The sequence below is a fragment of the Mobula hypostoma genome, chromosome 6, assembly GCF_963921235.1.
Source record: "Mobula hypostoma chromosome 6, sMobHyp1.1, whole genome shotgun sequence".
NCBI lineage: Eukaryota > Metazoa > Chordata > Chondrichthyes > Myliobatiformes > Myliobatidae > Mobula > Mobula hypostoma.
Genome location: NC_086102.1, coordinates 44,649,275 through 44,793,453, shown reverse-complemented (window position 1 = coordinate 44,793,453; position 144,179 = coordinate 44,649,275). Strand labels below are relative to the sequence as shown.

The following is a 144,179-nucleotide window of genomic DNA, read 5'->3' as shown; positions in this document are numbered from 1 at the left end:
ACTACTGAAAAAGAGGTTCGAATGTGAAATGCACAAAATGTCCCTGAATGGTGCAAAAAGCCAAAGCTGTTATCGATGTGGCAAATCCTCCCATGATGCAAATGACTGTTGGTTCAAAGAAAAAGTCTGCAGAAAGTGTCACAGACAAGGTGACATAGAGAGAGTGTGCAAAGCAGACAAAAAGCACAACCGAGTAAAACGTCTCAACACAAAATTAAGCAAATGCGCAGTTACTGAATGTAAAACAAAATCAGACAACATAGAGTCTGAAAAAGGTGAACTGTCACGTCTAGTACAACTGAAGCAGATCACAAAATCATCTGGATCACAAAACTGAAAATGAAGCTAGATACAGGGTTAGCTTTGTCCACAATTCTAGTGGCTGACAACACAGACTGCTTTCTAAGATACCATTTGAGAAGACGTTAGTGATGCTGAAGACTTATACAGGTGAAAAAGTGTCTCCCAGAGGTAAACTGAAAGTAAATGTGATGTATGGAGGCCAAACACAACAGTTAGAGCTTTAGGTGTTGAAAAGTGGAGGGCCAGCACTTTTCAGAGTGAATGGTTGAGAAAAATCCAACTAGACTGGCACCCAATCAAAGCCCTCAGTGTGGCAGCCCAAGTGGTAGCACTAACCAGAGACTGTCACAGCTGATTAATGCTAATGAAAGGAGTTTGAGAAGGGTATTGGTAAAATCAAACGCATGAAGGCCAGAATTGAACTGGGTGAAATAGCAACACCAAGATTTCATAAAGCACGTCCAGTGCCTTACACACTATGTCCTAAAGTGGATGCTAAACTGCAGAGCTTTGAGGTGTCTGGAATACTCTCCAAAGTTGAGTGGAGTGATTGGGCCACACCCATTGTCCCAATGATCAAGAAAGGGAAGGCTGGAGCCGTTCGCATATGTGGAGATTTCAAAGTGAGCATCAACCCGGTGCTACGTACTGTTCAGTATGCCCTGTCACAAATAGAAGGCATTTTTGTTTCTTTGACAGGCAGAGAGAGGTTTTCAAATATTGACTTGTCATAAGCCCATCTGCAAATGGAGGATGAGGAGTCAAGCAGGAAGTTCCTCACAATCAACATTCACAAGGTGCTGTTCCGGTATAACCATCTTAATTTGGCATCACATCAGCTCCAGCAATTTGGCAAAGAGCAATGGACCAAGTTCTTCAAGATATTCCAGGAACACAATGTTACCTTGATAACATCACCGTGAATGGCAACAATGATGAAGAGCACCTCCAGAACCTTGGTAAAAGTGCTGACCAGGCTGAAAGAGTACAGTCTGTGTGCAAAGAGAGAGAAACGTGAGTTTTTCAAGAATGAAATCTCATATTGTGGATATATCATTGACAAACATAGCTTACATAAGTCACAAGAGAAGATTGAAACAGTCACCCAAACCTGAAATTGTGTCACAACTCAGGTCATACTTGGACCTTGTAAACTACAATCACCGGTTTTTCCCAAACATTTCTACAGTGCTGCATCCATTGAACATACTGTTGCACACTGGAGCAAAGTGGGAATTGTCAGAAAGGTGTGAAAGAGCATTCAAGGAAACAAAGAGACTAATAACATCCAATGAACTGATCAACTGACGAGCGCAGAATGCAACTACGCACAGATCGACCAAGAGGATCTTAGCCCAGTATGGGGAATAAAGAATTTCCACCACTACCTCTACAGACAAAAGTTTACATTAGTGTCAGCCCCTTGCATCCATTTTCAATCGCAGCAACGGAATTCCAGTGATGATTGCTACCCAGTTACAATGTTGGGCACTGTTCCTAGGAGTCCACTCTTATGACATAGAGTTCAAGGGTACCAAACAAGACAGCAATGTTGATGGCTTGTCACGTCTTCTATTATTGACAACTAAAGAAGAAAAGTCTTCATACTGTGACCCAGCAGAAGTGCTCCACACAGCATTGTTGGACCAGTTGCCGGTAACAAATTCCGAAGTACAAAGGGAAACAAGGAATGGCCCGATGTTGTCAGAAGTCTATGAAATCACCATGCAAGGATGGCTAGCTCATGGTAGCCCTATATTTCCAGCATTTTCAGTGAGACATGACCAACTGTCAGTATGTCGAAGAATGCTGATGTGTGAATCTCATGTTGTGGTCCCCTCTAAACTATGCACCAGTGTTAGATAATCTGCATGAAGGACACCTGGGTACAGTCAAGATGAATAGTTTTTCCTGGAGCTATGCGTGGTGGCCAGGAATAGATAAACAGATTGAAAACTTGGCCAAAAGCTGTTTCGGATGCCAAAAAGTTCAAAATGCACCTCCACAGGCACCATTACACCTATGGGAGTGGCTGTGTTTACCATGACAAAGAATGCATACTGACTTTACTGGACCACTCATGGTTCCATGTTTCTGAATGCTGTGGATGCTCATTTGAAGTGGCTGGAGGTTATACCAATGAAGTCAACCACATCAGAAAAGATTCTCTCCACCTTGAGGAGAACCTTCATCAGAAATGGCTTGCCAGAACAAATTATGAGTGGCAATGGACCACAATACATAGTGGAAGCATTCCAAGTGTTCATGAAGCAAAATGGCACCAGTCATTTCAAGTCAGCTCCTCACCACTCAGCAATGAATGGGTTAGCTGAAAGGTTTATCCAAACCTTCAAGAAGTCTATTAAAAATATGGACAAGGAAGACATTTCTCTACAGTACAAGGTGGACAACTTCCTTCTTGTGTATTGGAACTCTGTTCATGCGACGATAAATCAAACACCTGCAATGCTGTTCCCAAACAGGAACCTGAGATCTTGCATAGACCTCCTGAAACCAGATCTGCAGAGGGACGTGCAGAATAGACAGTTCAGCCATTTGCCAGGTGAAGCAGCAAGGAGTTTTGAGATTGGACTGGAAGTCCTAGCACATGATTATTGAGGAGACAAGTGGACACCTGGTAGGATAGCTACAAGAAATAGATCACTAATATACACAGTGGAGGTTAGAGATCAGACCATGGAGACGTCATGAGGGCCAGATACTGGATGCTCAACTGAAGAACACACCTGGTTCGATTGCATCCAACAAAACGGACACATTATAGTCATTGGATGATGATGTCACTGACAGCAACGTCACACTGTGGGGGGAGATAGTTGTCTTAGACAAGACACCGACCACAATTGATGCCACTCCACAGGTCCAGAGGTGCTATCTTGAAAGAAACAGAGCACCATCCAAAAGACTGAGCCTTTAGAACTGTGAAGTTCGTTCTGGAAAGCATGTTTATTTGGAATATGAGTTTATGAAAGGGAAATTGAATGTTTTCTGCATATATAGTTTTATGTTGCATTAATGTAAAGGGGGAGGAAGTGTAATGTATGGATCTATTTCTTTTTGAGCAAAGACCCATCCCCTTGAACTACTGTCTGCGCATGCACATTTCTCTCTCCCCCTCTCTCCCTTCTCCCCCTCTCCCCCTCTCCCCCTCTCCCCCTCTCCCCCTCTCTCCCTCTCTCCTCTCTCTCTCTCTCCTCCCTCTCTCTCTCTCATGAATACATCAGTTAAAGCCATCATCATAAACTTGCTTCGTTCAATTGTTAACAACAGGAATTCTGCAGATGCTGGAAATTCAAGCAACACACATCAAAGTTGCTGGTGAACGCAGCAGGCCAGGCAGTATCTCAGGAAGAGGTACAGTCGACGTTTCGGGCCGAGACCCTTCGTCAGGACTAACTGAAGGAAGAGTGAGTAAGGGATTTGAAAGTGGGAGGGGGAGGGGGAGATGCAAAATGATAGGAGAAGACAGGAGGGGGAGGGATAGAGCCAAGAGCTGGACAGGTGATAGGCAAAAGGGGATACGAGAGGATCATGGGACAGGAGGCCCAGGGAGAAAGACAAGGGGGGGGCGGACCCAGAGGATGGGCAAGAGGTATATCCAGAGGGACAGAGGGAGAAAAAGGAGAGTGAGAGAAAGAATGTGTGCATAAAAATAAGTAACAGATGGGGTACGAGGGGGAGGTGGGGCCTTAGGGGAAGTTAGAGAAGTCGATGTTCATGCCATCAGGTTGGAGGCTACCCAGACGGAATATAAGGTGTTGTTCCTCCAACCTGAGTGTGGCTTCATCTTTACAGTAGAGGAGGCCGTGGATAGACATGTCAGAATGGGAATGGGATGTGGAATTAAAATGTGTGGCCACTGGGAGATCCTGCTTTCTCTGGCGGACAGAACTTCCGCTAAGGCCCCACCTCCCCCTCGTACCCCATCTGTTACTTATTTTTATGCACACATTCTTTCTCTCACTCTCCTTTTTCTCCCTCTGTCCCTCTGAATATACCTCTTGCCCATCCTCTGGGTCCCCCCCCCTTGTCTTTCTTCCCAGACCTCCTGTCCCATGATCCTCTCGTATCCCCTTTTGCCTATCACCTGTCCAGCTTTTGGCTCTATCCCTCCCCCTCCTGTCTTTTCCCATCATTTTGGATCTCCCCCTCCCCCTCCAACTTTCAAATCCCTTACTCACTCTTCCTTCAGTTAGTCCTGACGAAGGGTCTCGGCCTGAAATGTCGACTGCACCTCTTCCTACAGATGCTGCTTGGCCTGCTGCGTTCACCAGCAACTTTGATGTGTGTTTCGTTCAATTGTTGTAACTTTTGCTCTGGTTTCACCTTGTAAATCTTTCCACCATCTCTTTTCAGATCCCTCTATATATCATTTCAATAACAATCGGACCAGAGCGATGTGTCTGGATCATATTTAATTGGTTTTCAGTTTAGTTAACACAACCTCCAGACAGCACAGTAATGTCATTGTTCCGGAGATCTCAGTTTAGTCTTGACTTCAGCAGTGTCTGATCAGTTTGCACGTTCTTCCTGTGACCATCTGTATTTCTCTGAACTACTCTGGTTCCTCACATTCCAAAGATGTCCCAGTTAATTGGTTACTGTAAAATTATGCCCAGTGTAGGTGGGGAGAGTAAAAAAAATGACAGATGCACGAGGGAAAATGGGCCGGGTGTAGATGGTGGGCAATGGTTGGTGTGAATGTGATGAGTTGAGGGATTATCTAAATACTGGCTGGCTCCGATTTTTTTTCATGTCTCAAGTGAACCCTAGAGATTCTTATATTCTATTTCACCGCATGTACAGTGATCCTTTGTTATAAAATGGGGTGCAAACAAAACACCATGATGGAGAAACACTTTGTGTTTAAACCGTTGGTTCTGCAGCCATCTCGTTTTGGTTTCTGGTTTCTCTAAACGTGGGTGGTAGTGGCTTCCTCATAATTAATCATATCTAAGTATATACGCTTTATTTAGGTACACCTGCTCGTTATCTAATCCACCAATCACATGACAGCAACACGACGCATAAAATATTGCAGACACAGTCAGAAGGTTCAGTTTTTGTTCAGACCAAACATCAGGATGGGAAAGAAATGTGATCTAAGTGACTTTGACCATGGAATGATTGTTGGTGCCAGATGGAATGGTTTGAGCATCTCAGAAACTGCTGATCGCCTGGGACTTTCATGCACAGCAGTCTCTAGAGTTTACAGAGAATGGTGCAAAAGACAAAAAAATCCAGACACTTCAGTTCTGTGGGCTAATATGCCTCGTCAATGAGAGAGGTCAGAGGAGAATGGCCAGACTCGTTCAATTTGACAGGAAGGTGACAGTATCTCAAATAACCACTCATTGCAAAAATGGTGTGCAGAAGAGCATCTCTGAATGTACAACATGGTAAACCTTGAAGGAGATGGGCTGCAGCAGCAGAGGACCACACACGTACACTCACTGGCCAATTTATAACATACAGGAGGTACCTATTAAAGTGGCAACTGAGTGTATGCTATGGTTAAACTATGGAATGGTAAGTGACTTCTACTAAGTCTTTAGCCAATGAAACCAGTGACTATATTTGTTTTATACAAACAGAAAATAAGTTAGGGTGTAAATCGTGTGAAAATACTCATTTTGGAGGTGATTTCCCCCTTATTCTAATACTTCATTTGATAGAGTATGTTGCTGGCTTTTGACTGAACCATTTTGGATTTACCCTCAGTACTATTATTCAATAGAACTTATGCTGATCCATAATGGCCCTCTACACCAATACAGTAATGTATTGAAGATTTAATTCATGGAAATCACATAATAGTGGATCTTAACAGCAGTGTGAGATGAATTCCTGATGTCCCACTTAATGAAACTATGACAGTAAAGATGTGAAAATCATTATATTTATAAGATTTAAAGAAGACTATCATTTTAACATTACAAAATTCAGATTTTAATTGATTCGTCACAGCAAATCATTTGGAGTTCCAGCTACTCTATTTCTCTAACTGCGGTTGGAGAATCTAAACTGACTACATGTCTATGGAAAATCTCACCCAATTAGAAATGGCCAAAAGGCACTAATGTATAATTAAATGTGCAGGTCAAAACAAAAATGTAACTCTGTTTTTGTTTAATTCCATCATTAGCAAATTATGGGGTTCACTAAGTCATGTTAATAGGCATGTTAGAGTCCTTGCTGCATTCCTTTCAGCTGAAGTCACTTTAACAATCTATGCTGTGTTATTCATTCTTCTAAAGTCCAAAAATCTGCAAGATTGTCACTGTGTAAGTGGCCCTAAACTTTCAAGGGAACTGTAACTAATTTAACTGGAATCCAGATAATTCACTGCAGTGCTGTTTTCTGAGTCTGAGGACTGAAAGGACCCATGTTACTGCTGTGTTTAATAGTTGCAGTAATATTCCTTTTGGTATTTTTGAAATATGCACTTGAGCATGAGTGCCTTCCTGTCATTAAACACCAAGGGCAGGCTTGATGTGAGCCAAGCTGTGAATTGTCATCTTACTGATGCTTTCTGTGGCGAATCCTGAAGCTGTGACCAGACATCAAAGTCAGCAACGCTCTTGTGCAGACTTCTAAAAATAAGGTTATTGCCTTCTTTCACTGATATGACTCCCCATTGTAACAAGCCGACGATTCGTAAACGGGAATGTATTTATGGGAGGTGAAGGGTGCAGCTTGGGAGCAAAGTCCAGCACATCTAACCAGAGGCAGTGATCTCCGCCTAAAAAATGCTTTTACAAGTTGGTGAAAGGTAGCGCCAGGCAATGAACCCTGCTTCAAATTGACAGTGGGGGGGGGGGAGAATTTAGAACACATTATAGTACTGGAGGAAGTGGTAGTCTGGGTAAGCCCGAGGACACCTTGCGCTGTCCTCGGTTGTCCACTTGTTACCGGCTCATGAGGATCACCAAAAAGATTTTTTTAAAGTTTCTTGGCCTCTTGTGACCACTGCACAACTCTCAGGAAGGTTGGACTGTTGTGAATGAATCCATATGAGCTGTTAAATTGGCTCTACAAAACCACTGATTGGAATAAATTTACAACATAGGGGAGGCCCTAGCTATTGGTGCCTTTGAAGTGAGGAAATTTTGAGAATTTTACACAAGTTTTCTTCCCAGTCATAGGTATATTCCTAAAGTTGCTTTCTGAATAGTCCACTACTTTCCTTTCCCGCGCCATTTTGTAATTATAATTTTTTAAATATCTTTTACTGTATTGTTGCCAAAAACAGCGTTCATGACAGACGGCAGTGATAATAAATATGGTTCTGATAGATTACAAGAGTCATCCATTTCCCACACTCCACATGTAAGAGTGAACGTATTCCTAAATTATAAATGAAAAAACATGCCTGTGATGGGAGAACGGCAAGGCATGCGAAGAGTGGTTCTCAGTCGGTCTTACTGACAGGGTGAGTGAGCAAATGAGTCTGTTCAGTGATTCCCAGCATATTTGAGGGGGGCGGAAAGGATTTGGTGAACAGAGAAGGCAGATGGAATTGGCCCTTTCCCACCTAGCGGATGATGTCGAATCCAACACTAAGCATCCTGCTGGTCCCCCAAATGTTCATTCTTGCATGTTGGGTGTGGGAAACGGATGACTCTTGTAATCCATCAGAATCACATTTATTATCACCGATGTCTGTCATGAAGGTTGTTCTTTTTTGGCAGCAATACAGTAAAAGATATAAAAATCATTATAATTACAAAACAGCGCGGGAAAGGAATAACGAAGTAGTGAGCCATTCAGAAATCAACTTTAGGAGATGAAGGTCGATTCAAGAAATGGTGCGTTTATTGACTGAAGGCATAGCAGAAGCATAACAGATTTGTGTGTTCCAACACCTCCTCACAGTTCACGGTGCCACAACTTTGTGGGATCTGATGCTGGGCATGTAAATAATGCAGCCTACTCCATGGGCTGTATTTAAGGCTGTACTGCTGGGACGTTCAGTACATTTGAAGGACTTGCAGAACCAGAGTTGCTGGTTTCATTCTGATGTTTTGTGTGTTTCTGCTGTACTCAGCCAAATTCTCTGATGTACGCAGGAGGATCATTATCATTGTTACCTGGTAGATCACAGACTTTTGCTGGGTTTGAGGCTTTGATCTTCAAGCTTTTCAAGAGTCAGCTCAAAGCTGTGTTGGTGCACTGAAGTTGACTGTGAATTTCTTCATTAACGTCTGTCTTCGTTAAGAGCTGACTTCCAATAAATGGAAAGTGGTTCACTTTGTTCATAAAGTTTCACTGTGGACTATTTTCAGAGGACTGAGCTTTACGGCAGGGGCAGACTGACAGAGGACCATTGCTGTAAGACCCATTCTTGTGTATGCTCAGCTAACAAGTTGAATATATTTTGGAACCTACTTTCAATGAACACATGTTCTGGAGCTCAATAACTGAATTTGGGATTATTTTAGCTCAGGAATGGAGGTGATATAGGTAATCTCTAATTCAATTGCTACAAGCTAATATCCTATTCTGGTACAAACAATTGTCCAACTCTTTCCCAAGTCTGTTTACTTCCCAGTTCCTTCAAGCTTCCTTGCCAATTCCTTTCCTTGTGCCACTTGAGCAATCAGACCATGGGAGCGTTGTTAGCATTTTATGCAATACAGTAAATCAATAGGGCTGAGATACCCTTAAGTTGGAGCTTGAAGTAAACCAGTATGGTGTACTATTAAGGTAGAGGTTGCCGCTATGTTTAAACAGAGCCACTAGTAAAAAAAATGTTGGTTACATTCACCTCAGCCTTAGTTTCCCGTCCTGATAACAGTCGGGTCAGGTCTCATATAGGTGCTTATCAGATCAGAGCTAATGAAATTAAGCTTCCATGTTGTTCCTTGAGGAAAATAAACGCGAGTGTGTTCAATGAACAGTGTGCCTCAATCACAGCACCTCCTCTGGTATTTATCTACGGCCGGGTAAAAAGAGCCTCAACTTCAAATTTTGAAGCTGGCATGATTTTGCCAACAGTAAGATGAGCAACTGCATTTAGGAGAACATGGGTCACTGAAGTTGGCAACTGGAATATAATGCAAAATATTATGATATTTAATTTGGTGGGAAGACTAAGAGGAGCCAATCTAAGGTAAATAGTGCAATCTCAGAGCCACAGTGAAGCAGAGATACCTAGGAAAGTCTGTTTGCTGAACTTTGAAGGGGGTAGGATAAACTGAGAAGGCTCATTAGAAAGCTATTTTATTAAAGGTACAGAATACAAAAGCCATAAAGTTGTGCAAAGCTGGTTTGGCTTAAGTTGGAGTATAGAGATCTGTTCAGGGCACCCTGCTTTAAGAAGGATTTCAGGGCCTTTAAGTGAGAAACATAGAAAACCTACAGCACAATACAGGCCCTTCGGCCCACAAAGTTGTGCCGAACATATCCCTACCTTAGAAATTATGTGACTTCCCCATAGCCCTCTATTTTCCTAAGCTCCATGTACTTATCCAAAAGTCTCTTAAAAGACCCTATCGTATCCGCCTCCACCACAGTTGCCGGCAGCTCATTCCATGCACTCACCACTCTCTGAGTAAAAAACTTACCCCTGTCAATAGACAATAGACAATAGGTGCAGGAGTAGGCCACTCGGCCCTTCGAGCCAGGACCGCCATTCACTGTGATCATGGCTGATCATCCACTATCAGTATCCAGTTCCTGCCCTATCCCCATAACCTTTGATTCCGCTATCTTTAAAAGCTCTATCCATCTCTTTTTTGAAAGCATCCAGAGACTTGGCCTCCACTGCCTTCTGGGGCAGAGCATTCCATAAATCCACCACTCTCTGTGTGAAAAAGTTTTTCCTCAACTCCGTTCTAAATGGCCTACCCCTAATTCTTAAACTGTGGCCTCTGGTTCTGGACTCACCCATCAGCGGGAACATGCTTCCTGCCTGCAGCGTGTCCAATCCCTTAATCTCCTCTGTACCTGCTCCCCAGCACCTTAAACCTGTGTCCTCTTGTGACAACCATTTCAGCCCTGGGAAAAAGCCTCTGACTATCCACACAATCAATGCCTCTCATCATCTTATACACCTCTATCAGGTCACCTCTCATCCTCCGTCGCTCCAAGGAGAAAAGGCTGAGTTCACTCAATCTGTTTTCATAAGGCATGCTCCCCAATCCAGGCAATATCCTTGTAAATCTCCTCTGCACTCTTTCTAAGGCTTCCTCATCCTTCCTATAGCAAGGCGACCAGAACTGAGCTCAGTACTCCAAGTGGGGTCTGACCAGGGTCCTATATAGCTGCAACATTACCTCACGGCTCCTAAATTCAGTTCCACGATTAATGAAGGCCAATACACCGTATGCCTTCTTAACCACAGAGTAAACCTGCACAACTGCTTTGAGCGTCCTATGGACTCGGACCCCAAGATCCCTCTGATCTTCCACACTGCCAAAAGTCTTACCATTAATACTATATTCTGCCATCATATTTGACCTACCAAAATGAACTAGCTCACACTTATCTGGGTTGAACTCCATCTGCCACTTCTCAGCCCAGTTTTGCATCCTATCAATGTCCCGCTTAAACTCTGACAGCCTCCACACTATCCACAACACCTCCAATCTTTGTGTCATCAGCAAACTTACTAACCCATCCCTCCACTTAATCATCCAGGTCATTTATAAAAATCACGAAGAGTAAGGGTCCCAGAACAGATCCCTGAGGCACACCACTGGTCACCAACTTCCACGCAGAATATGACCTGTCTACAGCCACTCTTTGCCTTCTGTGGGCAAGCCAGTTCCGGATCCACAAAGCAATGTCCCCTTGGATCCCATGCCTCCTTACTTTCTCAATAAGCCTTGCATGGGGTACTTCATCAAATGCTTTGCTGAAATCCATATACACTACATCTACTGCTCTACCTTCATCATTGTGTTTAGTCACATCCTCAAAAAATTTAATCAGGCTCGTAAGGCACAACCTGCCCTTGACAAAGCCATGCTGACTGTTCCTAATCATATTATACCTCTCCAAATGTTCATAAATCCTGCCTCTCAGGATCTCCTCCATCAACTTACCAACCACTGAGGTAAGACTCACTGGTCTATAATTTCCTGGGCTATCTCTACTCCCTTTCTTGAATAATGGAACAACATCCTCAACCCCCCAATCCTCTGGAACCTCTCCCATCCCCATTGATGATTCAAAGATCATCGCCAGAGGCTCAGCAATCTCCTCCCTCGCCTCCCACAGTAGCCTGGGGTACATCTCATCTGGTCCCGGCGACTTATCCAACTTGATACTTTCCAAAAGCTCCAGCACATCCTCTTTCTTATTATCTACATGCTCAAGCTTTTCAGTCTGCTGCATGTCATCACTACAATCACCAAGATCCTTTTCCATAGTGAATACTGAAGTAAAGTATTCATTATTTACCTCTGCTATTTCCTCCAGTTCCATATACACTTTCCCACCGTCACACTTGATAGTTCCTATTCTTTCACGTCTTATCCTCTTGCTCTTCACATACTTGTAGAATGCCTTGGGGTTTTCCCTAATCCTGCCCGCCTAGGCCTTCTCATGGCCCCTTCTGGCTCTCCTATTTTCCTTTTAAAGCTCCTTCTTGTTAACCTTATAATCTTCTAGATCTCCAGCATTACCTAGCTCTCTGAATGTTCTGTAAGCTTTTTTTTTCTTCTTGACTAGAATTATTACAGCCTTTGTACACCACCGTTCCTGTACCCTACCATAACTTCCCTGTCTCATTGGAACATACCCATGCAGAACTCCACATAAATATCCCCTGAACATTTGCCACGTTTCTTCCATACTTTTCCCTGAGAACATCTGTTCCCAGTTTAAGCTTCCAGTTTCCTGCCTGATAGCCTCATAATTCCCCTTACTCCAATTGAAGGCTTCTCTAACTTGTCTGTTCCTATCTCTCTCCAATGCTATAGTAAAGGAGATAGAATTATGATCATTATCTCCAAAATTCGAAGAAGGAGTCTGAGAGTCTGAGTGGGAGTGCCGAAAAAGAGATTTTTGAAATTTTTGTTTATTTTTTTTTCTCCAACGGCTTTCTGAGAGGCGGGACTGCGCAGGCGTGTGACGTCGGGCAGTGCAGCGCGGCAGATTTAAAAGGGCAGACATCCTGCTTCGGATTTGATTCGAAGAAGGAGTCTGAGAGTCTGAGTGGGAGTGCCGAAAAAGAGATTTTTGAAATTTTCGTTTATTTTTTTTTCTCCAACGGCTTTCTGAGAGGCGGGACTGCGCAGGCGTGTGACGTCGGGCAGTGCAGCGCGGCAGATTTAAAAGGGCAGACATCCTGCTTCGGATTTGATTCGAAGAAGGAGTCTGAGAGTCTGAGTGGGAGTGCCGAAAAAGAGATTTTTGAAATTTTCGTTTATTTTTTTTTCTCCAACGGCTTTCTGAGAGGCGGGACTGCGCAGGCGTGTGACGTCGGGCAGTGCAGCGCGGCAGATTTAAAAGGAACAGAGCCTCATAGAGCGGGCAGCGTAGTTTGCGGGCGGCGGAGTGAGCCGGGAGCAGAGTGAAGACTTAAGGGCTTCGGCTCACCGGGCTTAGGCGGAAGCGGGCGAGGCGAGGAAGGTTTGACATTCATTTTCTGTTGCTATTTGAGGAGAGGGGCAGTATGACTGTGAGGGCAGTTTGCTGTTCTCGGTGTCGGATGTGGGAGGCCCTGGAGTCTCCAAGCCTCCCGGACGTCTACATCTGCGCCAAGTGCATCGAGATGCAGCTCCTAAGGGACCGCGTTACGGAACTGGAGCTGCAGCTCGATGACCTTCGTCTGGTCAGGGAGAGTGAGGAGGTGATAGAGAGGAGTGGAAGGCAGGTGGTCACGCCGGGGCCACGGGAGGCAGACAAGTGGGTCACGGTTAGGAGGGGGAAGGGGAAAAGGCAGGTGATGGGGAGTACCCCGGTGGCTGTGCCCCTTAACAACAGGTACTCCTGTTTGAGTACTGTTGGGGGGACAGCTTACCCGGGGGAAGCGACAGTGGCCCTGCCTCCGGCACAGAGTCTGGCCCTGTAGCTCAGAAGGGTAGGGCAAGGAAGAGGAGGGCAGTTGTGATAGGGGACTCGATAGTAAGGGGGTCAGATAGGCGATTCTGTGGACGCAGTCCAGAGACTCGGATGGTAGTTTGCCTCCCTGGTGCCAGGGTCCGGGATATTTCTGATCGTGTCCAAGATATCCTGAAGTGGGAGGGTGAAGAGCCAGAGGTCCTGGTACATATAGGTACCAATGACATAGGTAGGAAAAGGGATGAGGTCCTGAAAGAAGAATATAGGGAGCTAGGAAGGGAGTTGAGAAAAAGGACCGCAAAGGTAGTAATCTCGGGATTACTGCCTGTGCCACGCGACAGTGAGAGTAGGAATGCGATGAGGTGGAGGATAAATGCGTGGCTGAGGGATTGGAGCAGGGGGCAGGGATTCAAGTTTTTGGATCATTGGGACCTCTTTTGGCGCAGGTGTGACCTGTACAAAAAGGACGGGTTACACTTAAATCCTCGGGGGACCAATATCCTGGCAGGGAGATTAGCGGGGGCTACTGAGGTGACTTTAAACTAGAATGGTTGGGGGGTGGGAATCAAATTAAAGCGGCTAGGTGTGAGGAGGTTAGTTCACAACAGAGGGATGGGAACCAGTGCAGAGAGACAGAGGGGTGTAAAGTGAGCGTAGAAGCAAAAAGTACAAAGGGGAAAAGTAAAAGTGGCAGGCCGACAAATCCAGGGCAAGCATTAAAAAGGGCTAAGAGAGTTGTAAAAGAGTGCCTGAAGGCTTTATGTGTCAATGCAAGGAGCATTCGTAATAAGGTGGATGAATTGAAAGTGCAGATTGTTATTAATGATTATGATATAGTTGGGATCACAGAGACATGGCTCCAGGGTGACCAGGGATGGGAGCTCAACGTTCAGGGATATTCAATATTCAGGAGGGATAGACACGAAGGAAGGGGAGGTGGGGTGGCGTTGCTGGTTAAAAAAGAGATTAACGCAATAGAAAGGAAGGACATAAGCCGGGAAGATGTGGAATCGATATGGGTAGAGCTGCGTAACACTAAGGGGCAGAAGACGCTGGTGGGAGTTGTGTACAGGCCACCTAACAGTAGTAGTGAGGTCGGAGATGGTATTAAACAGGAAATTAGAAATGTGTGCAATAAAGGAACAGCAGTTATAATGGGTGACTTCAATCTACATGTAGACTGGGTGAACCAAATTGGTAAAGGTGCTGAGGAAGAGGATTTCTTGGAATGTATGCGGGATGGTTTTTTGAACCAACATGTCGAGGAACCGACTAGAGAGCAGGCTATTCTGGACTGGGTTTTGAGCAATGAGGAAGGGTTAATTAGCGATCTTGTCGTGAGAGGCCCCTTGGGTAAGAGTGACCATAATATGGTGGAATTCTTCATTAACATGGAGAGTGACGTAGTTAATTCAGAAACAAAGGTTCTGAACTTAAAGAGGGGTAACTTTGAAGGTATGAGACATGAATTAGCTAAGATAGACTGGCAAATGACACTTCAAGGATTGACGGTGGATATGCAATGGCAGGCATTTAAAGGTTGCATGGATGAACTACAACAATTGTTCATCCCAGTTTGGCAAAAGAATAAATCAAGGAAGGTAGTGCACCCGTGGCTGACAAGAGAAATTAGGGATAGTATCAATTCCAAAGAAGTAGCATACAAATTAGCCAGAGAAAGTGGCTCACCTGAGGACTGGGAGAAATTCAGAGTTCAGCAGAGGAGGACAAAGGGCTTAATTAGGAAGGGGAAAAAAGATTATGAGAGAAAACTGGCAGAGAACATAAAAACGGACTGTAAAAGCTTTTATAGATATGTAAAAAGGAAAAGACTGATAAAGACAAATGTAGGTCCCCTGCAAACAGAAACAGGTGAATTGATTATGGGGAGCAAGGACATGGCAGACCAATTGAATAATTACTTTGGTTCTGTCTTCACTAAGGAGGACATAAATAATCTTCCAGAAATAGTAAGGGACAGAGGGTCCAGTGAGATGGAGGAACTGAGCGAAATACATGTTAGTAGGGAAGTGGTGTTAGGTAAATTGAAGGGATTGAAGGCAGATAAATCCCCAGGGCCAGATGGTCTGCATCCCAGAGTGCTTAAGGAAGTGGCCCAAGAAATAGTGGATGCATTAGTGATAATTTTTCAAAACTCGTTAGATTCTGGACTAGTTCCTGAGGATTGGAGGGTGGCTAATGTAACCCCACTTTTTAAAAAAGGAGGGAGAGAGAAACCGGGGAATTATAGGCCGGTTAGCCTAACGTCGGTGGTGGGGAAACTGCTGGAGTCAGTTATCAAGGATGTGATAACAGCACATTTGGAAAGCGGTGAAATGATCGGACAAAGTCAGCATGGATTTGTGAAAGGAAAATCATGTCTGACGAATCTCATAGAATTTTTTGAGGATGTAACTAGTAGAGTGGATAGGGGAGAACCAGTGGATGTGGTATATTTGGATTTTCAAAAGGCTTTTGACAAGGTCCCACATAGGAGATTAGTGTGCAAACTTAAAGCACACGGTATTGGGGGTAAGGTATTGGTGTGGGTGGAGAATTGGTTAGCAGACAGGAAGCAAAGAGTGGGAATAAACGGGACCTTTTCAGAATGGCAGGCGGTGACTAGTGGGGTACCGCAAGGCTCAGTGCTGGGACCCCAGTTGTTTACAATATATATTAATGACTTGGATGAGGGAATTAAATGCAGCATCTCCAAGTTTGCGGATGACACGAAGCTGGGTGGCAGTGTTAGCAGTGAGGAGGATGCTAAGAGGATGCAGGGTGACTTGGATAGGTTGGGTGAGTGGGCAAACTCATGGCAGATGCAATTTAATGTGGATAAATGTGAAGTTATCCACTTTGGTGGCAAAAATAGGAAAACAGATTATTATCTGAATGGTGGCCGATTAGGAAAAGGGGAGGTGCAACGAGACCTGGGTGTCATTATACACCAGTCATTGAAAGTGGGCATGCAGGTACAGCAGGCGGTGAAAAAGGCGAACGGTATGCTGGCATTTATAGCGAGAGGATTCGAGTACAGGAGCAGGGAGGTACTACTGCAGTTGTACAAGGCCTTGGTGAGACCACACCTGGAGTATTGTGTGCAGTTTTGGTCCCCTAATCTGAGGAAAGACATCTTTGCCATAGAGGGAGTACAAAGAAGGTTCACCAGATTGATTCCTGGGATGGCAGGTCTTTCATATGAAGAAAGACTGGATGAACTGGGCTTGTACTCGTTGGAATTTAGAAGATTGAGGGGGGATCTGATTGAAACGTATAAGATCCTAAAGGGATTGGACAGGCTAGATGCAGGAAGATTGTTCCCGATGTTGGGGAGGTCTAGAACGAGGGGTCACAGTTTGAGGATAGAGGGGAAGCCTTTTAGGACCGAGGTTAGGAAAAACTTCTTCACACAGAGAGTGGTGAATCTGTGGAATTCTCTGCCACAGCAAACTGTTGAGGCCAGTTCATTAGCTATGTTTAAAAGGAAGTTAGATATGGCCCTTGTGGCTACAGGGGTCAGGGGGTATGGAGGGAAGGCTGGGTTCTGAGTTGGATGATCAGCCATGATCATAATAAATGGCGGTGCAGGCTCGAAGGACCGAATGGCCTACTCCTGCACCTATTTTCTATGTTTCTATGTTTCTAAAATGCTCTCCCACTGAGAGATCTGACACCTGACCAGGTTCATTTCCTAATACCAAATCAAGTACAGTCTCTCCTCTTGTAGGCTTATCTACATATTGCGTCAAGAAACTTTCCTGGACACACCTAACGAACTCCACCCCATCTAAACCCCTTGCGCTAGGGAGATGCCAATCAATATTTGGGAAATTAAAATCTCCCATCATGATAACCCTGTCATTATTAGACCTTTCCAGGATCTGTTTCCCTAGCTGCTCCTCAATAACCCTGTTACTGTTGGGTGGCACCCAGTAAATTTGTTGACCCCTTCCTGTTCCTAACCTCCGCCCACAGAGACTCCACAGACTAGGGGTTGCCAACCCGTCGATCGCGATTGACTGGTCGATCTTTGAGACTTTCTCAGTAGATCCCAAAGAAAAATCAAAAATAAATACACAAATACTGTTGTAATGTGAGCATTATAAAAGTAAGTAATACTAATTAGGATAATGGTAATATAGCAATCTTTTCACTAAAAAGCTGTTTGTAAAGAGAGATTGTTTCCGGGTTGCGGGGGTTTAGTTCCGTTCTTTCTGCCCAGTGTGTATGTGTGTAGTTCCCCGCCATGCACCGCGTTTTCAGCGTAGCCTGTGCAGCATCAAAGTGACCAATTAGATTAGGTAAGAGTATAGACTGTCGCAAACATCAGTATACGGTAGTGTCCCCAACATCCGGGCCGCGAAGCATCCAGGGGTGCAGCGGTAGTCGAGATGCACACAGCACATCTTTAAGAAAAAAAGCCGAAATAAACAAGCTAACTTATTAGGTGCAGCCCGACTCGTAAATGTCGACTCAGATCAGAGGCGACGCAATCGGCAATCGCTCGTGATATCCTGATAGCATAGTGGAGGCTCCACGAAAGAAGGCGAAAACATACAAATTCCATCCAGAATGGGAAGAGGAATTTCTATTTACCTTGGTGAAAGACAAGTGTGTATGTATGTTGTGCCACCAAACACAAGCACTGACTAAAAGAGGGAATCTGGAGCAGCTCCGCAACACCAACCACCAGGAATTTAAAGACACCTACCCCGCAAAGAGCGCAATTCATGCCTGGAAGGTTGAGCTGAAATTGGGGTTGAAGGCCCGGAAATCGTTTTCTACAAAACATGCTGCTCAAAATAAGGCAGCTATTGAAGCATCATTTCGTGTAAGTCACTTTTTGGCTGAACACAAGAAGCCTTTTACAGATGGCAATTTATTCAAGGAAGCAATGGTCATTACGCAGAGACTGATTTAATGACTTTAAAAACAAAAACGGCATCACAACCGCAATACGTAATATACTGCTTGGCCCTGCAACAGTGACAAGGAGGGTACAGTCACCATCAGAAGACGTGAATATCTTTCACTACAGTTCAATGAATCCCTGGATGTAATGCAAACAGCTCAGCTTGTTGTATTTGTCAGAATGGCTTTCCAGGATTCTACAACAAAGGAGGACTTACTCACTCTTTTGCAATTAAAGGAAAGAATGAGAGGCGAGGATATTTACAATGAGTTAAAAAAAATGTCCGTGAAAATAACATCCCCATTCATAAACTGGTGGCAATTACTACTGATGGGGCCGAGCAATGTGCAGTGTGTGTATTAGTTTTATAGCACTAAAGGTCAGTGCCTACTTCAGGTCAACTTATCTATGTGAAATTGCATTTTCACAGATGAAAATTATTAAATCTAAGTACAGGAGCTGACTTACTGACAGACACCTCACTAGGATTGCCAACTTTCTCACTCCCAAATAAGGGACAAAAGTAGCAGTCAAATCCTGGGACATTTGTGTTTACCCTGAGAAAGACTACCATGACCATGAAGCCTTGCGCGGGCACATGTGTGCGCATGTGCGTACCTGCGGATTTTTTTACCCCACGAATCAGTTTTGGCTTAATTTTCATTATTTCTACTTTATATAGGCTGTGTATTTATCATATCATTCCTGCTTTTACTATATGTTAGTGTTATTTTAGGTTTTATGTGTTATTTGGTATGATTTGGTAGGTTTTCTTTTGGGTCTGGGAACGCTCAAAATTTTTTTCCATATAAATTAATGGTAATTGCTTCTACGGCATAAAGCATTTCGGCATGAAAGGTTTCATAGGAATGCTCTACCTTAGCAGGGGGAATACGGGACAGTTGGCAACCCTACACTTCACAGACTGTCTCAGGCTGGCTGTAGTTATGAGCCAAATTTCAGGGAACTAGCAGAAAGTATTCAGCCCCAGTCATCACACTGCGTGCAACAGTCAATTTTTATTCATTTATTTTTCGTGTTGAAATAAAATTAAATAATGAAACTTAGAATTGAAGGTGTGAAGTATTGTAATATTCTTAAAGAAAGACAGCTATGGCCTGTCCGATATGCTAGTTACAGTGTTTTCTTGTTTGAATTAATTTGAAAGTTTGACAGAAGTATTTTGTGTAATTCAAATACAATTCGCCCAAATAAAAGGACTCAAATTGGAAGTATAACCTGAGCTGTTTTTTTCTCTAAACGATATAGTAGGTAGATCTTGCCTTTCACTGAGGTCGAGGTAGGGGATCTTGGGCTTAGAAAGGTTGGTGACCACAACCGTAGACAATCACTCCATGACGTCCACCTTTTCTGCAGCTGTGACATTATCTCTCATCAACAGTGCCACACCCCCACCTCTTGCCTCCCTTCCTGTTTTTTCTGAAACATCTAAAACCCGGCACTTGAAGTAACCATTCCTGTCCCTGAGCCATCCAAGTCTCTGTAATGGCCACCACATCATAGCTCCAAGTACAGGTAAGATTTACAAGAATGGAACTAGGAACAGCATACTAGATATGTAGAGTAATTGGAGAGCTGGGGTTATCCTGTAGAGAGAAAAATGTGATTGGGAATAAGTTATTACAACTTTGTGAGAGTAGAAATGTCAATAACCACAAGACAAAATTTAAGATGAATATCAAGAGAGCCAGAGGTGATCTGAAAATAAAAGTTGCTTGAAATTTTGTGTCCTGGAACATCATGACAGAAAGAGAAGTGGGAACTTAGTTATTTTAAAGAGAAATTAAATAGAGAGAAAGTTTTCTGTGCAACAGGAAAAGAGCAGGTGAAAGGGAAATTAGATAGTTCTTCCAACCAGTCAGCATGGGCATAGTTGTGGACTGTGCTTGGTTGAACAGTGATTGATTGCCATCCAGATGACGTGGTTAACGTGTTCAAACCCATTACACTAGGTGCAGCTCCTTTCTGCAAGTTCAGTGGGATGGGTCCACTGACCTTATGAAGTCAGTTCAGTTGGCAAATACATTGCTGAATCTCTGAATAAGGTTCACCTTTGCACCTCCCTTGAATTTGGTAAGCGAACATAAATGGAATATCACATTGTAGCTGTGTGATTCAGTACCTATTGAAAGTAAAACACTTAAAGCAACAACTGACATTAAGAAGCATTTTAAGGATGAGAATTTTGTAACAGATGAGAAAACTCATGACACACTCACATAAAACATCAGAAAGTAGTCATGTGTGAACTCATCACTATTTTGTTAGCCAACTTTGAAAGCACACAGTCATACAAAATGAGTTAATAAGTAAAATGAGGAAAGCAAACACAGATACAAATGAGAAAGCTGAAGAGCCAGTGCCCCTTGTGGTTGATTTTTGAGAATGTATTTCAGATAGTTTCAGCATCTCTTTAAACTTGTGTTCATCTGTCTGTCTTGAGTTCTGACATTAAGGTGTGGTGACTTTGAGTAGGATTACATTATTCAGCTGTCACTGTCTTCTGGATTACAGATTATCTACTGAGCCAATGCAAACTCCACAATGTGATACTGTATTTAAGTCTGCGTTCAATTACATACCTTCTGGTTTATAAATTAAGGCATTTCCTTTACCTCCACGCCCACCATAAAAAGTAAACTTGGTACTTTAATCTCTGGTAACATTTGAAATTGGTGTTACCAGAGGAAATTATCCTTATTATTCATTAGAACTGGCAGCAGGGCCAGTATTCATTGCCCATCCTAATCTCTCCTTTGAATTGCTGCATGCGATCTGTGTTAGTGCCTTTGGGCAGGGAGTTCTGGAGTTGAGCTGAAGCACCAGAGAATGAATGATAACATATATCTAGTTCAAGATGTTGGGCACTTTGCCAAGAAGTTTGCAGGTGAGGCTGCTCCCTTGTCCCTGCAGATTTTTATAATCTACTTGGTATAGCATGGGAATTTGGGAGGTGCTGCTGAAGAAACCTTAAGGTAGTGTACCTTGTTGGTAGTAAGCAATTGTGACACAACGTAGCTATGAGCATGTGAAGAAGGAATGAATGTTAAGTGCGGTAAATTGAATTCTGATTGGCAACATTGACTGATTGGAATTGGCACATCGTGATCAAAGGTTTCAAAGATACATTGAATGTCAGAGAAATGTATACAATATACATCCTGAAATGCTTTTTCTTCACAGCCATCCATGAAAACAGAAGATTGCCCCTAAGAATGAATGATAGTTAAATGTTAGAAACCCAAAGCCCCCCCCAGCTCCGCCCCACCCCACGTAAGCAGCAGCAAAGCAACGATCCCCCCCCACCAGCAAAAGAGCATTGGCGCCCCCCCCCCCACCGAGCACTCAAGCATGCAGCAAAGCATCAATAAAGACACAGACTTGCAATGCCCCCAAGACTACTCGTTCACCCGGTACTCGACATACCGCAGGCTCTCTCTCTCTCCCTGATAAGGTAAAAAAGGTGTCCCTGTTTCACAGTGAGAGGGGAGACAAAACAATCAACTCGCTGATTTATGACATTAAGATTCTGTTGCGTCACTTTTTCTGAGCTCAGTGCCCAAAGAACACAGGTCTCTGGGCACACAGCCAGCAGCCAGCTTGCTGTTTTCGATCTTCTGTCTTCCATGACACAGCAATTCCTTGCAGAGGCACCGACCTCGAATCCGCCCACCTCCAGAGCCACAGAATCCCAGAACTCCGAAGGCAAGCTAATCATCTAGGCCGCGTCCTTGGTATATCGAATAACAACCAGACGCGAAACCCCAAGAGCGGGTCCCATTCCCACAAAGAACCGTAGTCAGCGTGTAGCTCCAGGCCAGGATCTTCAAAAGAACCCTGAAAGGGAAAAATAGAGATATTAAAGATAGAAATAGAGCTGTTTTCAAAGATGGAAGCAAAGGAGTCGCCGTTAGGCGCCATTGTCTCCTTAGCTCCACAAGTTACTTATTATCCCTTGTATGTTTCCCTAATTTCAGTATTTTACAGAGGCCTGCTAAAATGTCATGAAATATTTGTAATAAAACTTTGAGTACAAGGCTGGCTTTGCTCCTGACTTGAGATGCTCAGCTCAGCGGTGTGGGGTAAGCAGTAATTACATTGCATCTGGTTCTCCAGCTATCCCACAGTGCAATGCCACCTTGTTTTAATCTTGTTGCTGCAACTGGTATTTTCAGATCAATTAATTGTTTGAGCTAAAACAAAAATTGTTACATGGTGGGATCAGCCAAAAAGTTGCCACGTTTCCTGGTGACTAAAGCAGACGGCCTTCTACTGGACATTTGTTAATCCTCTGAGCTGGCAGAAGGAAGGCAGCCAGATCTCTGTCCTTCCTGTGGCGACCGTGGTATAAAAGCAACTTGCCAAGTACCTCCAACAATCTGCCTTGCAAATAAAGCTCGATGACTCAGATGGAATAGGTCATATGGTTTTTTTGAATCTGCTCTGCCACCAATTGAAATTATGGCTGATTTCTAACTATATCCATTAACACAAAAATCCAACATACCAGATTAAAATTTAGAAGTCAACCTAAAGTTAGGCCCTTTGGCCCAAATTGTCTATGCCAGCCCTGGTGCCAGGCCGCACTAATCTTAGTTTCCTGTAAGTCTCTATTACTTTCCTATCCAAGTGTCTTGTAATTTTACCGCCTCTATTACTTCCACTGGCAGCTTGTATTCACCACCTTCCCTTTGAAAAGCCTGCCCTTCAGGTCGCCTTTAAATTTCTTCACTCTCACCTTAAGTCTATGTCCTCTAGTTCTGGACACCCCCACCCTTGGGGGAGAGGGCTTTAACCATTGACTCTATATGTAGCTCTCCTAATCTTGTAAACCTCTAAGGTCACTCCTCAGCCTCCCACATTCCAGTGAGAATAAACACTGCCCCGCCAGTCCCTTCTTATGACTATGCCCTTCATTCTGGGGAGCATTCTGATGAATCTTTTCTGCACTCTTTCTTTTATTACCACATTCTTCCTGCAGTGTTCCAATCAGAACTACATGCAAATTTCCAAGTGCCTCCTGACCCTTGTACCGAGCAGCTGCAATATGACATCCCAACTCTTGTATTCACACTCTCCTAAGGTCTCTGCCATTTAATAACCATATAAACATATAACAATTACAGCATGGAAACAGACCAGGTCAGCCCTTCTAGTCCGTGCTGAACTCTTACTCTCACCTAGTCCCACCGACCTGCACTCAGTCCATAACCCTCCATTCCCTTTCTGTCCATATATCTATCCAATTTAACTTTAAACGATAACATTGAACCTGCCTCAACCACTTCTGCTGGAAGCTCATTCCACACAGCCACCACTCTCTGAGTAAAGAAGTCCCCCCTCACATTACCCCTAAACTTTTGCCCTTTAACTCTCAATTCATGTCCTCTTGTTTGAATCTCCCCCAATCTCAATGGAAAAAGCCTATCCACGTCAATTCTATCTATCCCCCTCATAATTTTAAACACCTCTATCAAGTCCCCTCTCAACCTTCTACGCTCCAAGACACATCTAATGTATGTGTCCTGTTAGTATTTGATGAAAAAAATGCAAATATCATGCTTGTCTGGATTAAATACCATCTGCCAATACTCTGCCCAACTTTCCAGCTGATCTATGTCCCGAAAGGATCATCTTTACCTTGTCACCAATTTTTGTAATCAGCAATAAAAATAGGGTTATTGTGATGAGAGATATTAACTTTCCTAATATTGACCGGCATCTCCTGAGAGCAAGGGGCTCAGGAGGGTTTCCTGACGCAACGTGTAGACAAGCCAACCAGAGGAGAGGCTGTACTTGATCTGGTACTGGGAAATGAATTTGGTCAGGTGACAGATCTCTCGGTGGGAGAGTGTTTTGGAGGTAGTGACCACAACTCTATCTCCTTCACCATAGCGCTGGAGAGGAATAGGAGCAGACAATTTGGAAAAATATTTAATTGGTGTAGGGGGAAATATGATGCTATTAGGCAGGAACGGGAGCATAAATTGAGAGCAGATACTCTAAGGGAATTGCATGGCAGATATATAGCAAATGTTCAGGGAACATTCACGTGGCCTTCTGCATAGGTATGTCCCCTTGAGGTAGGGAAAGCATTGTAGGGTAAAAGAACCATGGTGTACAAAGGATGTGGAAGCTCGAGTTAAGAAGAAAGGAAAAGCATACGAAAGGTTCAAGAAACTAGGTACTGATAGAGTTCTAGAAAATTACAAGGTTGCCAGGAAGGAGATGTAGAATGAAATTAGGAGAGCTAGAAGGTACCATGAGAAGGCCCTGGTGAGCAGGATTAAGGAAAACCCCAAGATATTCTACAAGTATGTGATGAGGAAGAGGATGAGCCATGTGAGGATAGGACCAATCAGGTGTGATGGTGGAAATGTGTGCAATGAGTCGGAGGAAGTAGTGGAGGTACTTATGAATACTTTGCTTCAATATTCACCAGGGAAAAGGACCTTGGCAATTGTGGGGATGACTTCACAAGATCACAAGATCACAAGACAAAGGAGCAGAAGTAGGCCATTTGGCCCATCGAGTCTGCTCCGCAGCTCCCCCATGAGCTAAACTATTCACCCATCTAGTTCCAATTTCCAGCTTTTTCCCCATATCCCTTGATACCCTGACTAATTAGATACCTATCAATCTCCCTAAACACCCTCAATGATCGGGCCTCCACAACCATATGTGGCAACGAATTCCACAAATCCACGACCCTCTGGCTAAAAAAATTTCTCCTCATCTCTGTTTTAACTGGGTACCCTCTAATTCTAAGACTATGGCCTCTTGTCCTGGACTCACCCACCAAGGGAAACAACCTTTCCACATCTACTCTGTCCAAACCTTTCAACATTCGAAACTTGCAGCAGAAACGCTTGAGCATATAGACATTAAGAAAGAGGATATGCTGGAGATTTTGAAAAGCATTAAGTTAGATAAGTCGCCAGCACCAGACAGGATATACCCCAGGCTACTGTGGGAAGCGAGGAAGGCGATTGCTGAGCCTCTGGTGATGATCTTTGCATCATCAAAAGGGACGAGAGAAGTGCTGCAGGTTTGAAGGGTTGCGAATGTTGTTCCCTTGTTCAAGAAAGGGAGTAGAGATAATCCAGGAAATTATAGATCAGTGAGTCTGACTTTAGTGGTGGGCAAGTTTTTGGAGACGATCCTGAGAGGCAGGATTTATGAGATTTGAAGAGACATCATCTGATTAGGGATACTCAGCATGGGTTTGTCAAGGGTAGGTCATGCCTTAGGAGCCTGATTGAATTCTTTGATGAAGGTATTACAGTATTTCAGCTGAACAAAGGGAAGTGTCAGTATTACAGTTGGATGACAGTGGAACAACAGGCAGGTACTTCTGGGAATAATGCAGAAGGTGCAGGATCAGTTCATTCCAAAGAGGAAGAAAGATCCTAAGGGGAGTAAGGGGAGGCCGTGGCTAGCAAGAGAAGTAAAGGACAGTATAAAGATAAAAGAGAAGAAGTATAACATAGCAAAGATGAGTGGGAAGCCAGAGAATTGGAAAACTTTTAAAGAGCGACAGAAGATAACTAAAAAGGTAATACACGGAGAAAAAATGAGGTACGAAGGTAAACTAGCCAAAAATATAAAGGAGGATAGTAAGAGCTTCTTTAGGTATGTGAAAAGGAAAAAAATAGTTAAGACCAAAATTGGGCCCTTGAAGGCAGAAAAGGGTGAATTTATTATGGGGAACAAGGAAATGGCATTCGAGTTGAACATGTGCTTTGGATCTGTCTTCACTAGGGAAGACACAAACAATCTCCCAGATATAATAGTGGCTAAAGGACCTAGGGTAATGGATGAAATGAAGGAAATTTATATTAGGCAGGAAATAGTGTTGGATAGACTGTTGGGTCTGAAGATTGATAAGTCCCCGGGACCTTATGGTCTGCATCCCAGGGTACTTAAGAAGGTGGCTTTAGAAATCGTAGACGTATTGGGGTAATCATTTTCCAATGTTCTATAGATTCAGGATCAGTCCCTGTGGATTGGAGGGTGGCTAATGTTGTCCCACTTTTCAAGAAAGGAAGGAGAGAGAAAACAGGGAGTTATAGACTGGTTAGCCTGACGTCAGTGGTGGGAAAGATGCTGGAGTCAATTATAAAAGATGAAATTACGACACATTTGGATGGCAGTAACAGGGTAGGTCCGAGTCAGCATGGATTTACAAAGTAAAATCGTGCTTGACTAATCTTCTGGAATTTTTTGAGGATGTAACTATGAAAATGGACAAGGGAGTGCCAGTGGATGTAGTGTACCTGGACTTTCAGAAAACCTTTGATAAAGTCCCGCATAGGAGATTAGTGGGCAAAATTAGGGCACATGGTATTGGGGGCAGAGCACTGACATGGATTAAAAATTGGCTGGCAGACAGGAAACAAAGAGTAGCGATTAACGGGTCCCTTTCGGAATGGCAGGCGGTAACCAGTGGGGTACCGCAGGGTTCAGTGCTGGGACTGCAGCTGTTTACAATATATAGTAATGATTCAGATGAAGGGATTAAAAGTAACATTAGCAAATTTGCAGATGACGCAAAGCTGGGTGGCAGTGTGAAATGTGAGGAGGATGTTATGAGAATGCAAGGTGACTTGGACAGGCTGGGTGAGTGGGCGGATGCATGGCAGATGCAGTTTAATGTGGATAAATGTGAGGTTATCCACTTTGGTGGTAAAAACAGAAAGGCAGATTATTATCTAAATGGAGTCAAGTTAGGAAAAGGGGAAGTACAATGAAATCTAGGTGTTCTTGTACAACAGTCACTGAAAGCAAGCATGCAGGTACAGCAGGCAGTGAAGAAAGCTAATGGCATGCTGGTCTTCATAACAAGGGGAATTGTATATAGGAGCAAAGAGGTCCTTCTGCAGCTGTACAGGGCCCTGGTGAGACCACACCTGGAGTATTGTGAGCAGTTTTGGTCTCCAAATTTGAGGAAGGAATTCTTGCTATTGAGGGAGCGCAGCGTAGGTTCACAAGGTTAATTCCTGGGATGGCAGGACTGTCATATGTTGAGAGATTGGAGTGACTGGGCTTGTATACACTGGAATTTAGAAGGATGAGAGGGGATTTGATTGAAACATATAAGATTATTAAGGGATTGGACACGCTGGAGGCAGGAAGCATGTTCCCACTGATGGGTGAGTCCAGAACCAGAGACCACAGTTTAAGAATAAGGGGTAGGCCATTTAGAATGGAGTTGAGGAAAAACTTTTTCACCTAGAGAGTGGTGGATATGTGGAATGCTCTGCCCCAGAAGGCAGTGGAGGCCAAGTCTCTGGATGCTTTCAAGAAACAGATGGATAGAGCTCTTAAAGACAGCAGAATCAAAGGTTATGGGGATAAGGCAGGAATTGGATACTGATTGTGGATGATCAGCCATGATCACAGTGAATGGCAGTGCTGGCTTGAAGGGCCGAAAGGCCTACTCCTGCACCTATTGTCTATTGTAGAACAGTGGATGTGGTGTATATGGATTTTAGTAAGGCATTCGATAAGGTTCCCCATGTAAGACTCATTCAGAAAGGAAGGAGGCATGTGATCCAAGGAAATCTTGCTTTTTGGATCCAGAACTGGCTTGCCCACAGAAGGCAAAAGGTGCTCGTAGATGGTTTGCATTCTGTATGAAGGTTGGTGACTAGTGGTGTTCCACAGGGATCTGTTCTGGAACTCCTCCTCTTTGTGATTTTTTTATACATGACCGGGATGAGGAAGTAGAAGGGTGGGTTAGTAAGTCTGCTGATGACACAAAGGTTGGGGGTGTTGTGGATTGTCTCGGGGGTTATCAGAGGATACAGCAGAATATTGATAAGATGCAGGACCGAGCTGAGAAGTGGCAGATGGAGTTCAACCCAGAGAAGTGTGTGGTCGCTCATTTCGGTAGGTCAAATTTGAAGACAGAATATAGTATTCATGGTAAGTCTCTTAGCTGTGTGGAGGATCAGAGAGATCTTGGGGTCCATGTCCACAGCTACTGTGCAGGTTGACAGCGTTGTTGAGAAGGCGTATGGTGTGTAGGCATTCATCAACCATGAGACTGAGTTCAAGAGTAGTCTTACAGCTATATAAGACCTTGGGCAGATTGTACTTGGAGTACTGTGTTCAGCTCTGGTCACTTGTCTACAGGAAGGATATGGATACTATAGAGAGAGTGCAGAGGAGATTCACAAGGATGTTGTCTGCATTGGAGAGAGTGCTTTATGAGAATAGGTTGAGGGAGCTTGGCCTTTTGTCCTTGGAGCAACATGGGATGAGAGGTGACCTGATAGAGGTGTATAAGATGATGAGAGGCATTGATCATATGGATAGCCAGAGGTTTTTTCCCAGGGCTGAAATGTCTAAGAAGAGGGGGCATATTTATAAGGTGCTTAGAAGTAGGTACAGAGGGATGTCAGGGGTTAAGCTTTTCACACAGAGAGTGATGCGTGCATGGAATGTACTGCTGGCAGCAGTGGTGGAAACGGATACAATAGGGTCTTTTAAGAGACTTTTAGATAATAGAGGGCTATGCAGTATGGTAATTCTAGGCAGCTTCTGGAGTAGGTTAAGTGCCAGTACAACATTGTGGGCTGAAGAACCTGTACTGTGCTGTGAATTTCTATGTTCTATGTTCTAAGTTCAAACTAACTAATTAATCCACCCACGATTCCGTCTGAGTCATTTTTATATTTTGATAAGAACAGCAATGGTCCCAGCACTGATCCCTGTGGTACACCAGTCAGAAAAGAGGAGCAATCCTTCATCCACTGCCCTTTGCCTCTATCACCAAGAGGATCCTGGATCTAATTGCCAACATCTATTACACCCCACATGTCCAAACCAAATGGACCAGCTAACATGTAGGGCTTTCCTAAAAGTCCTGTTAAAATCCTCGTAAACAAATCTCTGCTTTCATCAATATTCTTGTTACTTCATCTTTAAAGAACAAAGTTCAAACCTTTCCCCTGTTTCTTACCCTCATTTCTGGAAGGCCTGGACTTAATGTTTAGGACACACCCTTGACTGTATACATTCCTATAGTGGAAATGGTTTCTTTCGCTTTCGTCATTCAGCTCCCTTTTACGTCTTGAATTTATCAATTAAATTAAATTGCCAAAAATAAAGCTTCTGGTATAATTCAAGACCAAATGGCAAATTTACCTTTGCAAAACAAATTCAATATAGAATTCAGTACACTGACCTAATCTACAGCATCAAACAAAATTCAAACTTTATTCTTTAATTTGCCCAACTTTTCAGCTGAGAGTTTAATGTTGTCCTAAATCATTAATCCTTCGTTCTTTCGCCAAAATCACAAATGGTTTGTACAATTTTTCGCTTCAGAGACTGTTCACAGTTGTGATTTCAATGAGTCAATCAAAGCTATTCCAAAACAAACAAAACTATATTCTTTAAAAGAAAAACCGATGTTATAAATGGTTTCATGATAAGAAGAGGAGGGGCTGTGATACATGTTAGAGATATAAATAAGATTTGATTTTCTTTATTCATTCATGCTGCTGGTGCCATGATTGTATACTACTGTTGGAACCTAGCAAAATATCCATGTATGGCAGGAAATTGGTGTTTGAAAGCAAGAGCAGTGGAGCTTGGAATACTCCTGAAGCAAGTCTCCACAGTAAACCAAGCAACACACATCAAAGTTGCTGGTGAACGCAGCAGGCCAGGCAGCATCTGTAGGAAGAGGTGCAGTCGACGTTTCAGGCCAAGACCCTTCGTCAGGACTAACTGAAGGAAGAGTAAACCAAGCCCATTTTGCTGACTACATGACTCATTTATGGTAACTGGTAGGAGTCACCTGCTTTCCTCTGGTAAATGAAAATCAAAACTGAAAATTGCCACTCATTCCAGCAATATGTTTTGTTATTTACTTCGGCTTTCCTCTAGTATTATTTCTTCTCTAGTCTATAAATAATTGCAACCTTAAATGTTTTCCATGTTTTTTCAGGAGATTGTTGCCCTTGAAGGGGTGGGGGGGGGGGGTGGTGGTGAGCCTCCTTTCCAGACCTGTGAAATTTCCTGGCATAGAAGTTTAGTACGTTGACCCAGGAATGCAGAAGGACTGGTGATAAATTTCTGACTCAGAATGAAGGGGGAAGTACAGGTGATGCTGCTGCTGTGAGTCCACTGGTCTCGGTCTTTTGGTGATTCAGGGGTCACTGACGTAGGAGCTGCTGTTAGATTAGTCTATGCAAGGATCTGCAGTAATTCCTGTAAATGGTGCACTCACTAAGCAAAAGCCAAAAAGCTTTACCTTTTTATTCTGACAGGCACATACAAGCTTTATTCTCTCAAAATTTCACTTTTGTGGGGCTCCCACTTACCAAGTAGTACACCTTTGCCAGTAAACAACCGGTCTCAATCCACACTTGCTGATACCATCAACATTGGCCTTCTCCAGTTGAGAATCTCAATCCATGGACCAGACCTATTTTCCCCATTTTTACTTTGAAACTAATGGCATTATAATCACTAGATGCAAAATGTTCCCCTGCACAAATTTTTGTCACCTGTCCTGTTTCATTCCCTTAAAGCAGATCAAGTATCACACACACTATTGTTGGGACTTTTACATACTGATTAAAGAAACTTTCCAGAACACATTTGACAAAACTCTATCCCATCTGGTCTTTTACAGTATGGGAACCCCAGTCAATGTGTGGAAAGTTACAATCACCTGCTATAACAACCTTAAGTTTCTAGCATCAGTCCGCGATCTCTCTACAAATTTGTTCTTCTAAATCTTGCAGTCAGTTGGGTGGTCTGTAATATAGTCCCATTAATGTGATCATACCTTTCTTATTCCTTGGTTCCCCCCATAACAGCTCACTAGGCAAGGTCTCCAGTCTGTCCTAATTGAGCACTGCTGTGACATTTTCCCTAACTAGTAACTCCACCCATCCTCCTTTAAACCCTCCTGCTCTGTTGTGCCTAAAACAGTGGAACCCCAGAATATTGAGCTGCCAGTCCTGACCCTCCTACAACTGAGTCTCACTAATGGCTACAATGTCATAATTCCAGGTGTCGATCCATGCCCTGAGCTCATTCACCTTTCCCACGATACTTCTTGCATTGAAATATACATAGCTTAGGACGCTAGTTGCACCATGCTCAACCTTTTGATTCCTGACTTTGACTTTGACTAAGGACTAATGTCTCCACAACCTCTCTGTTATCTGTTCTGGTACTCTGCTTCCCATCCCACTGCAACTCTATTTTAATTTTCTTTCTTCTGCTTTAAAGAGTGGAGTGATATTTGCAATTTTCCTGTCCTCTGGAAACATGCTAAAGCCTAGTGATTCTTGAAAGATCATTACTAATACCTCTGCAATCTCTTCAGCTGCCTCTTTCAGAACCCTGGGATGTAGTCCATCTAGTCCAGGTGACTTACCGACCTTCAGACCTTTCAGTTTCCTAAGCACAAACAAGAGAAAATCTGCAGATACTGGAAATCCAAGCAACACACACAAAATGCTGGAAGAACTCAGCAGGCCAACCAGCATCTTCGGAAAAAAATAGTCGGCGTTTCAGCCTAAACCCTTTGGCAGGACTGGAGAAAAAAAGATGACGAACAGATTTAAAAGGGGAGAGAGGACTGGGAGGGGGAGAGATGAAGTAAAAAGCTGGGAAGTTGATTGGTGAAAGGGATGCAGCGCTGGGGAAGGGGAGTCTGACAGGAGAGAACAGAAAGCCATGGAAGAAAGAAAAGGGGGGTGGAGCACCAGGAGGAGGTGATGGTCAGGCAAGGAGATAAGGTGAGAGAGGGAAAAGGGGATGGGGAATGGTGAAGGAGAGGAATGGGGAAGGGAGGCCATCACCAGAAGTTTGAGAAATCAATGTTCATGCCATCAGGTTGCAGGCTAAGCAGATAGAATAAAAGGTGTTGTTCCTCCAACCTGAGTGTGGCTTCATCCTAACAGTAGAGGGTGCCATGGATGGACATATCGGAATGGAAAGTGGAATTAAAATAGGTGGCCACTGGGAGACCCCACTTCTTCTGGCTGACAGAGCGTAGGTGCTCGGTGAAATGGTCCCCCAAGCACTTTCTCCTCAGTAATAGTAATTACGCTCACTTTTGTCCCTTGACACTCTCAAATTTCTGGCATACTGCTGGTGCCTTCTACAGCGAAAATTGATGCAAAATACTTAATACGTTCATCTGCCGTTTCTTTGTCCCTCATTAATACCCCTCCACCGTCATTTTCTAGTGGTCCAATAACCACTCTCACCTCCATTTTACTCTTTATATATCTGAAAGAAACTTTTGGTATCCCCTTTTATATTATTGGCTAGTTTACCTTCATACTTCATCTTTTCTTTCCTTCTGGCTTTTTTAGTTACCTTCTGTTGGTTTTTAAAAGCTTTTTACCCTTGCATTTCTTAACTCTACCCACAAGGATTCTACATCTTCTTATCCTATGTCACCTCCTTTTCAGCATTTGATTTCATTTTTTTTAACCAAAAGAGCCACCCCACTCATTTTGTCCTTCCAATTCGATGTGCATCCTCAGGTGCTGTCATCCAGGTAAGTGCACGGTTTCCATCGTGGGTCGCACTTTGTAAATGGCAATGAGGATCTACAGCTTCAGAAGGTGAATCGTTTGCCAGTGTCTGACAAAGTTTTATAACTCTCCAGTTAATGGAGATCCCAGGAAATAGTTTAAAGTGGGATCCGGTGCTGATTGTGCCTTTAAATGTCAAAGGTGTTAGACCCTCTTGCTTGAATGTATTTTATTTTATTTAAGAGATACAGAACAGTCAGCGGTGTTTCCAGCTCAATGAGCCTGCGCAGTCCATTTTCACCCATGTGAGCAACTAACCTACGAACTCGTACAATGTGGGAGGACACTGGAGCTCCCAGAGTAAACTCATGAGGTCACGGGAGAAGGTACAAACTCCTTACAGACATTGGCAGAAATTGAGCCCCAGTTGAAGGTACCATAATCCACGAGGTTAACCACTGCATTACTGTGTCACATTAATCTAAACTTTCTGTCATCAGCAAACTAGATAATTAGTCCATCTACATCTTTATGCAAGTAATTTATAGATATGAAAAAATAACAATTCCTGTCCTAGCAACACAACTCAAAGTTGCTGGTGAACGCAGCAGGCCAGGCAGCATCTCGAGGAAAAGGTACAGTCGACGTTTCAGGCCGAGACCCTTTGTCCTGATGAAGGGTCTCGGCCCAAAATGTCGACTGTACCTCTTCCTAGAGATGCTGCCTGGCCTGCTGCGTTCACCAGCAAATTTGAGTTGTGTTGCTTGAATTTCCAGCATCTGCAGAATTCCTCGTGTTTGCGTTTTTAAATTCCTGTCCTATATGATTTGTTGGATTACCAGTCAGAAATTTATCTCTTGATTGCTACCCTGTATCACTAGATCCAGTTTGCCGTGTCTGAATGTTGTCAGATCTCAGTACCTGCAGCTGTGAAGTATTACATTTGATGTGGAGTTTTGAGTGGAATTATCAGCAAACATCTTCACTGTTAACCATAATCTGATCCTCGGTGGTGACCTTGTTTTGTCAGTGAACAAGATGAAGCCAGCGATTCTGATGGAGGAGTCTGCCATGTTGCCTATAAGATAAAATTTGAGACTATGCTGTGTGCTTGGGATAGCTCTCCCTGTTTAGATTCCAGTCACTTTAGAGAATGATTTAGCAATGTTAACTGGGATGGAAGTGTTACCTAGATTGATGCCAGAAGGTCTTTCCATTTTTATTCCTTTTCTGCTTGACTAGAATGTTTTGCACCACTGACTAGAGGACAGTGAAGGGCCAACCACTTCCCTACAGGTCAGGGGTCAAATAAAAACTAGACCAGATAAGGATGGCAGATTTCTGCCTCAAGGGACTTTAATGGACTCATTGGGTTTTGGTAATTCTGTGATCATCTTAAAACTGATTATTTTTCAAATTCAGGATTTCTGGGAATTAATTTCTTGTGTCTGGGGTTCTTGGTCATTATTCCCTCAGCTATCCTTTGCTGCTGTTTGGAGTGCATAATGAGTGCAGTGGATAGAGGGGAACAGGTGGATGTCGTATATTTGGATTTCCAGAAGACGTTCGATAAGGTGCCGCACAAGAGACTTATAAATAAGATATGGATGCATGGAATCGGAGGAAGTGTATTGGCATGGATAGTGGTTTGGTTAATCGATAGAAGGCAGAGAGTTGGTATAAATGGGTGTTTCTCCAGTTGGCAGTTGGTGGTGAGTGGGGTGCCGCAGGGGTTGGTACTGGGCCCGCAGCTGTTTACCATTTACATTGAAGATTTGGAAGAGGGGACTGAGTGTAGCGTAGCAAAATTTGCTGACGACACTAAACTGAGTGGAAAAGCAAATTGTACAGGGGAGGTGGAGAGTCTGCAGAGGGATATAGATAGGTTAAGTGAATGGGCCGAGGTCTGGCAGATGGAATACAACGTTGGTAAATGCAAGATCATCCACTTTGGAAGGAATAATAGAAGAGCAGATTATTATTTAAATGTTGAAAGATTGCAGCATGCTGTTGTGCAGAGGGACTTGGGAGTGCTTGTTCATAAACCGCAAAAAGTTGGCTTGCAGGTACAACAGGTTATTAAGAAGGCAAACGGAATGTTGGCCTTCATTGCTAGAGGGATTGAATTCAAGAGCAGGGAGGTCATGCTGCAACTATACAGGGTAATGGTGAGGCCGCACCTGGAGTACTGTGTGCAGTTCTGGTCTCCATACTTGAGGAAGGATATACTGGCTTTGGAGGCAGTGCAGAGGAGGTTCACCAGGTTGATCCCAGGGATGAAGGGGTTAACCTATGAGGAGAGATTGAATCACCTGGAACTATACTCTCTGGAGTTCAGAAGAATGAGAAGGGATCTTATAGAAATATACAAAAATTTTGAAAGGGGTAGATAAGAAAGAAGTAGGACAGTTTTTTCCATTGGTAGGTGTGACTAGAACTAGGGGACATTTCCTCAAGATTCAGGGGAGAAGATTTAGGATGGAGATGAGGAGAAATTGTTTTTTCCCAGAGAGTGGTGAATCTGTGGAATTCTCTGCCCAGGGAATCAGTTGAGGCTTCTTCACTAAATATATTTAAGACACAGTTAGATAGACTTTTACTTAGTTGGGGAATTAAAGGTTATGGGGAAAAGGCAGGTAGATGGAGCTGAGTTTACAGACAGATCAGCCATGATCTTATTGAATGGCGGGGCAGGCTCGATGGGCTGGATGGCCTACTCCTGCTCCTATTTCTTATGTTCTTATGTTCTTATGTTGATTGTCAGCACCTTCAATTGTGTTCTTTTTGTGAAGTTGCCAAATTAGTATTAACCACTGCCTCCATAATCAATCATAAAACACACCATTTTCAATCTGGGCTAGGGGTTTTCAAAAGGACCATCCTATGAGTGAGAATACAAAGCTTTTGTATAGTTTGTAAAGAATATTGGAACTTTGTTTCAAAATTATCATCAATGACGTATATCTCTACAATGGGGTTGTTCCTGCTTGCTCTGCTTTTCACATGCCCCTGTGAGTTTGCAGCTGCTGAGAACTGAGGTAGGGATGCACTCCTTTGCTTCACACATTTACACGTTTCATTGGCGGTCTATTGGATATTTTTATTCCTTAACTTTTCTTAATTCTCTCTTGGTATCCTCACCACCTTGTAACATGTCATTCTGCAAGAAGAATATGACAGTTCAGATTACTGTTGTAATGAAATATCCACTGTACTTACAAAAGAGTGTGTTGAAATCAAATAACAACGATCATATCATTGTTCTGCCTGTGGGGTAAACGCGGGTACAAGGATTATGCTCTGTGAAGTTTTTCAGCAGAATGCTATGTTAGTGCAGTATCTAACCACCAGAGGGTGCTGCGGTTGAGCTAATCAGTTTCTTCTCTGCTGAAACTACTTGGCCAATTGACAATCATTCCTTTTGTTTCTTTGTCCCATGTTTATTTGTATAGTCAGTGTAGGTCCCTGCAAGTATTTCTTCATGTGAGTGCTAATAAGCTTCCAAACTTGCTCACCAGTGAGCAAGTCCCACGTGTCTTGGCTGACCTCCACAGTTTGCACTCAGCCGGTGCAATCGCTCTCTGTGTAGCCCACTGACAGCATTTACACTGGCTGTTCTCAGATCCAACTGTAGCTTTTATTTCAGATTGAGTGTTGTCCTGGTCTTGCTGTGTATTAACACAGACTGCATCTTCATCTGAGGAACTCCTGATGGAACACCATGGGTTGTTCACCGGAAGGATTGTCGCAGTTCAAGAAGGTGGTTCTCCACCAGCTTCTCAAGAGGAGTTAGGGATGGGAAATAAATGCTATGTTTCTTTTGCCAGCAACTCCCAGATCCTGAAAAATGAACTTTTAATAAAACATTCGAGGTGAATCTATGATAGTCGTCTGGCCCACAGGGCACCTAGCAGAGTACTGAAGGCCTGTGGGGACCGACTGGCTGGAATGTTTACAGGCATCTTCAAACTCTCCCTTCGGCAGTCTGAAGTACCTGTCTGCTTCAAACAGGCATCAATCAAACAGGTGCCCAAGAAGAACATGCCTCAATGATCAATGACCACCATCCAGTAGCAATTACATCCACTGTGATGAAGTGTCCTGAGAGGTTTATCATGAGGCATATCAACAGCCACTTAAGAAGCAACCTGGCCCCCTGCTCCAATTTGCCTTTCATTCCAGCAGGTCAACAACAGATGCCATTTCATTGGCTCTTCACTCAGCCCTGAAACCTTTGGTCAATGAAGATGCATATGTCCATAAGACCATAAGATGAAGGAGCAGAAGCAGGCCATTTGGCCCATTGAGTCTGCTCCACCATTCAATCATGGGCTGATCCACTTCATCCAGTCATCCCCACTCCCTGCTTTCACCACATACCCTTTGGTGCCCTAGCTAATCAAGAACCTATCTATCTGTGCCTTAAATACGCCCAATGACTTGGTCTCCACAGCCGCACGTGGCAGGATGCTCTTCATTGACTACACTATCATCCCTTCAACTCATCACTAAGCTCCAAGACCTGGGCCTCCCTCGGAACTGGATCCTTGATTTCATCACTTGCAGGCCCCAGTCAGTATGGACTGGCAACGTCTCCTCCACACTCACCATCAGTGCAGATGCACCACAAGGATGTGTGCTTAAACCTCCTGCTTTACACACTTTATACCTATGATGGTATGGCCAGACACAGCTCTGTAGGAGTCATGTATCTGTTCTCTATCTGCTTTGTGTTCTGTGTTGCGTGTTTATTAAGTTTATTATGATAACTAGTCACATGAATGGGGGCGTGGTAAAAGCAAAAGGACTAGATTGCATATTCTTGCTTATTTTGGGCCAGTTTGTAGCTTGGGACCGGCAGATGTCATATCTTTTGCTAACCACTGAGATAATGCTTAATATCGCTGAATAGTGCTTAGCTTACACTTGGGTATGCTTAAGTTCCATTGCTCCAAGATTGCAAATTGTTTGCAAATATGTTTGCAAATTGTCAATAAAGGATTTGACTTTTGGAGCAATCATTGGAGCTAGGGACAAGATGTGTAGGTATAACAACCCCATAGTGATTGCAGGCTAAAAGCAATTGTTTTGTTTTGGTTTTTGGTTTGGTTTTGCTGCTACATCCTGTCAGCAAAAGTTTTTTGACAGTATACCAAATGAACATGCATTCGGACCTGTCCGTGCAAATAGGAGCACTGCAGCCCGGAGCTGCTTGTCGCAAGTACCGACCTTCAGTTAATTCACGCTGTGTGTTTGGACTTGAAACACAACTTTGAATGGTCAGCACTGCCATGTCCATTTGGTGGCTAAAAAAGCTGAAAACTGTATAGGACTGTTTGCCTGAAGGGTTCGACCACTTGGCTCTGTTGAAAAGCTGAAGAAGTGAATTGCATCCATTGTTGAAAGCTGAATTGAATTTGCTATTATTTTGTTTGGTTTGAGCACATGGAAAACAACATGAGTCAGGCTGGAAGCAGTGATCTTGAAGACAAGACCTAGAGATAAATTAAACAAATATGCGATGTTGGTGGAGGAAATGGAAAATATTTATAAAGCCGAAGAACAGGCTGTAAGGGTGATGGGTTAGAGGATGACATATCCACTGAAGGCAGTGTGTCTAATGTGCATGCAGCCTTTCTATTGCTAGCAAAATGATTCCTGTGTCTGATACTTCATCAGCAAACATTAGAATGGAGGCTGATTTAGCTGTGTTATTCACAAGACAACAAATACTGAGGGACAAGCATGCCTTGGAAGAGGAGGTGGAGCAGCTTCGAAGAAAGTAGGAAGAAAATATGGAACAGCTTCAGAGAGACAAAGAACAGCTTTGAAGAGACCAGGAGGAACAGATGGAGGAGCTTTGGAGAAACCAGGAACAGACGGGAGCAACTTAAGAGGAAGTTGGAGCAGCTTAACTTGCAGGGAGAAATTGCAGCCAAGATGACCACAGTTAAAGTGCTGTAGGTGCTAAACGTGCTCCAGCAGAGCAGTTCTCTGATGAGAGTTCCTGTGTTGACATGGAACAGAGAAAATCCAGCATACTCAATGTCAAGGTGGATACATCTGAGGAACAAACGTCTGAGTCATGAGTTTGAAACCCAAAGGGTAGTTCAAGGTATTCACTCTCAGCCTGCACCAAGGAGGAACTCTGAACCTGTGCCATATCCAATAGCACAAGGTGCTTCAGAGGACATTTACGGTATGGTAACATACGTGTTTCACTTGATAAAGGTCTAAATGCTGTGCTAGAGGCATAAGGATGCGAAAGAAAATAACAAGCATAGTGATGAAACAACAATGCATCACATCATGCCGAGAACAAAGATTTAAATTTTCAATGGTGATCCATTGTAGTATCATTCATTTATGAGGGCTTTCAAGAATAGCATTGAAGGCTGGACTGATAATTATGGTGACTATCTCTATTTTCTCGAACAGTTCACTGGAGGCTACCTTAGATAGCTCGGCAAGAGTTGCCACCAAGCCAGCCTGGGGGAAGGATATCTGAGGGCCAAAGCTTTGCTACAGGGACATTTTGGTGATGAGCAGCCTGCATGGAAAAGGCTCATTCTTGGCCACATATCAAATCAGAAGACATGGAAGCTCTTCAAGATTACATTCTTTTTTCTTAAAGGCTGTTGTAATGCCATGGAAGATGTGCAGGACATGCGTGAGTTGAACGTACCTGCTATTGAGGACTGACATAAAAAAAACTTGCCCAATGAACTTCGGAAAGAATGGAGATCAGCGGTGTATAAACTGCAAGAAAGGCACAACCATAAGGTTACTTTCACTGACTTAGTTGATTTTATTGAAAGGCAATTGAAGATTTCTACACACCCAGTATTTGGAAAAAAAATACAATGCTGCATCGCCTGCAGGAAGTAAAGACGTGAACAAAACTGGATCATCAACTCGTTCTCAAGCTAAAGGAAGCAACTTTGCCATTACCATGGCTACTCTGGAAAGTGAAGCTGAAACTGGGCCCAGAGCTGATGAAAAGGGTGCAGATTCTAAACAAGCTATGACTGAAGCAAACAGAGCAGCAAGTACCGCCCTGGTATCTAATGGTCACACAGGGGCGGGTGATCATGATTGTAAACTTACTATAATTCCAGTTCAGATGAAGTCTAAGAAGAGTAACAAGTCAGTGATTACTTACCCTTTCCTAGAGCAAGGAAGTACAAGAGTGTTCTGCACAGTGAGCCTTGGGGGCAAGCTCAATCTGACAGTAAAAAAGAGCACACATTTTCTTATGCACCATGGGTCAGGAGAAGGCTGTGAGTAGCTATGGCATCTCAGGATTCAAAGTGGCTGGCTTAAATAGTGAAAACCATTGTGAACTGCCTAACATCTAATACATAGGAACATATGCCTGTCTACAAAGGGAGTATTCCACATCTGAGAGATCTTCAGGAATGGTCTCACCTGAAGCATATTCATTTGATGGAAATTGTGCTGCTGATAGGAGTGAGTGTACCTTAGGCATTGGAACCATTGCAGTGATTTGTAGTGTTAATGATGGGCCTTATGCAATCAGAACAATACTGGGTTGGACTTTTAATGGACCACTGAAAGGAGACCGTGATGGTGAAAGACACTATACCCGGTCAGAGCTGACAGTTAATGGGACTTCAGTATTGCAGTTAAATGAGCTTTGACAGCAGCAATTCAAGACAGATGTTTCTGAATGCAGTCAAGAACGACAACCTGGTTTGGCAGAAGGTCACAAACCAGGATAGAGTGTTTACCAAAAGAGAACATTTGGGTAAAAATTGAGATTTCATGTCTCCTGTGTCTTGGTAGCATGTAGTCGAATTTCTCCTTCTGCTTCTTCTTGGACCCTTATCTCCCAGTGGAGCATAGGCCATTGATGACCTCCCGTCTCCAATGTCCAAAGTCGATGGTATGGTCAGAGTTCATCAATGTTTCTGTAATCCATTGTATCCACTGTATTGGGGATTGGCCTGTACAGCTTCACCGGTTGGCCACCTTTCATGACGGGGACATAGGGTTGGACTTTGAGAGGCGTGTAGTTGTAATTATTTCAGTAAAATAATTAGGAGGCTGGGATGTAGGAACCATGTATCTGTTCTCTATCTGCTTTGTATTTTGTGTTGTGCATTCATTATGGTAACTAGCCACATGAGTTGGGCATCGTAAAAGTGAAAGGAATAATTTACATATTCTTGGAGCAGTTTGTAGCTCGGAGGTTATGTTGGAGCAGTTTTGTAGCTTGGGTTTGGTGGATGTCATACCTTTTGCTGGCTGCTGAGATGCTTAATATTGCTGAATAGAACTTAGCTTGCACTTGGGTATACTTAAGTTTCATTGCTCCAAGATTGTATGTTTGCTAATTCTTGATAAAGGATCAAATAAAGGATTTGACTTCTGGAGCAATCATTGAAGCTGGGGCCACATTATGCAAGTATAATAACTCCATAGTGGCCGCAGGCTAGCAGCAATTGGTTTTGTTTTGCCGCTACGATTATTGGCTGTATCAAATGTAGTGACGGATCAGCATTTATGAGAGACATTGGATATCTGGTCGTATTGTGCTACAACAACAATCTCTCACTCAACGTCAGCAAACCAAAGAGCTGATTATCGACTACAGGCGGAAGAAGCCAGAGGTCGATGAACCAGTCCTCATTTGGGGATCTGAGGTGTAGAGGGTCAGAAGCTTTAAATTCCTTGGTGTCAAGGCCTAGCATGGAAATGCTGGTGCCCAGGAACAGAAAATGCACAGAATAGACTGTCCTAGCTGGTTACATCATGGCCTAGCACGGAAATACTGGTGCCGAGGAACAGAAAATGCACAGAATAGACTGTCCTAACTGGTTACATCATGGCCTAGCACGGAAATACTGGTGCCCAGGAACAGAAAAGACTGCAGACAGTGGTGGATACAGCCCAGTCCATCACAGGCACAGCCCTCTCCACCACTGAGTACATTCACATGGAGCGCTACAAGAAAGCAGCATCCATCACTATTGTCCTCCACCATGCCCTATTCTCAGTACTACCATTGGACAGGAGGTACAGAATCCTAATGTGCCACACACCAGCTTCAGGATTCCTAAAGTCATAAGGCTTCTGAAGCAGTGTGGATAACTTCATTCACCACTACCCTGAAATGATTCTACAATATATAAAGACTCTCAAAGACAATTTACAGCTCATGTTCTCAATATTGGTTTTATTTGCACATTTTGTCTTCTTTTGCGCACTGGTGTTTGTCAGCCTTTCCCTGTTCGTGTATAGTTTTCATAAAATTCTAGTGTATGTTTCTTGCTATAAATGCGTGCAACAAAATAAATCTCAAGGTAGCAGATGGTAACATATACATAATTGGATAATAAATTTACTTTGAACATTGAAGTTTAAAGCAATATCAAACTTTCAGACAAAGCTGAAGCAGATGACTAGATTTTTTTCCTCTGGGTAGAGAGTTGGGCTGACATAAATGCATCTCTCCAAATACCCTTACTCTCTTTTGTGCAGGGCATCACTGTACCCACGAGAGAAATATCTTCCAGATTTTAATCAAGGCTTCTGCTTTCACTCTGTGAGCAAAGAAAAAAAAACAGGCCTGAATTAGATAGATGGAAGCATGGCTGCTAAATAGTTAATTACAAATGAATTACTTTAAGAGAAAGGGGTCAATACTCATCTCTTTGTGAGAATTTTCCCATGCAACATCCAATACATGAGGGAACCTGAACTTTGTGTGAAAATGCTCTGTGTTCTTACCTACAATGCCAATTCCCCATTGCAGTGTGAGCAGGTCTTACTAATAAGACAATGACAATGTTTTTTTTGCTTAGTCTTGTGATTTTAATAAGCAAATAATACAGGGCTAGGTAGACTGTATAGATCATTCATACTGCAAAATACCAATAGAACAGATTCCAGCCACTGGCATTCTGCATTACTGCAATGGCAACAGAGGATTTAAGTGAGCTCAAAGTTTCCAAAACTAAATCCAGTTGGCTGTTTTCTGGTATACAAAACTAAAATAAACTTTATACAATACTGTTTTCATTAATTTAAAAACATTACTTCTGAGAAGTGTATTATCAAATTATTTGCAATTAAAGAGTCAGGGGTCTTCATAAGAATAACTAAAGGGTCAGGTAAAATGTGGATAGTGTACAACAGCAGCGAAGGGCCAGTCATCTTGCACTCCATGCCACAGGACCCTGACACCACCTTGTCAGGGACCATGGGGCGAATACCTGCACATCACCCTCCCCACATTAAACAAAGTCACACACAGGCATTTTCCATTAAGGAAATCCACTTTAATATCCTGGAAATGTGAATCCAGGATTGGCTTCTACAACCACCTGAGGATCCACCAATAGACAACCCCTTTGGAGAACATCGTGCTTAGTGTGAGTGATCACACTACCATTAATGGACAATTGTGTTAGAAATGTTTGTGTTTTTTTAAGTTATATGATATGTTATAGCTTTCAAATAGAATGAACTCTAAAGGGCTTTGTTCAAGTATATGAGGGGCTAGTCATTGCATATTGCTTGCAATCCTTGCTGAAAGTGGATTGCCATTTCTTGGAAGAGAAATTTTTGTTTCATGCACATGCATTATACCAGAAGTCATCCTCAGGAGTATGCACAGTTTCAAAATTTACTTACGATGTGTAAATTCACATGGCAGGAACTCTTAAAAGCAAGTATTCCCCGTAGGAACCGGCACTTCATGTAGCTGGGTGTGTTTTGAGAGGTCAAATCTGGAGGTGGTACCCCCTTCCCTGGTCGGCAATCAGGAATCAAGATGGGTTGGTGCACTCCTAAGATGAGCATCAGAGAAGTTTAACCTCACTAAAAGAAAGATGGTGGTCATACCTTGATCATGAAGGTCCACTGTGAATATTCTTTGGCTTTTCATTGTTGAATTCCACAACACTGGTCTGTGTAAAGACAACTTCTTAACTTACATTCACACCTGTCTTCATGCTCCCAACAGGATAATCTTCCATGGATGAAAGACTTCCACTCATTTTGTGGACTCTGAGGTAGCTAGTGAAGCCAATATGGAAAGTGCAGATCCTTCCATAGATGGGGCAATGGGGCAGGTAGTGGTTGATGGAAAAGGTGAGTGGATGGTTAAAAAGGCAGTCTAAGCCTCCCTGTGTTCCTGATGCATGACCTTGAGGTTCTCAATATATTGCTCATTCCCTGCTTTTGAGTAGTCATGGCCAGAGTCCATAGCAGTCAATGGGGGGGGGGGGGCGGGGGGGGTCGCATTTATTCAAGAAGGCTATGAGGACATTTTCAAACCAAAAACAGGGGCAGGCCAGCCTAGATGACTTCAGTGTAATTAAAGCCTCAAAACTGGAGATATTGGTCTGGGAAAAGACTGGTTTGCTTTCCCTTCATGTGGATTTGGAGAACTCTGTGGAACTTCTATTTTTCCAGGGTCTTCAGTTGACTGCACTAGGTATGCAGATCTCTGAAGTACGGTGCTAGACCATGGGAATCAGTGATGTCCGGTAGATGGTGATCTCAGTGTAAGGTTTGAGTTTATGACCTCCAAATGCCCTTCTCAATTGATCAAAGGTTGTGCTTTGCATTGAAAGCAGAGGAAGATTGTGGTAAACACCCACACAATTTCCCAGCCTATATCCATGTTTTGTTCTTGAAATAGTGATGTTAGTTGAGGTCAGTGACTGACAGGACTGTTAGAAGCCCAGTACCCTCCATATGTAGGCTTATTTTGTGCATATGGGTCAGATTCAGATTAGCTGCTGCTTGGAAATAATGATGTTTATTGATTTTTCAGATGTGCAAATCAATTGTTTGAGTCTCAGCTGAATAATTGTAAATAAAAATCTTAGCAAGCTTAAAACACAGAAAGGCAGACATTCAGCCCATCCTGTGTATATAATGAAAGAGCTAGGCAGCCTATTTCCACTCACCAGCAGTTCAGTCATTAGTGCAGTACACCACAGCTCTTACAATGCAGATCAAAGGACTTCACGAAAATTGCAAGAATTTCTACCTGTACCACTCATCCAGTACTCTGGGTTTTTGACCACTACGCAGTGAAGATGTACTATGATTCTTTTATATCTTTCTATCTTTTTCAGAATCTTGGTCATCTATAATCTCTTGATGTATCCAGACCTGAAAAACAAACCTTTGTCTTGTATATTTATTCTAATTGACTTTGTGGGCGGAGCTCTATACTTATTTTGTAATAAGATTATCTCTCATTCTTCTAAACTGAGTGGATTTTCATATAAGATCTCGGACCTGAAATGCTAACTGTATTTCTTTTTCCTCAGTTTCTGTTTGACCTGCTGATTGTTTCCAGTATTTTCCCTTTTATTTTCTATTTCTGGTACCGGCAGACATATTGTTTTCAGCCTTTTTGTGTTGAGAGTACCACCTTGAAGCGCAGTTCTTCCGTTCCCTGTGGCTCCAGTTACTGAGATAGTGCTGTTGGGTGTTGTACCCAGTGAGGCACACTGATGTTCATCATCTTTGTCACTATCCCTCATCTCATCGTCTTGCTGAAGTGTCTTTTCCTGCTGCTCCTGTGCCAATTGTTGGGAATATGGGAAAAGGGAAACTGGAGCCTTTTATGCAACTCATTAGAGATGAAACACAGGTGATTGGTTTTGTAAGATGGAACCAAATTATCTTTGATACAGCAACATACATGGGAGTGAGTTCTTCTACTGTTGATCAGAAGGCATCATTGTGATCGCATGTAGCATCTGCTCCAGTGGTCTTGGTCAGTTGCTCCTCAGCCTCTCAGAGACAAGATGGTCTCCTCTAGTCTAGTGATCCGCTCCACCCCAGATGGCCCCTTTTCAAGTGACTGGCCATTCCTCTCTGCCTTAGTCTGAAAGGAGGAGACGAAGGATGTTGAGTCATTATCCTGCCTATAAAGATTTGAGCTCAATGTGGGTAGTGTAAGGGGTAGAAAGTCAAGGGAAAGGTGTGGTGTAGAACAGATGGATGTGGAGATCAGGGATAGATTAATATTTTGTGTGACTAACAATCTGTCTGTGTCTCTAAGTAAACAAGAACAAAAAACGTGTTTCTTGTGTAAAGCTCACCTTGACATATCCTGTAAGAACATGAAATTTCTCTTGGCATTGCTCCGTTGTATGATTATTCTCACTCCTGGGTGATAGATCAATCAAAGTTCAAAGCAAATTTATTGTCAGAGTACATGTACAGTACATCACCATAGACAAACCTGAGTCATTTTCCTACAGGCATACTCAGCAATTCCATAGAAGAGTAACTACAACCATATAACAATTACAGCACGGAAACAGGCCATCTCGGCCCTTCTAGTCCATGCTGAACTCTTACTCTCACCTAGTCCCACCGACTGCACTCAGCCCATAACCCTCCATTCCTTTCTTGTCCATATAGCTATCCAATTTAACTTTAAAATGACAACATCGAACCTGCCTCAACCACTTCTGCTGGAAGCTCATTCCACATAGCTACCACTCTCTGAGTAAAGAAGTTCCCCCTCATGTTACCTCTAAACTTTTGCACTTTAACTCTCAACTCATGTCCTCTTGTTTTAATCTCCCCAACTCTCAATGGAAAAAGCCTATCCACATCAACTCTATCAATCCCCCTCATAATTTTAAATACCTCTATCAAGTTCCCCCCTCAGCTCCAAGGAATAAAGACCCAACTTGTTCAACCTTTCTCTGTAACTGAGGAGATGAAACCCAGGTAACATTCTAGTAAATCTTCTCTGTACTCTTTCAATTTTGTTGACATCTTTCCTATAATTCGGTGACCAGAACTGTACACAATACTCCAAATTTGACCTTACCAATGCCTTGTACAATTTCAACATTACATCCCAACTCCTTAGTGAATATTGAAAAAAAGAAACTGTTCAAAATCTCCCCCATCTCTTTTGGCTCCACACGTAGCCATCCACCCTGATTCCCTAAGGGACCAATTTTATTCCTCACAACAGGAATTCTGCAGATGCTGGAAATTCAAGCAACATACATCAAAGTTTCTGGTGAACCCAGCAGGCCAAGCAGCATCTATAGGAAGAGGCGCAGTCGACGTTTCAGGCCGAGACCCTTCATCAGGTCCTGTTGCTTTATGTTGCTTTATCCCTCACTATCCTTTTGCTATTAACATAACTGTAGAAACCCTTTGGATTTATTTTCACCTTACTTGCCAAAGCAACCTCATACCTTCTTTTAGGTTGTCTAATTTCTTTCTTAAGATTCTTTTTACATTCTTTATATTCCTCGAGCACCTCATTTACTCCATGCTGCCTGTATTTATTGTAGATATCTCTCTTTTTCCGAAACAAGTTTCCAATATCCCTTGAAAACCATGGCTCTCTCAAACTTTTAGCCTTTCCTTTCAACCTAACAGGAACATAAAGATCCTGTAACCTCAAAATTTCACCTTTAAAAGACCTCCATTTCCCTATTAGAACCTTCCCATAAAACAAATCATCCCAATCCACTCCTTCTAAATCCTTTCGCATCTCTTCAAAGTTAGCCTTTCTCCAATCAAAAATCTCAACCCTGGGTCCGGTCCTATCCTTCTCCACAATTATATTGAAACTAATGGCATTGTGATCACTGGACCTGAAGTGCTCCCCAACACATACCTCCGTCACCTGACCTATCTCATTCCCTAACAGGAGATCCAACACTGTCCCTTCTCTAGTTGGTACTGTTAGGAGAATACACATAAAATTAAGATGTTTGCTGGCCTGGGCTAGCATCAGTGGCATCAGCAGTTGGTCTGCCACCTGCCCTCAGGGGAAGGAGAGATAAGGAACAATGGAGCAGCGTCTGGAGATGTGTAATGAAGGGATGTGGGAGGAAGAGCTGTCTGGAGCGGCTCCCCCCTTTGAACCCTGAACTGTTTGAAGTGATGGACAGGCGATACCCCAGCAGGGGGATAAAAAGGGACAGGTTCGCTAAGACAGACACACACGCCACCCGAGGTAACGAGACCCTGGAAGCGGTATGCTTCTCACGAGTGGGTGGAAAGGTACGATCAGCGGGAACCCGGTGTGTGTCCGCCCTTGCCTGGGTGCCGGGTTCACTGCAGAGGATCAACCGCATCTGGAGGAGGGGTCACAGTCGGTGACCTCAGGTGACATCACCAAGGACCCGCCCAAAAGCTGTTTGTGAGCCATCTCGCTGGTCTGTGAGCCATCTTGCTGGTCTGTGAGTGAAGCTGTGCTGAATGATGAGTTGTTCCTATTCTATCTCTCTCTTCCCCCACGTTATCCACCGCCATGGCAACGATTACTGCGAACTGAACTACTAAACTGGACTGAACTTTGAGTCATTTTGAAATTGGTCATTTACCCCTAGACAACGATAGAGCTTGATTGATGCTGTTATCTTAATTCTGTGCACATGTGTGGTTATCATTGTTGAATTGTTGCATTTATTATCCTTTCGATTACTGTGTTGCTTGTTTCTTTAATAAAACTTTCTTAGTTCTAGTACTCCAGACTCCAACTGAGTGATCCATTTCTGCTGGTTTGGCAACCCAGTTACGGGGTACGTAACATAAGTGGGGTTCTCGTCCGCGATTTTGAACGCTAAATTTGGGACGGAGTAAATTGATTGGGTTAAAATTCCCGAAAGAAAGAAAAGACAAACAGCAGAAATGGAGGTTGAGGAATTTATAAAGGCGCCGACCTTGGAGGCATTAGAGGATGCCAGGAAATCGGAATTGATAGCTGTGGCAAAACGGGTGAATCTTGCTAAGGTGAAGTCGACAATGAGGAGAGAGGAGATACACAGAGCTATTGTAGAGCACTATGTATCTAAAGGTGTGTTTCCCCAAGGTGAGCTGGGGGAGGTGTCTATTGAAAAACCTGCTGGAGACGCGGTACAGGTACAGCTTGAAAAACTGAGACTCGAGCACGAGTTCCGGGTACGGCAGTTAGAAAGGCAGGAGAAAGAGAGAGAGTTAGAAAGGCAGGAGAAAGAGAGAGAGTTAGAAAGGCGGGAGAGAGAGAAAGAGGTAGAAAGGCAAGAGAGAGAAAGACAGTTGGAGAGAGAAGAGAGAGAGAGGGACAGACAGTTGGAGAGAGAAGAGAGAGAGAGGGACAGACAGTTGGAGAGAGAGGAGAAACAGAGGGAAAGGGAATTTGAGCTGGAGAAGTTAAAGATAAGGGCCGAGCAGGGGCTCGTGCCGAACCAAGGTGGAGGGTTCAGGGCGACCCAGGAGGTTAGGCTGGTTCCCCCATTTGACGATACCGATGTGGATCGGTACTTTCTCCATTTCGAAAAAGTGGCCATAAGTCAGGACTGGCCGAGGGATAAGTGGGTTGTTTTACTTCAGAGTGTACTGAAAGGGAAGGCCCAACAAGCTTACTCAGCTTTATCCGCGGAAGATGCCCAGAGGTATGAGGTGGTGAAAGAGGCCATCCTCAGGATTTATGAGTTGGTCCCGGAGGCATACCGGTAGAGGTTCCGGAATGCGAGGAAGCGGTGGGACCGCACGTATTTGGAGTTTGCTCGTGAGATGCAAACATATTGTGAGCGTTGGTGCGCCTCGAAAGGGGTAGAGGGGGATTACGACAGACTGCTGCAACTGGTTCTGATTGAGCAGTTTAAAGGTTGTGTCCCTGAGGGTATGAGACCCTACCTCGATGAGAAAGAGGCAGCCACGTTAGCCGCAACTGCTAAGTTAGCGGATGAGTATGCGTTGACGCATAAAATGAAGGTTGCCCCGAGTAAAGGCTACCAGAAGGGTAGTCAGGACGGCGGGGAGAGTCCACCGGAAAAGTCAGAAAGTAAGCCGGGGACTAGTGAAAAGGATAAGGTAGACCGGGAGCAGTCTGGTAGGAAGTCTCCTGGAGTCGTCTGTTATAATTGTGGGAAAGTCGGACACTTTGCGTCCAGGTGCTTTGCCCCAAGGAAGGAGACGGGGAAAGGAAAAGCGGAAATTTTGAATGGCTGTATTGAGCTGTTAAGCGAACCGCTAGGGAAGGACAGGTCTGAAAAAGTCCAGGAAGGGCGCGAGAGGTTTATCTCGGCCGGACTGGTGTCAGTGAAAAAGAGGTTAAAACCAGTTCCAGTGCGGATCTGGAGAGACACGGGAGCGTGTCAGTCACTAATACTGAAGAGTGTATTAGAGTTTAGCTCAGAGACCCAGACTGGGGAGGTAGAGGTCAAAGGTGTTGGGGAAGGGACAGAGTCAGTCCCTTTGCACCAGATACATTTACAGAGCAACCTGGTCTCTGGACTAGTCACGATCGGGGTGAGGCCCGAATTACCGATGAAAGACGTGGAAGTCTTGCTCGGTAATGACATCGCCGGAGGAATCGTGTTCCCAGTCGTGAGATTGACGGGTCAGCCTGCCAGCATGGAGGCCCCGCCCGCGATGGTGAATTTGGCTGAAACATTTCTGCCAACCTTGTATGAGACAGGGTGTAGTGAGATAAGAGGTAGTGAGGGAGCTGGGACGGACGTAGCAGTAGCCAGGAAAGAATTTGTGCAGACGCAGGAGCGAGACGAGGGGCTGATGGTTTTGGCCGAGACCGCTCTCTCTGACACAGCCTTGACAAGCTATTGTGCGGATAAGGAGGTGCTAATGAAGAAAGGGAAATCAAGTACAGCATCCGCAGATGAGGAGTGGGGGGTGGTGCAAAAGAGTTATGGGGATGAGGTTTTTAACATGGCCCACGAGGTACCCCCCGGTGGACATTTTGCGGTGCTGGAGGAAACAGTTGGTGGAATCATGAAAGAGATTTACCGGCTGCCCAGGGGGAAGAATGTTATTGATCATGACCGACGCGAACTGAGACGGTCACCGGCTTTTGATATGCTAACAAACCTAGTCGGTGTTAGCGTGGAAATCAATGAAGCTAGGGGCCCCTTGATAAGAGAAAAAAACCATTTTGAAAAGATTAGGATGGGATCGGTCAGATGGGAGAAGGCTATTGTTTTGGCCAGGTCTACTGATAAGGTCTCTCCCTTAATCCCCGAAGGAGTAATTAAACGACTCGCACCCATGTGTTTGATTGTCCCGAGGAAATGCAAAGAACTGGGACGTTGGGTTATGTCTGTTACAATAGGGCAGCCAAGTAAACAACACCTATATTTTTCGAGTAATTCAGTGACTAAAGGGCTGATGAACACAGAGGTGTGTATTGGCAATTTAACACGGCTGTCTGAAGCCAGCTTGATAGTGAACCTTGAAAAAAATGAATTCGGCCACACGAATGTCACTTACCTGGGAATTGTGGTGACACAGGGGCAGCTGGCAGTGATGCAAGCTACAGTGCAGGCTATCGCTGACCTCCCAACCCCGACAGACAAGAGGGCCCTCAGAAGGCTCTTGGAGATGGTGGGGTACTGCAGGAAGTTTTGCAATAACTCTGCGGTCAATACCCGTCCCCCTCCTACTAAGCCCTTGCGAGGGAAAATTGAGTCGGAATGGGACGACCCTTGTTGTTGTGGTCCGGGACAAAACCAAATGAGAGGTTACATTGGTCGCAATTCATCAGTGTTTTTGGCCACTATGAAGTTTGCTGAGTTGGGGCCTGGTCTAAGGGATTATTAATAACACGTGTAAAAGGAACAGAAAATGTGATGACTGTCTGTCAAGGTGTTGACAGCTTCAAATTCTCTGTATTAGCTAAATAACTGTTAACGATGTATATTGTGTATGTATCAGATAATGTAGTCATGTTTGTAATTTTTACCTCCCGGTAAAAATCCTTAAAGGGGGGAAGTGTTACGAGAATACACATAAAATTAAGATGTTTGCTGGCCTGGGCTAGCATCAGTGGCATCAGCAGTTGGTCTGCCACCTGCCCTCAGGGGAAGGAGAGATAAGGAACAATGGAGCAGCGTCTGGAGATGTGTAATGAAGGGATGTGGGAGGAAGAGCTGTCTGGAGCGGCTCCCCCCTTTGAACCCTGAACTGTTTGAAGTGATGGACAGGCGATACCCCAGCAGGGGGATAAAAAGGGACAGGTTCGCTAAGACAGACACACACGCCACCCGAGGTAACGAGACCCTGGAAGCGGTATGCTTCTCACGAGTGGGTGGAAAGGTACGATCAGCGGGAACCCGGTGTGTGTCCGCCCTTGCCTGGGTGCCGGGTTCACTGCAGAGGATCGACCGCATCTGGAGGAGGGGTCACAGTCGGTGACCTCAGGTGACATCACCAAGGACCCGCCCAAAAGCTGTTTGTGAGCAATCTCGCTGGTCTGTGAGCCATCCTGCTGGTCTGTGAGTGAAGCCGTTCTGAATGATGAGTTGTTCCTATTCTATCTCTCTCTTCCCCCACGTTGTCCACCGCCATGGCAACGATTACTGCGAACTGAACTACTAAACTGGACTGAACTTTGAGTCATTTTGAAATTGGTCATTTACCCCTAGACAACGATAGAGCTTGATTGATGCTGTTATCTTAATTCTGTGCACATGTGTGGTTATCATTGTTGAATTGTTGCATTTATTATCCTTTCGATTACTGTGTTGCTTGTTTCTTTAATAAAACTTTCTTAGTTCTAGTACTCCAGACTCCAACTGAGTGATCCATTTCTGCTGGTTTGGCAACCCAGTTACGGGGTACGTAACAGTACCTCTATGTATTGCTGCAAAACAATAACTTCACACATTTGACAAACTCCAAACCATCCAGCCCTTTTACAGAATGGGCTTCCCTGTCTGTGGAAAATTAAAATCTCCCACAACCACAAACTTGTGCTTACTACAAATATCTGCCATCTCCTTACAAATTTGCTCCTCCAATTCTCGCTCCTCATTAGGTGGTCTATAATACACCGCTATAAGCATTACTACACCTTTCTCATTCCTCAATTCCACCCAAATAGCTTCCCTAGACGAGTCCTCTAATCTATCCTGCCAAAGCACCGCTGTAATATTTTCTCTGACAAGCAACACAACACCTCCCTCTCTTGCCCCTCCGATTCTATCACACCTGAAGCAATGAAATCCAGGAATATTTAGTTGCCAATCACACCCCTCCTGCAACCATGTTTCACTAATAGCTACAACATTATATTTCCAGGTATCAATCCATGCCCTAAGCTCATCCACCTTTCTTACAATGCTCCTAACATTAAAATAGATGCATTTAAGAAACTCTCCACCTCTTACTCTGTTTATCCCTAATGGTGCAAACAACTTTGTTATCTTTTTCTTCCCTCTCCCCTACATCTTCGGTCTGAGTGCTCCAGATCTCTGTCCCCTGCCTATCCTCCCTCACACAATGTCTACTAGCTTTCTCTATTTGTGAACTAACCTCCTTTCTCCTAGTCTCTTCAATTTGATTCCCACCCCACAACCATTCTAGTTTAAAGTTTCCCCAGTAGCCTTCGCAAACCTCTCCACCAGGATATTGGTCCCCCTAGGATTCAAGTGCAACCTGTCCTTTTTGTACAGGTCACACCTGCGCCAAAACAGGTCCCAATGATCCAAAAACTTCAATCCCTGCCCCCTGCTCTAATCCCTCAGCCACGCATTTATCCTCCACCTCATTCCATTCCTACTCTCACTGTCGCATGGCACAGGTAGTAATCCCAAGATTACTACCGTAACAGGATCAATGACAGATCAGCTAGAGTGAAGACAATAAACTCTGCAAATGCAAATACAAATAAACAGCAATAAATAACAAGAACATGAGGTAACAAGATAAAAAGTCCTTAAAGTGAGATCATTGGTAATTAATGATGGGCAAGTGAGTATAGTTATTGCCTTTGTTCAGGAGCCTGATGGTTGTGGGGCAGTAACATTTCTTGAACCTGGTGTGAGTCCTGAGGTGCTTGCATCTTCTATCTGATGGCAGCAGTGAGGAAAGAGCATGGCCTGGTTGGTGGTGATCTTTGATAATGGACAGCATTTCATGTCAGTGTGCTCAATGGTTAGAAGGGCTTTACCAGTGATGAACTGGGTCAAATCCACCACCTTTAGTAGGATTTTCCATATAAAGGCATTGGTGTTTCCATACCAGGCCGTGCTGCAGCCAGTCAATACCACTCCACCACACATCTACAATAGTTTGTCAAAATGTTAGATGTCATGCCACATCTCTTGACCTTGCAGTGGGTCTCCTGGGCTCTACACTTTACAGAGGATCACTCTCTATCTATTTATTTACTCACCAATATTTTGATAACCCCTTGCTGAAAATCTCAGATCTTTTTCCTGCAGCCGTTCTCCCTCAATGATAGATGTTATGTGTATTAAGGACAGATACCCTTCAAGATTGTTCAATGTCATTTCCTGTACACAAGTGGAAGGAGAACAAACTAATTGGTTATTCGGGGTCCAATGCAACCAAAAAAAACACAGACACAAAAGATAAAGAACACAATAATGTTACAAAACACACACAATAAATATAAATACATAAGTTAGCTTATACACATAGATTGATGGTATGTCCATAAAGTGATGATAGATTGGGGCAGTCTTTCTTTGATTCTATTATGGTTATTATTCTATTATAGATTTCTTGAGTATGTCTGCAAAAAAAACATATCTTGTACTTTTATAATAAACTTACTTTCAACTGTTGAACTTTGAACGTAAGGTGATGACGGGAAATGATAGTTTATGAGTTTATGAGTCTGGTGGTCTTGGCATGGATATTACATAGCCTCCTCCCGATAGGAGTGAGACTAACAGTCCATGAGCACTGTAGGTGGGATCCTTCATGAGGTTACTGCTCCTTTCAGTATATATATCCTTGACGGTGAGTAGGCTGGTGCCAGTGATGCGTTGGGCAGTTTTGACTACCCGTTGGAGAGTCTTCCTGCCTGCTGCAGTGCAGTTTCTACACCAAGCAGTGATGCGGTTTGTTAGGGTGCTCTCTGCTGCACATCTGCAGAATGGCATGAATATGGATGTGCAAAGCACAGCTCTCTTCAGGCTCCTTCAGTGGTAGTGTGTAGCAAGTTGTGCACAGCTGGAATGTTTTGGGTGTGGTCCTGTTAGGAAGCACTCAATTCCTGCTTTCAGGCACATTTCCGTGTCCATAACGTTTTGCTTTTAAGAAGATATTGCTCTATTTCGCAAACTTCTGCTCAGAAAACAAATGAACACCAGTACCATATACACCACATTCTTAGCGTACCAAAAATCCCATTTTTAAGCCAATTAATATAGTTGAGTCCATTCTATTTCATCATATAAAACAAATACAATATAAAAACACGTAAAATATACTGTTTATATAAGTAAAAAAAAGATGAAAGTTCTCCCCCCAAAGCATCAGTGTTTTCCCCCTTTATAGATACTGCCTGACCTGATGAATTGCTCCAGCAATTTTGTGTGTGTTGTTCTAGATTTATAGCATCTGTAGAATCTCTTCTGTTTGATAAATATCAATTCCATACAATGTTTAACTCAAGATATTTTAGGCATTTCTTTGGTTGTATAATGTAGCACAATAAAATAAATAACGTTGCCCTTGAGCTTATATTGTACAATGATTTTGTAAGGCATAGGCTTTTTTTAATCATTGCAAATAATGTATTAGCATTCAGAACTTTCACATTCATAACTGTAGGTTACAGGTGTTTGAAGTGACCTTGATACCAACATGTACTTCTAAAATCAATAGTATATCTAACGTTAGTTAATGTAGGCTGTAAGGCTGCATGCTGGCAGTATGGTTAGAGAAGAATTAAACAGAAATTCATTCATAATAATATTGCTTCATCCTTGGCAGTTGAAATAAAATATATGGAAATACAGCTCAATTGTAAAATTATCATAGGCAAAATAATTTGAGGTTTTATCACTTGTTCATTTCAATGTACATCTATGTAATGTTTTGAATAAAATGCCTTTATAATGCTATTAACTGATCTTATTTGTATTTTGTATTAGTTCTTTGCCTCAATTTTTGGGTGGAATACCTTATCAAACATCATGGCTGCAACTAGAAGATAAAAGACTTCGACAAATTTCTTCATTTATTATGTAATCTGTATGATCTGAACCAAGAATGAAACAAAACATTTACTGATCAATACCCCATACATCAAATTGATCTGGAAACCAAACTGTCTTTACAAACTGGAAATGACTTTAAAATACTCTCCCACATGAACTTTGAGTTATGCAATTTTTATAGAACTTATCTCCACCAGTTCCATTTTCCTTATCTATTATACAAATGTGTGCAAGGGAATCAAGGTGGAGAAGGTTAGTGCAGGTAAGTGGAGCCGAGACACATGATCAACCATGAATCTAGTGAAGGCTGTGGTAGACGAGGCATCAAATGGTCTAATTTATCCTACATCTTATGTTATTCTGCAATATTTTCTTTCTAAATAGACTTTCTACTTATATGCACTTTGAACTTTTATCTAGACTCAATTCGGATTGCTTATTTCCTCTGGTTTTCATTTGGCTCTGCTCTGAGGTAGCTAAGTCAAAATTAACCCTTTATGTCCCTGCTTTCATTTGCCTTGGTAGTTATACTTCCTGTTTGTTTCATATTAAACTTTTTCACTTTGTTTTTACTTTTCCTTACATGGTGGCATAGTGGTAAGCACCACACTTTCCAGTACCGGCGACCCAGGTTCAATTCCCGCTGCTGCCTGTAAGGAGTTTGTTCATTCTCTCCGTGACCACGTGGGTTTCCTCTGGGTGCTCTGGTCTCCTCTCACAGTCCATAGATTTACCGGTTGGAAATTGTAGATTGTCCCGAAATCAGGCTAGGGGTAAATCAAGAGATGCTGAGTGGTGTGGCTCAAAGGTCCTGTTCTGCACCTTATCTCAATAAATAAAAAATGTTGATGCCAATAGGAACAGAGTTCAATCTGCAAGTTAGGAGATCATGGTTTCATGCAGACTGCAGTCTCAAAACTTATTTATTTACTGAGAGATAGTGCATGGTAACAGGCCCTTCCAGCCCAAGGAGCCCAGGCTGTCTCATTTCAACCAGACCACCAATTAACCTAGTGACCTGCAAGTCTTTGGAACATGGGAGGGAGCTGGTGCATCCAAAAAGAACCCACACGATCACGGGGAGAACGTACAAACTCCTGACCGATAGAGGCAGAATTGAAACTGGGTTGCTGGCAGTGTAATCAGAATCAGATCTTGGTTCCTTATGGTTGTCATAGCCATGGGAGGAAGTGGGAACAAACTCCCATTACCTATTAAATGCTCTCAATAGTATGCGTCTCAAATAGCCTCTGACAACCAAGTCCAGCTCCTGGCCTTCACATGTGGCTCAGCTACCAAGCATGGTGGAACCGTCTCTGCTGGCAAGAGAAAGGGCAAAGGTGGGTTACTGGTGCCTTAAAAACAGTTGCTGTGGGCAGATAGGGCTCATCAGCCGTGGTTGGCAGCTCATCTGGGAAAAGGAAAACTCTGGCCTCACATCTCCACTGCCTTGTGGATATATCCACTCATGGGTAAGGCTTTGGGAGTAAACCCCAAGGTAAAATCCAGACTTTGAGTCCCTAAGGCAGTCTTATGTTGAGTTCAGTGCTGACTGGCAACCCTTGTGATGCCACTGGTACCAAACTGTATCAGTCTCGGCCATTCCTTTTGGATTCATCAGCTGCATAGAGAGGGGGAGGCTGTTGCACGGGCAACAGCTTGTTCGCCATATCATACCGCCCTGGCCTGCGTATTCTCCATATCATACCGCGCTGGCCTGCGTATTCTCCATATCATACCGCCCTGGCCTGCGTATTCTCCATATCATACCGCCCTGGCCTGCGTATTCTCCATACCATACCGCCCTGGCCTGCGTATTCTCCATACCATACCGCCCTGGCCTGCGTATTCTCCATACCATACCGCCCTGGCCTGCGTAATCTCCATATCATACCGCCCCGGCCTGCGTATTCTCCATATCATACCGCCCTGGCCTGCGTATTCTCCATATCATACCGCCCTGGCCTGCGTATTCTCCATATCATACCGCCCTGGCCTGCGTATTCTCCATATCATACTGCCCTGGCTTGCGTATTCTCCATATCATACTGCCCTGGCCTGCGTATTACATAAACATCTAGGATGCAATATCTATGGTCAATTCCAAGCAATGGAGGGCCTCGCTCAGAATCAGAATGAGGTATAATATCACCGGAACATGTTGTGAAATTTGCTGTTTTGTAGCAGCAGCACATTGCAGTACATAGTAATAAAAACTATAAATTACATACATATACACACACAGTATATATATATATATATGTGTGTGTGTATAGATGTGTACTTCCGTAAATTAAGCAAGTAGTGCAGAGAGGGGGAAAAATATTGCGGAAGATTTTGTTGCACTCTAATGGCTGAGGAGAAGCTGTTCCTGAAACATTGAATGAGTTTCTTCAGGCTCCTGTACCACCTCCCTGATGGTGGCAGTGAGAAGAGGGCATGGCTTGGGTGATGGGGGTGCTTAATGATGGATGCCATCTTTTTGAGGCATCAGCTTTTGAAGGTGTTCTGAAGCGAGCTAACTTTACAACTTCCTGCAGCTTTTTCTGATCCTGTGCAGTGGCTGCTCCTTACCAGACAGTGTTGCAACCAGTTAGAATGCTCTCCATGGTACGTCTGTAGAACTGTTCAAGTTTCTTTGTTGACATACCAAGTCTCCTCGAACTCCTTCTGAAAAGTAACTGCAGTCATGCCTTCTTTGTAACCGTATCAGTGTGTTGGGCCCAGGACAGATCTTCAGAGATGTTGACACCCAGGAGCTTAAAACTGCTCATCCTTTCCACTTCTGATCCCTCGATGAGGCCTGGGGTGTGTTCCCTCGACTTCTCCTTCCTGAAGTCCGCAATCAAGTCCTTGATCTTACTGATTTAAGTGCAAGGTTGTTTTTGCAAAATCACTCAACTAGCTGATTTATTTTGCTTCTGAATGCCTCCTTGTCACCATCTGAACTTCTGCCAACAATAGTTATGTCATCAGCAAATTTATAGATGCCAGACACAGTTATGGGTGTAGAAAGATTAAAGTAGTGGGCTAAGCATGCATCCTTGAGGTCAGCACTGAGGAGATGTTATTTCTCATCTGCGCTGACTGTGGTCTCCAGGGGACGAAGTCAAGGATAATTATAAACGCGAAGTCTGCAGGTGCTGGAAACCCAGAGCAACACACAAACATGCTGAAGGAACTCAGCAGGTCAGGCACATGAAAATGAATAAATAGTTAACATTTCAGGCCAAGACCCTTCTTCAGGACTGGAAAGAAAGGGGGAAGACTCTGGAATAAAAAGACAGGGTAAGGGGAAGGAAGCTCGCTAGAAGGTGAAGCCAGGTGGGTTGGAATGGCAAAGGGCTGGAGAAGAAGAAATGTGATAGGGGAGCAGAGCGGACCATAGGAGAAAGGGAAGTAGGAGAGGATCAAGGGGAAGGTGATAGGCAGATGAGGAGAGTTAAAAGGCCAGAGTGGGGAGTAGAAGGGGGGAGGGGGAGGGAAAAAATTGCCAGAAGGAATTATTGATATTTCTGCCATCAGTTTTGGAGGCTACTCAGATGGAACATGAAGTGTTGCTCCTTCACCCTGAAGGTGGCATCATCTTGGCAGAGGAAGCCATGGACTGATGTGTCGGAACAGGAATGGGAATCGGAATTAAAATGTTTGGCCACCAGGAGGTTCCACTTTTTGCGATGGAGCGGAGGTGCTTGATGAAGCAATACCCAATTTACAATAGGCCATATCAGGAGCACCGGACACAATAGATGACCCCACAGATTCACAGGTGAAGTGCTGCCTCACCTGAAAGTACTGTTTGGGGCTCTGAATGGAGGTGAGGGAGGTGGTAAATGAGCAGATGGAGCACTTTGGCCGCTTGCAGGGAGAAATGCCGAGAGGGCTATTAGTGGGGTGGGATGAATAGACAAGGGAATCACGGAGGGATTGATTCCTGCAGGATATGGGGGGGTTGGTAATGATATTTTAATGGTGGGATTCCTTTGGAAATGACAGAAGTTCCAGAGGATGATGTGTTGGATGTAGCGACTGATCAGTTGGTAGGTAAAGACAAGAGAAATTCTATCACTGTGAGGCCAGCTGGAAGAGGGGTTGAGCACGGATGTTCAGGAAATGGAGATGCAGGTGAGGGCAGGATCAATGGTGGAGGAAGGGAAACCCCATTTTTTAAAGAAGGACAACATCTCAGGTGTCCTGGGAAACAAAGCTGCATCCTTGGAACAGATGAGGTGGCGGCAAAGGAACTGAGAAAAGGGAACAGCATTTTTACAGGAGATGGGGTTGAGGAGGTGTAGTCAAAATAGCCGTGGGAATCAGTATATTTATAAAAGATGTCGATTGAGAGTTTGTCTCCAAAGATCCAGAAAGGAGAGGGAAGTGTCAGAAATGGACTAAGTGAACTTAAGGGCAAGGTGGAAGTTAAAGGCAAAGCTGATGAAATTGACAAGCTCAGCATGGGTGCATGAAGCAGCACCAATGCAGCCATCAGTGCAACGTAGGAAGAGTTGGGGAGTATTTTTGGAGAAATCTTTGAACATAGACTGTTCTACATAGCCATCAGTGCAACGTAGGAAGAGTTGGGGAGTATTTTTGGAGAAATCTTTGAACATAGACTGTTCTACATAGCCAACAAAGAGGCAGGCATAGCTGGGGCCCATGCAGGTATCCATGGCTACCCCTCAAGTCTGGGGAAAGTGGGAGGAGCCTAAGGAAAAGTTGTTGAGGGTGAGGACCAGTTCTGCCAGACAGAGGAGGGTGGTTGTGGAAGGAAATAAGTTGGTTCTTTTGTTAAGAAAGAAGCAGAGAGCTTTGATGTGTTCCCATGGGGAATAGTAGGTACTGAACATCCATGGTGAAAATAAAGCAGTCGGTGTGGGAATTGAAAGTTCCTGATGAGATTCAGAGCATGAGAAATGCCATGGTTGTAGGCAGGAAGGGACTGAATGGAGAGCAATAAAATGGTATTCAGGTATGAGGGCACAAGTTCAGTGGGGCAGGAGCAGACAGAGACAATAGGCTAATTTGGACAGTCGGGCTTCTAGATCTTTGGTAGAGGGTAGAAATGAACAGTGCTGGGTGATTGTTGGCAGTGGATGGGAGTTCTCCATGTCAGAGACAGATTTCTAATGGTCCAGAGTGGGGTCCTCTTCAAGGGGTAGGTATGAGGAGGTGTCTGAGAGTTGCTGCCTGGCCTCAGCAAGGTAAAGGTCAGTGTGCCAGACTACAACAGCATCTCCTTTGTCTGTGGGTTTGAAAGTAAGGTTGGGATTGGTGCATAGAGAGAGGAAGGCAGTGTGTTCAGAGGGGTAACATTCAAAGAGGAGAGAGGAGTGCTGAAATTGAAAGAGATTTGATGCTTTGCCAGCAGTTCGAGATGAAGAGATCCAGAGCAGGCAGAGAACCAGAGCGGGGTGTCCAAGAAGAGGAGGAAGGTTGGAGGCAGGGGAAGGGGTCAAGGATTCAGTTGCACAGGGAAATACAGAAGCCCAGGTTTTGGAGCTTTTTGATTAGAACTGAGTTGTAATCAATAAACAGCAGCCTGATGTAGGTATTACTATTGTCCAGGTGAGCCAAGGCCAGGTGGAGACCCAGGGAGATTGCATCTGCTGTAGACCTATTGTGACGATAGGCAGATTGCAGTGGATCCAGATACTTGCTTAGGTGGGAGTTGATTCTAGCCATGGCCAACCCCTCAAAGCACTTCATCACAGTAGATGTGAGTGCAACTGGACGATAGTCATTGAGGCAGCTCACCCTGCTCTTCTTGGATACTGGTATAATAGTCATACTTCATTAATCCCGGGGGAAATTGGTTTTCATTACAGTTGCTCCTTAAATAGTAATAGAACCATAAATAGTTAAGTAGTAGTATGTAAATTATGTCAGTAAATTATGAAATAAGTCCAGGACCAGCCTATTGGCTCAGGGTGTCTGACCCTCCAAGGGAGGAGTTGTAAAGTTTGATGGCCACAGGCAGGAATGATTTCCTATGACGCTCAGTGCTGCATCTCGGTGGAATGAGTCTCTGGCTGAATGTACTCCTGTGCCCACCCAGTACATTATGTAGTGGATGGGAGACATTGACCAAGATGGCATGCAACTTAGACAGCATCCTCTTTACAGACACCACCGTGAGAGAGTCCAGTTCCATCCCCACAACATCACTGGCCTTACGAATGAGTTTGTTGATTCTGTTGGTGTCTGCCACCCTCAGCCTGCTGCCCCAGCACACAACAGCAAACATGATAGCACTGACCACCACAGACTCGTAGAACATCCTCAGCATCGTCCAGCAGATGTTAAAGGACCTCAGTCTCCTCAGGAAATAGAGACGGCTCTGACTCTTCTTCTAGACAGCCTCAGTGTTCTTTGACCAGTCCAGTTTATTGTCAATTCGTATCCCCAGATATTTGTAATCCTCCACCATGTCCACACTGACCCCCTGGATGGAAACAGGGGTCACCGGTACCTTAGATCTCCTCAGGTCTACCACCAGCTTCTTAGTCTTTTTCATATTAAGCTGCAGATAATTCTGCTCACACCATGTGACAAAGTTTCCTACCATAGCCCTGTACTCAGCCTGATCTCCCTCGCTGATGCATCCAACTATGTCAGAGTCATCCGAAAACTTCTGAAGATGACAAGACCCCGTGCAGTAGTTGAAGTCCAAGGTGCAAATGGTGAAGAGAAAGGGAGACAAGACAGTCCCCTGTGGAGCCCCAGTGCTGCTGATCACTCCGTTTGACACTTAGTGTTGCAAGCACACGTACTGTGGTCTGTCAATTAGGTAATCAAGAATCCATGATACCAGGGAAGCATCCACCTGCATCGCTGTCAGCTTCTCCCCTAGCAGAGCAGGGCGGGTGGCGTTGAACACACTGGAGAAGTCAAAAAACATGACCCTCACAGTGCTCACTGGCTTGTCCAGGTGGGCGTAGACACGGTTCAGCAGGTAGACGATGGCGTCCTCAACTCCTAGTCGGGGCTGGTAGGCGAATTAGAGGGGATCTAAGTGTGGCTTGACCATAGGCCGGAGCAGCTCCAGAACAAGTCTCTCCAGGGTCTTCATGATGTGGGAGGTCAATGCCACCGGTCTGTAGTCATTGAGGCCGCTGGGGCGCGGCGTCTTCGGCACAGGGACGAGGTGGGACGTCTTCCACAGCACAGGAACCCTCCGGAGCCTCAGGCTCAGGTTGAATACATGACTGTCACCCTTTTGAAGCAGGTGGGAAATTCTGATTGAAGGGTCTTGCCCAAACCATCGACTGTACTCTTTTCCACAGATGCTGCCTGGCCTGCTGAGTTCCTCCAGCATTTTCTTAATAATTTTAGAACTTTAGTCCATTGATAGATTATCTGCTTTACCTCCCTCACAACCCGTGTCCCATCTGCATTCAAATGAGAAATCAGTGGCAATTCAGCAACAAAATAGTCCTACAAGTAGCAATTTGTATCAGTTCATTGGATTGAAAGGTTCTCCTTCATTCCTGTGTCTCCAATGCTGACTGAGGCAAAATCCAACCTCCAATTGTCAAATGCAAAGTCACACTTCCAATTGCAACATTATGACTTTCCAAAGGACACTCTTTCTATCCCTTGGTATAGCTCGTTGTTGCTGTTGCTATATTATATGTCTGCCCCACCAATACATATTGCAAGAGGAACCCATTACTTACAGGCAGTATAGATAATGAATAATTCTTATAAGTACTGAAACCACAAGCCACAAGCTTCTGTTTTGTCATCTCTTCTGGACAAGCCCAATGGTTTTCCCCTTTTATGTCATCTTGATAAATCTATCCCTTTCCTGCTACCATTCATAACAATCGCATGTGCTTGTGGGTTACTTAAGAATATCCAAGTCTTTACCCACATTGTAACACTCAACACGCTGGAGGAACTCAGCAGGTCGGGCAGCATCCGTGGAAACGATGAGTCGACGTTTCGGGCCGGAACCCTTCATTAGAACTGTAGGGGGAAGGGGCAGAGGCCCTATAAAGAAGGTGGGGGGGAGGGTGGGAAGGAGAAGGCTGGTAGGTTCCAGGTGAAAAACCAGTAAGGGGAAAGATAAAGGGGTGGGGGAGGGGAGGCAGGGAGGTGATAGGCAGGAAAGGTGAAGAAAGAATAGGGGAAAACACAATGGGTAGTAGAAGGAGGCGGGACCATGAGGGAGGTGGTAGGCAGCTGGGGGAGGGAGCAGAGTGACATAGGGATAGGAGAAGGGAGGGGGAGGGAATTACCGGAAGTTGGAGAATTCTATGTTCATACCAAGGGGCTGGAGACTACGTAGATGGTATGAGGTGTTGTTCCTCCAACCTGAGTTTAGCCTTATCATGGTAGTAGAGGAGGCCATGTATGGACATATCTGAATGGGAGTGGGAAGCAGAGTTGAAGTGGGTGGCTACTGGGAGATCCTGTCTCTTTTGGTGGACAGAGTGGAGGTGCTTGACGAAGCGGTCCCCCAATCTGTGTCGGGTTTCACCGATGTAGAGGAGGCTGCACCGGGAGCATCGGATGCAATAGGTGACCCCAACAGACTCACAAGTGAAGTGTTGCCTCACTTGGAAGGACTGTTTGGGGCCCTGAATGGTGGCGAGAGGAGGTGTAGGGACAGGTGTGGCACTTGCGCTTACAGGGATAAGTGCCGGGTGGGAGATCCGTGGGGAGGGACGTGTGGACCAGGGAGTCGCGGAGGGACCGATCCCTGTGGAAGGCAGAGAGGGGTGGAGGGGGAAAGATGTGCTTAGTGGTGGGGTCCTGTTGAAGGTGGCAGAAGTTGCAGAGTTCCGCCACCTTCAACAGGACCCCACCACTAAGCACATCTTTCCCCCTCCACCCCTCTCCGCCTTCCGCAGGGATCGGTCCCTCCGCGACTCCCTGGTCCACACGTCCCTCCCCACGGATCTCCCACCCGGCACTTATCCCTGTAAGCGCAAGTGCCACACCTGTCCCTACACCTCCTCTCTTGCCACCATTCAGGGCCCCAAACAGTACTTCCAAGTGAGGCAACACTTCACTTGTGAGTCTGTTGGGGTCATCTATTGCATCCGGTGCTCCCGGTGCGGCCTCCTTTACATCGGTGAAACCCGACGCAGATTGGGGGACCACTTCGTCGAGCACCTCCACTCTGTCCACCAAAAGAGACAGGATCTCCCAGTAGCCACCCACTTTGACTCTGCTACCCACTCCCATTCAGATATGTCCATACATGGCCTCCTCTACTGCCATGATGAGGCTAAACTCAGGTTGGAGGAGCAACACCTCATACCATCTACATAGTCTCCAGCCCCTTGGTATGAACATAGAATTCTCCAACCTCCGGTAATTCCCTCCCCCTCCCTTCCCCTATCCCCATGTCACTCTGCCCCCTCCTCCAGATGCCTACCACCTCCCTCATGGTCCCACCTCCTTCTACTACCCATTGTGTTTTCCCCCATTCTTTCTTCACCGTTCCTGCCTATCACCACCCTGCTTCCCCTCGCCCACCCCTTTATCTTTCCCCTTACTGGTTTTTCACCTGGAACCTACCAGCCTTCTCCTTCCCATCCTCCCCCCACCTTCTTTATAGGGCCTCTGCCCCTTCCCCCTACCGTCCTGACGAAGGGTTCCGGTCCGAAACGTTGACTCATCATTTCCACGGATGCTGTCCGACCTGCTGAGTTCCTCCAGCGTGTTGTGAGTGTTGCTTTGACCCCAGCATCTGCAGATTATTTTGCGTTTACCCATTGTGAAGTCTTTTCAAAAAGTAGGTTAAAGTATTTCCATGTCGGGGAATATGGGATACAATACCAACATAGAACCTTCCTTTACCATCATCATCACTATCCAATTCTCCGTTGGTTAGTGTAAGACTTTTAATATGACACAAGGGCACTTTTCCACAACTCCTTGTTTTCGTTGCTCTTCTGATATCCAATTTGACACTCGATGTGCATCACATTGTAATAAATTTGTACCAGCCATGGCAAGCAACCAACTAGCATATGTAGCACAGATCTCAGTTTATGCATTCCCTTAGATACGAGATCTATGTGGTCAATTATCAAGTTCATAGTATCCTGAAGGGGCTTTAGAAATGTAACTGAATCCAGAATTACCTGTGATGCACTGCGACCAATCTGAGTAGTCTGTATCTGATCGGAGTAATTTTCTCCAGTAATATCCTGCATTTTCTGCTGAAGGGACTACATCTGGTTTCCCAACTCTCCTATATCTAAGGTATTGACCAATGCAAACCTTGATGCATACTTCCACTAATTCCATTAGTCATCTCTTTCTATTTTTGACCGACTTAAACTCATTTCTCCCAGGAAAATGAGTAAATGACTGTCTCATTGTCGACAAGCACCATTATTCCAGTTAGATTAAAAATTACCTGCACTTGCTGGTACCCAGGTGCCAAATTGACAGGTTTCCCTGTATCTTCTATTACTGGTCCTACCCCTTTGTGTTACACTCAGTCTCACTATATTTAGACTCCACTGTAATTCCAGCTACCTTCCACTGGTCTGGAATGTTGGAGAGCTCCTTTATTTACATTTTCTTTTAATTCTATATCTTCCTTCTGCTCCTCAGTTAAATCCATAACTTTAACCTATTGCTCCTTCTACCTTCCCGCCTCCCCAATCTGCAGTTGCCAATCCTGCCCATATAAAGCACCTTGCTTCACTAATTCAGCCTTTTTATTCCCCTCAGAGCATAATTTACATTGGGCTTTCACCTTTATGGCTCCAAATTCTTTCCCCTTTGCTTCTTCAAACATATACTGCAACAGATCAGCAGATGGGAAGGACTATTTCTTATCAGCTGAAACAAACCTTTTGCTTCCCACATATGTAGAAGTTCTTTCAGACTCTTACAAATTACATACTATCAGAGTGTATGACAGATCTGAGCAGAAATCATTCTTGTTTGCTTACCACATACCACAGCTGCCACTTCTGCTGCCTGTGTACTCATGGTGTTGGGTAACTTTGAGGCTATACTATGCCTTTCCCGGCTATCTTCATCCTCTACACATACCATGTACTGTGCCTAGTTCTCCTCTCACCCACCTGTACTGATGAGGAGCCACCTACAAAAATTTTAAAACAGAGCTTTTCCTTTGTGTTCTCCCTTTGTTTTTGCTTGCGTATTGCTTTCTAATCTCCTTCCACCTCCCCCTTATTATTTTGATACAAATGGTCCCTTGGGATCATTTGCTATCATATCCTGACACCCATGCAGTTCGCCAGTACAATAAAGATTATCTACAAGGAAGATAGAAACTTTGATACCCTTTATAGCAACATCTTATCCCTGCAGTGCACCCAAGACATTTTAATTTCAAAATCCATGTCACAATGGGGTGCTGGGAATGGACCCAAATGCAAGACACAGACACTGAAGTACAAGGAACAGGACTTGACTAGAGTAGGGACATGACAGGATTCAGACCAGGAGCAGGGACAAGAATGCAAACTTGGGCTAGGGAAAGCGGGACCAGGACTAGAAACCATGGACTAGGAGGCAAGGCTTCGACTCCGAGCCTGAGACTGGACATGGACCCCGAACCTGGATCTTGCCTCAGGCTCGGACTCCAGAACCAGGCAAAGACATGACATGGCTCGAGGCTAGGGTTCTTGGAGCTTGGCTGCGGGATCGTCGAGGCTAGGGTTCTTGGAGCTTGGCTGCGGGATCGTCGAGGCTAGGGTTCTTGGAGCTTGGCTGCGGGATCGTCGAGGCTAGGGTTCTTGGAGCTTGGCTGCGGGATCGTCGAGGCTAGGGTTCTTGGAGCTTGGCTGCGGGATCGTCGAGGCTAGGGTTCTTGGAGCTTGGATGTGGTATTCTTGAGGCTTGGGGTCTTCGTCTTGAAATGCAGAGGCTGATAACTCAGAGACTGGAGCTGAGAGACAGATTAGGAAATGAACATCAACATAGAGCCGGGACTTATCCTTCGACAAGCCAGGATTCAACTTCATCTCCACACCAAGGTGGGACAGGTCTCTCCATCAGGTAACAGCAGGACAATTGGACTTACCCAACAGAGGCAAGGACAAGACAAGACAGGTCCCCCCACAGGGCAAGGGCAAAATGGCCTGGCTCACCCCACAGAGGCGAGGACAAGACAAGGCAGATCCCCCCGCAGGGCAATAGAAAAACAGCCTGGCTTACCCCACAGAGGCGAGGACAAGACAAGACAGATCCCCCTACATGGCAACAGCAAAACAGCCTGGCTTACCCCACAGAGGCAAGGACAAGGAGAGACAAACACCAAAGAACAACAGTCAGTGCCATCTCTGCTCCGGGGAAGCTCTGAGTCTCAGTTTGGCCAGAAACCTCAGCTGGCTATGGAAACAGCCAGATCCCTACCTAGCTTGGAGTGGCTGGCAGCCACTCAGCTGGCCCAGGAAACAACCAAATCCATACCACAAGGACCACTCCAACAAGTGGCAACAAGGCTCCATGAAGCAGTGGTCCCGTAACCAGGCCTAGAGATCACAAATGGTTTCACTAGCCTTCCATCAGCAGGTTGCTCCAAGGGGGACTGACAAGACAAACCAGCAGCCCACACTCACTCCCAAGGCTACTTATATTGCAAGTCCAAAGATGGGAATCAGGTGCCTATGATTAATTCAAACAAGGGACAGCTGGAAGACCCAGAGTCCTGAGTCCACGGACCGGACCATGAACCGGAATGCGGACTTCACAGACCGGACCATGACAATCCAGTAGTAGGTGAAATGTTGAAATGTTGTTTGGACCAGTCCAATATTTAAATTAAACTTACATCTGCACTTTACATAACAAAACACTGTTTGCTTCAAACCTATTTTTCCAAGGGATCTCAAACTCAAAATCAATATGTCAAAAGTCTGGAGCAACGTATTTTGTATTCTATAAAAAGAAGCAGTTTTGTTAGTAAAAGCAACCTTTAGAATTGCTCCCCAAATATTCAAATCTTCTCAAAATGTTAAAGTCAAATGCAAAATTTAACTGTCTACCAATGTGTAATTTCCATGAGTGCCCATTTCCCTTTGAAATGTGGGCATGTCATATCTGGAATAGAGATGAACAAATTTCATTCCCAACCCAGATTACACAAGGCCAGTGTGGAGTCTGTGTTCTCCTCAAATCAATTCCACAGAAAACAAAGAAACACAAACAAGACAAAACACAAAACTCCATGCTTGCTCTGTTCTTCCTTCAAAATCTTCTGCAAATAAATGCAAAATTTAGAACAGTTAATTCCCACCATGAAAAACGTTTATACATTTTGCAAAGAACCAAGGTCTGTCTGTCTGTCTGTCTGTCTGTCTGTCTGTCTGTGTCTCTCTCTCTCTCTCTCTCTCTCTCTCTCTCACTCTCTCACTCACACACACTTTCAAGTGAACTCACATGTGGCCACATTTTACACAATTAAAACACACAAGCTATTTACACTTTAAACCATTCCAGAAAATCTCTTGTTCCTGAAGTTTAAAACATTTCCAAAATATTCAGTAACAATCCAATAACATTGAGGAAATGCATTACTCTAAAACTTTAAAACAAATAAATGTTGAAAGTTATTCATCATGCACAACTAAATGACATTTAACAAGTTTAAAGCATGAAATCCCCACATTAACCAAAACTCTAACATATTCTGACCCTTTTGAAACTCCATCTCTGATTTTGTTAGGATTTAAATTTAATGAACTGTCCACTGCATATTTCTTGGTTTCATGACCCCTATGAGCACATCTGAAACAGCGGACCTGAGCGCCGACTGCCCTGACAACAGCTTCTCTGACTGGGCGAAGGCACATTCCAGCGCAGTGTTACTTCCCTTCTACAATCTCTCTGCTGCCTTCTGTCCTGACCCACTTTTCCCTACCCAATATCCCGTGTAATTTCTTGAAAGGGAAATATTTTATCTGCTTCTGGAGAATTCCTAAAGGTAAAACCCAGCTCCTGCACTTCCTTCGCCCATGCTCTAAACATTTTCCTAAGTATGTGTTGGGTCACTGAGATCAAACAGCTTCAACATTTTTTTAGATTTGCCGGTGCTATGAGACACTAATGTTCTTAACCATCTATTTGTGGGTTCTGGCTCTATATGAGTGTGATCTAATATTGATCCATACACCCCTTGGAACACCATCCACAGGCGGGATGCAAATGCACCGGTGTGTTCTCCTTTCTTCTGGTAACATTTACGTAACTCATCTTTTGGGTCCTCACTGTTGTTCCCCATAATTGTCAGTATCGCATTCTTTAACTCCTCATTTGTTTCCCCCAGCATATTGCTTCTGGAAAAGCACAGCGTATGTTTGCATGCAAGCACATATACTCAATCTTTTTTGTTCAGCACCTTTTAGTCTATATATTGCTTTCTGGTAACTAATTCCTTGGAACAGTTCCCGAGGACATTCCCGGGCATATACTGTATGTCCCAATATTCTTAGCCATATCTCTAACTCACTGAACTTCGAACAGTGTAGTGTATGTTATATTCTGGTTTTAATTTCCGGCCCTGGTTCTTCCCTCTCTGACAGTAACTAGGGGAGACAGGCTCTTTTTGATTGCCCTGGGATAGAGGCTCTTCATGGCAAGATCTGGTCACCTTATCTGCTAAATCATGCCAATCAATATCTGTATATTCATCCTCCTTCCCTCTTTCAGATCCAAAAGCACATATTATTCCTTTCTGTGCAGCAAATTGGTCCTGCAACTTTGTATGATCACTAATCTTATTTCTCTTTTTGGAAACTGATTTCTGTATCACATTTATAGCTGCTTTTAAACCACCACACTGTTTCTTTAACTCCTCCACCTGGCTCTTAGGTAAATTAGTTTCTTCTTCCCTTTTACTCGTTTATTTAACCAATTTCTCGCACTTTGGCTGAAATTGGTTCATATGCACCAAATCTATACTTCTCTGTCCCTGCAAAGCAATAACTTTTCCTTTGAGTGTTTTTACCTCCTTCTCAAATCTCTCCTGCTCTACCCTAGTGTCTCGCTGATATTGGGGCATTTCCTGTTGTAATCTATCTCAATTGGCATCAGCTTTTTGCCAATATCCTTTGAAATCCTCAGTGAGGCAGGCCACTGTTACTAGCTTCAGTAGCTGCTTAAATTCCTTGTCAGACAATTTTCCTTTGGCAATTTTAAAAAGTGCTTTGCTGCCTTCACTGTTGGTGTGTCCAGCATACACCCCATATTGTGTCCATTTCCCCAACATGTACTTCCGGAGGAATTCCCTCAGATCAATCCAAGTCCTCTAGACTTGCAGAATTCCCTGAATTCTTCATCCTGCGTTTGTACTAACAAACTACCCAGCCCCTGTTTCTCACCCACGTGGTCCGACTCGAGCCTTCTGTTGATGGAGAGATTTGAACTTGAGTCGACCCAGAGTTGTCAATACTGTTACAAGTATCACTCCTTGAAATAATGATCAGAGAGGCACAGAGAGATCTGTATTTACCAATAAAGTACATTTATTGTCTAAACTAACAAGTATGTGAATTCATACACTAAATATCTTGTGTGCACACCAACTAAGTTTTCCTGTCCTTCCACGAACAGTCAAAGAACAGAACAAGATATATCACCAGTTAAAACGGAATTTCTGCTGCTGTCCACTTGTTTCTCCTAGTCCCGTTTTAAACTTCCATGTGTCCACGGAGCACCTCACATCTGCGATGGTTGTTCTCCTACACAGCTACCTCTGCCAGCAAACTTGAAGAGGCTGCTTTTATGTTCATTTTTTATCAATTCAAATATTGCATTCCAGTGCTGTTGGCCGTAGATCATGCGTCTGAATTTTAACAGCTTTTTATTAGCTCTGCTCTAGGCCAGCACCCATTTATTGCCTTCTTCCCAGCAAGTGACAAGTGGAAATTTATGGATTTTTGTTCTCAGCTTTAATCACACAGACCAACATTGACAAACCTGCATGTTATATCCAACCAAAGAACACCTCACAAATAACTTCTTATTTTGAAATTATCCTTAGTTTAGCAGATACCTGAGGCATCATTGTGTCTACTTTAAAACACAGATCAAGCCAAGCAATTTCATCACACAAAATGGAGGACGTAAAACAGTTCCACAAAATGGCAGCCTCCATCTCCAAGCACATAGCAGGAACAAAGGCAATTGGTCTGTCTTCTTCCACTGTCCTTGATTCATTCGGATTCACCAATTTGCAGACTGCAATTCTTTCTGGCTAACATAATGCTCTGCAAATTCTGCCAGAGCCAGAGCTGGCATGCATCCAATTCCATCTCTAACCTGAATCAGAATTGATTTTTTGATCTTAAAATAGCCTTCCATAGCTTGTACCTGGACTTCTTGTATAGTTCTGCATCACTGAACTTGAATGCCACAGATCTAGCCCTCAGCAGACTATGAATCTTCTGGTTCATCCAAGGCTTTTGGTTTGGGTATGTCTGGTATGTTCTGAAAGGCACACGCTCATCTATACAGGTATTGATGAAGTCGTTGACTACTATGGTGTATTTATTCAGATTTGAAAATAAATCCCTGAATATTGTCCAGTCCACCAACTCAAAGCAGTCCGATAAGCACTCCTCCACCTCCCTTGACCATACCTTTGTCACCCTCACCACTGTGTTGCGGTCCTTAGTCTTTGCCTATATGCTGGGAGTAGGAATTCAGCAGATGATCAAATTTTGTAAAGTCTGGGCATGGGATGGCATGGTAAGTCTTCTTGATGGTGGTATAACATTGGTCGTGTGTTGACTCCTCATTGGTGGTAGTTGTTCAGAGACTTCTTCAAGCTGGACTAGTTCAAATCCCCCACAATGAAGGCATAAGGGTGCACTGTTTTGTGCCTGCTCCTCCAGTGCCAGCCCAACTTTGGCTGAGGTGGACTGTACACTGCTACCAGGATGATAGTGGAAACTCCCTCAGCAGATAGATAGTATAACATTTGACTGCTAGATGTTCTAGGTCAGATGAGCAGGATTGAGACAGAACTGCTATGTCTGTGCACTACAATGAGTTAATCATGAAGTATACTCCACTTCCTCTACCCTTATAAGACTAAGCTGACCTGTATTTTGCAGAGAATGGTGAAACCATCGGGTTGCAGTGCTGTGTCAAAATGTGGGGAAATAGCCAAGTTTCCATGAAGCAAAGTACACAGCAGTCCCTAATATCCCTCTTGTACAGCAATCTTGTTCTGAGGTCTTCAGTTTTACATTCCTGAGACTGTACATTTGCCAGTAGGATAGTTGGGAGTGAGGATCTAAGGCATCTGCATTTCAATCGTACCAGTAGACCAGTGTGCTGTACCCACTTTGGTTTCCTTAAAGAGAAGCTACATTCACAACCCAAATCTGATTTTGAGTATTGATAGATTTTTTTAAACATCTTAAAATGAAGTACATGCTATGACTGTAGATTTCAGCTTAGTAGTCCTAAACAGGATCTGATTATTCCTATTTGTGTTGGGCACGTGGCCAAGTGGTTAGGGCGTTCGTCTAATGACCTGAAGGTCACTAGTTCAAGCCTCAGCTGTGGCGGCGTGTTTGTGTCCTTGAGCAAGGCTCTTAACCACACATTGCTCGAGTATCTGTGCGAGGAGTGGTGCCCCACACAAACTTCCAATCTGCGCCTTGTAAGGCATGAAAATGCCCGACGCAGGCCTCTTCATGGTCTGAGTCGACGTTCCTTCCCTCTCCCCATTGGAGCTGCACACAAAGTCACTACTTATCAGCACCATCTTACCATAATAGCATTATTGTAACTGCTACACTACTGTCATGCTTCTGCAGATTGTATTCTGATAATTTTCTGATCAATTGCACAATCTGTATTGGATTTTTCCATTATTGAGACGAAAATCCAAAGTAAGCATTGAATGCAACGTACTAGATTGAGAAGAAGTGCAAATGAGTTGCTGTTTCATCAGGAAAGACTGTTTGGGTTTCTGGATAATGGGAAGGGAAAAAGGTAGAAGGGTAAGTACTTCATCTCCTGTGGTTGCACAAGAAAGCGTTGCGAGAAGGGCAGTGGTTGGTGAGGAAGGGTAAGTTGACCAGGCAGTCTCCTCTCCTTATCGAATTCAGATGTGTATGGTTATGGAACCTTGTTGAAAGTGGTGGAAATTATGATGGATGATCCACTAAATGCGGGGGCTGGTGGGTGGAAAGCAAGGATCAGGGAACTCCAATCTTTAACTTGGCTGTGGATAGAGGGGATGACATGCCAGACATGGTAGAGGAGAAGCCGTGGTTAAGGATCAAAGAAAGCACCCTGGAGACATTTTCGCACCCATCGTTTCCCCACTTTCTTTGTAACTTAACATTAATTTGTTTTCTGACTTCCCCAGTTCTGAAAAGGGGCTTCAGTCTGAAACTTTAGCTCAGTTTTGTGTTCCACAGATGTTGCCTGATCTGCTGTGTTCTTCCAGCATTTATTGTTTTCATTTCAGATTTCCGATATTTGGTGGTGATCCAGGGGGTCAGTGTGGACATGGTGGAGGATTACAAATACCTGGGGATATGAATTGATAATTAACTGGACTGGTCAAAGAACACTGAGGCTGTCTACAAGAAGGGTCAGAGCCGTCTCTATTTCCTGAGGAGACTGAGGTCCTTTAACATCTGCTGGACGATGCTGAGGATGTTCTACGAGTCTGTGGTGGCCAGTGCTATCATGTTTGCTGTTGTGTGCTGGGACAGCAGGCTGAGGGTAACAGACACCAACAGAATCAACAAACTCATTCGTAAGGCCAGTGATGACGTGGGACTGGAACTGGACTCTCACGGTGGTGTCTGAAAAGAGGATGCTGTCTAAGTTGCATACCATCTTGGTCAATGTCTCCTATCCACTACATAATGTACTGGTTGGGCACAGGAGTACATTCAGCCAGAGACTCATTCCACCGAGATGCAATACAGAGCGTCATAGGAAGTCATTCCTGCCTGTGGCCATCAAACTTTACAACTCCTCCCTTGGAGGGTCAGACACCCTGAGCCAATAGGCTGGTCCTGGACTTATTTCCTGGCATAATTTACATATTACTATTTAATTATTTATGGTTTTATTACTATTTAATTATTTATGGTGCAACTGTAACAAAAACCAATTTCCCCGGGATCAATAAAGTATGACTATCCAAGTTCAATCCTGACCTTAGGTGCTGTATGTGTGAAGTTTACACGGTCTCCGTGTGACTTCACTTGGTTCCACTAGTCATCACAGTTTCCTCACACATATCAAAGCCATGCTTGCTGATACATTTACTGGTCATGGCAAATTGGCTCTAGTTATAGCTGAGTGACAGAATCTGAGGCGGAGTTGATGAAAATGTGTGGAGAAGAAAAATTTAGAATTCATGTAGGATTAGGGTAAATGGGTGGTTAATAGTTAGCAGAGGCTTGGTGGATGAAGGCCTTTTATTATGCAGCATTTCTACATGACCATCAGAAGGCTCACCTCAAGATTCACCATCTCACATGGAGAAAAGAAACATACTATACCAAACAAATGTGGAGACTGCCCCAAACACTATGTAGCACAGAAGGGGAGAAAACTATCCACGAGACTACATGAACATCAGCTAGCGGTAAAAAATCCCGATCTTCTCTCACTCATCTCAGTACATGAAGATGAAGAAGGACACAAGTTCATCTGGAGCTTCAGAAATCCTGGCAGAAGCACAAGACAAGAAATCAAGAGAGTTCTTAGAACTTTGGTTCTCAACAGAAGACTCCATTAACAAGTGTATTGAACTGGACACAATTTACAAACCTATGCGTCTGCGGGATTGGGGCCAAGGGGTGAGCTGCGGACACCTTAGGAACCAAAGCTCACAATGACCAATAGCCAGGGATACGGGCTAGTTAAGATTACCCAGCTATCTGGTTGGCTGGATCCCAGCGGTGCCAGTGCAAAAGCCAACCAATCAGAACAATGAGTCAGACCAACATAAACGCGAGCACTCCGCAGAAACAATACTCAGTTGTGCACTAACGATGTCACCTTGACTCGTGATGAAACGATTGTGACCCAACCTCCTGGCTCGGCGAACAAAACTACATACAAGCAGCCAATCCGAGATATTAATCTTCTCTTGCATTTCAAATTCAGGAAGCCTCTCCATAAGCTCCTATCTGAATTGAAACATGATCAAGTGGTGGGAATTAAAAGTAGACACAACATCCATCGCACTGTATTTCCATCCATGTTTATACCAAACTCTTGTCCGACTTTAATTTCTGCCAACATGGGAAAATCCTGCATTAAACAAAAGAGAACCAAATGTGAAGATTAATTACTAGCCAAGACTCTCCAGCACACAATTTTCTAACACATACGATGCAGATGCAAGTCAAGATTCAAGATTGTTTAACGTCATTTCCAGTATTCAAGTACAAAGGAGAATGAAATAATTGTCAAAAAACAGGAATTCTGCAGATGCTGGAAATTCAAGCAACACACATCAAATTTGCTGGTGAACGCAGCAGGCCAAGCAGCATCTGTAGGAAGAGGTGCAGTCGACGTTTCAGGCCGAGACCCTTTGTCCTGACGAAGGGTCTCGGCCTGAAACGTCGACTGCATCTCTTCCTACAGATGCCGCTTGGCCTGAAATAATTGTCACTCCAGATCTGATGCTGCACAAAAAAGTAAGAAAAAGAGCACAATAATAAAAAACACCCCAAATAAATACATCAATCGAGCTTATATACATACTTTAGATTGATTATATATACATAAAGTGACAGTAGCACTGTATGTAAGGTGAATGGCAGAAAATGATTAAGTAATGCTGGTGGACTAAGTTAGTAGGCCTTTGTAATCATGCCTTTATAATTTTCTAAGGTTGCCAAGCAATGACAGCTAAACTATGTAAAGATTGCAATCAAGGGAGGAAGCATATTCAATTTTTCAATCCCACTTCCTTGTTTTACCGATATTTGGGCTTTCACCTTTTGCATTCTTTCATCATTTGTTCTGGTTGTTCTGGCCCTTCACCCTAACCACCACTGGGTTTTCCTGTGGAATCTCTCTTTCTGATTTACTAGAAGGAAAAGGAGAAACAGACCATGATCAAGCAGGTCATGCAACACACTAGATGCTGTTGTGTCAGGGAATACCTTTGAACCACCTTTGTGTCATGAACCAGCTCAAAACATGCAGTGACAGACAGCCCCTCATCAAGTCTTTTTCTTTCCCTCCCAGGAGTCCAGCAGCTTGTCAGAGATGCCCTTCTAAACCACGCTGAGGCTGTGACTTGCGCGCAATACATATTTCAAAATACTGTGGTGGGCCACTGATAATCAGGGGATGGCTTTTGTCCTGTAATTCTGAAATACTCTCAACAGGAAGTGAAAGATGCACTTCCAGCACACAAATTTCTGATGCTGCAGTAACACCTGCAGGGAAGGTGGCTGACTGTACCTACAGCTGCTACTGTTTGCCTACAGCTTAGACTGTTGTTTTAAAAAAATAAATTCTGGGCACAATTCGGAGCTTGACAAAAAAGTGCAACATCCCATATTGTGCTAGAAAAGCTGTTCTTGCATGTACTGACTGTGACAGCAGAACAGCTGCATGACAGTGAGGGCGAGGAGAGTCAGGTGCCTGACCTTTTGTAGTTTTTTTTTGATAATCCACAGAGCTAATATCTTCAATACTCCCCGTGCGTCTGAGCTTTGTCTTACAAACAAAAGGAAATACTGATGAACAGGAGTTATCTGCATACGAGCCCGGCAGGCATTTAGTTTGGTTTCAACCACTGAAAGTAGATGATAGATACATTTTAAAGTCTTCATTGCCTTACTCAAAATGTACCCCATTAAAATCATATCAAACACAGGCAAAGGTACCAGAAAGGAATGGGGGAAGAGGACCAAGGTACTGTTTGCTCAAGCCAGGAGTGGGGATTGGGACAGTAACATAATGCAAAGGGACAGCTGCTGTTTCCATTGTTTGTAGCAATAGGATTTTATCATAAAGTTACATTTCAATCACAAGTTACTGTGGTCAGGAAGAAGGTGAACTGATCATTTTTGGGATTGTTAGCCAAATGGTCATGAGTTTTGCACATAGCTTAGCTTGCAGAAGGAGATTCCAGAGTCAGCTGTTCCATTATGTTTGCTGTAATCTTCCAACCATGTGTAAAAACATTTCACTACAGATTAGGGAAGTCTGGTTTATTATCATTTACATTAAAAAATCCCTTATCAGAACTCTTGCATAACTTGTGATAACCATATTACGGGCCTACTTTAAATGTAGAGGACAGAGAAAGTCTTTAGTCCTACACTGTACAGAACAATAATCTATTTTGCCTTAAATGGGTAAACGTTAAGATAAAAATACTGCAAGCACTCATCAGCGGTGGCAGTAACAGCAGAGTGGTGCTTCATGCGGTGCAACTAACTCATAACTTCAGCATCCTGATTGGATTCTGACCTCGGGTTCTCTCCGTGTGGAGTCTGCCTGCACATCCGACACAGGGAGTCTCTGGGATCTTCCCATATCAAAGACTTACGGCTGGGTAGGTTCATTGATTCCTGTAAATAATGCTCATGTACAACAGGCAGTGGGGGAGTTGGGGGTGGCTGGGATGTTAACTGATGCATGAGGGAGTGAGTTACAATCAGGTATGTGAGGGAATGAGGCTGCTCTGAGTGTCAGCAAGCACTCAACAAGTCAGATTGCCTTGTAAATCACACACAAAGTATGGAATGAAAAGAGCTAATGTTTCAGGCTGAAATAAAAATCTTTCGTCAGAACTGCAAAAAGAAATTAGTCTAATTTTGGAGACGGTAGATTGGGTGAAATAAATGGAAGTCAGTACTTGTGTTTGGATAAGCTGTTGAAGATGTAATTTGTCGGATGGTTTAAATTTCAAAGTTCTGAAGTCATTAATTTCAGCCTCTCCCACAACCCTTGCAAGTTTGTATCTGTCCATGATAATTGTGTGAATGTAAATTAGACGTAGATTGAATAATGTTTTAGAGCTAATTGTTGCCTCCATTTCCATTTCACGTCTAAGAAAATTGATTTCCTCCCCCGTAACTTCAATGCATCTCTGGAAATCTCCCATTCCAATACTGAGACCTCCATACACAGCTCTTTGAACACTGCTCTATTCCAGGCATCCAGCCTTCTCTCTGGCTCATCACTCTCTTGATCCTTGACTTTCCTTTCCACCTACATTGCCCTTTCAGCTCTCTACTGCATCCTCCAGCCCAACAAAGTCCCTCCTGAGGTTTGTATTCCTTCGTAGCATTTTATACATTTTTCATTCCCAAATACATTCTTCCTTCCTGTCGGGTAAGAGCTCTAATCCCCAAGTTCTGCTTTTCCCTTCCTAGATCACCCTCCTAAGACCCTTCCAACGTCTCGCTTTTAGTTTTGGGATTTGCTTTATCTGATCATGTCCCTGTCAAGGACTGTGACCTTTTTCCATGTTCAAAACTTATTCATGACTTTTCTGCATTAGTAACATGAATACAGGTACTTTCCAATTGAACATTATTTTTGACAGTACTGTGCACCTATCGCTAGGATGCCGGAAGACCTTTGTACAGTACTGTAGTAATTTTATGTATTGCACTGTACTGCTGAGGGTGACGATAACACTGATTCTGAGTTGGGTCTCTATTATAGACTGAGAGTCGGAAGGGGGCAGGGAGAGGGGAATCCTGTTTGGGAAAAGGGGAAGGGAGTGAGGGGGAAGGAGCAGAAGCACTAGAGAGACATTCTGTAATGATCAATAACCAATTGTTGACATTGTCTGCACTGGCTCTACCCTCCGCCCCCGGCATTTCTTCTCTGCTACCTGTCCACACCCTTCCCACGGCGCTCCACCCCCGCCATTCCCAACCTCCTTTGCTCCCGCCAGGTTTACAAACTTGCTCACCGTTCCAAGTTGACAAATACAGTACTGTGCAAAAATCTTCTGCCTTCCAGGCTATATGCGCCTAAGACTTTCGCACACTACTGCACATGGGCTGCAGGAGGAAAGGGGGGGGGGGAATCGTCTGTATTTCTGTTTCCATCACCTCAAAACGCTGTTCATCAATCCCATAGCCTGTTCCTTCCCCGACACAAGCGCAGTGTTCACTCCGCCCCTCCGATCACTAACACCTCGACACACTGTTCACTTCCTCTTCTCCAGCAAACTGTACATCCCCTCCATCTCACGTACACCGACTGTGCACACTCACGCCTCTTACACACACACTGGCACAATCATCACCCTCCCTCCCCCCACCACACACGTTACTCAATCTCTCACCGGAGGTGATTGCTCACATTAGTACTGATTTACACTCCCCGCCGTAAACCTATCAAACCAGACAGTTGTTAAGTTATCAAATATCTAGATCCTTTGACATCTGCCCATTAGAACCACGGCCACCGTGATAGTGACCTCCCCCCCCCCCGCTCCCCGCCTTCAGAAGCGCTTGAGTTTTAAGGAGGGCAAGTGTGACCACACCTCAAGGATGGTCCCCTTATTTATTTAGTACCTGATTTCTTGGGCACAACATATTTGGAGGAACTGATGAGTTCCTCGGTGAATTTCAGTACTGCGGGTCCTCGGTGGTTTTAAAATGTTTACATGGAACTACCGCTCATACTCGTGGTTAACAGAGTCTGCCAGTTGTTTCTGAAACTTCCTTTGCAGCTGAGTGCGGGTCAGACAGCCGCCTGAGTTCGGAGTGCGATGGAGCAGCCCCGACTGACATTTGTGAAGATTGGAGCATTCCTTTTGTTTTATTTGATTCTCCGATTTGGTGAGTAGTGAGTTCTCTAGTTGTAACTTATTTGCCGTGTGGATTTGGTGATCCTGTTTTCCATATGGCCAAATGTCACACCGAGATTCAGCTTTGCCTGAAAATGACGACGCTGAAAGCCGCACCTTTTTGGAAGTGTTCAATTAACGATTCTAAATCAGAGAGCAGTTGCAAAAAAACAGTACAATCTTCTTATCATGGTAATTGTTAACATTCAGAGAAAGACGGGCTTGGATTTGCATAATGCTTTACATGTTTCGGTATTTACACTGCATGAACTACTTCAAGGCACAATTGTACTTTATGTAATGTTTCAGCAAAAATAATTGAGATATAAATATAGGCCTCGTCACTTTTGGAAATGTTCTGTGATGCAGTACCTTGTGTTCTTTCACACGTTTCTGAGAAAGTAGAATTGCATTTAACACTGCATCGCCAGTCTTCAATTTTGTGCACTCTGCTCTCGGAGTTACACTGGCAGCAGTCGTTTGAATTATCCCACTTCATTCAAACGAGCTTCCCAGAACAAAATATGTGATAGGTGACAGTGACCATGTATCCCAGGCGCTACGTTATTAAACATTTGCTATTGCAAATAAAACCTGAAAATTGTGGAAACAATTTAGCAAGTGTGACAACAACAACCGACAGAGAAACATGGTAAAAGACCCAGCAGTTAGTCAGAATTTCTTTAGAAATGCAGTTCTAAATCTTGTTCTGAAATTCACACTAGTGCTCTTAAAAATTAGTGTGGCTCTCTCAGGCTTGCCAATCTGTTCCAAAATTCACAATGTTATTGTGGTTGTGTACACTTGGATAAATTTTAGTCTTCCTTTAACCTGGCAAAACAATATTTTCCCTACAGTGATCAGTATGTCTGTTAATTCACAACAGCTACTCTAATCACCGCAACAGAACATTTTGAATGAAATGGTTTTGAAAATGTTTGTTATCTACATCCATGACATCTAGGTATGCAGTCAAAGATCTAACAGTAATTATTTATGGATTAGGTCTCATGAATTTAAATCATTTAATTAGAAATAGAAGTTATTTGGCTCCTCATTCTGGCTCCTCTATTCAATAACGTTACGGCTAACCTTTTGCTTCAGTGCCTCCTCGCTGCACTAATCCATGTCGAAAAATCTATTGATCTTTGGTTTTGAATAGACTTTTGACTGAGCTGCCACAGGCTCAGAGGATTGAAATGATTCACTACCCTAGTGAAGAGTTTTTTTTTCCCTCTCAGTCCTGAATGGCAGGGCCTGTATTTTGTGACAGTGACTCCTGGTTGTTGACAACAGACCCAAGGAAAACATTATCCCTGTATGTCATCTGACAACCCCTGAATATACTTCTTAACAAGATTGTCTCCCATTATTTTAAACTCAAGAGCCTATAGGCCCAGTCTGCAAAATTGCATCTAACAGAGCATCCCTCCTGATCTGATTGAAATCAGCAGATCAGGCAGCACCTGAGGGATGGTCAACATTTTTGGGTGAAGACCCTCCAGCAGGACTCTGCTCCAGTTTCCAACATTTTTAGTCTCTTGTGCTTTGTCCCATTCTGCTGAAACATTGTTGTACTTGCTCTATCGTTATTGTATTTTTCCTTTGGGTAGAACAGACTATTTCATAATATTCAGCGACATTATATTGCAGTATGACGTCTTCATCTTTGTGTTCTTATGATAAAGACTGCTTCCCTGTGGAATTTTCTTCTCCGATTGAATGCTTACATCTATTTACCTCCATGTAGCATCTGCTTCTCGATGGCATTTCAAGCTGTGAATTTAAGCAATGCATTATAGCAGATGTAATCTCAGTGCAGGTTCTTGGTCAGCAAGTTTTGTCATTGGCCCAGTATTTTGTAGTCGTTCTCATGGCATTGCTATTGAACCTAACCTTCAGCTAACTTCCCATTGGAGCGGAGTAAATCCATGGAATAAAAAGACATTGATCCTTGATTGCCAGTGCTCCAACTTTGAGTTGACTGTACTTCTTCCTATAGATGCTGCCTGGCCTGCTGTGTTCCACCAGCATTGTGTGTGTGTTGCCTGAGTCACAGTGTGCACACTCTGCTTGGATATTCAAGTCTTGTTTACTAAGCCTGAGAAACCTCTTCAATATCTGAAAAATCTTGATGCTGTACCAACCTACCCCACTGTACAGCTCTGTCCTCCAACAGTAAAGATTTGCAACAAATCCTGGAAAGTGTGGAAAATGCACACTTTATCATGAGAGACAGCTCTCAACAAAAGCACACATTAATGATGAAATTTGCTGATAATGCTGCGTTGCTTCCGGTGTGTCAACACAGCGTCTGGCTATCTGAGGAAGACAATGTTTGAAGATCAGGACCTTTAACCCTAAACAAGTTTCATGGTCTATCAGGCAGTAATGCCCTCCTCAATCCTTTTTTGACATGGACCACATAGAGTGGGTGCATCAAAACACAGGGGTGGGGGGGTGCGGGGGATATTAGTAATGGTGCCTGTGTAAAATCCTCCAGTGGTAGGGTAAGCAAACAAATATCAACATCCTTATAACTGTGATTAAAGTACCCCAATTAGTTCTGATTACTACACAATAGCATTTGTATACTCAATTTGTGAAAGAGGTGTTCTACTCTGAGCTCTATCAGCAGAACGCTAGGTGGTCAGAGGAAAAGACGCGAGATGGTTCTAGGGATTTATCACAATCAGAATCAGGTTTAGTATCATTCGCATAAGTTGTGAAATTTGTTGTTTTGCGGCAGCGGTACTTTGCAATACATAATAATGAAAGCTATAAATTACAGTAAGTATATATATAATTAAATTAAATAAGTAGTGCAGAAAAAGAGGAAAAATACTGAGGTAGTATTCATGGGTTCATTGTCCATTCAGAAGTCTGATGGTGAAGGGGAAGTAGCTGTTCCTGAAATGTTGAATTTGCATCTTCAGGCTCTTGTACCTTCTCTTTCATGGTAGCAATGAGAAGAGGTTATGTCCAGGGTGATAGAGGTCTTTAGAGATGGATGCCGCTTTTTTGAGTCATCGCCTTTTGAAGGTGTCCTTCAAAATGTTTTCAAGGTCATCCATCTTTAAGTCTGCAAAGGCATTAAGAACATCTTGTCTATTTATGAAGATCTGCACTATGTTCTCACCCTATCCCTTCACCGAATTCTCCAACTATTTCCTTTGTGAACACAGTTGAAAAATATTGATTCAGGATCTCACCTATATCTTCTGTCCTCGTGTACAGATTGCCCCTGTTTTCTCTAATGGGCCCAATGACTTCGCTGGTCATTCTTTTCCCAGTAATATTATTTTAATTTTTTTTTCCTTCCAGTGCACCTGGCAATTCAACTAAAACATAGTGGTAGCAATATTTGTTTAGTAAATGGTATCTGCAAAGTTACTTCTGTCAATGCATATTTTATTATATAAAAATATACAGTATATTGTCTCTGATAAAGGTTTTCATTAGGGAACCAAACCTTACTACCGTTATCCTTTCAGCAATGAAATATAATTGTGCTTCCTTAGCTAAATGTGTTATAGTGAAATCCTACTAAATAGAAAAGACCCTACCCTGTCAAGACCCTGCGGTGTCTCATGTGTGATGGCTACTCCATATTAAATTTATCTCCCATAAATGCAGTGAAATGAAATAATAATCAAACCTGAGGGCTGTCTAAATTGATTTTAAGAGTACTAATTTCCTTCATTTGTTTTACCAAAGCAAATTCTTTCACATTTTTCTGCACTGTGTTCCATCTGTATAGCACTCACATCTACAGTGATGAAATGCTTTGAGAGGTTGGTCATGACTAGACTGAACTCCTGCCTCAGCAAGGACCTGAACCCACTGCAATTTGACTATCACCACAATTGGTCAACGGCAGGCACAATCTCAATGGCTCTTCACACGGCCTTAGACGATCTGGACCATACAAACACCTATGTCAGGATGCTGTTCATCGACTATAGCTTGGCTTTTAACACCATAGTTCCCACAATTCTGATTGATAAGTTACAGAACCTGGACCTCTGTACCTCCCTCTGCAATTGGATCCTCAACTTCCTAACCGGGAGACCACAATCTATGCGGATTGGCGATAATATGTCCTCCTCACTGACGATCAACATTGGGGCACCTCAGGACTGTGTACTTAGCCCACTGCTCTACTGTCTGTATACCCATGACTGTGTGGCTAGGCATAACTCAAATACCATCTGTAAACTTGCTAATGATACAACCATTGTTGGTAGAATCTCAGATGGAGACAAGGGGGCGTACAGGAGTGAGATATACCAACTAGTGGAATGGTATTGCAGCAATAACCTTGCACTCAATGTCAGTAAGACGAAAGAGCTGATTGTGGACTTCAGGAAGGGTAAGATGAAGGAACACACACTAATCCTCAATAAGGAATCAGAAGTGGAGAGAGTGAGCAGCTCCAGTTTCCTGGGTGTCAAGATCTCTGAGGATATAACCTGTTCCCAAAATATCAATGCAGTGACAAAGAAGGCAAGACAGTGACTATACTTCGTTAGGAGTTTGAAGAGATTTGGTACGTCAACAAAAACACCCAAAAGCTTCTATAGATGTACAGTGGAGAGCATTCTGACAGGCTACATCCTGTCTGGTATGGGGGGGGGTGGGGGCGGGGTGGAATGGGGCGCTGCTGCACAGGACCGAAAGAAGCTGCAGAGAGTCATAAATTTAGTGGGCTACGTCCTTGGTACGAGCTCACAAAGTACCCAGGACATCTTCAAGGAACGGTGTCTCAGAAAGGCAGCGTCCATTATTAAGGACCCCCAGCACCCTGGGCATGCCCTATTCTCACTGTTACCGTCAGGTAGGAGATACAGAAGCCTGAAGGCACACACTTAGTGATTCAGGAATAGCTTCTTCCCCTCTGTCATCCAGTTCCTAAATGGACATTGAACCTGTGAACACTACCTCACTTTTTAAATATATATTGTTTTGGTTCTTGCACAATTTTTAATCTATTCAATATACATATACTTTTATTTATTTATTTTTCTACTATATTATGTATTGTATTGAACTGCTGCTGCTAAGTTAACAAATTTTGTGACACATGCTGGTGATAATAAACCTGATTCTGATTCTGTTATCTAGTCACCCATTCGCATAGCCTGTCAAGATCCTTCAGATCCACATTGATTTTTGTCAGTAAATCTGCATGCATTACACTAAAAAGAATCATTGAAGTTATTGATATAGATTGTGACCAACTGGGACTTCAGTTATACTGACCAATCTTCAGACTGTGCTAGTTCATTAATACTAATCTAATGTACTTTCATTTTGTTAAATAATCTCTTGAGTGATATCCTTTGGAAGGCTTTCTGAAAGTCTAAGCTATTCCATTAAATGCAACCTCAGATTATTTGTTAACTGATTGTTGAAAATTATTTACCTTTTCGTGATTTACATTAACGCTGCCTGATCGTACTTTTACCTTCAAAGAGTTGTTACAAAAATCACCTCTTGTAATAATAATCTGATGCACAGACCAAGTAACTTTTATTGTCTCAGATAAAATGCACCTGAGTTCACACACTAACTACCTGTGTGCACCCCACTGGAATCCTTGACCCCTTAATAACAGTCAATGAAGAGAAAAGATATTACCCAGGAAAGGAGTCTGTGTTGACCAGGCGTTCCTCATGGTCCCGATCTCCATGTGTCCATGCAGTCCTCCTTATCCATGATGGTTAGTCTTTGGTTGCTGGAGAGTTATCGGCTCTTTGCATTCAGAGCTCCTGACTCTTAGAGTGTTCCTCATCAGTTGAACTGGTGGATCTCCTTCCCATTGGCTCAAGGTCACCTCACCTACCTGGGACACCTTCTTACTGTTTCTAGTCCAACATTGTCTCATGATTCTGCCCCTGTCCTACCTCCCTCACCGCCACCCCCCCCCCCACCCCAGCCTTGTGTGTTCCAGCTCTGACTGGTCTAAACCGGTTAAACAAGGCAGCCCAGACAGAGTCTAACAAGATTACAGATTGCTTCTTTGGTAGGTCTGGTATTTTACATAATATATAGCTACTCATCTGAGAATGGTCTCTGGTTTAGCAGGTCATTACCTGCTGCTCCTTGTGTCCACATTCCGTTGCTCTGATTGGGTTATCCCAGAGCAAGAATCAGTTCAGAATCCACAAAATGGAGGGAAACAAAGGTAATTACTTTGTTTGCTTCCTCTGCCCTTGATTCATCAAATCCACCAATTTGTAGACTGCAGTTCCTTCTGGCCAACATCTCCCTCCTCTTGATCCAAGGATATTTATTCTAGGATCATTATCCTCCTCTCATTCAGTTGACTGCCCGTAGAACTGCCATGGAACCCTTACATTCTATAAATAAAACTAACATTTACTCACCAAATTCACGTACTTTATACTGACAGTCGTCTCTGCTGTTTCATAAAAATATCATCCCCTATTTTTTTCATTGTTTCAGGCTTCCACCTTTTCAGTTGGTGTACATTAAGCATTACAAGTATCAGCTTATATAAAATTAGTATTACAGCAGCATGTGATACTATTCTCACCCACGGATGTAATTGAACATTTGTTCTCCAGTTCCAAAACTTACTCCAAAAGCCTGGGTCACTCAATATTTCATAATAACAGCTGGTGTTTTAATTTCTTTAATGTGGTTAGTCCATTGATGGATTATCTCCCTTGCCTCTTCCACAACACGTGTCCAGTCTGCAGTTAAGTGAGGAATTGGTGGCAATTCTGTAACAATGTTGTCTCACAGATATTCATCAGTATCAGTGTGTTGGATCTTGAAATTCTCCGTCATTACTGCGTCTCCTGCTGTCTGAGGCAAAGTTGGTCCTCCAAAGGCCACACCTAACGCCACATTCCCTATGGCGACATTGTGACTTTCCAAAGGGCATGTTTCCATCCCTTGGTATAACCTGCGACTGCTGTTACTATATAATATGTCTGTCCCAACAATACATATTGTAAGATTGATTATTCACAAGCAAAATAGACAATGAACAATTTTCGTAAGTACTGAAACCACAATTTGTAAGCTTCTGCTTTGTCATTTCTTCTGGACAAGACCAATGGTCCTCCCCCTTGATGGCATCTTATTAAATCTATCCCTTTCCCAGTACCATTCATAACAATAGCATGTGTTAGTGGGTTACTTAAGGATATCCATGATTTCTCATGGTATTTACCAATGGTGTGAACCCTTTTTAAAGGGTAGGTTGAATTATTTTCATGTCAGGGAATGTGGAATACCGCTCTGACATAAAACCTTCCTTTACCTTTATCACAGGTACCCAGTATCCTGTTGATTTTTGTAAGGCTTCTAAAATGACACAATGGTGCCCTTTCTCCAATCCATTCTTTTAGCTGCTCATCTGATACCCAATTTGGTACTTGATGTGCATCAAGTTGTAATAAATCAGTGCCAGTCATGGTAAGCAACCAACTAGCATATGTACCACAGGTCTCAGTTTTATGCCTTTCATTAGACATGAAGTCAATAATCAGATTTGTTGTATCTTGAAGGGGCTTCAGAAATTTAACTGCATCCAGAGTTACCAAGGATGCATCTCGACCAATCTGATCAGTTTGTACCTGATCTTGATAATGTTTTCCAGTAATATCCAGTGTTTTTTGCTGGAGGGGCTGTACCTGTTTTTTTAAAAATTCTACTATACCTAGGGTGTTGGCCATTGCTACCCCTGAGGCATAACCTACTCCCACTTATTCCAATATTCCTCTTTTCCTTCTATTTCTGGCTGGCTTAAAATCACTCCCTGTTTAGTTGTCTCCAAAGAAGGTGAGTAAATAATCGTTTTGTTGTAGGTGAGCACCATTCAGGCACCGTTATTTCAGTTAGATAAAAAAATTACCTGCACATGCTGGTACCCCTGTACAGTATGGTGTTCTGATTTTGATTTCCTCCCCGACTCCCCCCGTCCCATCTCTGATAGTAACTAGGGGCGCCATTCATGCAGACAATAGTACCGGCTCCTGTTGGGAGTGTGTCGGTGGGAGTTCCTCGGGAAATGGTGCTTCATGACCGTACCTAGTAGCTTCATCTGATATATCACGGCTATCAATACCTTCCTCTCCTCGTTCAGATCAAAAGCACACACTGTTCCTCACTGTGCAGCAAATTGGTCCTGTAGCTTTTGTATCTGCTTTTAAACACCGCATGATCGAGAGTGTTACTCTTTCTTTCCTGTGCTGATTTCCGAATCACATTCAAAGCCATCTTTAAATCACCACGCTGTTTCCTTAATCCTTCCACTTCATCCTTCAGCTGCTTCCACTTGTTTAACTTTTTCTTTAAGTAATTTCTCGCACTTCAACTGAAATTGGTTTATATGAATCAAGTCCATATCTCTCCAACCCTGTAAATCAGTAACCATTTCTCTGAAGGTTTCTACCTTCTTTTGGAGCCTTTTATGTTCTCTTTCTAACCTCCTTATGTTCTCTTTTTCTGTTCGTTTTCTAACCTCTCTCCCTCGGCTTCTGCTTTTTGCTGTTATTCTACGATTTCCTGTTGTAACCTATCTCACCAAGCCCCGGCTTCTGCTTTATGCCGACATTCGTTTTCCGTTTCTCATCTGTGCTATTCTGCTTTACCACTCTGTCCTAATAGTCATAGTCATACTTTATTAATCCCAGGGGAAATTGGTTTTCGTTACAGTTGCTCCATAAATAATAAATAGTAAAAGAACCATAAATGGTTACATAGTAATATGTAAATTATGCCAGTAAATTATGAAATTAGTCCAGGACCAGCCTATTGGCTCAGGATGTCTGACCCTCCAAGGGAGGAGTTGTAAAGTTTGATGGCCACAGGCAGGAATGACTTCCTATGACGCTCTGTGCTGCATCTCGGTGGAATGAGTCTCTGGCTGAATGTACTCCCTGTGCCCAACCAGTGCATTATGCAGTGGATGGGAGACATTGTCCAAGATGGCATGCAACTTAGACAGCATCCTCTTTTCAGACACCACCGTCAGAGAGTCCAGTTCCATCCCCACAACATCACTGGCCTTACGAATGAGTTTGTTGATTCTGTTGGTGTCTGCTACCCTCAGCCTGCTGCCCCAGCACACAACAGCAAACATGATAGCACTGGCCACCACAGACTCATAGAACATCCTCAGCATCGTCCGGCAGATGTTAAAGGACCTCAGTCTCCTCAGGAAATAGAGATGACTCTGGCCCTTCTTGTAGACAGCCTCAGTGTTCTTTGACCAGTCCAGTTTAATGTCAATTCGTATCCCCAGGTATTTGTAATCCTCCACCATGTCCACACTGACCCCCTGGCTGGAAACGGGGGTCACCGGTACCTTAGCTCTCCTCAGGTCTACCACCAGCTCCTTAGTTTTTTTCACATTAAGCTGCAGATAATTCTGCTCACACCATGTGACAAAGTTTCCTACCGTAGCCCTGTACTCAGCCTCATCTCCCTCGCTGATGCATCCAACTATGGCAGAGTCATCAGAAAACTTCTGAAGATGACAAGACTCTGTGCAGTAGTTGAAGTCCGAGGTGTAAATGGTGAAGAGAAAGGGAGAGAAGATAGTCCCCTGTGGGGCCCCAGTGCTGCTGATCACTCTGTCGGACACACAGTGTTGCAAGCACACGTACTGTGGTCTGCCAGTCAGGTAATCAAGAATCCATGACACCGGGGAAGCATCCACCTGCATCGCTGTCAGCTTCTCCCCCAGCAGAGCAGGGAGGATGGTGTTGAACGCACTGGAGAAGTCAAAAAACATGACCCTCACAGTGCTCGCTGGCTTGTCCAGGTGGGCGTAGACACAGTTCAGCAGGAAGACGATGGCATCCTCAACTCCTAGTCGGGGCTGGTAGGCGAATTAGAGGGGATCTAAGTGTGGCCTGACCATAGGCCGGAGCAGCTCCAGAACAAGTCTCTCCAGGGTCTTCATGATGTGGGAGGTCAATGCCACTGGTCTGTAGTCATTGAGGCCGCTGAATCCTATCAGATCTTCAACTAAACAGCCAACTGCTACAATCACAAACAAGAGAAAATCTGCAGATGCTGGAAATCCAAGCAATTCACAAAATGTGGTGGTGGAACTCAGCAGGCCAGGTAACATCTTTGGAAAGGAGTACAGTTGACATTTAGGGCTGAGACCCTTCATCAAGACTAAAGAAATAAAAGATGAGGAGTCAGAGTTAGAAGGTGGGGGGAGGGGAGGAAGAAACACAAAGTGATGGGTGAAACTGGGAAGGGGAGGAAGGAGAGAAGGAGTGAACAGATAGGAAGTCGACTGGTGAAAGAGAGAAAGTGCTGGAGGAGGGGGAATCTGATAGGAGAGGACAGAAGGCCATGGAAGCAAGAACAGGGGGAGGAGCACCAGAGGGAGGTGATGGACAGATAAGGAGATAAAGTGAGAGATGGAAATAGGAATTGGGAATGGCGGAAAAGGGGTGGAGGCAATTACCAGAAGTTCAAGAAATCGACGTTCATGCCATCAGGTTGGAGAAGATGTACTCCTTCTTCAAAGAAAAGGAGATTCTCTTCCTCCACCATCAACGCTGCCATCAACTGCATCGCTTCCATTTTGTCAGCATCTGCCTTTGCCCCATCCTCTCACCACCTCACCAGGGATAGGCTTCCTCTTGTCCTCGCCTACCACAACACTAGCCTCTGCATCCAGCACATAATTCTCCAGAACTTATGTCATTGCCAATGGGATCCCACCACCAAACTCATCCTTCCCTCCCTCCCCCTTCTCCGCACTTTCTGCTTTCCGCAGGGATCGCTTCCTACACAACTCCTTTGTCCATTTGTCCCTCTCCACCAATCTCCCTCCTGGCACGTATCCTTGCAAGCAGAACAAGTGCTACACCTGTCCCTGCACCTCTTCCCTCCCTACAATTCAGGGCCCCAAATAGTCTTTCTGGTTGAGGCGACACTTCACCTATGAGTCTATTAGGGTCATCTACTGTATCTGGTGCTCATGGTGTGGCCTCCTGTATATCAGTAAGACCCGGTGTAGATTGGGAGACTTCATCTGCCAGAAAAAGCAGGATATCCCAGTGGCAACCCATTTTAATTCCACTTCCCATTCCCATTCCAACATGGCCTCCTCTACTGCCGCAATGAGGCCACACTCCGGTTGGAGGAACGACACCTCATATTCTATCTGGGTAGCCTCCAACCTGATGGCATGAGCATCGTTTCCTCAAACTTCCAGTAATGCACCCCCTTCACCATTCCTCATTCCCTCTCTCATCTTATCTTTTACCTGCCCATCTCCTCTCTCTGGTGCTCCTTCCCTTTCCCTTTCTTCCATGGCCTTCTGTCCTCTCCTATCAGATTTCCCCTTCTCCAGCCCTGTAACTCTTTCACCAATCAACTTCCCAGCTCTTCACTTCACCCCTCCCCCCAACCTTCTTACACTGACTTCTCATCTTTTTTCTCCAGTTCTGATGAAGGGTCTCAGCCCAGAAGGTTGACTGTACTCTTTGGCCTGCTGAGTTCCTCCTGCATTCTGTATGTGTGGCAGCAAACTGCCACTGGTGTTTGTAATAGTTTAAACTTCCAGCCTGATTACTTCCCTTGGGCAAATTTACAAGGGGCATCTCCAGCAGTTTTCCATTCACAGCCAGGGTGACCCAACAAACTCCTCATATTGTGGCTGGTTCCCCAACATGTATTTCTGGAGGTATCTCCTTCAATCAAAACATCCCAAGTCCTTCGGATTTGCAGAATTTCCTGAATTCCTCATCCTGGGTTAGTTCCCACAAACTACCCAGCTCCAGATCTCTCCATACCTCACCACGTGGACCAACTCGAGTTTCCTGCTGAACAAAGAGATTTATCCTTGAGTCCCCAGCAGGGACCGCCAATATTCTGTTACACAAATCACCCCTTGTAGTAATAATCAGTGAGGCACAAAAAATCTGTATTTACCACCAAATAACTTTTATTGTCACAACTAAAAAGCGCATGAGTTCACAAACTGACTACTTGCGTACACGACCACTAGAATCCCTGACCCTCCAATAGCAGTCAATGAAGATAGAAGGTATTACCCAGGAAATGAGTACACTGGCCAGGCGTTCCTTAAAGTCCCAATCTCCATGTGTCCAATGGGTCCTCCTTATCTGCAAAGGTTGGTCTCTGGTTGCTGGAGGGTTGTCGCTGCTGTGTATTTGGAGCTCCTGACTCCTAGAGTGTTCCTCATCTGTTGAACTGGCAGATCTCCATCCCATTGGCTCAAGGTCACCTCACCTGCCTGAGTCACCTTTCTGGTTCTAGTCCAGGGCAATAACCAACATTGTTTCATGGTTCTGCCCCACCCCCAACCTGGTGCATGTGTCTTTCAACTCTGACTGATCCAAACCAGTTAAACTAGGTGCCCCAGATAGATTATAATGAGATTACAGATTGCCTCTTTAGCAGGTCTGGCATTTTACAAAAAAATAGATACTTGTCTGAGAGTGATCTCCAGTTTAGCAGGTTACCTGATGCTCCTTGTGTCACATTCAGTTGCTCTGATTGGTTTATCCCAGAGGAAGAATCAGTACAGAATCCACAAAATGGGGGGGAAAAAAGACAATTGGTTTGTCTGCTTCCCCTGTCCTTGGGTAATTGAATCCACTAATTTGTAGACTAGTTCCCGCTGGCCAACAGAGCCCTGCCATAATAACAGGCTATTCAGTTTACTATAGAGTCATGACTTACTAGTCTGTAGTTCTCGTTCCTCTCTCCGACCATTCCTAAATAGCCAGGTTACATTTCTTTCCTTTAAGTCTGTAGAAACTATTTCAGAATCAATCACATTTTGGAAGATAACAACCAGTTTGACTTTAAAGGTGCCACTTCAATTCCTTGGGATTATAGGTCATCTGTTGTTGCTGATGAACTGGACACTGACAACTTGCACAGGTTCCTCAATCACACTGTATTTACTTGTGCACAAGGAGAACAGTACTTCCCCTGTTACCACACTGCTCTGAAGTTTGAACAAAAGAATACAATTTTTAAACAGAAATTTATTAGTTATTTACAAATATTTATCCAATAGAAATTTTGTGCAATTCTTAAGTACCAATCATAATACATATTTTAGGTGTTAGTAACTAATTAAATCCACATATTACGGGCCAATAATACTAGAATTAATAATATAATTGTGCAATAGTAAGTGCTAGAATCCTTTGTTTGCATCTTTATCTTGTCTTGGTTTGCTTAGTGATCTGGGTTCCCAGGCTTGAACAGAAAGGCTGTGTAAGAGGTCGGCTTTCAAGGGCCATGTTCAGCCTGGGTACTGTCTCAGTTAGCTTATCATCTTGACTTGTTGCCTTCAGAGAAATCTTGTACAAAGTGCCTGTGCTCTGTTAGGTTTCATGCTCTTAACTCTTACTTTGCTGCAATTTCCACAATCATGCTTAAGTAGGACTGCATATCCCACTAACCAGCCAGGTAGCTGCTTGCTTGATAGGCAAGCAATAGGAGTGCTATGATAATCGCAGTAGGAACTAAAATTGATTAAAGGTTCTGACATAAAAATGGAGGGCTACGTAGGAGGATAAGTTAGATTGATCTTAGAACAGGTTAAAAGGTCGGCACAATATCTGGCTGAAGGGTCTGTACTGTGCTGTAATGTTCTGTGTTCTGTAACATGAATACTGTACAGAGAGCAATTTCAAGGTTATGATATAATTTTGAAGTACAGACAATAGCCATCGTTCTAATAAGTTTTCTGCTTCAGGACAACTAAATTAGTATCATGACATTAGTAAAACTATGATTGGTTGGTGTTATCTATGGATTTGTTGAATATATTGGACAAACAGTAACTAGTGTGTTTGTATCTGTGGTATAGTTCGTTATGGTAAATGTCAAGCTAAAAACAAGTCCATGACAGCATAACACAGAAAATGGATCAGAAGTTCAGTGGGTTCCATGACCATCTCCTTCACTTTTTTTTAAAAGTATTGAAGGCAGGTCTACATCTCTTACACTTTCTTGACAACTTGGCATTGCAAAGATTCATGGTATGCAACCAAGAATGGATGTTATTAAAACTTGCATTAGGGTAGAGGAGGGCATGCAGTCACAAAATAAGTCCTCAGCAAGTTTCAGGATCCTGACTGCTCTACTGTGGAGCCAGATCAAAGGTTGAGGTTTCTCTGCAGAATAAGTAAGGATCACTTCTATTGTTCACAGTGAGGTGGTTATAAGCTCAAGGGCAGGGGCCTTGGAGTAGATTGGAGGCATGTCAGATGTCTGAGTCATCGCCTGATGTCAGAAACATCATTGTGGTTGAAAAAGAGGTAGGCAGCATTAATTGTTCATCTTTCTTGCAACTGTCTTAAACCACAAACTATTTTGTTACTGCTGATGGAGATGTTCCATTAATCTAACTATATTTAATAATTATAAGATGATACAGTTGCGTCAATGATAAGATAGAAACTTTTACAGCCATTCTTTTCTTTTAAGGTTCAAAGTACATTTATTATCGAAGTATGTATACTATGTACAACCTTGAGATTCATTTCCTTACATGCAGCCACAAAAGAAAGAAACCCATTATACTCCCAACATGCAGAGAAAAGAAATCATACAAACAACGAAGTAAGCAAATAACATTCGGAACTGAAATTCATGAAAGTGAAACCACAGCCATGAAGACAGTCGTCACTGCAGCCGGTCCAGGAGCCTGTTAGTTGCAGGCCCCAGCCGCAGTTCAGTGCAGGGACGAGTACACCTCAGAGAGCAGTGAGCTGAATGACAGCCTATCCCTCTCCTCCGGCCTGATACCCTGACCTATTCAATCTGGCCTGGCACTTAAATTGGCCTCACCTCACCTCATTCCTCGCTCTTGGCCTGGGCCCTGCTGCTTCAATACGCTCTTGGGCCTGGGCCCCACTGCCTCAATTCGACCCATACCCCTCCTTTCCAATCTGGACGGTGCTTAATTTGTCTAAACAGCAGATCTCTCCTCGCTCTCAGGCCCAGACCTGGGCTACACCACCTCAACTCTGCTTCATAAGGACAACAATCATGCCAGTGTCCAGTAAGAGTAGACCTTAACAACTGTAGCACTTGCAGTACATCCTTGGTGATGAAGAGCTTTGAGAGGTTGGTCATGGCTAGAATCAGTTCCTTCCTATTCAAGGACCTGGGCCCACTGCAATGTGCTTATTGCCACAATAGGTCTACAGCGGATACAATCTCATTTGCTCTTCACATGGCCTTGGATCATCTGGACAATATTAATACTTGCATCAGGCTGCTGTTTATTGACTACAGCTCAGCATTTAACCAGTCATTCCTACAAAGCTCCAAAACCTGCAGCTCTCAACCTCACTCTGCAAATGGATCCTCAGTTTCCTCACCGGAAGACCACAGTCTGGGCAGATCGGAAATAACGAATTTACCTTGCTAATAATCACACTGGTGCACCTCAAGGATGTGTGCTTGGCCCACTGTTCCACTCTCTCTACACCTATAACTGTCTGGCTAGGCACAGCTCAAATACCATCTATAAATTTGCCAGTGACACAACTATTGCTGGCAGAATTTAAGATGGTGAAGAGAAGGCATACAGGAGCATGTTAGATCAGCTGGATGAGTGTTTTTGCAGAACAACCCTGCACTCAGTGTCAGTGAGACCAAAGAATTGATTGTGGACTTCAGAAAGGGTAAGACGAGGGAACACACACCACTCCTCATCAACAGATCGGAAGTGGAAAGGGTGAGAAAGATCAAGTTCCTGGGTGTCAACATCTCTGAGGATCTCTCCTAGGCCCAACATATCGATGCAGTTACAAAGAAGGCGCAGCATTAGCTATGTTTCTATAGTTTTTGGAGATTTGATATATCACTAATGACAACTGCAAATTTCTACAGTTGTACTGTGGAGAGCACTCTAACTGGCAGCATCACCATCTGGTATGGGGGCGGGGTGGGAGGCACTACACAGGATTGAAATGAGCTGCAGAAAGCTGTGAACTCAATCAGCTCACCACAGCCACTAACCTCCCTAGCACCCAGGACATCTTCAAGGAGCAATGCCACAAAAAGGCGGCATCTGTCATTAAGGACTCCCATCACCTAGGACATGCTCCCTTCTCACTGCAACAATCAGGGAGGAGGTACAGGAGCCTGAAGGCACACGATCAATGTTTCAGGAATACCTTCTTCCCTTCTGCCATCAGATTTCTGAATTGAACCCGTGAACACTACACCACTACTTTTTTTCTCTAGTTAATTTAACTTTTAAATACATTTATACACTGTAATTTTCAGTGTCTATTATTATGCATTGTGATGTACTATTGCCATATCACAACAAATTTCACGACATACGCCTGTGATATTAAACCTGGTTCTGATTCTCTGCCTCACCTTGGTTCTGTCACATTGAATCACCTCCAAGTCCACTCCAGCAATGGCCAAACGTTGGTTCGTTCTCTGCTCTCAGGCCTGGGTGCTGCTGCCTTCCTTTGGCCTGTACTTGCCACACCACAATTGTCCTGCACCTCTGAGACTTTAGTTCACACCGCGAGAAGGCCAAGTCATACAGGTGGTTGAAAGGCTCAACTCTGAAATGAAAATTACAGCCTATTGATTGCATTGATTGTATCTCAGAAAAAGTGTTGCAACGTTGTGCTCATCCTGATGACCACCTTCACGTGAGGCTGTATTAGGCGATGTGTGGACCAAGGTCACTATGTGTAAAGGTCCTACCTGTCCCCTTTTTGCTGTTACAATATCTGTTCTTTTGAAGAGTACTTTCAGATAAAACACCTTTGACCACAAGTCCAACATGCAGTGGTCAGCATGGAATGCACTGCAGATATTCTATGGTAGAGCAATGCAGAACCAAGTGATTAACACAAAACATTATCAAAACTATCTAATGGAAGACCAACAAATTTATGCAAGTGCCAAGAGAAACCAGAAACAATCCAACACGTTACAGGATCCTGTAGTAGTTTAACTCAATCTGATGACTTACACAGGCACAATCAAGTGGCAAGCATCATTCACTAAAATGTTGCTTTAAAACACAAATTCATAAAAGACACCACACCATACAAGCCTGATCCAGATTTAGAGTCGGAGTCCAAAAATTATATTACAACTTATCCATTATTACAGATAGGACAATCCATAATAACCATTCAGATATAATATTTCAGGATAAACAAAAACTACATAATAGATAGAGCCGTTCCAAACAGACATAACATACAGAAATCAAAAAGTGAAAAACACCAGAAATATGCTGAATTAATCGAGGAAATTGAAAGACTATGGAACATGAACAAGATATACAGTACATTGTTGCAATAGTGATATCATTAACAAGGTATACATTGTCGCATAGTAATAGCATTAAGCAATTAGGCCTACATGGTAATATTTTTGTAAATAAACATTGCTATGTAGTATTGTGGCTTTCTGGAGATGTATATAAATCTCCAGAAAGCCACAATACTAAATACCACTAGAATAATCTGACACTTCCTAGCAATTGAGAAATGGGTGTGCTTGGCTATGCCTGTGGCTCAGATTTTTCCAGCTTGGGCCGAGGAAAAAAATAAAAGGTAATAATAATAAATAAGTATGGAGAACATGAGATGAAGTGTCCTTGAACTGAGTCCATAGATTGTGGGAACAGTTCAGTGATGGGGCGAGTGAAGTTATCCCCTCTGGTTTAAGAGCTTGATGGTTGAGGGGTAATAACTCGTCTGCAGCCCAGTGCTGTGAGTCCTGAGGCACCTCTACCGTCCTGCTGGCAGCAGTGAGAAGACAGCATGGCCTGAATGGTGTGGGTCCTTGATGATGGATGTTGCTTTCCTGCAATAGCACTCCGTGAAGATGTGCTCAGTAGTGGGGAGGGCTTTAACCAGGATGAACTGGGTTGTGTCCACTACTTTTAGTAGGATTTTCTGTTCAGGAGCATTGATGTTCCCATACCAGGCCATGATGCAACCAGTAAATGTACTCTCCATCACATATCTGTAGGGTTTGTCAAAGGTTTAGATGACATGCTGAGTTTTTGCTAACTCCTAAGACAGTAGAATTGCTGCCCTGCTAGACCCAGGACAGACCCTCAGAAAGGATAAAATCAAAGAGTTTGAAGTTGCTAATTCCTTCCACCTCTGATCTCTCGATGAGGACTCACTCTTGGACCTCCAGTTTCCTGTTCCTGAAGCCAATAACCATCTCATTGGTCTTGATGACATTGAGTGAGAGGTTTTTGCTGTGGCACCTCTCAGCCAGATTTTCAATCTGCTTCCTATATGCTAGTTCGTCACCACTTTTTGATTCAGCCAATGGCAGTGCTATCGTCAACAAACTTAAATATGGCTTTGGAGCTGTGCTTAGCTTCACAGTCATTACTATAATGTATGAAGAGCAAAGGGGTTAACACACAACCTTGTGATGTTGCCAGTCTGAACAGACTGGGTCTGCAAGTGAGAGTCCTGGGGATCCAGTTATACAACCAAGCATTGAGATCTTGAAGCTTATTGATTGGTTTTGAGGAGATGTTAGTATTGAATGCTGAGCAATAGTCAATGAAGAGCATCCTGATGTATGCATCTTCGCTGTCTAGATGTTCCAGGTTTGAGTGAAGAGCCAAAGACATGGTATGCGTCTTGTTCTGTTGCTCCGGTAGGCAAATTAGAGGAGGTTCAAGTCACTTCTCCAGTGACAGTTGATGTGTTTCATCACCAATCTCTCAAAGCACTTCATCTCAGTGGACGTAAGTGCTACTGGATGATACTCATTGAGGCAAGTTACCACATTCTTCTTAGGCACCGGTATAATCGAGGCCTGTTTTAAACAGCTACGTACCTCAGACTGATAATGTGAGCGGTTAAAGATCTCATTGAACACTTCAGCCAGTTGATCAAGACAGGCCTTAGTACTTGGCCAGGTACCCTGTCTGGGCCGGATACTTTCCGTAGGTTCACCCTCCTGAAGGATGCTCTCAGGTCAGCTTCAGAGACTGAAATCACAAGGTCATCGGGGGCTGTGGGAGTTTGCGAAAGTGACTCTGTGTTTTGACAGTCAAAGTGAACATAGAAGGCACTGAGCTCATCTGGGAGTGAAGCCCTGTTGTCGTTATCACCTATGTCACTTGGTTTCACTTTGTAGAAGGTGATAGCATTGTGCCCTACCGCAAATGTCAAGCATTCTTCAATGATTCAGGTTTGGTCAGGAATTGCCACTTCGCATGTGAGATGGCTTTCCAGTAATTTACCTGGTCCTCTTGTATTTTGGTTGGTCACCAGGCCTGACTGCCACTGATGCATTTTTGGGGTGTGACTGGAGTCTCGCTGGGGCAGGATGTTTGCAGCATGTCTGGGCTGGAGTTGTTGGAGTGAACTTGGAGGGCTGGGGGGGATGAATGGACAAGGGGGTCATGTAAGGAGTGATCCCAGTGAAAAGCCGGGGGGGGGAGGGGGAGATGTGCTTGGTGGCGGGATCCCGTTGGAGGTGGCGGAAGTTACGGAGAATTATATGTTGGACCCAGAGGCGAGCCCATCCCTTCCTACTGATCTCCCTCCTGGCACATATCCTTGTAAGTGGAACAAGTGCTCCTTATGCCCTTACACTTCCTTCCTCACCACTATTAAGGGCCCCAGACAGTCCTTGCAGGTGAGACGACACTTCACCTGTGAGTCCACTGGGGAGATATACTGCGTCCGGTGCTCCCAGTGCGGCCTTCTATATATTGGTGAGACCCGACGCAGACTGGGAGACCGTTTTGTTGAACACCTGTGCTCTGTCCGCCAGAGAAAGCAGGATCTCCCTGTGGCCACACTTTTTAATTCCACATCCCATTCCCATTCTGATATGTCTACCCACGGCCTCCTCTACTGTCAAGATAAGGCCACACTCAGGTTGGAGGAACAACACCTTATATTCCATCTGGGTAGCCTCCAACCTGGTGGCATGAACACTGACTTCTCTAACTTCCGTTAATGTCCCTCCTCCCCTTTTTAGCCCATCCCTTATTTATTTATTTTTTTCCCTTTTTTGATCTCTCTCTCTTTCTCTCTCTGTCCCTCTCACAATAACTCCTTGCCTGCTCTCCATCTTCCTCTGGGTTCCCCTTCCCCTTTCTTTCTCCCTAGGCCTCCCATCCCATGATCCTCTGCCTTCTCCAGCCTTGTATCCCTTTTGCCAATCAACTTTCCAGCTTTTCACTTTATCCCTCCCCCTCCTGTCTTCTCCTATCATTTCGGATCTCCCCCTCCCCCACCCTCTATCAAATCTCTTACTATCTCTTCCTTCAGTTAGTCCTGACAAAGGGTCTCAGCCCGAAACGTCGACTGTGCTTCTTCCTATGAATGCTGTCTGGCCTGCTGCGTTCCACCAACATTTTGTGTATGTTGCTTGAATTTCCAGCATCTGCAGATTTCCTCATGTTTGCACTTTCTCATTGGCCCTGTCCCACTTGACACTCCTGAGGTAAAAGTTGAAGTGTCCCACACAGAGGGTGGATGTCCACACACTGCATGTTATCGAGTAAGCAATAGTCCAACCTGCATTGCTGAAGGTTCCTGTATTTGCATTCCAAATGCAAGCATGGAATTTACATTCGACAAATGCAAACAGGGATGTCAGTGATCATTACAAAATTCTTCGGAGCCTGACAACAGACTGCTGCCAGTTTTCTCAGGGCTTAACAGCTAAATCAATGCCATTTAAAGAGACTGCAGGGAGCCAGCTCACTATGATGTTTATTAAAACCACTTTATTGAAGAACTGGGATTAGCAGGCTTTGAAATAAATTGGTGAGTCATTGGCAACCAACAATACTGCCCTAGGCTCAGCTAGACAATCTTCCCCCCACCCTCCCAAGGACTAGGAAGATGCCTCTGGGACCTGACAGACAGACACCTACAGTTTGCAGGTGGTGAGCAGAGGAGCAAGATGCACCAGTTTCATGGTCTATTCATTTGGCACAGGGAGAGCGCCATCAAACCAGTACCAGTCCCACTTACCAATCACAACAGTCTCTGCACTCCCATCCACACAACCCTCCATGTATCTCTATCATCTCCTTCACGTATTTTCCCAATGTTCCATAGCACATTCGGCTTAGGGAGGGAACGTCGACTCAGACCATGAGGCCTGCATCGGGCACTTTCATGCCTTACAAGGCGCAGATTGGAAGTCTGTGTAGGGCGCCATTCCTCGCACAGACACTAGAGCAATGTGTGGTTAAGTGCGTTGCTCAAGCATGCTGCCACAGCTGAGGCTCGAACTAGCGACCTTCAGATCACTAGACGAACGCCTTAACCACTTGGCCACGTCATTTGTGGACCACGGCTTATGGTCATTTGTATTCAGTGCAAAAATCGATTCACCAGCCATCCTCAATGGCAATTGACAATTTGAAATTGAAGATTCTTTGCTGTTCTTCCCAAACAAGAGAAAATAATTAATCCTTATTCACACCATCAGAATTCCTCATGATTTTTTTTTATTATTCTCATCTTTCTACCATGTTTCCTGTAAAATTCAACCTGTGGCAGAATTCTCAAGCATGTTTTCTCTTGCAAACTTCTCTTCGGAGACAACAACATTCGAAAGACCCCAAAAGAAAATAAAACAACTTTAATACTGTATTAAAATTTAGATGGAGCAGTTCCATAAAACTTTTTTTTATGCCAAAGAACAAATGTCAGGAAGGAATAGATCGCTCACATTGAAAAGTTAAAAATTACTGGCACAATTTATAAAATTTCCATCTCAGCAAGAAGTGCTGAATGTCATATGCAATATTTCTACTAATTGTGGAAGCATTAAACTGTGCTAATCAATGTAACAGAAAGTTGCACTTACTGTATATATGTTTAATACCCAAAATGTTCCATGGTACTTTAAGAAGAAATGAAATTAGATAAAAATTTAAACTAATTCAGTTAACTATAATCCCTATGACAGCTCTGTTTTACATTAAGAAATTTTTTTGATGCACAAGGCTACTTTTAAAAATATTTGAAGGGATAATGCCAAAGCTCCATTGAATGATCACTTTCTACAAAACTTAGAATTAGAACTCTATAGTTCCACACCATAGTTACTTTAATGTCAATGTACTCTGTGAAAGCTGCTTTCTAACTGTTGTAGGCTTTCCTCAACATGAAAGAGTTTGATTTATGAATTTTTGCTCAAATGCCATTGATTCTTTGAGAAGTGAGCCTTTGATTTACAGATCTATTTTTCACTATAGCAAATAATGCGCCATTCTCTGCCCATGGCAATACTCTGTACCAAAATATCCCTTCTGTGTTCTGTTCAGCCTTATTGATTTACAGAATTCCACTTCAGGGAACGTTTTCCAGGAATGCACCATTTAACTTGAGAAATGGCCGTACCCCATGCTATTTTGCCAGTACTTCTAGTTTGATAGTTAAGACACCCCACCTTCTGGTGCTGTGTTGCCACAACTGAAAGCAGAGCTTGTAATAAGAGTTATGAGTGCTTATCGAGCATAAAATGATAATGTATGGATACTAACCCATCAGCCTATCGTGTTGTACTAACTCTTTAGAAGATTCTCAGTTAAGCTACATTTTCAAAATATGGTTTCACAGTTTCTGATTTCTAGAATTAAATCCATACCCTTTGGTTATGAACACTCTGCCACTGGGAGCTATTAAGGCCTATCAAAGCTTTGAACATCAAAATTAAATTTTCCTGTAACTGGTCTCTGGTCTGTTAAGAATGCCAAAACTGCTGTATGCATTTTCTAAGACTTGCCAGCCATCCTGCATTAAATATTCAAAGTCTTAGTGGGGGACCAGCCAGATATTTTTATAAATGCTTAATATAGCTTCCTTGATTTTATATTCTGTACCAAAATTTAATGGGTGACTGGGTGGGGATGCATCTTTACCAAAGGAGGTGTAAGATTCTCCTTCCCTCCACCAGCCTGCAGTTTACCTTTGGACAAGGTGTAGCACCTGCTTAAGCCCCTCGTTCAGGATCAAGAGAAGCTTTGGAAGCAGCAGGGGATGTTTGTATGAGCAGCTGGTCATATCACGTCGTGGTTATGTGACCACTGATGCCAGGCACATTGTTTCTAAAGAGTATTGATAATGGTCGACATCGCCCATCTTGTAAAGACACCGCCCAGAAGAAGGCAATGGCAAGCCAGTTCTGTAGAAAAATTTACCAAGAACAATTATGGTCAAGACAGCATGTAGAAAACAAATATTTAAAGAGCAAATGAGTTTTATGTCTTTGTAATTACCTCCTTCTTTTCGCCTACCATCTTCACAGTTTTGTGTGTAACATTCCAGAAGTCTCTGTTCCTGTGCCCCATTTGAAATTGTAAGGTTTGATCTACATACAGTGGCCGCTTTATTATGTACCTCCTGTACCTAATAAAGTGGCCATTGAGTGTATGTTTATCGTCTTCTGCTGCACCTCATGGCTCAATGTGTTGTACATTCAGAGATGGTCTTCTGCACACCACTGTTGTAGTTATCTGAGTTACTGTCTACTTCCTGTCAGTTTCTACCAGTCTGGCCATTCTCCTCTGACCTCTCTCATTAACAAGTCATTTTCACCCACAGAACTGCCAATCATTGGATGTTTTTAGATTTTCTGCACCATTGTCTGTAAACTCTAGAGAATGTTATGTGTGAAAATCTAGGAGATCAGCATTTTCTGAGATACTCCAAACCTCCCTGTCTGGTGCCAACAATCATTTTACGGTAAAAGTCTCTAGATCACATTTCGTCCCCATTATGATGTTTGGTTTGAACAACAACTGAATCTTTTGACCAGGTCTACATGCTTTTGCATTGAGTTGCTGCCACATGATTGGCTGATCAGATATTTGCATTAATGAGCAAGTGTACAGGTGTACCTAATAAAGTGACACTGAGGGTATATTGTTTCTCCGTATTCTTCCTGTCAAAATTGATCATGTCACATACTGTACTTCTGTATTAAACTTAATCTATAATTTCTCCTATGTTTCCATGAAATAATTTGCTATCCAATTCACTGTTGAGGAGATCTGCAGACATTGAAATTATGCTCAGGACTATGCCATTAGGTTATCAAAAGGATGTTTTAGTTGTTTGAATCTGTGTTAATGGTCAATCAGTCAGGCTGAATATTTAGAATAGGAGATTATTCTAATTGGGAAGGAGCTGGGCAAATGTCAGTGAAGACAACTTGATCCTTCAAAGATTGATGGAAAAAAATATAACATATCAGTGTGGATAAACTCCCTCTACTCATTGAACTAGTACCTGAGAAGGATTCCAGCATTTGGGTGGAGGTGCCCTTCAGTTTCCAGCTGATGCTTGATTTTATTGTTTGTTCAGAAAGGATCACATTAACCAGGAAGGCAGCAAGTGGAACATGGGGGTGAAAGGTCATGGATGAGGAGCAGACTGTGGTGAGTGAGATTGGCTAACAAGTGTATCAGGTACATATGTCTTGGTGTGGGGTCGTAGTTCATGTCATTAAAATTTAAAATCCCTTCTCCCTCCTGCCTCCTGCATCATTTTAGTGTACAACTCTTTGAAATCAAGGTGGGAAAGCAAATTGTGAGGAGAGCACAGAAGGGTACACAAAGGGATATAGGCAGGTTAAGTGGGAGGGACAAATCTAGTAACTGAGGTATAATAGTGGGGAATTTGAAGGTTATCCACGTTGGTAGAAAGTATTGAGAAACATTGTTCACTGCAGCTGCCCGTTAGGTCTAGCTCACCTTGTACAGAAAGTTAGCAGGTTACAACAACTAGGAAGGATAGGGTCACATTGGTTTTTGTTACAAGCAGAATGGAATATAAGTTTAGGGAAACCTTATTGCTACTGAGCAGCAGATTGACGAGACCACATCTCACCATTTGTTCTGGTCTCTTCGCTTAAACAGAATTTAAAGGCTGTACAGAGAAAGAGCTGTCGTACACAGAAAGGTTGAGCAGTATGGGTGTGTACTCGTCAGTTTAGAAGAATGATAGCTAATAATGAAACGTACACGATTCTGAAAGGTGCTGATGCGAGAGGTACTGATTGGATGCTCCTATCATTGGTGTATTGGGAGCTCCGTTTTAGAATGAAGAGTCACCACTTAAGACAGATAAGGAGGATTTTATTTTTCTCCAAGGCTTGTGGGTCTTTGGAAACCCTTCCCTGAGAGCTGAGGTGGCAGAGTTGCTGAAACGTACTTCAAGACTGAGACTGGCAGATCTTTGAACACAGGGGAGCCAAAGATTATTAGGAACTGGCAGCAAGGTATTGCTGAAATCAGGATCTTAACAGCTATGATAGTATTAATTGGCAAAGCAGGCTAAAGGAACATATGGTTGACACATGTTCTTGTTTCTTATAGAGGTAATATTTAAGATTGCTATTCCACAATGTATAAAGTAAATTTACCAGAAAGCAGAAGAGAGAGCTCAGAGGAATGAACATCCCCCTGTAGCAAATGAACCTTATCAATCAAACATCCCAGGACTGAACTCAGAAAAAGGTGAGCAGCCAGCTCAATGAGTTCATAATGATGAGGCTCATAATAACTTAGAGTACCAGTGGGCTCTAGACTCCAATCTGTATAACGACTGGGTTTCTAACACTGTTCATTTATTAAATATCAAAGGAGTTTATATAAATTATTCTCCTCACTCTTCATCAAATGCATTTGATACACAGCAATTCAGTTAAAATTGATAGCCTAAGATACTCCTGAAAAATTTCTGTGTTATTCAAATTGCCAGACTGGTTTTGAAAATCTTGGGATTGGCTTGGGTTCTTTCTTTTAAACATAGAGTTTTATTGCTGGCGCTTTTAGTTGTACCATTCTCCCTTCATTACACAAGGACCAAAGATGTTTATCTTCTATTGACAGTTCAGAGGAGAATGGGTGGTGAGGTCCCCTTTGAGGGTCAGCGCAGGGCACCAACCAGAATGTGCCCAAGGTTAGGTGGTGGAACATCTGACCTCCCACCACCACGGGCCGTGGTACTGAGGCCAGTGGTGGAGCTCTGTCATTCCAGCTGGGGCAGGGATAGGCTTTGTTTCTGGCTTCTATCTTCATGTTAGACTTGGCTGGTATGTTAACATTGACACCATTTATGTGCTTGATAAAATGTATGTAGTTTTTTTTCATTCTTTATTTAATAAACACTGTTGATTTTATATCAGCTAGATTCGCTTTAATATACACATTTTAGTTTGAAAATTTTATATGCTTATTAAATTACTTAATTCTATACAATTATCTCTTGATGAGAAACAATTGAATGACAGCAATGACTGACAGAATTCAGCCTCCCAATGTAGCCTCCTCTATATCAGACCTGACATAAATTGGGGGACCGCTTTGTCAAGCACCTTTGCTCCATCCACAACAAGGAAGATTTCCCAGTGGCCAACCATCTTAATTCCAATCCCCTTTGCCATTCCAGCATGCTGGCCCATGGCTTCATCTACTGCCACAGTGAGACCAATCTCAAGTTGGAAGAGCAACACCTTATATTCCATCTGGATAGCGTCCAATCTGATGGCATGAACACTGATTTTGCTGACTTCTGGTAGTTTCCCCCCAGCACTTCCCATTCCCCACTCTGGCTCCCCCTTACCTCTTTTCTAATTCTCATCTGCTTATCACCTCCCGCTGGTGCCTCTTCTCTGTCTCTTTCTCCCATGGTCCACTCTCCTCGCCTATTAGATTCCTTCTACAGCCCTTTACCTTCTCTACCTCTCACCTCCCAGCTTCTCATTTCATTCCCCTCCCCCCATCCACCTGGCTTCACCTATCACCACTTACCTGGTATTCCTCCCCCCTCCCCCTCCACCTTTTTATTTTGGCTTTGACCCCTTCCTTTCCAGTCCTGATGAAAGGGTCTCAGCCAAAAACGCCAACTGTTTATTCCTTTCCATGGATGATACCTGACCTGCTGAGTTCTTCCAGCCTTTTGTGTCTGTTGCTCTGGATTTCCAGCATCTGCAGAATCTCTTGTGTTAATGATTGACAGAACTTTGCTTCAATTTCTGCTAAATGTAGTTGGTGCAGTTACTCATTAAGCTGACAGTTGCTGGAGTGGGAAGTGGTTTCTAAGTGTACCACTCAAAAGGCAGATCAGATGCTAAACCTCAGCTGCAAGACTTCTGCAACCTTGCCTCCGCCTGAGATCAGCAGACCATTGAGGAAAGTGCAATGCTTTTTCCCCAAACCTATCGATGTCAATTTAATTCTAAATAATTCAACTTGAGTTTCACTTAATAAATGCTATCATTTACCTGTATACGATGTTTCTGTGTGCGTGATGTTTATCCAGTAAATCTGTTTCAAGGAAGGAAAAATCAGGGCTATGTATGAATAAAAGTACATTTGACATTTTGCTACCATACCTTAAACGATACTGATTATTGCCAAATTTTAATTAGTCTATCCCTGAATGTTGTGATATAATTTTCCATCAATTTCTTCTTTATAAATTTTTGACCTCGGCAATATAAACATTTAAGACTTTTCTATCACTTCAGCCAATGAGTGTCAGCTTCTTGACAGCCACTTCCTCTCCTAAGATTAATCAATGTGTCAGTCAGTCTGCTCAAGTGGCAGGAAATTCTAGTTTCAGCACGTTTTACACACAATAGGTCAATCAGTTGCGTCACCCCGATCTACTCAGTACGAGTCCTTAGTAAACCCTGAATCAGCCAGCTGGCATGTTTAGCCACAAACACAAGATGTCCTCCATATCATATCTGCAGTTTCCAACAACTGGTTGACAAAATTCCCTTCTGTGATTTTTTTTGTACATCGGTTAAAACACTTCACAAAATGCTGGAGGAACTCAGCAGGCCAGTAGCATCTATTGAAAAGAGTAAACAGCTAATGTTTCAGGCTAGGCCAATTTTTAACAGCCATTGGTCAATTTTCCAATACACAAATTGAAAGATTTTGTTATCACAGCATATGATGAAATCATACGGGTGCATAGTGCAGCACAAAAGAGGTCTATTCACTTCATCAATCTGAGCAGGTCTTTGAAAAGAATCCCAAGTACTTTTGTTTCCCTTATCATTCTTATATCACCATAATTCTTAATCTATGATGTACTTGTGCAATTCCCTTTCAACAAGTACTATTGACTCATTATTCACTACCTTGTGCAGTTGATTGTAAAACCTAATCACTTGTAACGCAAGACATTTTTCCTCATGTAGTCAGTATTTCTTTTACCTGTATCCCTGTTACCACCCCTTCAATTTCTCTGTATTTTCATTATGTAAGACTTGTCCCATATTTCTCCAGTGTCTGGAACAAACTCAATTTCTCCCGTCTACTCAAATAGCAAAATTATTTGTCACCATATTCTAATGCTTGCTTAAACATAGCTGTTATGAAATAAGAATTTTTCACTCCAGTTTAAGTTAATCTTTGCAACACACGTGAGAGTTGCTGGTGAATGCAGCAGGCCAGGCAGCATCTCTAGGAAGAGGTACGGTTGAAGTTTCAGGCCAAGACCCTTCGTCTTGACGAAGGGTCTTGGTCTGAAACGTCTGTCCTGACGAAGGATCTCGGCCTGAAACGTCGACTGTACCTCTTCCTAGAGATGCTGCCTGGCCTGCTGCATTCACCAGCAACCTTGATGTGTGTTGCTTGAATTTCCAGCATCTGCAGAATTCCTGTTGTTTAAGTTAATCTTTGTTTGGTGCTCAACAATACCACTGCACAGGTGAATATTTAGTGATCAGCAATAAAATAAATTGTGCACTTACGAGAGTCTACAGATGCTGGAAATCTGGATCAAAACAGGGAAGGTGGAGGAACTCCAAACAACACACACAAAACGCTGAGGAACACAACAGGCCAAGCAGCATCAATGGGCCGAGACGTCGACTGTGCTTTTTCCCATGGATGCTGCCTGGCCTGCTGAGTTCCTCCAGCATTTTGTGTTGCTTGGATTTCCAGCATCTGCAGATTCTCTCTTGCAGGTGGAAGAACTTGGTGTGTCAGGCAACGCCTATGGGGGGGAAATGGACAGTTGACATTTTGGGTTGAGACCCTTCATCAGGACTGGAAGCAGATAGCCAGTATAAAAAGGAAGAAGGAAGGATTGGAGCAAGAGCTGGTTGGTTGGGGGAGGGGGGTGGGGGGAGGCAATACACAATTGAGGGGCTGGGGGTCAGAGAGGTTATTCCTGATTGTTTGGACTTGAGTTCATTTAATTGTTTCAGAACTTATTCAAAGTAACAATTATATCAAACTGTATCAGATAATTTATTCTCTTGCTTATTAGAATAAAATTCTACTTTGAAAGATTTTGTCAAATTTTGAGAAGAAATGAGCTGAGTTACCTCTCGTTTATTTCTTGGTACAGATCTGTGCACTGCTCAAAGGCTGGTGAAATTACAGGAAGGACCCCTAATTCGAGCTGAAGGACGTCACATAACGATTCAGTGCACTGTGAGCGGAACGCAGCAGTCTCAAGAGCAGAACTTTGAGTGGTCTATCACCCTTCCAAATAAACCTAAATTTCAAATCCAAATTATCAGCACTCAAGATTCCGACTACACTTATGCCTTGTACAAAGACAGAGTGGCGGCTAAGGAGATCTACGTAGAGAGAATCGGAAGTGACTCTGTGCAGTTACACATAACTAATCTGCAGAAAACTGATGAAGGACAGTACGAGTGTTACACTCCCAACACCGACAGTATATACTGGGGAACCTATAGTGCATTCGTGAATTTGACAGGTGAGTTCTACTTTCTCTCCAGCTGTACTATAAATAACCATCCCATTCAGCAAGACATTTGCCGCTAATTAAATATACATCAATGTATAACTGAAATAAAAGAAATCCAAATTTTAGCACATCATAACAAATCCTATTTTAATGCAAATAATATGGGGTTATAAACATTGTTTTAAACACCAACTGCAATACACTCCATGAAATGTTCTCATGTACAGAATTTAAAAAAGCATGAAGCCCAATATTTCATAATGAAATAAATGGTAAATGCTGAAGAACACTCAGCAGGTCAGGCAGCATCTGCGAATGCGCTTATAATCTGTAAATCAGAACTTTTAAATCAGAGCTCCATAACAAGGCACGATTTATTATTATAAAAACTGTCAGCATGTTAAAGTGCAACACTGGGTAATCTATTAAATGTTTTAAATCCCACTAAGCAAGAAGCAATACATCATGTAAAATGCAGGTCAGTTGCTAATAAGGAAGTATGATTTATTTATGAGTTCTGCGGAAATGTAGGAAAAAACAAGCACATTCACTGATCACTAAATCAAATAAGTAAACATCTCAAGCAAAATAAGAATAGGATTAACCTTCATTGTTGATTGCAGCTCTCCTTGTCCCAGGGAGTGATGGTAAACGCCTCAGTAGGATTAAGCCCCAGGGATAATAGACTAGAAAGACCATTGCATGAGGCAACATCTACCTGCACCTCACCATCAAACCTGCAGATAAGGGGGGTGCTGTAGTGGTCCGGCAGACTGACCTACCCCTATTCTGCTGAGGCCGGGCAACAACTGTCAGACAGCTACTTTTACTCACCCCTCGAACAGGACCCCACTAAGGAGCACCAGGCCATTGTTTCCCACACCATCACTGACCTCATTAACTCTGGTGATCTCCCATCCATTGCCACAAGCCTCATAGTTCCCTCACCCTGCATCTCCGGTTTCAACCTCCTACTCAAGGTGCACAAACCTGCCTGCTTGTTTCTGCCCCGCCAAACTTATATCTGCGTACCTTGACTCTGTTTTATACCCCCTGGTTCAGTCCCTTCCTAGCTACAACCATGACATTTCACATGCTCTTGATCTTTTCAATGATTTCAAGTTCTTTGACCCTGATCATCTTACTTTCACTATGAATGACAAGATCCTATACACCTCCATTCCCCCATCAGGAAGGCCTCAAAGTTCTCTGTTCCTTTCTGGACATCAGACCTTCTCCAGCCCTTTAGCTCTTTCACCATTTGACTTCCCAGCTCTTTACTTCACCTGTCCCCTCTCCCAGTTTCACCTATTGCCTACTACCTTTTATGTCTTCCTCCCTTCCCCCGACCTTCTAACTCTGATTCCCCATCTTTTTTTCTCCAGTCCTGATGAAGTGTCTCGGCCGGAAACGTCGACTGTACTCTTTTCCATAGATGCTGCCTGGCCTGCTGAGTTCCTCCAGCACTTTGTGTGTGTTGCTCTGGATTTCCAGCATCTGCAGATTTTCTCTTGCTTGTGATCTACAAGCACCGTTCACTTTTATTTTGTAAGTCTGAAAAATGATCAGTAATAAGGTTAGGCATGCTCTGCATTTTGGAACACTGAGTGCTCCTACAAACCTGTTAGGGAGGAAATTAGACCCAGAAACGCTGATGAACTAGTGATGTAGTTCCAAGTCCAGAGACTGGTTGAGACATACTGCACCATGGACCTTCCTCAGGGAATCAGGAAGCCAAGTATCTGGAATTTTCAAGGACAGAATCAAAATCAGGTTTAATATCACTGGTATGTGTCATGAAATTTGTTGTTTTGCAGCAGCAGTACAGTGCAATACGTAAAAATAAAAACTATAAATTCAAATAAGAAATATATTTAAAAATTAAGTAAGTAATTTCAAAAAAGGAGGGAAAAATAGAGTGAGGTAGTGTACATGGGTTCATTGGTCATTCAGAAATCTGATGGTGGCGTGGAAGAAACTGTTCCTGAATCACTGAGTGTGTGCCTTCATGCTTCTGTACTTCCTCCTTGACAGCAACCATGAGAAGAGGGCATGTCCTGGGTGATGGGGATCTTTTATTGTAGATGTTTACTTATTTCCCATATCCAAGGTCCATATTCCATCTTATTAATCCATCTCCCAGGTCAGGATCTTGTATGCCATTCCTAGCACCCTGCTGAAATCAATGCACAAGCATTCACTGGTGTCCTCTCCAAGCATTCCTTTTTAAACTGGGACTCCTAATTAACATTGACCCTCCTCATTTATTCTACCAAGAGATTCAATTCATAATTCTCCCCTTTGAATTTTATTTGCTATTTCACCAGTTTGCCCTTATCCTCATCTTTGAACAAATGTTTTGTGTTATTGATATGGAGTATAACTGCAAAATTCTACATTCTATTTACATTCATTATACCCCAGGCCAGGTCATTATAGATACCAACGAAACAATGGTTCCAACTCTGAATGCTGGGAGATCCATTACCTACGTCCCTCCATTCTGAAAAGTAACATTTGACTTTTACTTTCTGTTTTTTTTACAGCTGACTCAATTTCATATCCATGTAGCTGCTTCCCTTTCAATCTTATTTGTGGGACTTTAATAAATTTTTTTAGAAACTCCACTTACACAAGGTTAGCCACACTATCCGTACCACACTTCTGTCCAAAGATTTGAAGTCAAGTGCTATCTTCTGTTAAGAATCCATTCTGGATTTTATTTTTAACCCAATTGCTTCCAACATTTCGAAGTTTATCTACCACCAACGTTAGGCTGGTCAGCTTCTAATGTATTGATTCTTTTATTTTTAAGGACAGAGTAATAGTGCTTGCAATTCACCAGTTCTTTGGCATCAGTCCCCTATTTTAGAAATGCTATATTTTCTACATCAGGGGTTCCCAGCCTGGGGCCCATGAACCCCCTCGGTTAATATTAGGGGTCCATTGCATTAAAAAAGGTTGGGAAATCCTGATCTATATTCTTGTTGGTAGATCTTCTGCAATCTTCATCCTTCTCTTCTATTTTCTAACTGGCTAGGAGACTTGCTGACTGCTGCTCGCCTACTGCCCTAACCCTCCTACATATTCTGTCTAGTAGTCTACATCTAAATGGCATGAAAGTTGAAGTTGCCAAATTCTGATAAACATTCCTCCCCCTCCCCCCACATCCATTATCTCTCTTCTCCTGATCTACCCAGTTCTTCTTACACCCACCCCAGTCTCCAAATTATCCTGTTACTTTCTATCACCAACTCCATCTCACAGGGTCCCCTTCCCCTCACTATTCCTATATCAACACCACACCTACATAGTTTGACTCCCTGCTCCACTTTCCTTTCTCATTAGATTCTGTCACCTGAAGCCCTTTGCCGCTTCTAGTTAACTCTTCCCAGCCTCAGGCATTATTTCCACTCTTTCCTCCTCCATCTGCCTGTCACCCTTCCTCATCTGAATCCACCTATCACTTGCCAGCTCCCGCTCCACCCCTTCATACTGACTGTCTCCCCTCTAACTCTCAGTCCAGATGAAGAGCCTTGACTTAAGACATCAGCTGCCTATTCTCCGTCCCCACCCACAGACACCCAGAAGCTGCCTGACTTGCTTAGTTCCTCCAGCATTTTCTTTGTTGCTGAGGTCTCTTAGTTTCCTTGTTCCCAGGTTGGAGTGGAAGTTATCTGAAATTGCCACACCAAATGCTGTGTGCTTGAACTTAATGGGAATTGTAAGAAATTGTTTGCAGTTAAGAGCATTATCAGAAACCTGAGAAGGCTGTCATAGGTTTCCTGAAACATTCATTCGTAGTTCAATGGACCTGCTGAGGAAAGCTTCAGGTCAAGCAAATTGGTGTCAGCTGGTTTCTTTTCCCGAATGACATTAGTGGAAAATTTAGCTCAACAGCATTGGTGTACTATTCAACCATAGCACACACTTTCCCATCATCTCCCATCATCTCCCATCGTCTCCCATCATCTTCCCCCTCACACACATTCTGAATCCTCAGAATTCCAGGGGTAGGATTCATGTCCAATTTAGGAATTTACAGAATGGAAAAACTGGCTGGTTTATCAATGTCTCTAAGTGAGAGAGAGAAGATCATGGAACTGCTGAATTGTTGTGTGAACTTTGTCTACTCGGTGTGGAGTCTGCAAACCATGCTAAAACATGTATTTTTATAGTTATTCCAGACACGCTCAGTGCAACATTGGTTCCTCAAGTCATAAATAAAGTAGAAGGTGATCCTTTGGAACTGGTCTGTGAAGTATCTAAAGAAACAACGTACCACACACATGTGTCCGTCTCATGGTACCTACAGAAAGATGGTCAGAATATCAGAGTTATCTCTCTGACAAGAGATTTCGTCCTAAGTGCTGGAGAATCATATAAGCAAAGATGGGCACAGGGAGATGTGCGACTGGACAAGGTTGGGACCACTTCGTACAGACTCACTATCCACAAACTGCAGATGTCCGAGCAGGGGCAGTTTTACTGCCACAGTATAGAGTGGATCCAAGACCCAGACAAGACCTGGCAGGCACTGACTGAAAAACAAACCAAAAATAGCACAGTGAATGTTAAAAGCATGGGTAAGGATCATTTCCTTTTACAACTACAGTTTTGTAAAGTGGTAGATAAACCTGTGTGGTTAAACTCCTTGCAGCACATGATGATGTTCCAATATGATCTCAGCATGGTAAAATCATACTGTGAAAGACTTTATGACTACCAAGTCTCGGTTCATTTTCAGTTATTAACTCAAAATTCATCACTGGAAGAAAATTTTGACACCAGGATGAAAATCTGTGAGAAGTTCAAGCTCAGGCCATATAAGGAAAGCAATTATATTTCTTATAAATCTCGGAATAGGGTTATTAGTAGATTCTGGTGAGATACCGGCACTACTGATCCCTCTAATGGGGGCCGCACTCACTTACAGGGCAAGAAGTCAGGTTTGGCTGCGGAATATAAAACCCAGAGTATCTTCAAGCTACACCAGCTTAAATTGCATCTGGGGGTTGGTGCAACATTTATAAGCCCTTTTTGAGCTTCCTAACCTTCCTGCACCAAGAATATGGATCTACCCCATATACCATCACCTCTGAACCCACCTCCCTCCAACTACTATCTCCTAATTTCTCTCATTCCTTCTTATTTGTTTTATTTCTTCCAAGACCCTCCACTAGATGTTTCTCCCTTTTAGTTCTTTTTCAGAGAGTATGTTCATCTCAGAATCAATTCCTATTGAATTTGTAGCTACCCAAGAGGAAACTGACCTTACTTTGTTGTTTCCTACCTACCCACAAAAGCTGGATTCTGGAAATAAAAGGGCAACCCTCTGGCTGTTCGACTATGATATTTGAACAGAGCTAAAGGCATCAGGGATCAATTATGTGCAGCCTTACATACTGATTCACAATGGTAGTCCATCATGAAGTGGTTAGCAACTCAAGAAACACACTCATAGAGTCTCTGTTTTTCAGATCAGACCCTTGTATCATATTCAGTATGATATGATGCTTCACTAATCCTTGGACATCTTTGAGGATTTACAGAAGAGAGTCTTGGTGCATGGTTTTACTAACCTCATTAGTACCTGATTATTTATACTGATACCTGTCCTGCAGTTCTTACACCAAATCGCCATCAGCTTTTTCCAAAAAAATTTTCTTTTTCAAATAACATGAATCAGAAATTTGTGTTATTTGAAAACATGAATTGGTCACCTGGACAGGCAGCAACATTTATCAGTTCAGTCAAAGCTTTCTGCTTTGATTTTTTGCTAAATTACAACAAAGCAGGTCATAAACAAGAATGTATATATGTTAGTTCTATTGGACGTCATTCTGGAGACCAGTATAAGCAGCCATGAGCAGTTACGTTAAAGACCTTGTTGACATCATTAACTATATTTTTATATTTATTAAACTACATTCTAAACATTTCCTATTGTTCCCTGCTTGTGGCTGAATTGCTCCTTTGGGTAGCAACCAGCGACCAGCTTGCAGTGACTCTGACTAATAATGGGAGTGGCTGAAGATCATAAGGAACAACAATGCATCAGACAGGTTAATTATAGAGGAAGTGGTCTTGGATGTAGATTATCTGTTGAAGTTAGAGACTCTGACCTTTGATGAAACACAAGTATTATATTAATGGAGTGTGATTCACTGCTATTAAACCTCAGCAGACTTCAGCTGCTGCTGTGATCAGTTTCATCTTCAATGGTACTTTCTGGTTTAACCAGAAGGAGTACACTGAATTTTTAAAGTGCTATAACATTTAAGCTCCAGGCTACACCTTTCAAAAGTAAGCTTTATATACGCACTTATTAACTCAGATTGGATAGCTACCAATATTGAGCTGCTGATGGTCTTTAAATTTTGATGGGAGAGATGACAGAAGATTGCAATGTTTAAAATTTGCATCCATTCCTTCTTTGCCTTTTTGATCCCTAAATCTGTCTCCCAAGTTCTGTTCTCCCCTCTATGATTAAAATGTGCTGCTTATAATACCTCACTATTTCTAGTCAAACAACGATGAGTATTGGATTAATTTGAATTTATCTGTGGACTAGAAGTGACTGAAATGCAACAGAACTTATTTATGAAGAGGCACCTGTATGAGCTAAGAAGAGTCCCTGTGGACCCCAGTAAAGTTTTATATACCTTAATAGTCTCCATCATTCCTTCTTCTAAAACTAATCCAGAATGCTTCAAGGAGTGCTGGTAAATGGGATTATTATTGTCAGTGTTTGATAGCTGGCATGGACATGATGGGCCAAAGAGCCTGTTTCTGACCCTTTTGCACATCATGGGCTACAAATAGTCCCGTTCTTTCTGGTCCATGGAACACCATAAACCATGACTCTGAATGCTTATGTTGGTTACATTTGGTCCCATCTTCACCATACTCAAATTTGGCAGTGAAATGTTGGTCTTCCATCAAACTAAAGTTATGGCAAATTTACTCACTTTGCTTTTGGCCACATTCAATATACTAACCCGCATTCATTTAATTTCCTTGCAGGTAAAGAGTTTCTTGTTCTAATTAAAGCAGCCAATGTCAATATTAATGTAGGAGGCTCACTGGAGATAGCCTGTACAGTTGAAGCTCAGAATACTGCGCAGCGTTTCTTCTCAGTGACCTGGTTCTTGAACAATAATGAGATGGTTCGTATTGGACCAAATGCAGTTCTGTCTTTTCATGGAGAATATGGAACGAGAGAAAATTCTGGAATGGTGGCTGTCAGAAAGAAAACTGAAGGGGAATACGTTCTGAAACTTTATCAGGTTCAAGTGGATGACAGTGGGAAATATCACTGCCTCGTGGAGGAGAGTGAGGCAGCCGTGTCAGGAGCGTTCTCTTCCAAGAAGTCCAAAGAGATTGAAATTACTGTTCAACGGCCAGGTATGAAGCATGGAAATTAACATCGTTTTTCTTATTTTTGTAGTGATTAGGATACAGTATAAGAAAAAACACATTTTGATCCTAATAAGATCTCCAGTCAATGACCATATAGAAGCAATGGATTATGCATCCATCTTGCCCAATGAGGCAAAATGAAAAATTGCTCGATGTCCTTGGGTTCTCACAGCTGATGATTTGATAAGGTTAGAGTTAAGGGTCTACTGAAAAAGCCTTAAAATTGGACTTAATTCACTCAAAACTCAGTTGGGAGTATTTGATAGCATTTCAAGATTACTTAATGTATGTGCCATGACACAAGTGTAAAGGAGAATGAAGTGATTTGATGCAGCACAAAAAACACAGTAAGAGAAAGAAAACAGTAACAAAAACATAATTAATGTACATTAATAGCTTATATATAGATTAATTGTATGTCCATAAAGTGACATGGGAACAACAGTGTTTGCACATAAGGGGACTCTGACAGGAAATGATGAAATAGTGGTGGTGGGAGTGTGGAGGGGTGGGTTAGTGAGTGGAGGTATTGATCAGCCTTGCTGCATGGGAAAGTAATTGTTTTTCTGTCTGATGCGTGGATGCTACACAGCCATCTCCCTGATGGGAGTCGTGCGAACAGTCCATAAGCAGGGTGCATGGAATCCTTCATGATGTAACACACATCAAAGTTGCTGGTGAACGCAGCAGGCCAGGCAGCGTCTCTAGGAAGAGGTACAGTCAACGTTTCAGGCCGAGACCCTTCATCAGGACTAAATGTTAGTTGTTAGCTGTTAGTCCTGACGAAGGGTCTCGGCCTGAAACGTCGACTGTACCGCTTCCTAGAGATGCTGCCTGGCCTGCTGCGTTCACCGGCAACTTTGATGTATGTTGCTTGAATTTCCAGCATCTGCAGAATTCCTGTTGTTTGCATCCTTCATGATGTTCCTGGCATCCTTCTGTATATATGTCCTTGATGGTGGGTAGGCTGGTGACGCTGGTGCATTGGGCAGTTTTAATTACTTGATGTAGGGCCCTCCTGTCGGCTGCAGTACGGTTTCCATGCCGTATTATGATGCAACATGCTAGGATGCTCTCTGCTGTGCATCTGTAGAAGGCCATGAGTATCGATGTGCACCGTTGAGCTCTCTTCAGCCTCTTCAGAAAGCAGAGGCAGTTGATGGGCTTTCTTGATTGTTTTCTGGGACCATGAAAGGTTGGTGGACATGTATAAAATGATTTTTTACTTTCTCTCACTTTGAGAAGTACAAACCACTAAAGATAAATTGCTGCTGCTCTCCTTTAATAAACCAGCGGCATGTCACAACAGGGGTTGTGACAATTATTACGCAGATGTACAGGGGTCCAACAGGGAGAGACCAACATCTATTCAGTGCTACCTGGCTTTAATGCAGACTGTGGAAATAAAGTTACACTTTTGGCAATCTTTAGAATTTCTACAAAGTTGAAATATACAGTATAACAACATCTTGCGTTCTTTGGTAGACGGTAAAATGTTTATTCAATTCAAAAAAACTTTATTGTCATTCTGACCGTACATCAGCTCTGCAGGGCAGAATGAGACAGCGTTTCCCAGGAGCAGTGCAATCATAACATAACAAATGCAACACTAAATAATAAACATAACAATAAATAGTAAAACAGAACAGCCACATGTCAGTTAAAATCAAGTTATAAGTGTCCAGTGCAAGTTAAAAGTGTCCAAAGCAGAGTCAGGTGGAGCAGCTATTTAGCAGTCTGACTGCCTGTGGGAGGAAGCCTTGTGGTTTTAGTTTTGATGCTCCAGGAATGTTTGCCTGATGGCAGAAGAACAAACAGTTCATGGAGATGGTGTGATAATTCATCAATGGGAGAGATACCTGATGCCTTCTTTACTGTTGTTCTTAATCCTCCTTCACCTATTTATTGAACTGTTATTCAATACCTGAGTAACAGTAAAAGAGACAGAAATGTATATATTGTATTATAAATTGGATGTTGATGATATATCAGTGATAAAGTAAGTAATATTTTGATCTTTATGTTATCTAACATTTTCAATAAAATCTTGGAATTTGTTTTACTCTATGGAGTATTCATTGTCTGAAGTACAGCAAACATTAGCATCATCCTCTGTTCTTTCACAGAAGCCAATCTTAATGTGGCGATCACCAGTAATACCACTGAAATTTTGGAGGGTGGCTTTCTTCAGTTTGCCTGCAATATTCATTCAGAAGCAGCAGGCCGTGGCCAGTTCTCTATTGTTTGGCAGTTCAAAAACAAACAGAACATAAAGAGTGACATAATCGAAATGAACAGGAATGGTGTTCAAGTTGCTGCTGAACCCTATCGTGAGCACCTCGTTCATGGTGACGTCAGGATGGCAAGAGTGGGATCGGATGTTTTCACTTTGGGAATTTATAATGCACGCACTTCAGATGAAGGACTGTATTCTTGCAAAGTTACGGAGTGGGAAGTAAAGTCCAACCAAAACTGGCGTTTAATTGGAGAGTACGAAAGCAGTGATAAGGCAGTGGCTATTAAATCTCTTGGTAAGCAATTCCGTATCTCATATCTATGATAGTTGATTACAACAAAATGAATTGCTGGGCTTTCAGCTGGGCCTAGAATGCTTTTTTTAATTGGGTAAAACTTGTATGTGGCTGAGGCAGACGGTGCTACACTGAAAAATAAGAATTTCACTAGCTTTGGGAAATCAGGTTAAATAATTGATTGTTGGTAGAAAATGAATGATACATTTTTTAACACGGAAAAAATCTTTATTAGGCTTTATGTGAATTTTAACAGGTAATTACTCAGTTAAGGAAGTGAAAGTTTGTTGGGGTGAAATTGCAGAATTCATTGATTAAAGTTTCTGCATCCCCATGCGTTCATTCAGCTATGGTTAAAATGGGAAATTCACTTTGTGATGTATCTTGTCCTGTGTCACAGAAATTATTGATTTATTTAGAAAAGATGTTAAATTAAACCACTAGCAGGAAAAATAACATCAAAATCAGAAACCTATTTCAAACATCTAATTTACAATGGGTTTGATCTTGTGTGGCAAGTACCAGGAAGTGTAAAATTTTGAAGAAAATTAGTGCAAACACTGCAAACTGTTGTCACTGATTGTATGTCGACACAAGGAGTGAGTAGATTGGCAAATCTCAGCACTTGTTCTGCAGAATCCAACCTGTACATCTACACCAGGTTGGACCTGACACGGAGATCCCTCTGATTTCAATGAGAACAACAGGGGGGATGAAGAAAAGGGTATTATTTTCTTAAATTGTTTGAGGTATTTTAAATCTTTTTAAATGCTTTTATGTTTTCAGTAAATCATATTTTAATAGCTTTAAAAATAAACTCTTGATTACTGTTTTATTTGGAATGCAATTTTTTTGCTGCTTTAATGGTTGGTTAAGCCACAAGTTTAGGTCAACAACCAGGCCGTCAAAACTTCTCATCCCTCCCCCTCTCCTCCTTCTACTAGCTATCTTCTCCCTTTGCTTTTAGTCCTGATCCAGGGTTTCAATGTGAAACATCAACAATGCGTTCCACGCAAACCCCCTCCCCCCACTGGTGCTCCACCCACTGAATACGCTAGGTGGATTGTTTGTTGCTGCAGTCAAAATCGCTTCAGTGTTTTTGTTGGAAGGGCTTTTTCTCAAAGCTTCAGTCACGGCATAAGGGTCTCGGCCCGAAACGTCGACTGTACCTCTTCCTATAGATGCTGCCTGGCCTGCTGCGTTCACCAGCAACTTTGATGTGTGTCGCTTGAATTTCCAGCATCTGCAGAATTCCTCGTGTAGTCATGGCATTTGTTGAGTTACCAGCATTGTCTGAGCACCAGGGTCATCGTCATGTTTTCTTGGCAGATTGACTTTTCAAAATCTGCACAAGGTAGTGGGACCTCTCTTCACTGGTCAGGTACGGTGGCTTGCTGCTTCAGTAAGTTCTGAACCAAGGAAACCAATGTAACGGTATCTTAAACAGTTATTGTCCACTTTGGAAGCACCTGCTTTACTTTGGACCAGTTCAGTTTAGGATCCACTAAGTGTTTTCAACATCTCCAATAATTTATCTTTTTTAATGTTTACAGGTAGCATCTTTAAAGTTACTGCTGTGACCCGCACACCAACTGCAATATATTATGGTACATTTGAACTCCAGTGTATAATTCGGCCTTTAAGCCTCAGTCATCTGCCAACAACCATATCCTGGAAATTCCAACCTACTAATTCGAATGACAGCTTCCACCTCGTTACTTTCAACCGTGACACTGCGATTACGTGGGGAGAGGAGGGAGTGAATTTCAAAGGGAAAATGATAGTAACAAAAACAGCATCCAATTCTGTCCGGCTGCGTGTCTCTAGGGCCAGCGAGCTGGAAGCTGGGAAGTTTTTATGTAATGCAGAATTATGGCAAAGGCCTCATGCAGATCAATGGGTCATGAAAGCTAGTGCAACGTCAAACATCCTGCAAGTGATAGTTAGACCCCCAGGTAAGGTAATGGTTGTTTTCAGTCTTTACATTGTTCATAGTCTAGCTTACTATTTATTGCAAGTAACAGAAATAGAATTTGAAGATTATACTGTATAATGATACTGCACATTGTGAGCCGCCATCACCCCTGCTGGTGCACTGATTGCTGACAGCTGCTCGCCAGAGTGCTCTATTCTGGGCCAGAATTTCAAGTTGTGCCCAGTGGTAGCCCATCTTCAAAGATCCTTCCATTTCCAGGGGTGAGGTCTTTAGAGCTTCTGTTGGTGTTTATGTGGGTTTTCTCTGGGTTTTTATGGGATGGGGTTGCTCTTCCCATGTCCAACCCTCCTCCTTTGGCAGTCGGGCTTGGGACCATCCATGGCAGAGTTGCACGATATGAGCATGATTGATAATTCTAGATCTGTGCAATAGATGGCAAGACTCTCTGTGATCTGCATTAAGGTCCAGTTTGCCAGATTTTTTCTTTCTTTTCAAATCTTTTTATTGTATATATATATAGGAAAAATAACATGAGTACATCGAAGTAACAACACTTACAATGCCTCAAAAAAAACCATCATCTTAAAGATTGAAAACAAAATTTTGTGATAACAAAAAAAACCTACTAAGCAGGAAAGTGAAAAAAAGAGAACCCATTAGGTGTACAACCCCGGAGCCATGCGTCATACAAAAAGCTTCTAAAAATAAACATCAAACCGCCAGCAAGAAAAGAAAATATACTAAAAGAGTTTACAATTAGATCATGGAAAAATTATATCAATTAACTCAAATGATAATAACGAGCAAATGAGCCCCATCTTTTCTCAAAATCAAATAAAGGTTCAAAGGTTCGACTTCTAATTTTCTCCAAACTAAGACATAGCATCACTTGAGAGAACCATTGTGACAAAATGGGAGCTGATGTATCCTTCCACTTCAACAAAATGGCCCTCCTAGCTATCAATGTAACAAATGCAATAACATGTTGGTCAGACACAGAAATACCATGAATATTTTGAGGATCTATTCCAAAAAGCACAGTTAATTTATTAGGTTGTAAATTAATTTTAAGTGCTTTAGAAATTGTTGAGAAAACCGATTTCCAGAACTGTTCCAATATAGAACAAGACCAAAACATATGTGTCAGTGTAGCTATCTCAGTTTTACATCTACCACAATGACTATCAACATTAGGAAAAATTTTAGAAAGTCTCTCCTTTGTCAAATGATAACAATGTACAATCTTAAATTGAATCAATGAATGGCTAGCACAAATTGAAGAAGAGTTAACCAACTTCAATATCCACATCCAATCCTCCATCATGAAAGTCAAATTAAGTTCCTTTTCCAATCCTGTTTAATCTTAGACAAAGGACACTTATCCCATTGTAATAATAAATTATAAATTCTTCCAATAGAACCCTTAATCAAAGGATTCATACTCATAATAGTATCTAACAGGTCAGCCTCCAATATGTAAGGGAAATTACTTAAATATTTTTGCAAAAAATGTCTAACTTGAAGGTATTGCAAAAAGTGTGAATATGAAAGAGACTATTTATCAGTTAATTGTTCAAAGGACACCAATCTATCTTGTCTAAACAAATCCAAAAAAGAATTAATACCTTTATTTTTCCAAAGTAGAAAAATTGGATCACTCAAAGAAGGCTTAAAAAAGTAATTTCAGTAAATTAAACTACAAAGTTTAAGTTTTGTAAGATTAAAAGAATTGCGGAACTGGAGCCAAATTTGTAAAGAGTGCTTAATCACAGGATATAAGTTTAAATTAACAACTTTACCTAATTGCATAGGTAAAGGAGCCCCCAATAACGAAGTTAAATAAAACAGTTTTACAACTTTTAGTTCCAGATCTACCCAAATTGGCCGATCAGTCTTATCAACCCAGTATAACCAAAAAGACATATATCGCAGATTAACAGCCCAATAATACATTCTAAAATTAGGCAAAACAAGACCTCCATCCTTTTTCAATTTTTGTAAATGACGCTTACTAATTCTTGGTCTTTTATTATTCCAAATAAAAGATAAAATAATAGAATGTTTTCATATTTGGTTCTTTCTTTATAATCTAATGATTTCAACTGCAATGATTGGAATGGTCCCTATCATTGAATCATCAGCGAAGCAGAATAACTAGCTTCCTGTCTCCTCTGTTATTACCAATTGTGATTAGTCTTTGTCCTAGGTTTATACCCTGATAAGTTGAAAACTTATTATTGCTCTTCTCTGTTATGCAACTGGAACAATATGAATTTATTTTATTGTGATTTGCCATAAACTAAAATGGTGCAAAGAAATATAAAGAAATTTATATTGATATAATATTTTCTATTTTTGTAGTAAGCCTCTTGCAACTGGAGAAGCAAGTTGCAAGGATACAAAAGAGGATTAGTGACATCATTGAGATCGATTGTAGAATTTTTGCTCAAACACAGAATGATTCTCAGTTCTCCGTTACCTGGTTCTTCAGTAAGTCACAGGGAGAAAAAGGGGAAGCTCTTCTGAACATTAATCGCAGTAATATCATTCAGTACTATGGTGAGTTGCGTACAAATGATCAAAAGAGGATGAAGTTCCAGATTGAGAAGCCTTCAAATGATCTTTACAAATTAACTATAGAGAAAGCTGATGTAACCGATGAAGGGAATTACTATTGCAGTGTCACAGAATGGCTTTTGGACCCCAATTATGTTTGGTATCAAGTGGGGGAGGCTGCTTCAGCATTAACGTATGTTCAAGTACATACACCAGGTAAGCAAGTTTTTAGTAAATTTCTCTTGACTTAAACTGATGCCTCTGATTTTAAGACTATGCATGGTTTCTTTCCCTCTAACTAGGAGAAAATTGTACTCCTGACCTCAGAAGAGAAAAATATAAGCATAAATTCAAGAGGAATGATCCTTTATCTTTAGTGATTCTCATGGTTAATGCTTGACTGGTCTGGAAAGTACTGTACTGGGTTTCTAACTTAAAGCTAGAGATATCATAGTAGTGTTCTTTTAAACTGGCTTTCTAAGATAAATCCTAGTATTCAGAAAATTTCCCTTTTATGCCGAAGTTAATCATTTTCCTAATTGGATGAGTTACCAATTGAAATGTTGTCAGTAGATGCCATAGCAATGTTTAAGAGGCAGTTAGACAGGTATAGGAATGTGCAGGGAATGGAATGGTATGAATCATGTATAGGCAGATGGGGTTAGTTTAATTTGGCATCATGTTCAGCATAGACATCGTGGGCTGAATGGCCTGTTCTTGTGCTGTACTATTCTATTGTCTATGTAAGGATTTTCAAAGCTGTTCTTGTAGTTGAACCCTGAAGATAATTGTGTTTTAACTTATTTATATTCTCTTTAAATTTAACCCTAACATGCAGTGTAGTTTCTACTACTGCAAGTCAAGCTTCACTGATTTTTTTGTCTTTTGTTGGTTTTGCAGATGCAAATCTACAGGTTTCCGATGGTAACAAAACTGTGTCGGTCACTGACAATGTTGTTCTTGAACTGGAATGCAATATTATCAATCAGACACAGGCCCATTCACAGTTTTCAGTTGCATGGTACTTCCAAAATGAGAATGATTTCAAGGCCCCACTGGAGAAGCTCCTGCAAACTGATCGCAATAACATCCTTCAGTACCATGGCAGCTTCCAGACAAATCTTCAGAAGTTAAAATTCCAAAGTGCAAAAGTTTCCAACAATAACTACAAGCTGATCATATGGTATCCCACAGCCAGTGACAATGGCGTTTACTTCTGCAAAGTGGACGAATGGATCCTGAGTCCCCAGAATGAATGGGTTTGTCAGGGAAGTCGTCAGTCTGGAATAACAACCCTTCGCATCCTCACTTCAGGTAACAAGTGCAGCTATTTCAACAGATCCAATATTTTTCCTCCTTCATTATTCTCCCTCTTTTTTGGGTCTGCCTGTGGAGAAATCTCACATCTAAAACAGAGTTCCATCTCAATTGCTTTCACACTTTCCCAGTTATAATGAAGGATCTTTGACTTGGAAAAGTTAACTGCTTCTCTTTCCACAGATGATGTCTGACTACCTAATGTTTCCAACATTTTGTATTTTAGTTTGGATTTCCAGCATTTGCAAATGTTTGCTTTGGATCTATCTTCATCTACTTTTGACATCCGAGTTAAAAGAAATTTAGTTCTTTCTGTAAATACAATCAAGTTCTAAAGAAGTATTTAATTGGTGATAAAGTACTTTGGCAAATTGTAAAGCTGCTGAGAGCTTTGCAGATGCACCTCTTCATTTCTTTTCATTGTCCTCGCTATTGCATCAGGATCATCGAACACCATTGTTTTTCTCTCTTATTCAATCTCATCTTTCATAAGCTTTTGAATTTTAGCTGAACATGGAATTAATGAAGGTATGCTTTGAATGAGCAAAATCTTTCTTAGAATAATTTTAGTTTCTTAGATTCAAAATCCTTGTATATATTTGAAAAACAGATGTTCCCTTTAGCATTCGAAAGCACAGAAATAGGCCATTTGACACAGCTAGTCAATTTTGGGGATTTATTTTCCAGTTGGACTTGTATATAGAGCACGAATGTAATCTAAGTTTCAATATGCGTTTAGTATAACTTCTCTATTTATGTCTCCTGTTACGTACCCCGTAACTGGGTTGCCAAACCAGCAGAAATGGATCACTCAGTTGGAGTCTGGAGTACTAGAACTAACAAAGGTTTATTAAAGAAATAAGCAACACAGTAATCGAAAGGATAATAAATGCAACAATTCAGCGATGATAAACACACATGTGCACAGAATTAAGATAACAGCATCAATCAAGCTCTATCGTTGTCTACGGGTAAATGACCAAATTTCAAAGTGACTCAAAGTTCAGTCCAGGTTAGTAGTTCAGTTCGCAGTAATCATTGCCATGGCGATGGACAACGTGGGGGAAGAGAGAGATAGAACAGGAACAACTGATCATTCAGAACGGCTTCACTCACAGACCGGCGATATGGCTCACAAACAGCTTTTGGGCGGGTCCTTGGTGATGTCACCTGAGGTCACCGACTGTGACCCCTCCTCCAGATGCGGTCGATCCTCTGCAGTGAACCCGGCACCCAGGCAAGGGCGGACACACACCGGGTTCCCGCTGATCGTACCTTTCCACCCCGGGCGTTGTCTGGTATTTCTCACCGACTCATGAGAGGCGTACCACTTCCAGGGTCTCGTTACCTCGGGTGTCGTGTGTGTTGCCTTAGCAAACCGGTCCCTTTTTATCCCCCTGCTGGGGTATCGCCTGTCCATCACTTCAAACAGTTCAGGGTTCAAAGGGGAAGCCGCTCCAGACAGCTCTCTCTCCCGTCCCTTCATTACACATCTCCAGACGCTGCTCCATTGTTCCTTATCTCTCCTTCCCCTGAGGGCAGGTGGCAGACCAACTGCTGGTGCCACTGATGCTAGCCCAGGCCAGCAAACATCTTAATTTTATGTGTATTCTCGTCACACTCCCCAGAAGTAAATAAATATATAAGTTTAGTTCACTTTTTGACAGAGATTATGATTTGAGTATTTGTATTGCAAAATCTGCTCATTCCTCCTGGTCAATTCCACAAATAATCAGTAGGAAATGAAAATGAGTCGTATATGGATGGCAGAGCAATGGAGGGCTATGGTACAGGTACAGGCCGATGGGACTAGGCAGATTAAATGGGTCGGCATGGACTAGATGGGCCAAAGGGACTGTTTCTGTGCTGTATTTTTCTATGACTCTATGTGTAGAAATTCACTTGTGCCAATTATATGCCTACTTTGCAAGATGGTTTATATCCTGCTACACTCCTTACCTGGGACTTAAGCTCAATAACGTTGTGTCATCACTGAACTTAACAATTATATTTATGACTCCAAAGTCAAAACATTCACTGTCTTGTCTTCCTCTACCCTTTACCCTTTATCCAGTTGCTTCATATCCCCCTAATGCCACATGCACTACTTTTTTAGTTTCAATGTAGAACCATTTCAGAAGCTATTGGAGATCTAGATAACATACGACTGTGGCAGCCTCCTCTTCGTTTACATTTTCAATGAATCCATTGAGGTAGAGTCTAATTCTCTGCTGTGAAATTAGCACTGATGGGTGAATCCTGGGCTGGATGTCCTGCTCACTTAAGGAAGGTGAAGCATCTTCCGTAGTCTCTGCTTTCCAGGTTTAGTGATTGCCACAGGTCCACTGTTTAGGTTGCCATGCAGTAGGTTACTGGTGTACAGCCCCTCCTAAACTACTGTGTCCATAGCAACGCTTTCACATGGTGTCCCTGTTCTTACTGAGTTTGCCATGTCATGGCGTGACAGAGTGTCCAGCGGTATAACTGGCTGGGCTCATCAGTCTTGATTGGCAGCCAGCCTAGGAGAAGGACAACTCTTGATTCCGAATCCAGGTAGATGGGACTTGTTAGCCGTGCCAGGCAGTCTGTCTAGGAGAAGGAAAACTCCAATACTCAACCTACAGTCTTGTGGTTGCCAAAGTCATCGCAGCTGGCTGTGCCATTGTGGAATGTCCCCCAGCCGAAGGAGCGGAATCGGTCTATGCGCACCGATCCTCACTATAAACCTACGCAGCACATGCAGGAAGAAAAGTCCTGCAGTGACAGAGATTTCCCTCCTGATCCTGTAAGCAAAGAACCAGCTATCATCATCATTCTTTCACCTCAATGTTCTTCCAAAGGAATTCCATGACTTTTCCTATCACTGAAATTAAGCTAATAGGACTATTGTTCCCTGGACCTTCTCTACTTCCGTTTTCAAATATCACAATAGTCGAGCTAGTGTTTAGGCCCTCTTTTTTAAACTAATGGTTATACTTGTGTAATTATGCTGTGGTAACTGTTCCCTGGATTCCTTTCACACAGTAGAGTAATCCGTTCAGATTATGGCTTTGATTCTCTTTATTTGACTAATTTATTTAATGTTTCTCTTTTTATTTTAAATGTAGTTATGTAATTTTAATCTTGTGTGTTGATGTCATTTTTGACTGATCATGTTCCCTGATAAACACCAAAGGAAGGGTCTCATTGGTATTGCAACTTTATTTATTGATGTTGGAGAATCTTCTACGGTTAGAATTTTTATCTGTTGACAACTTAATCCTTGCTGTTGTTTTGTCATCCTAATTGATTTTTAAAAAATTCTCTCCTGATGTTTTGTCATGCCCTCCCCTGCTGCTCATGTATATAATTTGACTCTTTCCATCTGCTAATTTATTTCCTCTTGCATCTTTATTCATCAGTGGTGCTTCATTGAAATGTAGTTTCTTCTTGTGTTTTTTCAAGTAGTGTATATTTTCCTGGACTAATTTAAATACTCCCCATTGTTGTGCTATCTCATTCTTTGCTAATAATATTTTACATGTTTACGACCTGGTTCTATTCTTATCCCCTCAGCCTTGTGTATTCTCCAGTCTTTATCTTGCCTATGTCCTCCATAATTATCTTAAAGGGCTTACAATGTCACTATTGCTTAAATCACAAACAAGAGAAAATCGGCAGATGCTGGAAATCTGAGTTGAGGAATAGATTTTAAAAGGTGGGGGTAGGGGAGGGAGAAACGCCAGGTGACAGGTGAAACCTGAAGGGGGAGGGATGACCTCTTCCTCCCCCACCGCAACCTTTTTAAAACTACTCCTTCACTTTTTCTCTCCAGTCCTGCTGAAGAGTTTCGGCCCGAAACGTCGACCGTACTTTTTTCCATAGGTGCTGCCGGGGCTGCTGGGTTCCTCCAGCATGTTGTCTGTGTTGCTATTGCTGAAATGTTCACTTACTTTCTCTTCTGTTTTCTCCTCATTCTCTGTGGCATGATCCAATAGTGAATCATCCAGAACTCTTACATTAAAAAAACAAGAAAAAACTGATAATATTCACCAAGACAAGGGACGTCTGTGTAGAAATGAAAATAGAATCAATATTCCAGTCAAGACCTTTCATCACACCAGGAGAGAGTTAGAGAACAAGGCTTTACGATGCAGACAGAGGGAGGGGAGGAATGCATGTTAAGGAAGACCTGTGATAGCAAAGATGTTAAGTTGCTAATGGGGTGATTGCGCAAGTTGAAAGAGTTGTTGGTCTGATGAAAAGGAGCCCTATAATTATTGTAGGAACTTGGTTTCCCCTAGCTCTTTGGCCAGTGCTTCTAACAATTAATTTCAGGTAGTTGAAATCTCTTGCAATTATTCTAGTTTTCTTTTTATTCATCACTTCTAATTTATTTACAGACTGGGAATACATCAAATACTAATTAACTTTTATTAGTGGTATAGCTATGTTCAAGATCTAAGATTGGTTAATGTAATTTCCTGTACATGTGTAAAGGAGAATGAAATAATTGTTATTTTGGACCCTATGTGGCACAAAAAAACCACAAAAGATGAGGAACACAATAATAATTAAAAATACAGTAAATATAGGTACAAAAGATAGATTGTACGCATAGATTATATGCCTATAAAGTGATGCTAGACTGTAGAAAAAGTGACTGACAGGAAATGATAATGTGATGGTGGAGTTAGTGGGTGCAAGTGTTGATCAGTCTTACTGCTTTGAGAAAGTAACTGTTCTTGAACCTGGTGGTCCTGGTGTGGGTGTTACTTAGACTCCTCCCTGATGGGAATGGGACAAAGAGTCCATGAGCAGGGTGAGTGAGATCCTCCACGATGTCACTGGCCCTTTTCTGGCACCTTTCTGCATACATGTCCTTGATTGCGAGTATACTGGTGCCAGTGATGCTTTGGGCTGTTGTAGAGCCTTCCAGTCCGTTGTAGTGCAGGCACCGTACCAAGTAGTGAGGCAGCTTGTCAGCGTGCTCTTACTGTGCATCTGTCGTATGGCGTGAGTATAGATGGACACAGTCCAGCTCTCTTCAGCCTGTTCAGAAAGTAGAGGAACTGGTGTGCTTTCATGTCCTGGGACAATGAGAGGTTACGTGAGATGTGAACTCTCAGAAGTTGGAAACTGCTTGCTGTTTCCACTGCTGTGTCACCGATGTAAAGGGTGTTGTGATGGGATGCGAGTTCTCCTGAAGCTGATGACTAACTCCTTAGTCTTGCTGACATTAAGGAAGAGGCTATTTGTCTGGCACCAGGCCTTGAGCTCTTCACCCTCTGCTCTTGGCCGTCTCATTGTTGTTGGTGGTGAGCCACTGCACTGACTTGTCATCGGTGAACTTGGTGGTGTGATTGCTCAGGCCTTTGGCTGTGCAGTGATATGTAAGTAGAATGTACAGCAATGAGCTCAGCACATGGCCCTGGGGGACATCTGTGTTGAGGATGATGGGAAGGGAGGAGCGGCTGTACATCCTGACTATGTGAGGTCTGTTCATTAGGAAGTCCAAAACTCAGTTGCACAGTGGTGTATTTAGACCGAGAAGTAGGAGTTTGTTCTCCAAGGTCTGTAGGACAATAGTGTAGAATGCTGAACTGAAATTCAGGAAAGCATTCTTACATAAGTGTCCTCATTTACTAAGTGTGTCAGGGCCAGGTGTATGACAGATGTTGGTGCCAATATCAGTTACTATGTACCAATATTGAAGTACTGTCGACATTGATACTTCCTCGGGGCTCCAGACAAATGAAACAAGACCAAATCTAGTGTTCTCACTGGCTTTTGACATGTAATGTAATTACTTCTTACATAATTCCCTTTGAAATGCACATAATCATTCAGAGAGCTCTTTATTCCAGCTAATGCTTCATTATTCAGTAGTTTCCTTTTGCTTTAAACATCTCACTGACCCTGCTCTATTTGGTACGATAGAATGGGATCATTAGCATTAAAAATGTGGTCATTTGTTGGGATAGCAGTATTTGAAGAGTATTTCTATTGTACGCTACAGCTAAATGGAAAGGTGTGGAGCTTTGCTATTTGCCTTTAGATGATCTCTGGGCAATGGAACTACTTCACTTTGCAGCTTGATTTTGCAATATGGTTAGTTAGATGAACTGGAATCTTTCGTCCTGATGAGTCAGTGCTGTTGTGGTGCTCTGCCACTTTGAGTCTTCCAAAGAACTGTACCCAACTGTCCTCACAGTTTTACCCCTTGGGAAGGAGCAGGCTTACCTATGGGTGGGGCAAGATCCACATTAAAGGAATTTGCACACTTGAAGGTGATGGGGTTTGTAGAACAAATGTAAACTGCTTCTCTGGCAGCTGCCGAGGGAAATCTAGCTTACTTGTCATATTAAGTCCTTGAAGTAAAACAGCTAAATTCATCTGACTTGTTACTCTGAGAGACATTCTTCTTATCTGATCCCACCATAGCTTTGAGTCTGTGCAACACATTAGGCCACTTACTCTGGAGAATTATCTGGACATTATGGCACCACTGATTCACCGCTGTTGCTTAGGTGACTTTTTGTTTAGTTCTGGATGTTACCGGCAAGATCAATATTTCTTGTCCTGCCCGAACTTCCATTGAGAAGTTGGTGCAGTCCTTCTGGTGAAGTACTCCCATGTGTTGTCGTGTAAGCCAAAGTTATCAGAGCTATCGAATCCACCTTGCACTTGGAAATGTCTTTTCTTTACCCGCTGTCTCCATGCAAAGCAATTCCAGAAGGCCTGGGAATGGGACTAGTGGGTTTGTGGACACAAAGACCAGATGTGAAGGCACAGTTCAGCATTAGAATGAAGGTGAGGGTGGGTAATAGGTGATCTCCTGGCATCATTCAGCACAGTTGAGGCCTGTGAAGGCTCAGCATTTGATTGCATTGACTATCAGAGTCACACACACACACACACACACACACACACACACCCCACAGTGTTGTCTCAAAACAAAACCTCCAAGAAATGCAGTCAGCTTCTTTGAACCACTGCTGTGCTTGTGTGACTTTCCTCTCTTCAATCAGTAAATTCAAAGATTATATTGAATGTCTGGATTTACCAGAACCTTACCAGTTTGATATACCTATTACTTTGATATATTCTGCTCCAATTATATTTCAGTGGCGTTATTAAGTTATTAATTGCTGCTCTCAATTCTTTGTCCATTTATTTATTGCTGAAACAATTGTCAAGTACTACTTGGCACTTTTTACATATTTAGAATTTACTACACAGTAATGATTTGCATGAGTGTATCTACAGATGGCCTAGTCAATTTGTACTGAGCCAGGATTTCACTGGAAATGGAAGTGGAAGTCTACTCTATCTCTCAATCCTCAAGCTACTTTTGACTCTGACATCTCTGCCCCAAAATTAGCAAGCTGTAAGAACGCGGCTAGTGGAGCGGTTCTTGTGTGCATAAACTCATGCAGAGCCTTTTCTATTATCCACCATGTCTTCAGACTGGTGCCAAATTGGTGTGGGGCTGTACTGTCAAAACACTCAAGTGGTACAATATCCAAATACTGGATGACTAATTCTGATCCTGAGTAGAAAATGTGTCTTATAAAAATAAATATTCAGGAACTAAAAGGGAAGTATTTTAAGTTATATGGTTTATTGTTGCAAAGAATGTAATTTCTAATTTTGTGCTCCTTTATTTCTAGGTCCTACTCTTCACTCAAAGGCCTGTGCCTCACCGCCATTCTTCTACTTCCTATTTGTCTACCCATTCATAATCTTCGTGGCTCTTATAATTCTTGCCGCATATTTTTACTGGCATCCAAGGAAGCCGAAGAAAACTCCTCAGCAAAATAGTCTATGGACACCAATTGAAACAATCATTAGAGAGCCAAAAAATGAAGTAGATGCAAGTGTAATATAATGTATAGAATTATTTTAATACCATGCCATTTTTGCTGGAGAAATCATGTCACAAATAGCAGCAAAATAATGTGTGCTAGTGAAAAGTTCACACAAGTGCCAAACCAAAAGAAACATTAAAACAAACAAGAAATCTGAAACTATCCAGTTTGCTTATTAGTTATGCTTATTTTAAAATTGGCATTGGCACCTCTTGCCATATGAGAGATGTAAAAACATAATTTTACTGATTGTCAGAATAGACTTGAAAGTTCAGCTTCCCTCATGATTCTTGGACTTCTATTGTCTAATTGAGTTTATTTTATTATTGCCAGTCTTAAATGTTCTTCTACTTGCGTATTTCCCTTCCTAAATTTAAAGTGTATGCCACATTTTTGCAAATATTTTTTTCAGTCCTTCTCATGTTTTGAAATTCTTGTCCCCATTGCCCCAAATCTAGAGCAAGAGGCAATAAAACTTCTCTAGATAATCAGAGTACTGGGTTGGGTGAGCAATTGAAAAACATTATGTCATAATTGGACTTGTTCAGCTTATGTCCAACTCATGAATTATATTTCTTAATATAATTTCTAAATATAGAGAATAACTTGGTGGATGATACACTGAATGTTCAAAGGCAAAGGTCAGATCTCACCAAGTGTACTATGGCTAATGTTATTCTTGATATATAAAACACAGGAAGCAATACAGAAAAAGAGACCTATAGGATATGGTAGATCGAATCCAGGCAAAAGCCCAACAGGAATAGCCCATGTGCTCCCTGGAACCTACTCCCACAATTCCATAAGACCCTGGCTAATCCTGTAGCTTGAACATCCTAGACCGCTCAGTTTTCCAATCCCTTTATTCCCTTCATGTTCAAGGGAAGCAAAAGAAAGAAATTTCAATTGATAGATGACAAAGTTAGACTCTAGTGCACAGAGTCCTGGAGGCACTGTGTCATCAGTATTCAAAATGAACCCTTGTGTAATTTGATACAAGTTAAAACTTGGAGTGGGGGGGATCTATATGGGGAAAATACAATTTGTATTTCGTTAATGACTTTGTGATGGCAGGCTGAGAGATACTTTAAGTGGAGTGGATGAAGAACTTAATGGGTCAAACAAAGATCTTGGATTATATTGAATATTTTTGTAGTTACATAGGTTTATTACTGTTTAATATTTTTGTATTTTTATAGAGAAATGTCACTTTTTTAAGATATCTGTGGCTTTTTTTTAGCCCATTGCTTTAAACATGAAAGAGTGATAAATATGGAAAAGGGTAATATAGCAGATTTAAGTAAGTGCAAATTGTATCTTGGGCAATTCCCATTGCAGAATGATGCTCTGCCTGTCCATTGGTTGAGCCCAAAGGAAATGTGTTAAGCACAAAGAGATCATCAAAGGGATTTGAAAAAGATAACATTTCCCGCTCTTATTATAGGGACTTTCTTAGTGTTTGTGCCAATCTTCTCAGCACTAGAAGATATCAGGGTTGTTGGTGCAGGTATGCAACCTGTCAAATATTATGTTTAGAAGTAAACAAGCATTTGGTTATAGTTTATCTCAGGAGCAACAAGACTATAGCATTCTCCACAGACGCAAGTAAAAAGCTGAAAACATTCAACCGGTCAGGCAGCATCCATAGGGAGAGGAACAGAGTCACAACATTTTGTGTCACGAGATTTTGATCAGAACTGGAAATGTGGAAGGAGTGAGCATGTGAGAAGTTGCAGAGATGGGGGAGGGGTGCAGAGCAAACACAGAAAATATCTATGAGCAAGCTCATCAAAGTAATAATAAGTTTTTAAGAAAGATAATTAGAGACAGAAGGAAAAATCAAATTGATACACAAGTACAACCACATCTGTGGAATAGGGGAAAATTGCTAATTACCTGCACAGAATTCCCTGCCCATTGCCAGCTAAAGACAAAATTAATGATGCAGAATTGTTTTATAAAACTCTCCATAATATCCATTACATTTGGCTAAAGAAATGCAAGAAAGTGTATCAAGGAGATCAATGGACATCATTGTTCAGGTGACCCATTCTGCTTGTTGACATGGAATATAGCCAGGCACCACTGCCCGGACAGGGTCCCGATTGGCAGTCAAATTGTTTCTGGAAGATATCTACGTCAAAAAGTAAAATAAGAATGGCACTATCAGTGAAATTTACAATCATCCAAACTTTTTACACCTACTTCTTTCAAAGCACGCAGTAGAATCAGTTGCAGTCTTTACTAGTTAGTTACTGGAAAGCTCAAAAGCAGGAACATAGTTAGAAGAGTTGTAGTGCCCTTAGTTCAATACTTGATGGCTTGTTTCCTACATGGTATCAACGACACATCTGAAGTCTAAGGGGGTGTGGGGTGGTGGAGGAAGAGGACTGCGAATTAGTTTGCCAATTCTGTCTGTGGTCCAAACAGACTCTGTGCAGTCACAGAGGGGGTGGCAGCCAAGAGCTTTATGATAGTTGGTAAATCAGAGCCACCTGACTAGGGTGAAGCAAATGCATGGTACATTTCAGCAGTACACGTGACACATAAGCTCCATCTTTTTATGAATGACCCATTGAGCTGTTCTTGAGGGGACATGTCTGGGAAACTAATCTAGTTTTTTTGGTGGGAACTTTGGATGGGTGGGGTGAAAAATTGGTGGACGGTTGAGTGGGTGATGCTTGGAGAATGCGTTTCCGTCCCAGCACTAATGTGTTGTGGTAGGATTTCCGGCCAGCCCTAGCACTTAAATGAAGGCCGTGTCTTGAAATAACTCAGGCAGCAAAATTAGATTTAGCACTCATTTCTCAGCAAAAGGCTTCGAACTAGAAGTTTCTGTGTAGCACAACCATTTGTTTTATTTTTTTATTTTATATATGATTGTCAAATTTGCCTGGGTCCTGTGATTAAGCATGATATAGTTCCAGTGTTCTTGGTCCCCCACGTCTGTCTATAAATTGCATTGTCACAGAAGCTGCCAGCAACCCAAAGGATATTTCTTTTCACTTCCAACAGTCAGGAAGAACGTAGGCCAATTTTGTCCACACTCTTGAACTGCACCAATGTACATATTGAATATCCAAATGTGGACTTTGACTATGCTATTAAATAGAAATTTGTGCTAGATGTCCTTGTACTAACCTTGGTGTGTTCCCACCTCGCACCACCACCTTTGAAGGTGCTGCTTTAATACACCTCTTTTTGACCAGAATGTTCTGGACTATAATTTTAGAATGTACAAGAAGAAAGATAAATTGCTGCCACGGGAGAATATTAAATGAACTCCAGACATTGTGACCAGCATCTGATTTTATATGTCTGCAATACTTGATATATATGGGCTTCTGTGACTTTCAAAGAAAAACAATTTATTTTATGTTGCTTTTAATTTCAAATTTATAATTATGTCTTATGTTTTCAAGGATATACTGCTGTAAATTTTAATCTTACAAAAATAAAGTCAGGAAATAAAATAAATTTGATTCTGTCACTTATTTTAGAGAGAATGGCATAATTTTAACTGATGGAAGGTAAGTGAGTGATGAAATGTGGGAATGAGCATAAAATATGTGCACTTATGGTATAATGCGTTGCACAAAGGAAATAACTCAAAACAAACATCCAAATTCAAGCAGAATATCTGAGCTCTACATCTAATCTGCTAAAGAGGTCTAATATGTTAAAGAGGTCTTTGTGTTACAGCAGAGTTAGGCAATGGAATGCAATAGCAAATAACACTTTATGATGGTCCTTTGATGCTTTTGTAATATTAACACCCTAAAACATAGGAGCGGAATTAAGCCATTTAGCTCACAATCTACCCCAACATGGCTGATTTTTTTTTTATCCCCCTATTTACAATGCAGATAGATGGAAGCCAGGGTAGGTCACCTATCACATACCGGAAAAGCAGGGGATCTGCAATAGGTTTTAAACCTGAAAAGCCCAGTTCTACATTCAGGCTCAAGATTGTGGTGCTTCATTCAATATATCTATTTTTTAAATCGAGAGGTGGAAATAACCAACAAAGGAACAAAGAATGTTTAACATCAGCGCTGACCTCTTTCCACCCACTGAGAGGCCATTATCGCTATTGGAGATTATTAATGCAACATAATTTAGGCGCCTTGTGGTATTCAGTCCAGACTAAAACTGTCCATTTGCAGAGGAGTTGGTGAATACAATCTACGTTTGCTTTTTTAACTTCCCATTTACGGAGAGGAGATCACACAATTTCTTCACAAGGCAATGCTAAAAAAGGGGTTGTGAAACTCTGCAGATGCATTTGTGGTTCTTTGCCTTGTGTGGTGTTGAGAAAGAGCTCCCAGTAGTATTCAGCAATTTATAGTATTTTCTGTCTGTGTAAGATTAACTGATGACATAAAACAGGATGGGAAAAACGTATCTTAAAATTGAGATGGCAGGCCACACACAGATTAACTTCAAAAACAGATGAACAAGTCAAGTAGTCCACTGCCCCAGAAATCCAGCAAGTGTGCCCTTTTTAAAGCATTTATTCACAGCTTTGTTTTTTTTTTGGCCTTTTCTGAGTCAAGGAGGTTGATAGCTGAGATGATTTAAATGCCTTTTGATATGGTTTGGCTGCACGAGCATGTGGGTGTCTTTGGGACAGAGGAAATGATGGAGTTTCACCAATCTGAACCTCACTGACCAGCACTGTCTGAAGTGCCTGGGTTTCATAAGTGAGAATGTTTATTGAGCTTTGCAGTCATTCGTGAAGCCTCATTCATTGCCTGTAGCTGTCCTGTTCACCACGGTGCATATCATTTTTGCTGTAGGCACTTTGGAGGCCGGAACAATATATCATAAGACCATAAGACAAAGGAGCAGAAGTTGGCCATTCAGCCCATCGTCTGCTCCGCCATTTTATCATGAGCTGATCCATTCTCCCATTTAGTCCCACTCCCCCGCCTTCTCACCATAACCTTTGATGCCCTGGCTATCAATCTCTGCCTTAAATACACCCAGTGACTTGGCCTCCACTGCTGCCCGTGGCAACAAATTCCATAGATTCACCACCCTCTGATGAAAATTTTTTTTTTCGCATTTCTGTTCTGAATGGGCGCCCTTCAATCCTTAAGTCATGCCCTCTTGTACTAGACTCCCCCATCATGGGAAACAACTTTGCCACATCCACTCTGTCCATGCCTTTCAACATTTGAAATGTTTCTATGAGGTCTCCCCTCATTCTTCTAAACTCCAAGGAATACAGTCCAAGAGCGGACAAACGTTCCTCATGTGTTAACCCTTTCATTCCCGAAATCATTCTAGTGAATCTTCTCTGAACCCTCTCCAACGTCAGCACATCCTTTCTTAAATAAGGAGACCAAAACTGCCCACAGTACTCCAAGTGAGGCCTCACCAGCACCTTATAGAGCCTTAACGTCACATCCCTGCTCCTATACTCTAGAGATGAATGCCAACATTGCATTCGCCTTCTTCACTACCGACTCAACCTGGAGGTTAACCTTAAGGGTATCCTGTATGAGGACTCCCAAGTCCCGTTGCATCTCAGAACTTTGAATTCTTTCCCCATTTAAATAATAGTCTGCCCATTTATTTCTTCTGCCAAAGTGTATAACCATACACTTCCCAACATTGTATTTCATTTGCCACTCCTTTGCCCATTCTTCCAATCTATCCAAGTCTCTCTGCAGACTCTCTGTTTCCTCAGCACTACCGGCCCCTCCACCTATCTTCGTATCATCAGCAAGCTTAGCCACAAAGCCATCTATTCCATAATCCAAATCGTTGATGTACAAGTAAGGTATCTGTAAGGTATCCAGTGCAATGGGATAATCAGAGAAGACAACTGGGATGTCACTGCCAGTAAAGACACCTCCATCTCCTTTCCAATGGGTAAAATGAACATGGCAGCCAAGCACCAAGTTTTGCCTGAGGTTATAGTGACAGCATCCATTTGGTTTGGATTGGCCTAACTTTCAATCAATATCAATCACTTCTCATTTTCTCACTTCTAGTTTGTAGCATTGGGCAGTACACCAAATACAATTCTGTTAATTAAACATGATTATTACAAACACAAGAAATTCTGCAAATGCTAGAACTCCAAAGCAACCCACGCAAAGTGCTGTAGGAACTCAGCAGGACAGGCAGCATCTATGGAAATGAACAGGCAGTCAAAGACCCTTCTTCAGGACTGGAAAGGAAGGGGGAAGATGCCAGATGAAAAAGGGGGCAGGAGGGTAGCTAGAAGGAGCAGGGGAAGCCAGGTGGGTGGGAAAGGTAAAGGACTGGAGGGAAAGGAATCTGATAAGAAAAGAGAGTGGACTGCAGGAGAAAGTAAAGGAGGAGGGTCACCAAGGAGAGGTGATAGACAGGTGAGAAGGGGTAAGAGGCCAGAGAAGGGAATAGAAGAGGACGGGAAGGGGGTGCAAAATTTGATTATTTAAAAATGATTATTATATCCTGCATTCTTTATTGTGCTGCCTTTGCTTCAATCAGAATACCAAGCTCATGAGTGCCAAGTTCAAAGCAAATTTATTATCAAAGTACAGATATCACCATATACAATCCCAATATTGTTTTTGTGGGCATTCACAGTAAATACAAAGAAACACAATAGAATCAATGAAAAACTGCATACAATAAAAACTGACAAGCAACTAACGTGCAAAAGACAGCAAATTGTGCAAATTCAATAAATAAATAAAGCTGAGAACTTGAGTTGTAGAATCATTAAAAGTGAGTCCATAGGTTGGGGAATCAGTTGAGTGTTGGCATGTGAAGTTACCCCCTCTGGTTCAAGAGTGGGTTGAGGGGTAATAACTGTTCCTGAACCTGGTGGTATGGGACCTATAGCTCCTGTACCTCCTCCTTGATGGCAGCAGTGAGAAGAGAGCATGGCCTGGATGATGGGGATCCTTGATGATGGATGCTGCTTTCCTGCATTGGCATTCCTTGTGGATGTGCTCAATGGTGGGAAGGGCTTTACCTATGATGTCAGGTTAACCTTTGGGTGTCAAAGTGTAGATAATCAGCCTTGATAGGAACTTGAACACAGCTGCCATGTTTTTTTTTTGGCAGAGCCATTACCATCAGTAACATCAGTTAATGAACAAGAGATGTGCTCAAGTGACTCTTTCATTACCTGAACAATTGCTGGGGATTTTTGCAGGAATCCAGGTTAGAGATTGTCTGTTACAAGTACCTAAACTTTGGAATAATGAGGGGCTAATCCCCATTGCCAATAAGGCACCAAGAAATGAAGCAGGAGGATTTCTGTATCCCTAGCTTGTAGTGCTTTCAGAGAACAGCTGGAAGCATCCTACTAGCAACACCCCATAATCACTCCCACAACCTCTTCAACATCCTCACCTCCACCAAACAACTGCTTTCTGTCACCAGAAATGTAAGCAGCAATACTATAATCAACACAAAAATTAATGCATCAGGCAACTGAATTTCATCTGCTAGCTTTTATTTATCCCTTCACAGAATGCGGACGTTGTTAGTAAAACAGCATGAATTGTCCATCTGTAATGGCTCCTTGGATAGACTGGGTTTATTTGGCCATTTCAAAAGACGGCTATGTGACAAGAGCTGATAAAGAGGCAAACCATGTAACTGTCAACCTGGACGAGAGTTCAAAATGGGGACCTATTCCCAGGCAGGTTCAGTTGGAAATGTTTCTTTGGAACCAGAGATGAAGGTAAGCTACAATGGGCTGACTGGAAGTGTCCATGAGAAAATGGCTGATGCTATATTTACAGTACTGCCAACACCGTTAAGGAATTTTAGGTCACTTTCGGTCCTGTTCACGGCCAATAATGTTGTTAGAGGATGGGGGCAAGGAGAAAGGCCATACAGAAGCAAGGAATGATCCTATTAGTAGAAATTGAGCCAGATATTGACTGACTTAAATATGTCCCTTTGGATGATCAAAATCTCATTTAATGAAGTCATAGAAATGCTGCAACTCAGTGTCATTGGAGTTTGTGAAAGGTTATATGTTTGAAACTGTAGTAAATAAGACAAGGCAAGTCATTCTAAGACCTTGGTTGTGGAAGTCATGCACCCATGAAATTTCATTCCCTAATGAAAGGGAGATAATGATAATTTAAAAAAATAATAAAGTGTGGTTTACATAGCTGAGCTGGCTGAGAAATGCAGAGTTTACTTTAATCAGCACAAAAGCAGTAGAGATTGAACAAAAAAAAGTCCAAATTAAAGTTACTTACTTGCTGCCTGTTATGCCACTGACATTTAGGGCAGCAATAAAGGTCCACCATTTTTGTCTGTCAACCTCTCAGATGTAAAAGGATTCTTCATTGCTGTTTCCATAACAACTTTGTTTTACCAGTCAGGGCTGTTAGCCCTGAACTGAACCCCTGAACCTGGAGGACTGGTGGATCACTCCTAGTCTGGCCTCTACCCTTTGACCAGTTTGATGGGTGATTTGACCAAGAGCTAAAGCATAAAGCCCTGACTCCAGACAAAATAGTTCTCTGGGTCATTGAGACACACTAGCCTCCAGACCATGAAAAGGCTGTGGTCCTCTTGGAGGTCCAAGGTTAAGGACAAGACATTAATATGAAAATTGACCTAGGCATTCTGAAAAAGGATACATGTGACAAAAAGTTTAGTAGAATGCCATTAACAAGAAACTCCTGAAATGTGAATCTCTAAGAACATAGGGACAAATAGAATACATGGTCCTCCATAATGAATAAAAATCAAGATTCGAATGAGTGATTGTATGATCAAACCTAACTCAAGGGAGAAATGATTGAGGATCTAGCAGATAAGACCAGAGGTCACAAAAAAGCATCAGAGTACAACTGAAGACTTCATCTAAACCGGTACAGCATAAAGTATTTGAACTTCAGAGTAAATATGATTTGGTAACCATGACCAGGATATGGCTGCAAAATAAGGTCAGATTGAGATCAGAATATTAAAGAGTGGGAAGACCTGGATGCTAGTAAAAGACGGAGGAGTGGCTCTACTGATCCAATTTTGCTTAGGAGATAGGAGACAGAGTAGGACTAGATACCTAATTTCCTGACTGGAAATCTGTAACAAACAGTGTACTACAGGTATTTTTACTGGGACATTTGTTATATGTAATAGATACAAGTGAAATTGAGAATGTAGCATGTTCGCTTATTAAATTTTCAGGTGACAAAAATTGGTGGAGTCATAGATAGTGAACTGGAACGTTGGGCAGAGCAGTGGAGATGGAACTCAATCCAGACAAGTGTGTGGTAAGGGGAGATCCCTTCAGTATTCAGTGAGAGGGACCTTGATAAATGTGAGGCCAGCGTAGAACAGGCTAATGCACTGGATTATGGTGAGGTTAAGAAAAAGGCAGTGTTGGAACCTCTGAAGAATCATTAGAATTGATAATTCACTGGGGCAGATGGGATACACCCAGGTCACCATGAAAAGCAAAGAAAGAGATTGCAACACTGTTGGTGACGATCTTTGTGTCCTCACTGGCCAAAGGAGAAGTACCACAGGATGGCAGATGTTATTCCTTTGTTCAAGAAAGGTGATAGGGATAAAGTTGAGTCTTATATTAGTGGAGGGTAAACTATTGAAGAGGATTCTTAGTGACAGAATTTACGAGCATTTGGAGAAGCACAGTCTGATTAGGGATAGTCAACATGACTCTAAGGGGCAGGTCTTGCTTTATGAGCCTGATTGAATTATTGAGGAAGTGACAAATCACATTTGTGAAGATAGTGCAGTGTCTATGGTTTATATGGATTTTAGCAAAGCGTTTGACAAGGTTCTCCAATAGTTCTCATTCTGAAAGCCAGGGAACGTGACAGCATAGATTTGGAAATGGATTGCTTACAGAAGACAAAGGATAAAGCAGATAAAGTGCATTCTGCGTGGAAGTCCGTCGGTGACGTGGTATTTTGAAGTGTGTTGGCCTTTGTTAGTCAGGGGAATGAGTTAAAGAGCCACTTGTTAATGTTACAGCTCTATAAAATTCTGTTAGACCACACTTGGAGTATAGCATTCAGTTCTGGTCACCTCATTTTGAAAGCTTTAGAGAGAGTGCAGAGGAGATTTACCAGGATGTTGTCTAAATTAGAGAATATATCTTGGTTGAGTGAGCTTTGAGCTTTTCTCTTTGAAATGTAGGATGAAAGTCAACCAGATAGAGGTGTATATGATGATAAGAGGCTTTTTCCCAGGGTGGTAATCACAAATATGAGAGGACATACTTTTAAGGTGATTGGAAAGAAGTATAGGGGTATGGCAGATGTTGTTTTCTCACCAAGACAGCGGTAAGTGCATGGAATGTACTTCTGGGAGTAGTGGTAGAAACAAATACATTTGTGACATTTAAGAAGTTCTTGGATAG

General features: G+C 42.7%; 1 protein-coding gene and 1 long non-coding RNA gene across 2 annotated transcripts; one reads left to right on the top strand and one right to left on the bottom strand.

Annotated features, from left to right (window-relative positions):
- Nucleotides 1-71,243: 71,243 nt before the first annotated feature.
- Nucleotides 71,244-80,404, bottom strand: LOC134347999 (uncharacterized). Its single transcript, XR_010018315.1, has 3 exons — nt 79,594-80,404; nt 76,649-76,740; nt 71,244-75,956 (listed from the first exon to the last, which is right to left on the bottom strand). It is a non-coding gene; the product is annotated as an uncharacterized LOC134347999 (long non-coding RNA).
- LOC134347998 (immunoglobulin superfamily member 3-like) lies at nt 77,991-137,279 on the top strand. The gene is made up of 10 exons (XM_063050730.1): nt 77,991-78,222; nt 80,362-80,470; nt 109,839-110,216; nt 114,386-114,793; nt 117,234-117,614; nt 119,756-120,160; nt 121,714-122,115; nt 124,458-124,868; nt 125,553-125,966; nt 133,622-137,279. The coding sequence occupies exons 2-10, from the start codon at nt 80,401-80,403 to the stop codon at nt 133,837-133,839; spliced, it is 3,087 nt and encodes a 1,028-aa protein (XP_062906800.1). The 5' UTR covers nt 77,991-78,222; nt 80,362-80,400; the 3' UTR covers nt 133,840-137,279.
- Nucleotides 137,280-144,179: the final 6,900 nt, after the last annotated feature.

Excerpts from the sequence above, each read along its gene's own strand:
- LOC134347998 (XM_063050730.1), top strand. The coding sequence starts at position 80,401 with ATGGAGCAGCCCCGACTGACATTTGTGAAGATTGGAGCATTCCTTTTG. Across the intron at positions 110,217-114,385 it reads TGCATTCGTGAATTTGACAG|TTATTCCAGACACGCTCAGT; the intron begins GTGAGTTCTACT and ends GTATTTTTATAG. Across the intron at positions 117,615-119,755 it reads AATTACTGTTCAACGGCCAG|AAGCCAATCTTAATGTGGCG; the intron begins GTATGAAGCATG and ends GTTCTTTCACAG.